Consider the following 126903-nt stretch of genomic DNA (forward strand, 5'->3'; position numbering starts at 1 on the left):
CCATCAATTTAATCGGTTCATGTATCCAATTCTATTTTATTTACATTTTAAATAATTTGATTTTGAGTTTTGTTGAAAGATTGTTTGAAATCTATGGATGTTTTGATGAGTTCGACATTATTTTTGGTAGTATAATTATGGATGAAGTATCGAATGAATTTTAAACAGATTTGTATAAATATTATTATCAATGTATGAAGATATAAGTTCGAGTATGTTAAAATATATTATCTTTTTTATTTATATATTATTGATGAGTTATGAATAATTTTAAGTATTATGTCAGAAAGAGTAGATATAATAATAATCTATAATGACTTTAAATTACAATCCATCTCGATGAGATATTCTCAGTCTGTTAAACTCGTTGTTTCAAATATTAGAATTGAATAATATTGGCCCCTTGAGGGATTTATCGATTTTAAGCAGACGACATTTTAAGTATTCCGAATTATATTTGATATTTCTTATCTCTTCTAAATATATATTTCAAATAAATTTTATTGGATTGGTAATTTAAGTATAGTCGATTGGGTCTTAATTCGATTGGTATGAATATTGTTGGTAGTGTAAGAGGACGTGGGTTCGAGTATGCTGAACTGCATTATCTTCCTATTTATGATTTGGTGAGAGGCTATGGGTATAATCCATCTCGATGACATATTCTCAAACAGTTAAACCCATCGTTTCAAATATTAGAATTGAATAATACTTGCCATTTGAAAGATTTGTCTCGAAAGAATTAATTTCCTCTAAACAAGTTTAAAATAAATATGTTAATTAAATAAATCAAGTTGGTTTTAGTTTGAGTTAAATTCAGATCGAATTAAATTTTAAAAATTATTTTCATTTTAGATTGGGTCAATTTTTAGTTTAAATCATTCCCGTTTCAAGGTTTGAGTTTTATAAGTTATGCCAAATTAAATTCTAATTATTTTGAATTTGATCATTTAATATTATTTGTTCGAGTCATTTAAGTTCAAATCTTTTTTAAATTCGGATCAATTGGAATGAAATCCAATTATTAGGGTTCTTCTACAAGTTGCAATCAATGCTTTTTGCTTTGATTCGTTATAAGTTAATTTTTTTGACTTAATTTTCCATTCCCAACTCTCAAATATTTAATATTTGGGATAATATGTATATTGAATCTCAATTCGATTAATATGAGTATTGTTGTCAGTACAGGAGAACGTAGGTTCGAGTATACTGAAGCGCATTATCTTCATATTTAAGGGTTGGAGATGGACTACAAATAGTTTCATGACTTGTGTAAAAAAAATCACATATGACCAGAACCTATAATGAAATTGTTCAAAAAATAATATCTGAGATAATATTACTTTGAAAAATTTTAAATTAATAAATTACATGAAAATTAATTGTTTATTTGAATCGACATATAATTAAAAAATATTTTTTATCATAAAAAAACCACTAGTAATATTCGAATTAAAGCTTTTATTTTTAATATAATTAAAATATTTTTATATTATTAAATTATTTTATTATCTTAAATATATACTATTAATATTAAGCTTAATTATTTAGTAGAGTTCGAATTTGAATACTTACAAATTTTATCAAATTCAAATTCAAGCTTAAACATAAAAATTATTAAATGAAATTAATCGAACTTGAACTTGAACTTTAATATAAATATTTGATCAAATTCGAGAAAAATAATCGAGCTTCGAATTTTGATTCAAACTCGAACTTTTCGATATTTAAGCTTAGTTAGACTTGGTTACACCCTAATGTACACGCAAACTCCAGTTTGTTGAAAAACATATGGGCCAATACATCTATCAGACCGGCTCAGCCACAGACAGTTTGTACCCCCTATATCAGGCCGGGTCAGCCCACAATCAAGCCAACCGAAACTCGAAACGGATCACGTGTAAAATCATAACAGAAAACAAATGTTAAAATATGCCTATAGTCCCTATACTTTTCAAAAATTAATAATTTTGTCTCTGTTCTTATATTTTCAAGAATTTAGTCCTTCAACTTTCCAAATTTCAAAATTCTAATCCAACTGTTAATATTTCCAATTTTTTTTGTTAAATTCATATTAATTACAACATCTTTTTTTAATTACATGACTATCAAGTGAATAGTTTTTTATTTCAAAATAACGCATCATCAAATTATTATGAATTTTGAAATATGAAAAATAGAGATTAAATTTCTAGAAATACAAATATAGGGACTAAATTTCTAATTTTTTAAAAGTATAGGGACTACAATCACATTTTAACCAAAAAAATCATTATCCATATTCTGCCATTTAAGCATTATCCATATCTGCCATTACCATTGTCTGAAATCAGACAATAACAGCAAACAGAAAAAAAGAAGATCATCCTCAAAGACATGGCTATGCTGTATAATTTCAACAATGTTTCTTTATATTCCAAAAAATTCTCTGTAAAAAACCCCTCAAAGTCCCCTCTTTGCTTCATCAAACCCCACTCTTTAAACTATCATAAACCCAAGGTTCTCTTTTCGACCCTTCTTTCCATTTTTTTTCATTTTCTTTGATTAATTTAAGGTTGTTTGTTTTTTGGAGCAGGTTTTTGAAGACAAACTTGAAAAGGGTTCTTTTTCATTAAGTGAAACATTTTCAAAAGCTGGCTTGCTTGCTCTTGTTTCAGCTTCCATTTTATTGGTAGATCCTGCACTTGCTTTCAAGGTAACATTTTTAATGAATCTATGGTATTCGGATTCGGATGTGAGTATCAAATTCGGGTTTTTCTAGTTTTTTCATATAATTAGCGGTAAAAGTATAATAAAGACCGGTAATTAAATTACATTTTGTCTTTTTTAATAAAAAATGGGTAATTATATCTTCAATAAATAGCAAACTGATTTTCTGTTAAAAAATTCATCGATTCTTATTATTAAAAATTGGTCCATGTACATAAGCATGAGGTGTGTGTGGCATGTCATCTGTCGTTGTCTGGTTATTTCGCCTGTCGTGCTAGTTTTTAACGGTATAAATAAAAAAAAATAATAAAAAAGTATTAGCTTGCTCTTTAATCTAACATATCGGAACTAATTTATCCGTCAAAATGTAATTCGACTCCTAGTACAAGGGCCTATTATATCCCAGACCAATATTAAGGGTGTAATCAAGTCGAGCTAAGCCCGGATACTGTCAAGCTTGAGCTCAAGCTCGAGCTCGAGCTTGACTCAAAATTCAGAATTTGATATTGGGCTCGAGATATAATCGAGCTAGTCGGGCTCAATTAAGCTTGTTTACCAATTTGAACTCGAGCTTGATTTAATAATTAAACTTAGGGTTAACCATATGTATTAAGAGCAATACCGTAATTTAATAATATAAAAATGTGAAAAGCTCGATAAGGCTCGTGAGCCGTTCGAGCCAAGTATGACTAAGCTTGAATTCGACTCGATCGATAGCTTGAGCTCGGCTTAATAATTACATAATCAAGTGCTTGCGAGCTACAATATCTCATTTTCAACCCTAACCGATATACCTCGAACATGAGTATTACATACGGATATTTAAATAAAATATAGAATTGAAGTGTAATGATTCGAATCGGTTTTCGATGTGACAATGTGCATTGTTAAAAGGGAGGAGGGCCTTATGGATCTGAAGTAACAAGGGGACAAGACTTAACCGGCAAAGATTTTAGTGGCAAGACATTGATCAAACAAGATTTCAAGACGGTAATGTTCTTTTCTTTCTTTTTCAGTTAATTGATATATGTCTGTGTTGTTTACTTCGTTTTGCATTAGTTAATTTCAATGTTCTTTTTGTTTTCCATTTCAGTCCATATTACGACAAGCCAATTTCAAAGGCGCAAAGTTGCTTGGTGCTAGCTTCTTTGATGCCGATTTAACAGGTTTTCTCGAACAATTTTCGTTTAAGAACTGAGCAACAATTTCATTTTTGATAGGAACTTGCCATGGTAATTGATGAATTCCCCGTTTTTTACGGTGTATAGAACATAGAGTTTGATGTGACTAGTTTGAAGTATCGATGATTACGCTCGTTTTTAAGGCCTTGGAACGGTTCAGGGTAATCAAACACATATCTGTGATGTTTATAGGCTGCTGAGGCCATAAAAGGTTGAAAGCACAGTTTGTCTTGAGCGACCTCCATTTACTTCATTGCAGACCTATGCATTGCCGATAAGGCCTTGGATTGTATCGATTTTCATTGAAAATAGCAAATTGAAACTCGAATTACCTCATGTTTTAAGTGGTTCTCATTTAACTTAATGTTGATCTCATAGCATTTTACAATAATGCAGGGGCCGACCTTTCCGAAGCTGATCTTAGAGGTGTGGATTTTTCTCTGGCAAACGTAACAAAGGTAAAGTTCCATCACATTTTAGATGCATTTTCTTTCGTATGGAAAAGATGTTTGAAAATTTGGGGTTGAGCCGCATTTGTTATCGGACTGATAAGTTATTCTTATTATCGGGTGATCTGTCCTTTCAGATATTCACTTCGTTTTCTTCCCTGCAGGCAAATTTAAGCAATGCTAACTTGGAAGGCGCACTTGCAACAGGGAACACATCCTTCAAAGGATCAAATATAACCGGTGCTGGTATGTCGATCTGATCTCAACTAATTAACAACTCTTGCAAATCTTATTACCGCACGATTGGCCAATTTATCCGATACGTTTTCATATGATCAGATTTCACAGATGTACCATTGCGAGATGATCAACGAGAATATCTTTGCAAAGTTGCAGAGGGGTAAGAAACTATAATACCTCTTTTAACACATGTTTGATGTCTCTATCATTATTGAAACGGCATTGTGGCATTAGGGTGAATCCAATTACCGGAAACGCTACGCGGGACACATTGCTTTGCAATTAGGTGAAAATCCAAGAATTGACACTGCGGCTGTTATTATTCAGAGGTTTGTAACTATTTTGCTGTAAACGATTGTCATATTCTTTTGTTGAAGATGCATACACTTCGATTTGTACGACAAAGAAAGTTAAATAAACTCTTTTTATAGCCTGTATATCGTGTTGAACTGATCAATAGCTTCTTAGGCAATATTTTCTATTTTAGGTAGATTTTAGCAAGGTTCGAGGTGAAGGGCATATACACTTGGAGTCTGATCCTCCGGTATTTCGGTAAAAACTAACAATGATTAGGTCTAAATCTCACTTGGCATCCTAGGATCCGAACCCCGTATTTGTTGGACGGTTGCAAAAAGACCAACTGGATTAAGTCCCGAGTTTTATAGGTCTCACATTGTTAGGTACTATCGTTTCATGGAAACCAACTAAGAAAGTTTATTTCCCGGTTTCTCAACTGATTTCCTTTTCTGGTGATTGTTTACTACATTTGTCTAACCGGTTTATACTTTTCGTTGTCACTAGTTCGGACCACTAGTTATCTTTTAGGGTTCCGAGTCCGGATCCTTTTGGTCTCATCCATGGTGAAGCTTTCACAGAGACCGCAATAATCATTCGTGTTGACATTTTCTTGTTTCATTTCGTTTTCTTTCATTCTCTTTCATTGAAACTTGTGTTTTCACTTGAGTTCATATGAGAAAAAGGTATCGTCTTTTTTGAATACATATAGTTCTCTCGAGTCACTTTCTCATCGATGAAAAATTCATTTCTCCACAACATACATGCATGTGCATGCACAAACACGAACCGAAAATAACAAGAGAAAAGAAAGGGAGTGTAGGGATCTCTATACCAAAGAATGGTTATTAATTATACTTATATATTGCTCCGACACTTCATTTTTCTCGAAATACTCATGCCTGCACACCGGTACATGGATATGGAGATAATAAGCCTCCACACTCATGTATTCGAGTCCGAGTAATATAAGATTATATTCTCTTTCTATACGAGTATCTACATAAATTGGCCCTCCTGCGTACCTCTAAACACTAGTTGTTTCCCATTGTCTGCAATTCCGAATCCGAATTTGCATAGTTCCACTCTTAATACTTCCTTTATCCATGATCTCACAGCATTGTCTATGCGGTGCCTGCATATAAAAGAAACGACGTTACATTCGTTATTTTGTAGTTTCGACTATAGTTTCTGTTACGATCGAAACTCACCTTTTGCCAATAATCAGGAGCCATCTTCATCGAAGTAACCACGATGTTTTTGACAGCCATTACCGGGGCATAATCTGTTGTATTATTACAGGCTTTTCCCAGTATTGATAGCTTGTACCTGGTCCGGGTTCCACTCGAGCCAACCTCCTCGACTCGGTCCAGGAAATACAAAACCGGCTGTTCACACGGGTTATCTGGCACAGGTCGGGTTTTAAACGTGAACGGTCCATTGCTCCAACTCCTCCATGTCCTGAAAGTCTGCAATGGCATATGCAGATCAACTGCGGTCACCAACCACGGATATATTTGAATGGTGTATCCCCATGCAATGGTGATCGACCATTTCCGTTTGCTGTCGTAACAGATATATTGCTGGAGGATCCGGCTCGGGTCAAGCCGGTACGGTTCGATAAGGGCTTTCAACGAGTCAGTCCGGGTCTTGTTAGGGAACATGGGTGTTAAGGCTTCAACGTGGTGGAATGAGAGCAATGGTGCCATGGGATGTGCTGCAAGTAGTCCATACGGATCCCCTCTAATATCAAACTGAAATTTAATTATAATTAAAATACATAAATATTATTATCAAGAATTTCTAAAAAAAAATTATATATTACAGAAATAACTAAAATACATCGAAATTTTAATTAAAACGAAATTTAAGCTATTTGATATCAATTTAAGACCTAAAAAAAACTTATTACAGTTCAATTACCAGTTTCAATCAATTTTATCGATTTGTAAGTCAACCGGTTTTATACCTTACAGAACTAATATCTAATCAGTCTGATCCGATTCAAACAACATCGGTTTTAGCCTTCCCATTTGTATTGCCTCGAAATTTCAGTTAATGCTATATATTATATTAATTTTTATAAGATTAAATCAAATAAATATTATAGTATTAGAAAAAAAACTAATTAAAATACAAAAAAATAGTTATAAAATTAAAAAGATAAGAATTTTAGTAATTAATAGTAATACCTTCCTGCTACGTCGGGGATTTATTAAATTTTTATTTAATTAATAGTAAACTTTTAAAAATTAATTTTGAGTTAAAATTTATTAAATGATAGATATTTATTTGAATTTTTTAATGAAAATTAAATTTGTTATATCAATTTAAATTAATTCAGAGATAAATTTTAAATTGACTTGCAGACCATAATTTTAAATTAAAACAAAAATTAATTATTTAAATGATTTTATTTTTAACTATTTTCCTAATTTATCAAATTTAACCTTAGTTGATTCATAAGTTAAGTCAAGTTAAATGTGTTATTTAAAAATAAATAGTAAAATGATTTTTCTCTAAATTGGATCACCATAAAAAAATTTATTTAATCTAAATAATTTGATATCTTAGACAAATAATGAAAATAGGAGAAATTATTTTATGAACCCTTCTCACCATATTATTTATGGTATCTTTCTAATTATTTAATGATATTTCAATAATTTTTTCATGTTATTGATACATAATTTTAATAATTTTTATCCTAAACCTCGAAACTAAAATCCTAAACCTTGATCTTAAATTCCAAACCCCAAATCTGAATTTTGAACTTAAAATTTAGATTTAAGATTTAAAAATTATTAAAATTATATGTTAATAACATCAAAAAATTTAATAAAATATTATTAAATAATTAAAAAAAAACCATGTATTATAACAGGAAGAGATGGCATAAAATCGACTTATGACAAAAATAATATAAACACAATAAAAACTATAAAATAAATTATTAATATGTAAAAGTGTACAAATAAAAAAACTCACAAACAGAAAAATAATAAACAATGATGAGACAGTTGTTAGCAGCTGAGCTAGGCACATTTACAGTCCTTGGTTACAGTGCCAATGTATTCTCATTTTTAGGGGTAAATTATTTCTTAGGGTCTTAACTTGACAAATGTTCTCATATAAGGCTCAAAGTTTAGGATTTTTACGTACTAACTTTAATAATAAAAGAATATTACTTAATTCAAGGCCTAATTTGGAGAGAAAAAAAATTCAGACCTCAATATAAAAAAAATTACCAAATTTAAATCCAAAAATATAATTTAGCCCTCATAGATATTGAAACTTATCAATTGGACTGGTTGTGTTTGTTTAATGTCACACGATCTAGATCGAATCAGTTCAGTTCTATTCGAGACAAATCATTTCAAATTTCGATTTGTTCCGAATTTGAAATCATTTAATTTAAGACTAAAGTGTTTCAAAATTGAATCGATACTTCTAATTCCGATTTAAATTCGAATTAATTGAGTCAAATTCTCGAATTTGAGTCAAGATGGAGAGGTTTGAATTATTATTTTTACTTAAGAGAGATGAAAAGACAAGAGAGACAATAGCTTTGAAGACAGAGCACAACAAATAGGAACCCAACACCAAACAACAAAAATGTATGGGCAAAAACCATTCAATTACGGACACAAAAAATCTTTAAAATATTTCAGATCCCTTTACTCCACAGGGGACCAGACCAAATCAAATGCAGACCAGACAGGTTGAGAATAAAGTAATAATGTTTATGTTGTATAGTACATTCTTACTTTTCTTAACTACCATTTTTTTGTTCAAAATAATCAATAAAAATTTAAAAAGCATGCTTAGTCATCATGTAATAAAAAAGAACAAAAGTAAATCAAACAATGTTGAAAGAAATTTAACACTAATTAGACGTATTTATTAAAGAAGAGAACATAAAACTAAATAGTATCGCTAAACTGACTTTTAATGAAGGACTATGACTCTTTGTAGAGAATCCACTGAATATTACTAGTTAATAGTACTTAATTTATCTGATTTTTTACATTTAAAAAAATATTCTTATTCTTTTAACTTTTTGTTAAAAGAAAAGCATTTAATAAAGCCATAATATAAGGATAATTTTTTAGTATTATTTCATATAATTAAAAACTTTAAATACATATAGTAAATTCAAATCCTATGCAAATAATTGGGAATGAAAATATATAACTTAAAATTGTGATAAATAATGTGTAAATTGTAAATTTAGTCCTTATATTTCTGTTATTTCCAAAATCTAATTTTGTGAACGTACTTACTATTTTCACATTTTACTTACAAAAAATAATTCAGTTAATTGATTTAAGAACTGTAATTTTACGTCAAAACTAAAATTTTAAAAAATATAGGGACTAAAAATAATCTAAATCTACAATTTTACACATTATAGAAGACTAATAATAAAATTTAATAACCGAACATCTAAATCAAGATTAAAACTAATCAAATTAAATTACATACACAAATATAGAGAGACTAATAGTTACAGTTTAACCCTAAATCTTTCATGGGAACAAAAGATAGGGGAGTTCATGGTGGAGCCATGTTGTACTTTCAAAAAATTTTAAAATTTTCTCTCACTGTTTAATTCAAGACTCATCATTATTTATAGAAAAAAGTTTGTCGGTATATCAAATATTTTAAAATTTTATTATATATTATAAATGTAAATAGAATAAGGTAAGTTCCAAAATTTAGGGAGTTTTATTATTTATTTTTTAAATTTACTGTGAATTTCCTTAAACAGTGAAGAAATCTTATCTGACTGATATTGTTTTCATTGTAAGGTCGACACGTTACCAAGACAACTTTCCTTTAGTTCCCATCTTTACAACTGTTCATGAAAAAAAAAACATAAAACGCACAACATAAAAAATTGTAGGGTCTCTGTTTGTTTATATATACAGACAACCAACTTTTCAATAGTTTAATATCATGTCAGAAAATATATTCTAAATTTTAGAATTTTTATTCAAATTTTATTTTTTTTCAAGATAAAAATTCTAAAATTTAATATGAAAATATTAATATAATATAAAATTATTAACAAAAAAATAGATGATATAGTATCATTGTTTCATACATTTCTTTCCCTATATGTATCATATTCCCTATTATTGCTATCTGAAGCAACAGCCACAGTTCTAAATAGTCCCCCAACAACATGTTGCTTAAAAATTAAGCAATTTAAAAAAAATTTGATGAGATTCTACCATTTTCTATATTTATATTAAATCTCAATTAAATTTAAAATTAATTTAAGCCTGATTTTTTGAAACTATTTTGATTTAAAAATTTTAATCCAATCATTACAATCGTAAATATTTTCTGTTAAAATTTGTCAATTCGATATATTAATTAAGCTACTCACATATGACATTTCATATTATCTATAAAAAATAAACATGCTAAATTAACAAATTTTATCAGAAATTATCTGAATGGACTAAAACTTTTAAATTGAAAATTATAAAATTTTATAAAAATACAGAGTTTAAGCCTCCTAGAAACATTCAACTTTCTTTCTCATAATAAAGACAGATAGATAATCCCACTTAACCTAATCATAATTTTTTTCTAGATCCTACTTTTTCGGATCTAAGATTTAAGTTTAATATGTAATTAAATACGTTTGATTAAATAAAATATTAATTAATAATATAATTAATATTTAGTTTATTACACCTAAGAGGTGAGTTTGCTTTATTATATAATTAAATCAATAAATTATTTCGATATTATCGAAATTAAATAATTATTAATATTTTAGATTTAATAGATATTTGACATTTTTTATAAAAAATATTATGGATATTTTTATATTAAGAGTTAAGGTTACATTTTTTTCTCTCGATTTAAAAAAAAGAGGTAAACTAATTATTATATGTTAGATTAAAAAATAAATTAATTTTTTTACTTAAATACTAACGTAATTAACGAAATAGCCAACTAGTAACACATTACGTATTACTTGTACCACTAGAAAAGTTCCCTAATTTAGATTAAGGTTTCTAATACTAACTTTAACAAAGGAATCTAATTTTATAACCTAAAAAATCTAATCTAACCAAAAGTTGGCAATAATCAATCATTAATCAGTGGACCAAATTCACCAACCAAAATCAAAGGCAAAAAACTAAAAAAGGGAGACTCTACGTGGCACACAATGAATCGAACGTCAAAATCTACCACTAGAAAAAAGTACAGGGTAAAACTCGCCACGTGTAAATACAAGTTTTAAAAGAATTAATCAAATAAAACCGGACGTACCTGATGAAAACCTGGTTCTTTAGTGAGTGGGACCCCGATCTCGTAGATACAAGCCCAAATCCGTTGATCAGAACCGTAGAAATAAAAGTACCTGCTCAAACAACCGTCCAATGCTTTGACTAATTTCTCCGCCAATGCATAACTCACCGCTATACCGCCTCCGCCAAACGCCATGTCGTATGCATGCATTACGTTTTGTTCTACGCTCTCTGATATTCCACCAATATACCACATTTCACGATGATCATACCTTTTTAAAAATAAAAAAATATCATTATTTTTTAATGAAAATATTTATTTTATTTTTTTCCTTTTAAACTAAAAAAAATACCCAAAATTTTACTTCTCAAAAAAAATATAAAAAAAAACAATTTTTTGTAGCAATTATAATTTGCATAATGGAGAAGTTTGAAAAATACATTAAAAAAGGTGAAAAAAATAAAAAATGATAATAGATAATATATTTATAAAAAATATATAATTATAAATATAAATATTTTCTTTTAAAAAAGTTTATTTGAAATGCAAAATTTCGGGGAATATACGAAAATAATAATAATAATAATAATGATGATAATATTATACCTCGCTAAGACGGAAACTAAGTTATGAGTGAAAAACACTGTATCGTCGTCACCCAACACAAACCATCTCACATTGGGCAACTTCAAATTAAAACTATCCAAAATGATTCGGGCGACCCGAACCGCATATCTGGAGCTCGAATATTTAAACCGGGTCCATTCCGGATTCGATACCCGATAAGGCAACGAGATTCCCGATTCCGTACCATAACTGTTAACCGCCGTCGCTTCGGGCTCTTCATCCAGCCAAAAGAACCCGCGAGTGAGGTTCACGTCCCACCATAGTGAACTCAAGGCGCGTCGCTCTTGCCACGTCTTGGCTGACCCGCCGACGCAGAAGAGGAGGTGGGAGATGTTGGTCGGTGAATTATCGGGCGGTCGGGGGAAAGCTTTCCTGTTAGGGGAAGTGAACCGAGAGAACGGGTGAGGCCGGTTCGAGAAAGATACGCAAAGGACGAGAGTAATGGAGGTGAAAAGGCAGAGGAGGAGAGCGGTTCGGGTGATGAGTACGGATATGTCTCGCGGTTTCTCCGGCGAGATGAAGAACGCCGTCATTTTGAGAAGGTCTTGCCTTGGACTCATTTTCTGAAGGGAACAAAAAAAAAAGCTGCTAAGAATGAAAATTAGAGATTTGATGTTTGGTTTTAGTCGAATTTTCGATGTTTTAAGGAAAGAAAAAGTAGAAATATGGTTCGAATGTTAAAATAAAAACACCATTGTTTTGGTTTTTGAAAAGCTTTTTGCTTTTTCAGTGTTTTGTAACTTTGTTACTCATTTTCAGGGTTTGGATTTTCGAACGAGTATAACTAATAAATACTTAAATTTACTAAATATTAGATAATAAAAAAACACATATTTTAAATAAAATATTAATAAATAATATAAATTAAATCGAGTTAATCATTTATAAATCTTGTTCAAATTTTTAATAATTAATATCTGCATTTAATAATCTATTAAGTCTTAACTCAAGTGGTATAGATATTTTTATCCACGTAGGAAAACGTGGATTCAAATACGCTAAAACACATTATCTTCTTATTTATAAGTTAGAAATGGGTTATACATAATTCTAAATATTATGTCAGAAATAACAAATCTTATTAAAATTTATAATGAGTTTTTAAAAAAATAAAAATGTTATTTTCACTCTTTAAGATATTTGGTTTTAATTTTATAAAAAATTAAAAATTGAATGAAATTTTGAATTATTTGCCTCTTTAAATTTATAGAAAAAATTATTTTAACTTTTTATTTATTTTAGTTTTTAAATTTGCATCAATTGTCAAAACACCTCAAAAAAAAAAAAAGAGTTGACGTATGTTAATTTTATTCTACATGTGTCACCTTAACAATTAATTAAATTATTAAAATTAAAAAATTAAAAATTAAAAAAATAATTTTAAAAATCGCATAATGATTTTTTTACTCCAACTTTATAAGAAAAGTCATTTTATCCCTCATTTATTTTTTCAATCTTTTTTAGCTTTTGAATTTGATTTTTTATTAAATCACTCCAGAATAGATGGAAAAGTTACAGTTTGTTAACTTTGCTAATGTTGCTTACACGTGGACTACCACATGAATAGCATGTCAATATTTAATTACTTTTTTGAAATTATAAAATATCTTTTAAAAAAATCATTTATTTTTAACACTTTTTAAATAATTTTAATGATTTTAAATTTTTAAAAGACAATATTTATTTTTTAAGATTTTTAAAAATTTAAAAGGTAATTAAATGTCGATGTGTCATCCACACGACAATCCATATGTATGTCACATTAGCAAAATTAAAAAACGTTAAGTTTTCTATATATTTTTGGATGATTTGACAAAAAACACAAGTTTAAGGTTAAAAATGATGAAATTTTAAATGAATGGATAAAATTATTATTTTTAAAGTTAGAGAGCTAAATAAGTCATTATACCTTTAAAATTTAATCATAGAATTAAAATCCAATTGATAATATTGTTAATAGATTTCAATTAAATTTGAATATGTGACATTTTAGTATTCAAATTTAATAGCAATAGATTAAATTTTAAAATTTTGAAAAGAATAGGGACTAAAGGCACAAATAGACCAAAACTTTCTCACTTTTAAGGGTCATATATAAAGAAAGTTAAAAAATTAAATTTTTTCTAGAATAATAATTTTGGGACCTAAAAAATTAATTATTCAAATTTATCATACTAAAGTATAATTTTTTTTATTTTGCTTTAAAAAGTTTTCAAATATATATGGTTTCAAATTTATATATTTCAATATGGAATTAGTTATATTGTAATAATATTTTAATTTGACATGTTTAATTTTTTAATTTAACTTGAACATTTCACTCATTTCAACTCAACTCGAATTTTATTTCACTCGACTCGATTTGAAAAAATTTCAAATCGAGTTAGGATGATAAAATAGGACTCATCAACTCGATTGACTCGAAATTTTTTCACTCGATTCGACTCGATTCATTACGTAGAACCATATATTAATTAAATGTTAGTTAAAATTAAACTTCATGTACCAAAATTAAATTACATTCAAAAGGTTATTAATTGGATTGAAAGATTTTCAGTTTAATTATGCTCTCCATCCTGTTAATTTTTTTGGAAATTTAATCACGAAATTTAGTCTTTTTATTTGTTTGATTTGAGAATTAAAATCCGATTGATGATACTGTTAATAGGTTCAATTAAATTTGAATATATGACATTTTAATATTTAAAATTCTGTCCAATTGATAAAACATATTCAAATTTAACAGCAGTCGATTAAATTTTAAAGTTTTGAAAAGAATAGGGACTGGAGGGACAAATAAACCAGAATTTTCTCACTTTAAGGGTGCTATGTTCAAAGGCATAACTTAGATGCCTATATTGCTCAATCAAGGCCCAAATTGACAGCAATTTCAACCCAGTCCATCAATGTTCACAAAATATTGGTGGTTACGACTTAGGATCAATTATGGCCCATTTTTATCAAAAAATAGCCCCTTAAAATTATACATTCTCATTTTTCTTAATTTAATCTACTTATTTAATTATACTTGACAATTTCTCTTCTTCTTTTTTATCCTACATCATCTATATTTCTTTTTTATATTATGCATATTCGTTTTACGGTCTATATTCGGAGTTCGTAACTACCCCTCTTAAGGACAAAACTAGGAGATCTAATAGGGGTCTCGCCCCCTAAGATGGAAAATTTTTCATTTAGGCCCTTTAATTTTTTTAAAATTTTAAATTAGTAAAGGAAAGATTACACTTTTCCCTCCCCAGAAATATAAAAATTTGATTTAATCTTTTAAAAGTTATAAAGATATAAACTATTAAAACGGTGAAACTCCATTTTTACTATCGTAAAAATTATAATTTAATTTTAGCCCCCTAAATTCTTTTTTCTAATTTTACCCCTGACCCCTCCCAATAATGTTGTATCCAAAGTTTGAACCTAGGTTATATATTATGCATATCCATATTTTAACTAAAAGAATAATTAGGGAATAATTAATTGAAAATTTTTCAACTCCTATTTTTAGTTAATATGTATTTTAGACACTTTCAATTTAATAAATTTAATTGAAAATTTTTCCTTATACTAATTTGAATTTTAAATTTTCACTCCTAATCCAACGGTAGTAATTAAATCTATTTGGTTCAACACTATCATTAGTCTTTTATTATATGTAAAATTATAAGGTCTGTTCAGTGCTTAAAAAAAGCATTTTTGGCTTTTGGAAGAAAAGCTGTGCGAAACAAGCTGCTTTTGGCTAAAATTTTTAGCTTTTCAGAAACACTTCTGCAAAAGAGAAGCTAAAATTTTTAACTTTTCCTCTTGTAAAATCACTTTTAGTGCTGAATTACTTTTCACCCCTCCAATAACATAATACTTTTTTTTTCTTGGTGCTTAATTACAAATGTATTAAAATCATTAATTAAAAATAAAAAATATTTTTTAAAATTCTAATTACAAATATTTAATGGTTATATTTAAATATTTAAAATATAGTTTATATATTCTAATTATATTTTATAAATAATTAATATTTATTATTTAAAAACATTTAAAATTTATATTTCATATGTTAAAATATTAATTATAATAAATTTTTTTATATTCTTACTAAAATATAATAATATTAACTAATTTAAATATTATTTAAATATATATTTGTTAATGGATATTTTATTTCTCGAAAGCACTTTTTGACAGCAATACTAAAAACTCAAATTTTAAACCAAATTCTTTAAAAACACTTCTCAAAAGCATTGTTTCATTACTTTTCAAAAATACTTCTTGAGTCAAAAGTATTTTTGGAGCCATAAATAATTTTAAATAGACATCTTTTAAAATAAAAAATGCTTTTAAATTCAAAAGCAAAATCACTTTTTCCTAACTTTTGCGTATAGGAAAATCACTTTTGGACTCAAATGACATTTTTAACCTCTATTTATAATCTAATGTAATTTATGTATATTTGTATACAATTATTTTCCTATTGAAATTTATTTCAAATATATAACATTATATATTTAAATTTGCAACAATTATATTGTAATATTTAAAATATAGTTTATATATTCAAATTAACTTTTACAAAAATAATTTTATTAATTGTTTAAAATATTTAAAATTTATATATTAGATATCAAAATACTAATAATGAGTTACAATAAATTGTTTTTTATATTCTCAGTAAAATATCATAATTTTAATGAATTTTAACATTATTTAAATGGATAGTTTTACTTCATAATATCATATTTAAAATTTACATTTTAATTTTTCTAAATATATTCTGATAATAATACTAAACACTTAAAGCTCAAATTAAACTTTTAAAAAATATTATTTTACAACCTTTTAAAAAATAATAAAAAAAGGAACCCTTAATCTAAAATAGTAAGACATAAATTAGAGGTGAGCATGGGCCGGGCCGGATTCGAGTCAGACTCGACTAAAAATTCAGGTCTGTTTGCTAGGCCCGGCCCAAAAAATGGGCCTAAAATTATACCCAAGCCCGACCCGAATAAAAATGCTAAAATCCTAGCCCGACCTAGCCCGCCCATATTATTTTTTATATAATTTTAAAAGATATATATAACACATCAAAAATACTAAAAATATTAAAATAAATATTTCCCAACAAATTAAAAATTAAATTTTAAAAATATGTAGACTTAAATAACACTAAGATAGATGTAACTTAACGAGCAAATGTCTCTAAAAATAATAACAAAATTAACAAATGTCTTTAAAATAATAACAAAATTAACAATAAAACAAGTTTTATACAATATCCAAACAATAACAACAAAATAGTAGCAACATAATAGTAAAATGGTAAAAAAATAAGGAGAAAACAACAAGAAAATAATATTTAAAAAATCAGTTTTTTTTTGTCCTTTAGTAAATTCGGGCTAAACCGGGCTTGGGCCAAAAATACCTTACTCGAGGCCCGACCCTTTTTTAAATGGGCTTTATTTTTAGTCCAAGACTAATTATATTTTTACCCAAACCCTCTCAAATTTTAGACGGGCCTTTGGGCCTGAGCCGCGTGGCCTATACGTAAACTAAGAAAGGCTATTGTTTAAGTCTGTTGTTAGAAATATTATAAAATATCTTGTTCCGTTCCCCACGGAACTATTAAAAGAAGTCCATGAAGACTTTAGAAATTGATTAGTTGGTAAGCATGGAGTCAACAAATTAATGTTGAGAGCTATGGACCAAGTATCATTAATTGGATGGGTCCTGGATGATAGGATTGGTGTGGTGGAATCTAAAAGATGAAATGGGTAGAAAAACACTCAAATAACCATTTGAGATGTAATTGAAACAAGGTTGAGGACTGTTTTAAGTTGATTGTTAGATTGATTGCAACACATCTCCTTCGGTGCAATTGAAAGAAGTTATGTTTTAGGTTGATGAAGACTTGAGAAATTAGTTGGTAGGGATGGAGTCAACAAATTAATGCCCAGCATAGTATTCATTGGGGAGGTCGGTCAAGATAGAATTTTGTTTGATTTTTCTTCTACCCCTCATGTGTACAAAAGTCTCCTTTCCCCACACTCAAATCACATTTAAGCGCCAATTATGGCCCTTTTTTTAATCAAAAAATAGCCCCTTAAAATTATACATTCTCATTTTTCTTAATTTAATCCACTTATTTAATTATACTCGACAATTTCTCTTTCTCCTTTTTTTATCCTACATCATTCATATTTCTTTTTGATATTATGCATATTCGTTTTACGGTCTATGTTCGGGGTTCGTAGCTGCCCCTCCTAAGGGCAAAACTAAGAGATCTAGTAGGGCCTCACCCCCCCTAAAATAAAAAAATTCCCATTTATGCCCTTTAAAATTTTTAAAATTTTAAATTAGTAAAGGAAAAATTACACTTTTTCCTCCCTAAAAATATAAAAATTTAATTTAATTTTTTTAAATTATAAAGATATAGGCTATTAAAACGGTGATCGTAAAAATTATAATTTAATTTTGGCCCCCTAAAAAGATTTTAGTTTTACCCCTGACCCCTCCCAATAATGTTGTATCGAAAGTTTGAACCTAGGTTATATATTATGCATATCCACATTTCGACTAAAAGAATAATTAGGGAATAATTAATTGAAAATTTTTCAACTCCTATTTTTAGTTAATAGGTGTACTTTAGGCATTTTCAATTTAATAAATTTAATAAATATTTTTTTCATGTTTGATATTTACATAATTTTATGGAATACAATATTTACATAAATTTAATCAACTAAAATAATCAATTAATGATTTTGGGCATATGATTCAAACATTTTGGGCCGAATTTGTTCAATTATTTCCATAATTTTCTAGCCCATTAATTTGCTTAGGCTAACGGCCCAGCCCAATAATGGTTCAATCAAGATTATGTAACTCTTTAAATGGAGCACGAAAACAGAGGAAAAAAAAAACCACGAAGCCAATAGGTTCCGACTTGATCCGTTAGAGTCAGTTTTTCCTTTTTCTCTAGGAAAATCGGGTTTGGGGTAGACCGAGTAAGAGGAAATTAGAAAAATAGTCGAGTTGGGTTTGAGGTAAATCCGTCTTGAGATATATAAAAAAATTTCCCTTTATATGTATATATAAAGTTTTAACGTCTAAACTAAAAAAAATATTATTTACTTCAAAATAAAAAAAAACGAAACAATTGAAAATGTAATCTTATTTGCTTTAGAATAAAAGATAAAACAATTAAATTAAATTAAATTTGGGTCAAGTTAGAAATGAAGTCGGGTCTTCTTTTAAATTTTGGGTCCAGGTTTGGGGTAGATTATTTCTTAAGAATCAGGGTTGAGTTGAAATCAGGGCTAATTGGTCAAGCTTCAGGGCAGGGAAAAATCTGCCCCACCTTATTGCCATCCCTAAGAGCACCCCGTAAAAGAAGGTTCTTTTTCTAAATATAAAAAGAAATCATTATATATATTAGAATTTGAAATTCAAAATCGTCGAATAATTAAGGTTTATTTTTGCAGAGTCAAGCTATAAATTGAAGGAGTGAGAATTACATTAACAAAGTTCAAACCCTAGTCATTAGGTAGCTTATCAAGCCGAACAAATTATCTAATCCTTGGACAGGTCTATATGAGTTACTCAAATAATCTCTTAAACTTAAGCTCCTTCATTCAAAATAAGGGATAATTTAAAAGCATGGATTTATTAGAGTACAACAAAAATATAGGGGCTTACTTTAAAAACTAAACTAGTTTAGGGGCTCATTTAATAGTTTAACCAAAATATTTATGTTTCCTTTGCAAAATTTCTTTCTTTCAACAAGTTGAACAATGAAGACATTTTAGGTATAATCTATAAGTACAAGACAAATGGATTATAGTTTTATTTTATTTTTTTAATTTAAGAAAAAGGGTAAAGTCTTCAAATAGTGAAGGATTCATATTCTTAAGTTATTTTCACTTTCATTTCTCTTAATCTTTTAAGCTTTTGGGATTCTACAATCTTTGACTAAGCTACCATAAATTAATTAAGAAAGAATAAAAATGTAAATATTGGAATTATTTGGGCATTGGCTTTGCATGAAAAGGAATCATTTCTTGGCAAGTTGTCTAGATGTTATATTATATATATATATGTATGTATGTATGTATGTATGAACAAAGATAAGGATCTTCATCAAGAGTTACCTTATAGGCCATCCCTAGACCTTTCTTCTTTAACGCTAATACAAGAAACCCTAATTCCAATTTATTATACTTATGTAACATGCAAATAATTGAATCTATGCTTTGAATTAGGGGTGAAGTCGAAAATATATTTGGGAGTTAAAGATGAATTATATATTTTTAGAGAGGGATCTCGGAAGTTCGGAGTTCGAATTTTAACATTTAAATTCTTTTTTTTTTAATTTTAGGTTGTGTCCTACGAATAATAGTGATGATAGTTGAATGCAAGTCTTCTTTGTTATTGAACTGCACTACTACTGCTTTGTTTGTATTGTTGTGCTAATACTTGAGCCGAAGTTTATCACGATATCGTGTACCAAAATAAGTTGTCATAACATTTTTTTTGAATCGTTTGAATAGCTTCAATGCTATCCAACTCAAGAAGTATTCAATGTCAACGGGTTGATACCTTTTGATAAATTATGATTTTTATCCATGCACTATACTCATTTTAAAGATTTAGCCCATTTACTTTAATTTGATATGATTTAGTTCTCCAATTAATAATGATAAATTTTAGTACAAATCACTAACTCCCGTAAATATATATTTTTTATGTTTCGGGCTTGAACTAAATAAATAACTCAACAACTAATTGAATTTGACTCAAACTAACTATAACTAGTTTAAATCTGCGATGTTCAAACTAACTAATTAACTATAACTAGAATAATTATAAATGAAAACCCAAACATTTATATTGGGTGGACTCGAATATCGAATTCAAAATTTCTGAAGCTTTAACCTTATCATTAGATCAAGACTGCACCGGTCGTAAGTTATTTTAGTTAGTTGACTATGTGAAATTTGATAAGATTTAATCCTCCAATTAATAATGATACATCGATGTATTACTAGAATAACATTCAATTAGTACAAATCACTAACACCGTAATTTTTTCTTGAAGTTCTAGGCTTGAACTAAATAAACAACTCAACAACTAATTGAATTTGACTCAAACTAACTATAACCAGTTTAAATCTGTGGGGTTCAAACTAACTAATTAACTATAACTAGAATAACTATAGATGAAAACCCGTACATTTACATTGAGTGGACTCAAATATCGAACCTCAAAATTTCTAAAACCTTAACCTTACCATTAAATTAAGAGAGCATCGATTTAAAAAAAAATCCAAATAATGAAATTGAACTAGAATTTTATTAATGACATAGTGAAAAAAAACTAATTTTAACCATGATTTCATCTTTTAAATGATATATGAAATTTGAACGAAGGCGTAATGTTAAAAATAGCAAGAAAACTAAATTATGCCAAATTAAAATGCAGGACTAAAAATCTAAATTGTGTATGGTACAAGGACAAAAATCAAAATTTGACCAAACCCTTTACTTCTATATATCTCACTTCCCCGTTGAAATTGCTTCTATACATCATTTATTCGCTTGAAATCAATCAAAATTCCAAAAGCTAGCAGCCCATGGAAAAAGTTGATGAACAGTATTGTATATGGATGATGAAGAGGAGACCATCATCATCACAGCTTTTGAAGTCCCATTTTGAAGTATCAACGGAGTATTTAAATGATTCATGGGAAGAACAAGCATTTGCAGAAGATGCAGCCAGGTGTTTCAGGGGTTGCATTTGGCCACCAAGATCCTATTCTTGCAGTTTTTGCAATAGAGAATTCAAGTCAGCTCAAGCCCTAGGTGGTCACATGAATGTTCATAAAAAAGATAGAGCTAAGCTCAAACAATTAGATCACTCCATTGATGATCATAAAGGACAGTCATTTGGGTCAGATTCTACACCAAGAAAAAGGGTTCTCAATGATGATGATGATGGTGAGACCAGTTTGTCTGTTGGGTTGAGTTCTGTCTTGTTCAATAACAAACGACCAAAGGTTGCTCTTTCAACATGGCAGGTTCTTGAACTTAAGCCAGTGACCTCCATGGAAGAAGACTTGGACCTTGAGCTTAGGCTTGGTGTTCTATAGTAATGGATGGATCATTAACTGGATCAAAGTGTTAATTTTAGTTCAAATTTGATTTTTTTTATGTCAAGTTCTTTTGATATATTATCATTGGAAAATGAAAGAAAAAATAATATTTTTCCAATCATTTAGTAGTTTAGCTATGTATAATATTTATATTTCCTTTTAAAAATTTCCTTTCTCCCAACAAGTTGAACAATCAAAGAAATTTTAGGTAGACCTAGACAACTAGTTTATATATATATATATACACAAATAAGTAAACATGTTCTTGGGTCGGGCCCTAATAAAATTCTAAACCCGTTTGATAGGCTTTGACCCGGCTCGAAAGATAGACTTAAATTTTTGTCCAAGTCTAGTTTTGAACTTGGATTCAGGGTTTAAGGTAAAAAAAATCAAAATTATATGTCAATGACATGTAAAAAATTATTAAAATGTCATTAAATAATTAAAAATAGACTATGGATGATGGTGGGAAGAGTTAAAAATAATTTCTCTGATTATTACAAAGCTTGATTGGACTCAGAATCAAAATATATTTAAACAAGGCTTACACATAATAAAACTCAAACTTAAAATTTCAAAATTCCTATAATCTTAACATTAGAAACCCTAAACCTCATTGGCAACATTAGAATAATCTTAATTAAGGTGTTAATTACACTTCTAGAACCCTTTAATATTTAATATCTCACTAGACTTGGAAAAAATTATTAAGAAACAAAACTAGTTAATTAATTTAATTTCTATAATTATGATTTTGAGTGAGTTGAAAACTGGCCATACTGAGTCAACAACAAAGGCCCCATTCAAATTAATATTAACATAAAAACACAAATTTATTTTATTCTTAGTTATCCTTCCATCAAATAGGTTAATAAGGTGTGGCTTGTCACTTCTCAATTGTCTCATATTCAACATAAATTAACTATATTTATAAGTTTAAGTTTGATTTTCAACACTTATCTTCTTCTTTTTTTTAATATTTTTATTTTTATTTTTATTTTTATGTTCGGTGTTTATAGTTATTTCTCTTAATAATGTCGTTTCCAAAGTTCAAATTTAAGTCTTCCTCTTAAAAATACAATGTGTCTTATTATTACACACAACTACTTCTATATGGACATTTATCACACAATCATTTGACTGAAAAACCTTTTCTATATGCTTTTATTAAAAAAAGGTAAAATAGGCTCTAAGTCCCTATACTCTTCATAAATTTAAATTTTAGTTTTTTATTTTTATTTTAAAAATTTTAATCCCTCTATTTTTTTTTAAATTTAAAAATATAAGTCAAATTGTTATCATCATTAAACTTTTTATGTTAAATTCATGTTCCTTATATCTTACCATTATTTTTGTTATATGGTTATCAAGTGAGTTTTTTTTTTAAATTTTAAAATATCGCACCAATAAATTTAATAGAGTTAATAATTAAATCTAATCTTATAATTTAAAAAGTATAGGGACTAAATTTTAAATCTACGAAGAAGATAGAGACTTAGAGAATGTTTTAACCTTTAAATGTATATAAATATTTAAAAAAAACAATAGAAATTTCAAAATGGGTAAATATTGAAGATTGTTCCATAAATTATGACTATATTAAAAATAGAAAGAAAAAGAAAAAGAGTTGCTTTCAGATTGTGTAAACCAAGCAAGGAGAACTTAATGAAACAGTTATTACATCCATCATGTATTAATGATCCTTTGTTTCTTTCTTACACGTGGATCAATATGTAGGAGTTTCTAAAAGATGGGGACCATTTGAAGAAATTACCAAAAATAATACTGAGTAACAATGACTATGTATAAAAAAATCAGCTAAAAAACAATAGAATAGCTTCACTAGATGTGCCAAAGCAAAGTAGAAGAGAATTAAATTTTACAAAAAAAGTTAATTTCACCAAAATTGCTCCCTAAATTTTAAAGCATTCTAATTTAGTTCTTAAGGTATCGGTATCACATCAATCAAATCTTTCCGTCAACTTAATTATCACTCTAGATGTTAAATGTCAATTTGAATCTAGCATGAAACACATTTAAAATACGTTACTTAAATTGTAAAAACGCATGCACCTACCATATGAATTAACATCCAATGTCAACAAAATTTAGAAGAGTTAATTACTTTTTTAATATATTACGCTTTCACAATTTGAACTACATGTTTTAAATATATTCTATGTTAGATCTAATTAGACATTTAACACTTGAATATCAATATTTTAAAAATTCAATTAGTACGTTTTGAAATTTAGGACCATTTTAGAATATGAGTCATAGCATGAGGACTTCTGGTGAAATTAGCCCTTAAAACCCACCACAAAAGCTAGCAATAAGACTTTTTCAGCTTAACCATTTCAACTTCCTCTTAGATTCTCAATGTAGCTTTCACGTATTAAATGTCAATAGGGTTGAAACCCTTTACTTCTATATAACCCCTCTTTGTATCTATATATATGAACAGTTCTAGGTCTTGAAATCCAATCAAATTCCCCAAAAAGAAATCCCATATGAAACAAGGTGATGAACAGTGTTGGATGTGGATGATGAAGAAGAGACCATCATCATCACAGCTTTTGAGGTCCCATTTTGAAGTATCCATGGAGTGTTTAACTGATACATGGGAAGAACAAGCATTTGCAGAAGATGCGGCCAGGTGTTTAAGGGGTTGCATTTGGCCACCAAGGTCCTATTCTTGCAGCTTTTGCAATAGAGAATTCAGGTCAGCTCAAGCTCTTGGTGGTCACATGAATGTTCATAGAAGGGATAGAGCTAGGCTTAAACAATCCCTTCATGGTCATCATCAATATCCCAACAATGAAGCAGCTGCCTCTAAGCCTAAACCCCAAGTTGATGAAGCAGCATGTACTTTAGATCATTCCATTGATTATTCTACTGCAACAAAAAGGGCTCTCAATGATGTTGAAACCAGCTTGTCTGTTGGGTTGAGTTCTGTCTTGTTCCAAAACCGACCAGCTGTGACTTGTAACAAGGAGGCAGCCAATAACAAAAGACCCAAGGTTGCTGTTTCAACACTGCAATGTTCTCCACTTGAATGGCAGGTTCTTGAACTTAAGCCTGCAAGCTCCATGGAAGACTTGGACCTTGAGCTCAGGCTTGGTGTTCTATGATGAATGGAATCTAATTAACTTTGATTTTCTTTCACTTTATTTGATATTATCATTGGAAAAGCCAAGGTCTACTATGAATTGTGCAGATAATGAAAGAAAAAACATCTGATTTATCAATTATGTTTCTTATATTCTGATATATAATAATCTTAGTTTTTGAGCTTTCTTTAGTATTCTGATATATAAAACATGGATCTTATATTCTGATGTATTACAGCTCTTACATTATATTTACATGCAATAAGAATCTGTCCTTTGGAACAAGATGACAGTAAATGCTGTTGCAGGTGGTGAAAATAAGCAGCTTTTTTACACTCTGAACAACTGTTAAACTGTAATCTCTTGGGTTAATGAAGATGTAATACTGGTTGGATCCATGGATTTGACTGTGGGAGCTTTATGGTGTGAAAGAACTGACTTGTGCTGCTACTGTGGGACATGCATATCACAACAGTAGTTCTGTTTTTTACCTGCTATTGTCATTACATATACATAAGTGTATATATATATATATCTCATCTATGCATCAACCCCAAGAATTCTGAAGAAACTTTATGTTCTCATCCACTCACTTCTCAATGATCTGCAAAACGTCCAAAGTCTTTCACCTAACACACAATGGAATCAACTTGAATAATTTATACACATCAAAACTACATACTAGGGGTAAAACTACTATATAGGTGCTGTATTACTTAAAAAATAACATTGCTAACTCATGTTAATGTGTAAAGACATGAGTGATAAAATTTCAGTATGCTCTATATTAAGCCATTTTGTGTTCCAAAGTATTTTGATTTTAAGTTTTCGAGTCCAACCATTACAAGTTTTAATCAATTTAACTTCAAGCATTTCGAATTACTCATTCGAGATATTTCGAGTTTCGATTTTTTTTTTTCTGCGTTTCAACAGATTTAGAGTAATATATAACAACATGTTATTACTCTTTCCTCAACAAACCAAACCTAGAACCCTAAAAGAAGAAAAAAAAATCTGAAAAAATAATGAAAAAATTGAAACCTGCCCTAAGCTAGAAGAAGGTAGGGTGTGTTAGCTATTTAATAAGCTAAGTTAAGCTTGTGATGGCGATGGATCGTCCCAGAATACACGGGAGAGGTCTCTGACTCATTTCTTGTAGTTTCTTACTTTTTCTCAACGTTTATCTTTATAAGGAACACCCTCTTTTTGACTTAATGCTTTGCAGAGGGAAAAAAAGGATTAATTCACCGATCATCTCTAGAGTAGTACTTGGATTCTAAATTGGTATATAAACTTTAAAATATTGTATTTAAGTCCTTAAAATATCCTTCATCAGCTTGGGCCTTAAATGCTACCTCAAATCTTTAAAAATATTTGGATCAAATTGTAAACATGTATGTAGATACAAAGGTGAATCTAAAGGAGTCGGGCAGGAACCTTGGCCGAGAAAATGGAAAATTTGTAATGTAGCCTTAATAAATGATTAAATTCTAAGTTAGTATATAGTAAAATTGTATTTTAGCCTCAAAAAATGGAAAAAAAATCTATTACGTCCCTTCAAAAACGATGAAACCAGTAATACATGATAAATTTATATTTTGATCTCTAAAAAATTTATAATTCAATTTTAGCCCCTTAAAGTTTTTTTTTTGAATTCATCCCTATGTATATTGCATGAAGAGTTTAAATTTAACATGTTTAAAAAAAATAGTGCTCATAAATTTTTTATTGAACTATCTATTTTTTTTAATACGTCGTATCCAAATTATCAATAGCTCTATGCAGTTTGATTAACGTGTTTTAAATATTTAAATTAGTACTTAATATTCAAAATAATGGCTAGACTGACGAAAGGACTTAATTGATATAATATTGATACTTTAAGAATTCAATTGGAACGTTTTTAAAGTTTAGGTACTAATTTAAAATCTAACCAATAATTCGGGGATGTTAGGTGGAATTAAACACTTAAAAGAAAAAGGAAAAAGCTACAAGTAAAAGACAGTTGCATAGCAATGCACGCAGGGAATTTATGTCATAACCCAACAAATTCTTCACTGTTTTGATGGTTTCTTTTCATGTTTTTGGAAGTGTTAGGGTTCTCTTTTTTTTCCACAAAAAAAGGGGGTTTTAAAAGGCAGAAAAAGAGGAAAAAAGGAATTTAAGTGAGGGTTTGTTTTGGGGATTTAGGGTTTAGGTTTCCATGAAATGTGCCAAAGATGTTTGAAAAAAGGGGGAAGCATTGGGTTAGGGAATGAAGGGGTTATTTTTATGTGACAATGACAATGGCAGAGATGCACATGGAAAGGAGAATGATGGGTCAGTTTGTGGGTTGGTTTCAAAAAGATTCATTAATGGAGGATTTTACTCATTTTACTCAAAAGGGGAATGAAGTATATACTATGAGAAATGGGTCTTTCAGAACTCAACTTGAGAAACCGGCTTTTGTTTTGGAACATTACTTGTTAATCTTTTGAGTTCAAGTCGCGTTAGTCCTGATATTATTAAGAAATTTTCCATTAACCTTTTTTAAATCAATTTAATTTTTTAAAAGTTAAGAATTAACAGTTGAGAAATTCAGTTAATCATATATTGTCATATGTCATTCGAATAATGTCACGGTGACAAATGTAATTTATGATTGGTTGCATATTCTAATCATTTTTTATCATCAAAAACAACTCTCTTTCATGGAAACTACTTATTTTTCGGGATGATGACATGATTGTAACGTCAACATATGGCATGTGGTAATTTCTGATCGGATAGTATCTCAGACGGTTTTTTAATGTCCAAAGAATTGAACCGGGAATGTCTGATATCGTTAGGGACAAAACTAGGAACTTCAAATAATGTTAGGAATTAAAGTGGGTCAGAAAAAACTATTTTAGGATCAAGGTGGGAAAAACGAAATACTTTAGAGACTAAAGTGTGCATTAAGGGTGAAAACTTTTATTATCAAATATATACGTTAAAAATAATATATAATTTTATTGAGGTTTTGGTTGAAATGATAAAATTAAATATTTAAATTTTATTGTGCCATTAGTTTAAATCTCATTATAATTAAATTTCTATTAATTTTATATAAAAAAAGACAAAAATATTGTCATAATAATAAAACCTACCGTGTATATAGAAGGATATTTTTATAATTTTTCAATTAAACTAAAGTTCGGTTTACTCGTGACACCAACTCTTTTATAAACTTAAATAGTAGTATAGATAGATGCACCTAACTTCACTATTTAGTAAAATGAGATGATGGCACATAATAATAAAAAATTAAAAATCAAATTCCACATAATAATAAAAAAATTAAAAATCAAATTCACTTAGTTTTCCATTTCAATGGTATGTTTTCATTTTGTACACATACAATACACATAAAATTATACACTATTAGTGCATCGAATATTAATTCAGAGAAAATTTAACTAATTTTTGAAAGGATAAATTATAATTTTGATCTTTTTATATTTATGCTCAAACTTGAAATTTAGTCCCAATAGTTTACTTTTATAATAATGTTGTCCAAATAATCAACATCGTTGATTATTTGAGTTAAAATATTGATGTGATTTGGGGAAAAAAATGCTTCCAACTCATCATATTAACACATTTTTTTCTCACAAAGGGTATTTTTGACAAAAGGATCTTTCTTAACATTTTAACCAGAATTATTTGAACTAAATAAAATTATTATAAAAATAAATGGATCAAATTATATCAAATCAAAGTATAAGGACTAAATTCTAACTTTAAGCATAGTAGCAGGGCCAAAGTCATGACTTGACCTTGTATAGAAATAAACAAACTCGAAATTGAGTTTTTTTTTTTTGGTACTATCATGAATGGAAGAAGAGAGAAAAGGTTACTAATAATGTTTTTTAAACCAAACCGATAGTTGAATTGGCCAGTCACTAGTTCGTTGATATGACTGGTTCGATTAATAATTGATTTTTGGTCTAACTGGTTTAAAGCTATTTTTTGAATCAATACCTCAACTAATTCTCGGTAAACCAATCCAATCGATTAATCCAGTCCGTAATTTTTATAGATACTTTTGCTTTGCATAAATATTTATATATTTTGTAATTAAATTTAAATTAAAAAATATTTCAAATATTAATATTTATATATTTTTATAATCAAATTTAAATTAATAAACATATTCCAAGAAGTGGGAAAAAAAATAAAGAGAAAGGGTCTCAAGGTTGAAGAAGCCCAAATTAAAGCCCATTTAAGCCCAATCATCAAGTTAGTTGGCCCAAGCCCAAGAGACAACCTTAAACCTAAGTGGGGTTAATGTTTTTTTATGATAAACAATTATTGGACTTCTGTCCTACAAGACATTAGTCAAATAAATACTTATGATGCTCAATTGCTCTCCATCACATGGAGTTCTCAAAAACTTGTCCCACAACCCATATTATTTCTATTATTTTATTAAAAATAAATATTTGTATTGTTTATATTTTAATAATTAAAAATATTTGAAGTACATGAAAAAAATTTAATTAAAAATATATGTATAAAACACATATACATATTTAACATTTTTTTAATAAAAAGAAGACAACGATGTCTGAAAATTAAACTTATATCATTTAAAATCAACGTTTTAATAATTGGATTAGTGATAGAACTGACCAGACCATTAATTTCCAACTCAAATAATGTTCCAATAACTAATTAAGTAAAATATACTAGATTTTTATTGCACTTATGATTGTGAAAATTTTATATAACAAATTTAAAAATAATATCATAATAAATGGTTTTGGTTGAAACGATAAAACTAAAAGATAAAAATTGTAAAATTTTGAGCTTGAATTCCGTTTTCTAGATTTTATATGAAACGATAAAATTATCCTCAAAGTAATATCGATTGCTTATTAAAAATGAGGGCCCTATAATAAATTCATTGTTGAGTTAATAACTCGGTAGTGGATAACATTAACTCAATAGAGCACTTAAATATGATAATAGATTATATCCATTAGGTTATAAAAAATAAAGAGTTTTTGGTAAATTCATTATTGAATTAGTGACTCAATTAAAAGTGATACTAATTCAATAAAATAATTAAATATAGTAATAGATACGAAACATTTATAAAAACTTATTCAACTAATTTAACTGTTGATTTTTTATTTCATTTTTTTTTAATTTTTTACTTATTCTGAACAATTCATTTATAAACCAATTTAACTCTTATCTTTGAATTAATATATTAACTTATTTTTAATATAATTGGTCCAATTAATCAATTTAATTAGATTTAAATAATGTTTGTTTCCACAAAAATTTTTGGTGACTTACATCAAGGACTTGATTGACTTAACCTCTCAAATCAAAGAAATAAATGATAAGAGGAAGGTAATCATTTAGACCCCACATTTGGTGCCATGCTTTTTGTAATTCAGCAATAGTCCCCACAATTCTTTTGCCCTAATCATGGCATCTAATAAAGTGTTGGTTTCTCCAAAAAAATCTCCATGTCTATCCCCTCTTTGGTCCCAAAAACTTGTAATTACTTTGAAAATAATGATGCAAATTTGTCAATGCACTTTTGGGGATTTTTATTCCAATGTTTGGACTTTGTGGATTATTTTTTAAAATAAGTCACTTTTTAGATTATTTTCAAAATAATGTTTTTCTAGGGCTACTATTTATTTTGGTCAAATTTTAAAGGCTATTGTTCTTTTTCAAACATTTTTAAGGGTATTAATCTATTTTAGTAAAAATATAGACTCAAAAAATGAGTTTAAGTAAAAAAAATTATGTCTATTTTTTAAATAGGTCAGGCCTCGAGTAAGTTTTCTTTTCCTGGACTCGGCCCTGCCCACCAAAATTGCAAAAAAAGAAACCTGCTACTGTTTTGGTGTTGTTTTGCCACTATTTTACTGTCATTTCGCTATTATATATTACTACTTTTTTTGTTATTGTTTAAATATTATATAACTATTATTTTATTATTAATTTTGCTACTGTCTTAGAAGTATTTGTTTGTTAAGTTGTACTTATTTTAGTATTATTTAAGCATAAATATTATGTACTTTTTTAATTTATCAGGAAACATTTATTTTAATGTTTTTAATGTTTTTTTTAAATTTGTTTTTATATAAAAATAAAAATATAAACAAAATTAATACGGATGGGTTGAGTCGGGTTTGGGAAAATTTTTAGACTTATTTTTTTAGTTGGACCTAAAAAGTGGATCTAAAATTATGTAAAAGCCCGACCTGACACATGATCACATCTAGTGTTATTTCAATAATATAAAATTAAAACTTATTACTATAAAATTGATGCATTAATATTTTTGTTCAATTAATTGCTAAAAATCATAAAAATCCAAATGTGATTCTTATTTTCATTCAAAAATAAATTATAGATTGAATTTTTTAAATAGTTATAATTTTAAAATAGTTTATATATTTTAATTAAATTAAACATTTTTAATGATGTTACTTTATATTGTTTAAATTAAACGTAGTGTTTACTGAATTAAAAAATAAACACATAAAATCATATATAATGTGTGTGACATTAATAACTAGTATGTATAAATTCGATGATATGCATGTAAGACATATTCATGCTTGATATTTTGATCTTCTTCTTCTACTTTGGCATAGATCAGATTAAAATTAATTAAGATAATCAATTTCGCATCCATTTTGATTGTATAAATCATGGTGCACCGTTCTAATAATAAACAGGAATATGAACTCCCTTTTTCAAGAATTGTGTAAGCTCTCGAAAGTAAGAGATATAATCCAAATTGGTTTGAAATCTAAAAATACGTTAAATATTTATAAGGCATATTATAAATATGAGTTAATATGTAGCTTAACCCTTGATCTTGTGTAAAAGTATCTGGTCGGTACCTAAACTTTTTTTGTACCTAGTTGGTACCCAAATTTGTATTCCGTCACACACATTGCCTCAATTTGTTAACGGTATTAATTTTTAAAGGTTAACATGTAGTTTACTCGCCGAACTTGTCCAAAAATTACCCAGTTGTTACCTTAAGTTGTTAAAAATATATATACTTTTTAAAATTACTTTATATTTTAAAATTATTTTTAATTTTTAAATTTATGCTTGCCACATGTCACTATAGGATTAGCCATCAGTGTCATGTCAGCACAAACTAACGGTGTTAGTGTGGAGGTACTAACCTGGGTGGCGAAATACAAATTCAGATACCAACTAGGTATTTTTAGACAAGTTTAAGGAGAAAATTACATATTAACCTTATAAATATATTTATAACTTAGAATACATTATAAATATTAAATATGAATATATTCTTACATTTTCATTAGTAGAAAAGAAAATGGATAGAAAGGCATCGCCACTATACATGGTATCTGCATCCTCACCCTACTTAAAGGAGGAGGGTACAACAATTGTTTAATTTGACGATGTCTTAATTGGTCACCCTACTAAGGGAAAATACATGCAATGGCAAAGATAGATAGATCATTCGACAACAACATTCCCTCGGTTATGTATAAGTATGTGCACACTTTAACATATTATTCAAAATCTTCATCGGTCACGTTGGCTATTGACGACTCCTCAATAAATGTTTGCAGCCAAATGAACTTCCCTTGACCTCGTTGATATTATTCTTATCGATTGGATTATTCCTTATTACCTCATCATTACATCTTCAGTAACAATTTGAGGCCAATCGATTACAACCACTCATTCAATTTGAAGGCCTGTAAAGATCATTGAGCTCCAAATTTCCACTATGGTTGCATGCATTAGTGGTCGTATTGAAAAATTTACATTTCATCATATCCAAACATTTCATTGCTCATTCTAGCTAATAAGAGATAATAGATAAACCTATACTTATTTTTTTTATAATATAAATTTATTAATATTAAAAGTTTTGTAATAATAACAAATAAATACGAATTTTAATGGTAAGTTGAAAATTTTTAATGTTTGTGGTTTGTTAAGTAATATGATTCTCTTCTCTCACCAAAGTCGTAACATCTATGGAAACTCAACGCCTATAGGAGTAAAAGGTAAAATGTAAGAATTTGTGGAGGTTTTAGGCCTAAGAACTCGGCACTTATGGGTGTAGATTTCAATATTGTGAAAAAAATGTGGATGAATATTTATAGCCACGGTAAAAATTTGATACTGGGACTTAACATCAATGGGTATTGAGTTCCATTCAATGCATATTTATTATGGTTTAGTTTTTCAAACGGTGGAATTGAATTAATAAAGACCTCGATACTCATGTATGTTGAGTTTTATTCAACGCATCAATTAGAGTTAAGTTTTTCAAATAGTAAAATTTTAATTCAAGCAAAACACAACACTCATGGTTGTCAAAATCTTCTTGCATAATTCTCGTGTGTTACCTTGATGGTTTGAGTGTTCATCGCCCTAATATGACCTGAGTTCGAATCGTAATAGTCGCGTTACTGTTAAAACTTTATTATCCTATTAAAATTCACTAAAAAAATATTACAAAAAGAAATTAAAACTTAACTAACTCGAGTCAACTCGTGGAAACTGACTTAACCAAACATTAAATTAAATAAATAAATAATTACAATGGTCAGCTCAATACTTTTATTTTATTTTTATTTTTCAAAAAGGTTAGGTCCGCTACCCTCAAATATTAAATAATACGCCTATCACATCACATGCTTTTGCCAGCCCCCAATATTCTACGTGGCAGTATTTCACTGGTCTTTAGCCTTCTTGTGGATCCCTAATATATATATAAGGTGGCCTATGACTCTAGAGGTCTATTTCCACGTCTTTCGCAGAAACATATTAAATTATCACTAAATACTTGATTTAACCTTAGCCCTACACGTGTACTATGGTTTTAATTTTTTTTCACGTGATCAGGCCCTTTTCTGCAATTATTTATTTTATTTGTAGTTTGCCGAAAGAACATTGCCACATTGGTTGCGTTCACAATTAATGTATCTTCTTTTTCGCCGAAAACACCAATTAAATTAAAAAAATACAAATGATTAATTTCTCATTTCCATTATTTATAAAAAAAATCAAATTTCATGAAGTTTTAGATTTTATTAGCTTGATTTAATAATTAATTTTATTTATAATTAAATATACTTATAGTTTGAATTTTTTCAAACTCTATATTTAAATCTAAAATGTTGTTTAAGCTTATTTGTGTATGGTGAAGGGCAGATTTTATCAACATAATAAATGGTTTAGCTTTGTCATAACTCAAACACTGCATATTTGGACTAATTCCAAGCATTTAATACGATAAAAAAATCAGTTCTGGATAGTCCAAAGCAGAGAGAAAAGATCGACAAAATAACTGAGCATTCGCCAAACTAGAAAGCATGACAACAAAATCATCTCTAAGGTCAAAGATTACATGCGTAAGTAAGACTAAAAAAAGTGCTACGAGAGCATACAAAAACTTCTAAAACTGAAGACTTATTAAACAATCAAAAAACAAACAAAAAACATGCAAAACGTAAGACAACACGGGTCCAAATCGACTTGTGAAATCATTTATTATTCTGAAATACTCTCAAAACAGAAACAGATTAAGAAGCTGACGAAGAGCCACCTGCTTTCCTAGAAAAACTGCTAGTGACCAGTGGAGTTTTAACGAATGAAGGGCACCGTCATCTGTCTATCATAACTTGTGAAGACAACAATAATACTCACAACATAGATCTGCAAACTGAAAAGGAGAGAAGACCTGTGGAGTGGATGAGAAGAAGAAAAAAATGATTGGTGAGAGGGAGAAAAAAAGTAAGCGATAGCCAGCCCAGAGGTTGGTACTATTGTTGGGCAAGACAAAATATAATTTTATGTTTACATTACATTATTATATTTCATGGATTTAATTTTTATATATCATAAATTACATAATATATTACAAACTTAGAAAATAAGTTGGATCAAGCCTAAGTTTCAAATGCTTGAGTTTAATCCCGACTCAAATTTCAAACAAGCCTATTTTAGTCCAAACCCATTTTCCCTTCCTAATATTTTGACAAAATCTTCTCAAATTTCACACGAGCCTTTAAAACTATACAAATAACATGACATTTAAACAAATCTAATTATAATTATATTATTGCGTTGATAATTTAAAATTTTTCTGTCTTTTCGATAAATAGATTATTTCACTAAATATATTTATTTAAACTTCAAATTAAAGATTCGAAGTATATTTATAAGAATTAATGAATAAGATGACATCATAAATTTGACATCATAAAGTAAATGACAGCGAACTCACGATGCTCATAAATGTTTACGTTTCTATTTATTTTTCATTAAAATGTTTACTTGTATTGTTCTCTTCCCTTTTAACATTTAAGTTACTTATATATAATTTATTATTTACCCCAAATATACGTAAATTATTAAATTTCAAGAGAAAAAATATATAATTTCATTATATGAACCAAGAGAAATCGAGGTATTGTCTGTCCCTTTAGATTCACCCTAATATAAATATTGTAAAAATTTTAATTTCACAAATAATTCATATTAGATGTGTTCAAATAGTTAATCGAACTGAATTAGTATTAATTGAATTTTTTAATTCTTTAACTGTTAATCTAATTGAAATATTTCGGTTAATTTAGTTGATTAACCGAAATTTATATATATATATTTTTTTGTTAAAACAAGTATAAAACATATCAAAAAAATTGATGATATTCATTTAACCTAATTAACTGCATTAATAATAGCTTAATACACATAATATATAATATTATTTATTAAGTTCGATTAATTATTTGATTTCGAACCGAATTAACCGTTAACCAAAATTTCAAAAAATCTTTAACTCACCTCCAATTGATTAACAAAATTAGATCGATTCGGTCTATTAATTCAATTTTAACCGTAGTTTGAACACTCCTAGTTCATAACTACGTGCCTTATTATTTTTAATATTTTATTTTTATTTCTTACTACACCCTAAAACGTGTATCACTAGCAATGTATCAAATAATTTTTATTGTACAAAAAAAAAAGAATAATGTCTAATGTGAAGTTTTATTATAATGGGCTCTCGTGAGATTTTTTTTTAAAGCAACAACTATAGTTAAAAGACAGAAATGAGAAGATTACATCCATTTGACCAGACCACATCAAAACTTAGAAAATTATGCTGGTGACTTGAGACCCGTTAAATCAGTTTCTCTCATTCTTTAATGTTGAAATCTATTGAATTGATTAAAACGTAAATTTTTGTTTCTCAATGTAATTCTTATTCGCGTTAAATCGATGTCTTCTTTTTTCAATATTGGTTTAAGAAAAATCTTATGGCATTCCACTATAATGGGATCTTTAATAGATGTAAAAAAAAATGTATCTTATTTTAATTGAAATAAAAAATTGTTGTAGAAAATTAATAAAGTAAAGGGGGCAGTTATGAAATTTAGAAAAAGTATAGGGTGAAGTAGTGGGAAATTAGCTACGTGTTCAATTTGCAAACGAGGACGGCAAATTATAAAATTCCTTTTCAAGGCAATGCCAGAAACGTGTAATAGCGCTAGCAACGAGAAGGGGGGGGGGCGGGGTTGGCGCGTGCGCACCTTCGGATCCAGGTCAGCATGAGACACGTGTCAAATTTTGGGACTAACAATGCCCTCCGATATTATGCAAGGGCGTCGTCAATCAAAGTGGAACCTTGACATGTGGGCCCCACCGTTCTTCCATCTGTTACGTAGCTGAAATTTAATAAATACCGTCCTGTTTTAGATTTGTTCTTCCTCTAGTCGCAATCCCTGGAGCGTGAACTCACGCTCCCTTCCATTGCTAACTACAATTAATTCAAAATATTCATTTTTTAATAAAATATTTTATATTTAATTTAATTACTTACATTTTTTTATATTATGCATGTCTGTTTTACTATGTTTAGGGTTCATGACTGTTTTTTCCAACAATATTTTCTTTAATGTTTAAATTTATATTCTCTTTTTGAAAATGTAAAGTATCTTACCATTGCACTAACCACTTGTCTGTAGTTACCTACAGTTTTTTATTTATTTTATGATTTATGTTATTGTTTTCTTCGCTTTTAAAAAAAATTCACTTATATTAATTGAGTGAAATAATTTAACTCGTATATTCAATTGAGTACTTGTATTAACTTAGAAGCACCTTATACCCCAAAGTTAAAGTTTAGTATTACTTTTGAAATATGTTTGTAAAATGTATTATAAAGCTTAAGATTTAAATGTTTAGTATTATCGATGTAAAATAATTTTTAAAAATAAAATATTCATTTAGACGTAATGTAATAAAATAAAAAAATATGCATTTAAATTATATTTAAATTAGTTAATATTAATATATTTTAGTAAAAAATAAAAAAATAATTTTTTGTACTATTGTAATATGTGAAATATAAATTTTAAATATTCTTAAAAAATTAATATTAATTATTTGTATATTTTAATTTAAATATTAAAATATAATAATTATAAATGTAAATATACAACGTCGTCTATTTGAAATAAATTTGAATGGGGATTAATTGTAAAATAAAAAAGGATAAAAATCTAGATCGTATGATTAACATCACTCTCTAGAAGAGCGTGTGGAGAGTTAAACCGAGCTAAGAATCTCGTATACCATGATCTCGACACGTGGTGATATTTCCGCAAAAGTTTATTTTTAAAGAATTTTCTAAAAAATAAAATAATTATTTTTAAAAAATAATAATAATAAACAGGAAAACAAAGAGCGACATAGCGGGGTCGTCCCCACCTCTTCCCTTATGGACCACATGCGTGTCAGTAAAGGAAGGTCGTTTCACCTACTCGTGGCTCTAAATCATTGGTCCACGATGCCCCCACACCTTCCCTATTAAAAAAGAGTTCACCCCACGTGTCATCTTTTTAACGACTCTGATTAAATTGACAGTGCCTGATTTACCTTCTTCCAATTTCAAGTATATCGACGTCACACCAACTGTACGTGTCGGGTCCATGTTGCCCGAATGGTGACGGGCAATCTGCCCGTTCTTTGATGCCAAAAAATTATAACGTAAAATTCTATAATCGGTCCCTGTATTATGTATTTTTCACGGACTTAATCTCTCTATTATAGTTCGATAATTTCTAATTTGTTTTATTCGAAATGTGTTTTTTTTTAAATTTACTTAAATATGTTCATATTTTTAATTAATAATGAAAATTAAATACACATTTTGAAAAATATAGAATTAAAAATGAATAAATTATAATAATTGAGAGGATAGATTCGCTAAAGGTATATAGGACAGGGACTTTATTTAAAATTTAACCAAAACTAGTGCTCCCACACTACAAAAGCACCCTCCTCTGACATTTTCATGGGTCCTTTAATTTCAATTCAAATCTGCAAAAGAAAAAAAAAGGAAAAAAAAATCTCTTGATTTTGAAACGAAGCTTGTTCTTTAGCGTAAAATAGTTTTGATATTTTTTATTCGTTTTATAGTAACCAAATGGCTGGAGTTTGCTGTGGAGTTGTTCCTGAAAGTGAAACGGCAGCTGCGGTCGAACAAACATCGAAATCATCTCGTCGCCGGAGAATGGAAGTTCGTACGTTTAAGTTTGTGGCTGACGCTGCCGTTCAACCGCCGTCGGAAAACGGCCGGAAACGTCAGAAGCTTGATCTCGATCTCGTTCGCCCGGCTTCTCCTCGTGACTGTGATAACGCTGTTGAGAGCTCCGGTACTAACAAGGTTAACGGAGATCAGGAAATTAATGAAGGTTTAAATTCTAATGGAATAGTAGAATTAGAAAAGGAATTGCCGAAGTTTGGTTTCACTTCCGTTTGTGGACGACGACGAGATATGGAAGATGCCGTTTCAATTCATCCGTCGTTGTGTAAACTAACCAGTGAAGCTCAAATTTCGTCGGATATTCACTTTTTCGCGGTGTTCGACGGCCATGGCTGCTCTCATGTACTTAACGAATATCCTTGACTGGAAAATATTTTGAACTTTTCAAATTTAGTTTACTTATAACCAACCTCTGGTACCTTTTTTAGGTTGCGATGAAGTGTAGAGATCGGTTTCATGAGATAGTAAAAGAAGAAATCGAAGCCTGCGGAGGAGAGAAGGCGGTGGAGTGGAAGCGAACCATGGAGAGAAGCTTTGAGAGAATGGATAAGGAAATTCAACAATCTACGGTAGACTCCGTAGAGAATCCGAATTGCCGATGCGAACTCCAAACTCCACAGTGCGATGCCGTCGGATCTACCGCTGTGGTTGCCGTTGTCACTCAGGATAAGATCATCGTAGCTAACTGCGGTGATTCCCGCGCTGTCTTGTGCCAAAACGGCGTCGCTCTTCCCCTCTCCGACGATCACAAGGTATTTTACCTTTTTCATATAATTTCACTTTTTTAAAAAAATTAAAATTTATTTATATTGATTAAAACTGAATAGAATATTAAAAATAACAATGAAACTGAACCGAATTACATTGACAAATATTAGTTTGGTTGATCAGCTATTAAAATTATTCTTATTAATTTAAATATAAGTTAAAAATTAAATATAAAAATCCAGGTTTTTTCTCATATTAATTTATATTTTTTTGTTATAGCCGGATCGACCCGATGAACTGCTCCGAATCGAAGAAGCTGGTGGCCGAGTAATTTACTGGGATGGAGCTCGAGTTCTTGGTGTTTTAGCCATGTCTAGAGCAATAGGTATTTTTTTTAAAGAAAATAAAAACTTTATTTTTTAATTTTTTTTCCTAATTTTTAGAATTTTATATCTAATTTTTATGTTTTTTAATTATCAGGTGATAATTATTTAAAGCCCTTCGTTATACCAGAACCAGAGGTAACAATTACAGAGAGAAGCAGCAAAGATGAATGTTTAATATTAGGAAGCGATGGATTATGGGACGTGGTGACAAATGAGACAGCTTGTGGGGTGGCGCGTATGTGTTTACGCGCTCAAAAGCCAGCATCACCACCTATGTCACCGGACAGTGACGCGGTGGTTCGCGGTGCTGGAGTCGAGAGTTCGGATAAGGCTTGTTGGGATGCTTCAATTTTATTAACCAAATTGGCTTTGGCTAGACATAGTACCGATAACGTTAGTGTTGTCGTTGTTGATTTGAAGGAAAATCAATAGTTATAAATAAAATTAGAATTTTAGAGATTACTAATATTTAACTAAGAGAAGAAGAAAAAGTATTAATGAAAGAAAATATTGTATTTTTTTGCCATTTTAAGGGAATATTAAAATGTAAGATGTGCTTTTATTATTTTTGGCAAATTATAAATGAGTATATAGTCGGTTAATTGCAATTGTCCTTTTTGGTTATTTTTTAGATTAACACCGAAAATTAAAATATGGAATATATTAAAATTAATAAAATGGATATAAATTATATTTAAAAAATTTATTAATTTAAAGAAATTTTAAAACGTTTTAAAGAGATTAAAAAATATTAATATTTTATCAATTACATTTTCCTCTTACTCCTACCTGATTTGGACACGTGGCGATGGGGGGAAACAGCTTAAAAAACATTCCTAGACGGCCTTTCATCTTGCACCACCCCAAGTGGTCATCCATCGATTAGCGACTCGCATGTTTCACATCTCCATTAGATCACTGCTATTAGTTGGTATGCATTTATCCTCAAGGGACAACAATCGATACATAACAAATTTTCCATCTAATCAACTACACGAATAAGTCACCACTCGTACTGTCAATGATATGGCACTACTAAGCATGAGGATCTTCTCCCTTTATATACCTCAAGGCACAATGATAAAAGGGCTATCTTCTCTATTTCAGCAACTTTGATCTCTCTTCTCTCCCCTTCTACTTCTCCTCTTCAGATATTCTAATGTTTCGCCTATCACAAGTGAATCAACCGCCTTATCACCACCATCATTTCCTCCTTATTGAACACTAATAACAACACTATAAAAAAAAATTAACGCGTTAAAAAGAAATCGACATTAAAACTACCATTAGAATATATTCTATGAGTGAAAATTTGAACTAATATTTAATGATGATTAAATTAACGAAAATACTAAATTAATATAATATTAATATTTTAAAGATTCAATCATGAAATTCGGGATAAATTTAAAATTCAAGTAAGTATTTTTAAAAAGTTGAATATAATTAACCCTAAAGAAAAGTTAGTAGGAGATATAATTAATTAATCTTTGATTAGCGTTAAATGTTCATTCAACAAAAGAAGCAGGACTATGGAGTCCACCATGTTTGACCAAATGAAGCTTTAATTAACTTTATTAAATCATTGATTAAAACTTTTAAATGTTATCCTTAGTTCCTTGAACTCGACCCTTTATTATTCTCTACGCAACAATGCACTACACAAAATGTTAAATAAAGTATAAGAAATAATTACGAATTAATCCAACACTAATTCAATCGAAAAAAATATCTAAATATTGTAGCTAGTTTATTTATGTCTTTTAATAATTAATACTTTAATTGAGTTTGGTCTCACTTATCAACCGAATCTAGACTTAGTTAAAAAATTACAAAAAAAATCGTTCATTTTATAAAATAACAAACATTACTATATTAGTATTTTTGTTGTTTTATATTTATATAAAAAAAACACCATAATTTTTCATATCTTAATTTTATCATTTCAAGTAAAGTCTCGTTTGGTGTTTATATTAATTTTTGAAATATGTTTGTTCATAATTTTTTTACTCGTATTGTTGGGTGTCATAGCATCTATTTAAAGATCTCATTATAGTAAGATTTCGTGAGATCCTTTTGAATAAACGGTTGAAATAAAAAGAGAGAAAAAAAATCAACCCATCGTTGATCATGCCATGTAGGATTCACACTGAGTAACGTGAGTTTACGTTTTAATCAATTCAACCGGTTTCAATGCTAAAGAATGAGAGAAATTGATTTCTAGATAAGAGCAACATATTTAGTAACCAATTTAAAAGATTCCAAGTCATCAACACAATTTCCTAATATCTAACATGGCTTGATCAAACGACTATTGTCTCCCTGTTTCTGTCTTTTAACCGCAACCATTAATTTAAAAAAAAAGATCTCACTATAATAAGATCTCATCTCAGACGTTATCGTGCCATAGTCTATTTTATATAAAATCATTAAAAGACACTACTTAAATGTACGATATTAAGATTTAAACCTTGAACTTTAATTATATTGAATCTCGACTAAATTAAAAGTCAAATTTCAAACACGATAAATCTCTCCCGAAATTATCTTTTCTTTATCTATAAAACTAGAATTTAAAGCATTGTTTAAAACGTATCAAATTCTTACTACTCTTTAGTTAATCAATCCTAACATAAAATTGTGATAAAAATATAACATTATATAAAAAAATTTAGAAACTATATACAATAAATATAAAATATCTTAATTTAATTATGATACAATATAATTTAGATGACCCACTCACATGGCTTGTACGATTGCCAAGACGTATCATTGGTCGGCCACTTATTTTTTTCCTTAATTTTTAATTTAATATTTTGAATAAGATGTATAACAAAATTATTTTTAATTTCGTGTTTATATATATATTACACTTATTTCTTGCTTATACGAAATAAGGATAATTAAGTAATCAAATAAAATCTGTAACTTCATCTAAAACGAAAACAAATTCATATTCTATTGCATATTTTAATCTAATTGTATTTAAATATTTTACTAAATTGGTACTACGAATATATTAATTATTAATTAGATTGAAAAATGATAAAAAAATATCTTTTAATTTATATTTATAAAATTCAGTTTATATCTAAAGTAAATTTTAAAAAATAATCACACATGATATTTAAAAAATTACAAACTTCAAAATATTAATTTTCATCATTTTAACTAAAGTTATATTTTATTTTATATAAAAAATTATATTTTCACCTGCGTTATGAATATGTTATGAGAAATTATTTTATAGATCATTCCCACCACATCATCTATGGTCATTTTTTTAATTATTTAATGATATTTTAGTAATTTTTCTCTTGTCATTAACATGTAATTTTGATAATTTTTTTACTCTAAACATTGAATCTCGAACCCTGAACAATTTGGGTTCAATGTTCACTGTTCGGGTTCAAGGTTTGAGTTTGAGTTTAGCGTATAAGGGTCAAGGTTTTGGGTTCTGGGCTCAAGGTTTAGGATAAAAAATTGTTAAAATTATGTGTTAATGATATGGAAAAAAAATTGTTGAAACGTTATTAAATAATTGGAAATAGATCATGGATGATGTGACGGGAATGGTCCATATAATAATTTCTCGATATGTTATAGTTTAATTTTACTTTATTTTATGGACCCTTCTCACCACATCATCCATAATCCATTTCAAATTATTGAATGACATTTCAACAAAATTTTTCATACCATTGACACATAATTTTGATAATTTTTTTACTCTGAACCTCGAACTCCAAACTCTGAATAACTTGGGTTCAATTTCACAAATTGAGATTTGTGTACAGGTTTAGAATAAAAAAATCATCAAAATTATGTGTCACATACATAAAAAATTTATTAAAATATCATTAAATAATTAAAAATAGACCATAAAAAATATGGTGGAAAAAGTCCATAAAATAATTTCTCGATATAGATAAATATTACTTTAAAGAATTTTAGTGATTAAATTTTATCCGTTCATTTTGTTTAAAAGATTTAATAATATATATATATATATATAAAGGGAGTGAATAACTTTTGTTTCAAATCACAAAAATCATTCAAAGGCAAACAAGAGACAGAGAAAATCTCATATAATTGACTAAATGTCGACTCAATTTATAGAAAAAGTGATATTATCTTCTTCTTTTTTTATAATAATAAATAATAATACGGTCCAAAATAAGGTTTGTTCAATATTGAATTGGATTAATAAAACCAAGCAAATCAAATATTTAATTATGCTTTTCATTGACTTGCTAAAATTGGTTGGTTGTTGCATTTTCCCTCATCTAGAATATTTTTATTTATTTATGTTTTTTTTAAGAATCTATATTATATTATTTTATTGACTCGATGTCACGATTTATGGGTTATTCAAATATTGATTCAGTCATTCAAATCTGTAAAAATATCAAATATGATATTTTAACCTAGTACGTCAGAAATTTAAAAATTTCAACTTTACTATTTCAACTAAAACCTCGTTTTTTAATATAAATTTTTATAAAAAAAGATATTTTACAAAAAAAATATTATCAGCTGGATCAAAGGTGTGTTATAATTTAGTGTATATGTGTGATTGTCTGATATATATTTAAATTTAGGTGATGCTCGTGTGATAGACATGTCAATTGGTTATATCGGACCAGTTTTAAACATAGTCAATATGGATTGGATCAGTTCGAGTGTTAAAATTTCCGCATCATTTATGATTTTGATTGTTTCCAATTCATGCCATTTTAGTTTAGGATATTCAGTTTGAAGGTTAGATTTTCAGAATAAGATCATTATGAGTTTAGGTTATTTCTGATTAGAGTCAAATTGGGTTAAAGTAAATTCAAGTTCGAATTTGATTAATTCGAGTCAGATTGAAGGAATGTTAATTTTTTTTGAGACAAAATTTTTTTTTTTGTTGAAAATTCTAACATATATGCTGAAAATGACCCTGGAATTTTAGGTAACATAAATAATGCACTATATGATGCTGCATAATATGAAATGAGAATATGCTAAAGAATTTAATCCGAATTCCCACAGTATCAAATTCCTTCAATACAATATTTACTATGATCTTTTGTTGTTAATTTATGGTACATACTTTTTTAAAGTTATGACTTCGATAAATTTTAGATGAATCATTATTTTTCTAAATAAAAATATTATCAACCTGTTAATGGTGGAAATCAGATTGAATTGACAAGTTGGTATATCAGTTTGACGTAGGGGAGAAAACTCCATTCATAATTTTGATTGAGTCTTAACTCGATTGGTATAGGTATTGTTGTCAATATAGGAGTACGTGAGTTCGAGTGTACTGAAACGCATTATTCTCCTATTTATGAGTTGGGGAGGAGCTATGGGTAGTTCTAGACATTATATCAATTGGCATGGGTATTGTTTCTAATACAAGAGGATGTGGGTTCGAGTGTGCTGAAATACATTATTCTCCTTATTTATGGGTTGAGGAGGGGCTATAGGTAGTTCTAGGCATTATGTCAAAAAGAGTAGATATGATTAGAATTTATAATGAGTTTTTTGAAAGAAAAAAAAAAACACTACATTGGTAGTCAATTAACTATTAATATTTTTTTTGGGTCACCTAATTATGAAAAGTTAGAAAATGGTCACCGAACTATTTGATTTTTTCTTTTTGGTCACCTACCGTTAAATGGCTAATAAAAAATGAATTGTCACCTTTAAAATTGAGATAATAGCAATTTTAACCCTCAACGTTTACATATCGTGTCAATTTAGTCTTAAATTTAAAATTTAGTGGATTAATTGAATGAGTAATGATGCTCTCTATGTTCACCAAATATGGTAACAACAAGGGCAACATTAACAAAAAAAAAAGCTTAGTTGAACTAATGTCAAATGATTCAAGCACAAATATTATGAAATTGATAAAGAGTTAACCGGCGAAAATTAAGTCATCTCAGCCTATAGTGTTCAATCCAACAGTAGAGAATCAAAGTATCAAGAGAAAAGTGGAAATTATGATATTGAGTTTTACGTGTTTTTAATTTTGACATTTTTTTATCAAATTAAGCTGATAATTTTTTTTTAGCTTTTTAGGTTATACAGTTACAAAAAAGAAGAAGAAGCAAAACTACAAAAAAGAACCAAATTAAATAATGTCGAAACATTGAAGGTTAATTTTTTTATAATTAAGACTAAACTGACACAATGTATAAATGTTTGAGGGTTAAAGTTGTTATTATGCTAAATTTAAAAGCTGACACATCATCTTTCTATTAGCCAATTAACGGTTGGTGAATGGTGACCAAAAAGAAAAAAATCGAACAATTGAGTGATTATTTTGTAACTCTTCATTGTTGGGTGACTAAAAAAATTACAATTGGGTGACTATATATAGTTTACCTGTAATTTATTTAATTGAAACCATCAAACGAGTGACTTGACTAATTGATCACCAGTCTGATTTCAAAAACCATAATGGACCTATTCGTATCTTAAAATAAAATTTCTACTTTTATGATACATAAGCCCTATTAAATTATGATATTTGCAATTTCATCCATCAAGCCCAATAACGTTACATGGAATTTGATTCATAAAATTACATAGCTCTATTTTATTTTAATTATTTTTTCACTCTATTTTCATCATCATAACATAGCATTCATGTTTATGTTTCATTGGCATACCACTTTACGCTTCAAACTAAGCTTATAACGCTCAAGAAAGTCGAAACAAGAGCTGTTATGCTAAGAGTGTAGTAGAACGCTATACAAGAGCACTTACGCCTCCATCATAACATTTAGAGGTATCTATGGATCGGGCCGAGTTTGATATTGATATATTTTGTGCTTGTCGAATCCCGACTCAAAATATGGGCTTAAAATTTTGTCTAAGCTTGTTCATATTTGTAAAAAAATTAACTCAAGCTCATTTTAGGCCCACCGGTATTGTTTTTTATTTTTTTAAATATTTATATTATATTAAATTAATATTTAATAATTTGATATATTTTTTATTTATTGAAATTTTTTATATAGTCTTCTTAACATTATTTTAATGTTTACATTAGAGTAGTATTATATATTTAGTATATATTTATTTTTTTAATGTGTTCTAAATTACATAATATATAAAAAAACATTATAAACTTAAAAATGAGTCGGACTCAGGTCTTGAATGTTCAAACTCAAGCCTGATTTATATTTTAAACGGGCTTAACTTTTTTACCAAACTCATTTATTGAGCCTAATATTTTTACCCAAATTTCAAGCTGGCTTTTGGGCCTGACCCATACATTAGAGTAGTTACCCATAAATGCTTAGTGACATTGTAGTGAGATTAGGGGTGTTCAAATGATAGATTCAATTAATGTCTCGAGTCGGATTACAATTAACTAAATTAAATAAAATTTTAAACCTGTTAATTGTTGATAAAATCAAATTTTTTTTGAAACTCATCAACTGAATCGAATTAATTTCGGTTAATTCAATCAGTTAACCGAAATTTAATATAATGAAAATACTCTTTTTCTTTGCTTTTAATTTAGAGAAGTTTACAAGAAGATCAAAATAACAAATAACACAATAGCAATAATAAATTTTAAAAAATAATCACAATAGAGTAAAATTTTTTTGGTGGATTACAATAATAATATAAAACCCGAATAACAAAAGCAATTAGTACGACTAAAACCCAGACCACATCTAAGGCAATGAACACCCTTAACCATTAAGCCATCACATGATATTCAAAATAGAATAATTTGAAAAAAAAATGTAAAATATTTTATTTTACTTGTATCGTTCATAATATTTTACTTTGGCCCATTTAAGTTTATAAGCCCATTTAAGTTTATAAATCAAAAAATAGGACTGCACTCTTAAAATTACAAGTTTTAAATTTAAATTAAGGATAAATCTCAAAATTATATATGAACTTTGATTTGATGTAATTATACACATGAAACTTTAGTCGCGGTTCAAATGTATACATGAAATTTTAATTTTGATTCAATTATACACATTTGAAGAAATAAATACGTCAATTTATTTTTATATTAGATAAATATAATTATATGTGTATGCAATAATTGTGTTAATAATTTACGAGAACTGAATCAAATCAAAATTTCACAGATAAAATTACACAAATTTAAAATTTATATACAAAATTGTACATTAGACCAAAATTTATGTATAGTTTTGAGATTTGTCCTTTTCAACTATTAGTCCAAAAATAGTTAACGCGAAGCATGGGTAGGAAACCATACTAATTGTTTTAATTAGTATAATATATTTAGTTCTCAATACTTACAAATTTATCAAATTAATACTAATTCTAAATAATTTAATAAATTTAATCCCTAATAAATTCTATCAAATTGGTCATAAAAAATTTCAATTTCATCACTAATATTTTCTATCTATTTTGATTTGGTCACTAGTAGTGTCTATGAGCGTTATTTTCCGAGCTTATTTCTTCACCTTCTTTTCTTCTCAAGGCCCAATTTTTCTCGAGAAAAAGAAAATATATAGCCCAATGGAAAATGGAAAAAGAAAATAAGAAGCCGAATCCAATGAAGAACAAAAGGTAAAACCCAAGTCTTCTTTTCTTTTTAATTTTCCGAGATAAAAAAAAAACCCAAATCCAGAAAAGAAAAGAAATAAACCTCATCATCGTCATCAATTCATTATCCGTTCTTTTTCCCCACAAGCTTTACCATTCAGCAAAGCACTAATATTGACTCTTGGCTGTCTATTTATCTGTCTTAGTTTCCTCCTTTTTTCTATTTTCTTTTTCTCTCTTTCCTTTTAAATTCCGAATCATTCTTTAATTCCATAAAGGTAAAGAAAAAAAATTGAAAAAAGAAAAGATTACCCCTTCCTTAAGGAAATAAAATCAAAGAAAAAAAAACCACCTTTTTTCTGTACTAAACAGTTAATGTCCATAGTCAAATAATAGTAATTTGTTCTGTTATTTCCTATGAAAGAGCAATGGGAAATATTTCTAGGTTTTGTCTTTTATAGGTATATATGTGTGTTTCTTTCTTTTTATGGTGCAGGATCTTCAAACTCTGAGAGAAGAAATTCAATCCAAAAAAAGAAAAAGAACCCCATAAGATGAGGATTAATGGGAGTTGGGAGTTGATTTTTTATTGATTTTTTCAAGGTAAATTCTTTGTTTTTGTTCTTTATTTTCTCTGTGATTTTTTATGTCTTCTAAGTGTTTGTTTAAATGCCTGAGTGTAGACTTTAGCTCTAGTATTAAAAAAGATTTTATTTTGATTTGTTGGGTTTAATTTAACCCAAAGTTTCTCATCTAATGTTCTGTAAATTTACATTTATTGGATTTAGTGCCATTATTACTTCTGAATTGGTCAATGCCTGCATTTTTTCTTGTACGATTTGATAATTAAGTCAATAAAGGTTTGCTTTTTTTTTGTTTTGTTTTTTTTTGTTAATATAACTTATGAATATTGATGCATATGATCTCTATGTGATCATTTCTCTTAATTTTTTTTTTGTGTGTGTGTGTGTGTTTTTTTAATGTTTCAATTATGAACTTTGAGTTTAAAGGGAGCAAATTTTTGTTGTTAAGTGATATTGTTATATAGTAAAAAAAGATGAATTCAAAAAATCAAGTGGAGTCAACTCTCAAGGAAATACTCGAAGTGGTCAAGCCGTTGCATGAGGACTGGGTTACTCGGTTTAAGATCATCAATGAACTGCGTGAAGTCGTTCAATCTATCGAAAATTTAAGAGGTAAAATTTTATGTTTCTTTATTTTGATATTTCCATGGGAAATGCTAATAGTGATTCTTAGTAACTTGTCTTACGAGTAAATCTACGTAAGTTTATTGATTGATATTGGCCGCAGAAATGCTATATTTTGCATTCCGTGATGAATGTTGCAAACAATTTGCAAACCAGGATAATTTTTATGTATACAAACATAAAATGTTTGGCCCAAAACAAGTGGTTTTTTTTGTATATCATTCTGAATTTCTAGCTGATTTACGGCATTGAGTACTTACGGATAACTAATGTGCGTGTAAATGGCATAAACAGGTGCAACTGTGGAGCCATTTGGATCCTTTGTGTCTAATCTCTTTTCACGGTGGGGAGACTTGGATATTTCTATCGAGGTATCTTTCGGTCAATGTGTTTCATCAGCTGGAAAGAAACGGAAACAGACTTTACTTGGAGAATTACTACGAGCTTTAAGAAAACAAGGTGATTTCGAGTATAATTTTCATGCTTTCATGTTCTTGTTGAAACATATACGAGGGGAGTAAAGAAGAACTTTTTTCGTGGGGTTGGAGGTGGCGTCAAATTGTTACTCATTCATTGTTGATTTTTCGTTTTAAGTAACATTAATCTACAGGTGGATGGTCGAGGTTAAATTTTATTCCCAGTGCAAGAGTTCCCATTTTGAAAATCGTAAGCAAATGGCAAAACATCTCTTGTGATATTTCAATTGATAATATCCAGGGCGAAATAAAGTCCAAGTTCTTGTTTTGGCTCAATGAGATTGATGGTCGATTTCGTGACATGGTTTTACTGGTAACTGTCGTTAAAACCGAACACTTCCCGTTATGGAGAGAAATGTATCTCTCATTTGTCCTTCATGCTATGCAGGTGAAGGAATGGGCCAAGGCTAATGGTATTAATAACCCAAAAACTGGGACTTTCAACTCGTACTCCCTCAGTTTGCTAGTGATTTTCCATTTTCAGGTGACTTTTATGATTAAATCTGTTATCAATCATTTTAGGAAAAGTTGTAAGACTAAGTCGCTCCGAATTTAGAAAAAAAAATTGTACATACCCTTGTCGGATACATACCTGTAGTATACACATGTTTGTTTTTCATTTCATTTATTTTCTTTTTCTTGCAGACATGTGTACCTCCAATTTTACCTCCTTTAAAAGATATATACCCAACGAATGTTGTCGATGATCTTACGGGTATTTTAATCTCAAATGCTATTTGATTTTCTCGTTTGTGCCCTGTTTCAGAATAGGGATTCATGTTAAGGTTTCAATTCTCCATTATTAGATCCTGGTAGGGAAGTTGGTCAAAAATACACTATGATTTGAAATTTTGAGCTCAGCTCTTAATGAAAAACAAATCATGATTTAAAAATGAAAGCATGTTCTTGATTGCAGGTGCCAAAGTCGACGCAGAGAGACGTATTGCACAAGTATGTTCGTCTAACATTGCCAGGTTTAAATCAAGCACAAGTAGAATCGTAAATCGAAGTTCTTTGTCCGAGCTGTTTATTTCCTTCATTGCAAAGGTATTGATTCCTATTACGATCATCTATTTTGCTTGTTAAAGCCGTATTTGACTTGTACAGCAGCATGTTTCGTAGATCAGTTCTCCTCGGAAGCACCATATAGGCTTTGTTTATGCCAAGTTTTTAAATATTTTTTGCAGTTTTCAGAGATAAACTCGAGGGCCTCAGAGTTGGGAATCTGCACGTTTACGGGACAATGGGAGTATATAGCAAACAATACGAGATGGTTGCCCCGGACTTATGCAATATTTGTAAGACCCTCTCCTTCTCTGTGTGTGATATTCTTACAACACTTCACGGCTTTGGCACCGAAAACTAAAATGAGTTTTTTTTTTATTTTTTATTTTAGATTGAAGATCCTTTGGAACAGCCCGAAAATTCTGCTAGGGCAGTCGGTCAGAAACAACTGGTAAAGATAGCTGAAGCATTTGAGATGACTCGTCGTACTCTAATCTCAGCCAATGTCACCCGAAATACTCTCCTCCCCACATTAGTTGGACCACAAACATCACGATTCCTCATCAAAAAACACCCAACCGTGTACTCAAACAGCAACTACAGGTCCTACCCAAATACTCCTCCGCAGGTACATCGGGTTGTGCAATCACCTTTGCAAACGCAGTATCATCTGTGGCAGCCGCAGTACAAGAACTCAAGGCCTTCAACCTCGCAAATGCAGCATCAAGGTCCAAGAATGGTGCCCTCAACACCGAAATCGCAGTCTCAATTTGCGAGAATGAGGGTGATGAATGGACCAAGCCTGCCAAACCATCAATTTCAGAAGCCGAACCCTTCGGTCCCACAAGATCAGGTTCAAGTGCAAGTGCAACCACAGATTCAGATAGCAAGGACAGAAGGTTATAATGTAAAGTTTGGGACTAGAAGGCCTCATCGGGTGCAGCATAATCAAGGGCAAATGTGGAGGCCAAAATATGATAGATAGAGAGAGCTTTATAAAAGATCATATTTTCAACTTACTATATAGTTAATGTTTTTCAAAACTTACAAAACAGTGTTATATTTATACACCTTGTGTTACAAAAGCATATTTTGATTTTTGAGCAAGTGTAAGAATATTTTTGCATTGAAGAATGAATAGTGAAATGTTTTTGGTTAAAAGTATTTGAGCTTTGCCCAACACTTGACTTTTTTTTGGAGTACTTGGCTTGAAATTCTTTCCCGCTCAATCTCGTAATGCTTTTGGCACGGTTTATTTATCTTGCCTACTCTATTTTTTGGAATGCTCGTTGTGAAATCGAACAATCAAGGATCGCTCTGATACCATTTATCATGGGGTCATTATTATCTTTTCAAAAGTGTCAAAAGACTGTTACCCTTTCCTCGAGAAAGTATAATGGTTTCATGAAAAATGATATTAAAGCAACTTTTGGCGGTTTGATTTCACGTCGAGCTCCCTTATAAGTAAGGTAAGCAAGGTAAACTAATCATAACAAAAGAGCTAATAACAAAAGCGTAACGAGATTGAGTGAGGAGAATGTCACACCAAGTACTTTAAAGTAGGCAAGATGCAATAGTCTCATATAAGAAAGGAAATGGAAGATCCTTGTACATGTAATCGGATGCGCTGCACATCCTATCAAGCATGTTTGGAAAGAACCAATGACCCTATATCAGAATAAAATACAAAATACAATAATACGAGTTAAAAAGAAAATATATTAAAATAGTAAATTGAATAATAATCATGTAAGAATATAATATTCGTAATTATTTTTTAAATCCATGGATTTATTTTTTGATATATATTATAAATTGAAAAATCTGAGGGATGATAACAATATGATTTAAACTTTGGTTTTGGGATATCAATGAGGGGCTAAACCTTTGATGAATTCATACTTTTTATACTTTTTCAAATATATATTATTTTAAAGCTAATTAGTTAATTAATTTATAATATATGCGTATGATTTTTATAATTTATATATCAATATTTTATTATAAAGCATAAAAATACAGATTGGCCGAAATGCATTTCATTGTTCTTAGGTAAAACAAACATAAGAAGTATGAAAAGAGTATGTATTTTTTTAATTACTAATTATTTAATTACTAATTAACCTCTTTATATTTAAAATAAATTATATTATTATAAAGAAATCTTTCCTTTTTTATATTTTTAAAAAAATCAATAAAAAAATTATATATGAAACAAAATAAACCCAGATTGAACCCATAGCACCAACATCAATAACTCCTCAATTGATTTTTTTATACATTTTAATATTATATTAAATTGTTTATTTATTTTATTTTTAAAATGACTAACTATATTTTAAATATGAAAATTACTAAAATTACTAAATTTTTTATATAATTTAAATAAAAATAATATATTTTTATAATTAAATGTAATTCAGGCAAGATTATATCAACTTGAATTACAAGAACAGTTCTAATCTCACCCTACCATGAAAGGGTATCACAAAATCATATCAAGTAAAATGGAATGACTATATAACAAAAAAGGGAACTCAAAGATGAATTTAACTTAACAAATAAATTTTTTTTTTGACTGTATCTATCCAATGAAATAAAATAAATTAAAAAACAATGATCCTACCCCTACCCTGAGAAAACAATTTTAAGAGAAAAGTTGCATATATATATATAGTAGAATTAAGTTACAAAGGAACTGTAAAAAACCATACCAGGCTGCATTTTGGCTGAGGAAATCAAATCTCTCTAAGAACCTCAATGTGTCTCATGTCCTCCTCCATCCTCCTCCGGTCTGACGACTGCATGATATTAAGACACCTGTAATTGACGACTTGTATTTTATTTGGAAACAATCATTTGCAAGACTTGCTTTAGCTGTCTTCAATTTGCGGAAGGGGTGAGGTTTCGGCCTTCGAGTCTTTAGTTCTATTGGTTCAACTGCGGAGTAGGCGCTTGTCACATACCAAGATCCTGTAACTTGCATGAGGACCCTCGGACGTATCGCGTAGAGTAGGATGCCAACCCATGGCTTTTGCGATATCTTGAAGTTCATCCATAACATCAAGAGAATCGCGGATGTATACTCGTCCACCGGGTCGTAATATCCGGTCCATTTCAAGCATGATGGTAGACATATTGCATCTGATGTAAAAAGCAGAAAATAATCAAATTTATCAACAAACCCAGCCTCTTAAACATGTACTAACACTTCGCCTTGTTAATAAAACTTCCAAGTCATACATAGTGACAATGAATCTAACCAGGATATGCTAACCCATGTATTCTTACCATAAAATAAACAAATTTTGGTCCTTTAATATTTATGACGCAGGATCTTTTTCTTTTTAATCATGTTATTTATTATTGGACTTATTTATTAATTATTGGATATAGAGAGAGATGACCACGAATAAACTTTATTTGCAAGAAAGCCTAATAAGTTTACTTGCAAGGAAGCCTATAATAAAATGTAATCTTTATGGGCAACATTATTATTATCCAATTAATAGAAAGAGGGTTCTACAAAGCTACATTTTCAAGAGTTCCACTTCTTTCTTACTCGTTTTTCAGCCTTAATTCTATTGACTTACTAATATTTTCTCCTACACCGCACCAATTTATTTATTAAAAAGTCTTCTATTTTCAGCAAAAACAATTTCTCTCAACTTGATCGGAAGTTACAATTGTAAGCTAGTAGTGAAAAATTGACCAGGTATAAAAGATGATAAGGGTGTTACCTTTTCCTCTCAACCGAGAAGAGGCCAGCTGCATGCAATAAGTCATAGGTCCTTGGGTATGTATCAAACGACTCACACCTGGAAAATTAGACACGATTTAGCTTATACTCAATCCAAGCAGTGTTAATAAACATAGCATACTCCAAAGTTTAAGACTAAAATATTAAACAAGTATCCTTCAGGGTTTATTCGAAGGCATAGATAACGTCTCTGAGATCCTAAATAATGATCTTTTTGGCCACAAGACCCAAACTAATGATTAAAAGTAATCCATGAAAAAGTACAGCAATTACTCATCGAATCCATTTCTTCCTGACCAGAGTTATGGTTAAGACAACATACCAGTCATGCAAGACCCCTATTAATCCACGATCATATATAACAGGCAATGTATTGGGCCCACTAACAGGGACTACATTTAGAACCCAAGCATCGAGTTGATTGTCAATCATTGCTGCAGCAAATCTGCACAAAAATACATAAAACCATAGATTTTAGAAAGACAGAAACATATCTTAATTGTAAACTGCAAGACATGGTTTAATAAATTTACCCTCCAAAGCCAGCTCTCATGTCCATTACATTTCTTAGTTTATACTTCTTCCAATGTAGAGCACGGACATAGCTTGCCACTATTTCATTCCAGTATTTTGATTCAGCCTTGAAGAGTTCTTTTCTAGCTATATAGGATTCGATATGTATGCTCTGCAGCCTGTCGGGTGGGGTTTGCAAACGAGCAGGCCAAGGAGCAACGTTTGCACCATATCCATTCTCAGGAATTCGACTAATACATGCCTTTAGATCAACATACCTGAGAGATTACGCAAACATCCCAAGACTAACTTAAAACTACTCATATTAAGCAGAAAGAAAATTTAAACCGGCACCCTTGAGTGTGGAAGACCTAAATAATAGGCAAGGAGTACTATGGCCTACAATAAGGACAAGAACAAGCAATTCCAGATTCCGAAGTTTAGAAATTAATCCAGAGAGACTAATGAAATAATATTTATATGCAAGTGAAAACATTGTTCAACCGATGGAAGCCATCAAAAACAAAATCAGCATAGAAAATTTAAATCATCTCAGTAAAACTTAAAACCATAAAAGAGACTATAGGCCAAACTCCAACATGTACTCAGAAAAGCAATTATATGCACAAATTCCTTCAAGCAACAGATAGTTTCCATTCTTTTATATGTCATGTCACATACACTAAAAGCCAATATACACCAGCTAGTACACAGCAAGTTACATAGAACAAGAATCTAAAACTTCAAGCATTCAATTATATGATTGCTGATACTAAAATCATCGTCAGATGCAGGGAGGACATGTATAATTAAAAATCAGTCATCCTCCAATACAGCAAGTTGTATAGAACAAGTATCTATAACACTCCGATGCAAAAGACATGTATAACCAAAAATCAGTCATTCCAGTTTGATGATATTGTCAAATTATCAATTGTTTTTCAAATAAAAGGAAAAGTATGACATACCAAACATTATCCGGGTCATCATTTGGATCACACAAAGGAGGAATAGTCCCAGCTTCCCGGCTTAAATAACAGCTGTTATTGAAAGGCTTCTGCCATACTGCAATGTACCCTTCCTTCTTTACAAGATTCCAGCAGAGGCGAGTAGTAAGGTTAAGCATCTCTGGAAATAAAGAAGATCAGAAAATAATCATGCATAGCAAATCTAATATATAATTTCTTACAAACTGCCACATGTTTCACAAATGAGCACAAGCCAAACAGAAAAAATAGTAAAGCGGGAAAAAAATGTCTGTGTAATTTAAAATTGAATTTGCAAATGCATAGTGAGTACATTAGTTATCACATTCCTTAAAACGCTTAACATGAGTCTAGGTCCAGTGTTTCTACCTTCCCACTGTTCCTCAAGGGCTTGTTCGTGTTTGTAAACAGGCTGTGCTGCCCAAGTAAAATATCCACCAGCTCTAAGCATTCTGTTCACCTCAAGGAGCAAAATTCCATCTTCATTACATAGCACAAGAATGGAAGGATACATCAGAAGATATTGCAGAAGTTGATCATATGACAGTAAAAGAAGAAATGTGAGAATAATCTTCTATAAACATCAAATGTAGCATAATAAAATGTATGAAATTTAGATGAGAAGTTTTTATTTAGAAAGAAGAGGTAGAAGAAGAAAGAAAGCTTATTGGCAAGCAGAAAAAAACTGGTATTGTGTTAGAACTTCCTTACTGGAAAAGAGAAGAAGAGACAAGAAAGAATGAGCATATACGGTGGCCAGATCCTGGGCTTAGTGCGGAGATGATATTCAGAATTGTGCAGAAAATTTTAATCAGATTTAAAATATTTTCCTTATTTTCCTTTGCTACCAAAAGGTGACTAGATAAGACAGGAACAAAAAATTTACCATCACGGGTCCAATTGATACGACATCTAGAACAATGTATCAAATCAAAGGCTTGACTGGGGTACAATAAACGACGAGTTGCAAATGCAGCTGCCATTGCAGGCACTCCACGTTCAAGTGCAAATTGAATCTGGTTTTCATGGACATCTTTGGGAGCTATTGACATGGTTATAACATTCCGTGATAACAAATAAGCTCCAAAACTTGCCACACCACATCCAACATCCAGAACAACACGAATATGCTGACCAAATGTAATCTCAGGGACCATCTGGATATACAGATTAGAACTTGGTTGTCAGAAACAAAATCCACAGACCAAATTGCTTGAGTTTTTTTATGCATATGTATAAGGTTTCAAAATTTTCATAACCTTAGAAATTTGATTCAGGTACTGATCTGCCCCATGTATGAATTGTGTGCCACCTCCAGGAAAGCTGAATTTATCCTTCCCTTTTTTGGAAATCCAATTTTGACCACCTTTGTCATCTACTAGTCGAGTATGAGGGACATTATAGAACCATACCTATCCATTGACGCAAGATATCCTATTAGAAAACTATGTACACTACAACTACGTGAAAGAATGAACAGAACAAACAGTATCAAAAGCAACTTCCAATCAAACTGTCAAGTAACAAAAGTTACCAGTGAAAGCGCAAAATGAAAAAGAAGGGTAAAAAGGAAAGAGCAAACACAGAGACGATCTTTTCATTTAATCCCTCAGCAACAATAAATGAAAGAAGAAATCAAAACCAGCAAAATATAACCAAAATTTCATCTCTTTCTAGTTCTGTGCTTCTCAGGATCGGAAATTAAATCAAACCCAAGAAGATTTAATCCCATTTCTCAAACAAAAAAACTAATTAAGCTTGTTGACATTTATCGTTTCTTGACCTAGGCTATATTTCCCTAAAAGTTCTAAAGATACCAAATCCTTCTTTAATGCTTTCACCGCATTATTACTTCCCCATAAACCTTGACATCTCCATATTCCACTGAACCAAACCATTTACATCTCCGATTTCTCGACCTAGGCTATATTTCCATTATTGTTTTTAAGCAAATCAAACAGTATCAATTTACATCTCCCATTTCTCGACCTAGGCTATATTTCCATTATTGTTTTTAAACAAATCAAACAGTATCAAAAGCAACTCAGACTATCTTTTCCTTCAATTCCTCAGCAATATAAGGAGAAAAAAGAAATTAAAACCAGAAAATTATAACAACCAACATTTCATTTCTCTCTCTAGCTTTTGCTTCTCAGCAACGGATCTTAAATAAACCCCAAAAAGCTTTAATCTCAATTCTCAAACGGAAAACTAGTTAAGCTTAACTGCATTTCCCAATTCTAGAACAAAGCTAATTTCTATTAATGTTCTAAAGATAGACAATCCTTCTATTAATACTTTCAACGGATATAATTTCCCAATAAAACTCAAATTCTCCATATTCCATTAAACCGAACCATTTAATTAGTCCTTCAAAAACACCCAAAACCTGAAAAACCTAACGAATAAACCCGTTACCTCTTGTTCTAATTCAGTAATTCTCAACTCGTAACATCAACTCAGCTTGATAGACAGCATGCAGAGCTTAGAGTTTTGTCCGAGTTGCGACAAAATAGTTAATTATTAAAAAAACAAAATACATAAAACATTCTATATTTCCATTTTCTCTCGCGTAATTAATATATATTTGGAAATTAATTCAAATGTTTTACCTCATCGCGGCTTCTAGGCCAAGGGACCGGAGGCCGGTACCCTTTCGGAGCCGGAACCAAGCAATTCAATCCTTTCCCTTTCTCCGGACAGTGCCGTTCAAATCTTTCTCCTTTTTCTGTCGATTTAAGCCTAATCGCTTCCACATTGTCCAAACAAGGAATATACTCTCTCATACTCTCATCACAAAGCCCAAACTTCTTAACCCTAAACGTAGACGTAGCACCTTCCGTTTTCGTTTCCTCCTGGATCTCCTTCCCATTTCCCCAATTCTCCACCAAATTTGGATCGAACTCCCCGATCTCGAACTCATCCGACATCGTACCATTCTCATCCACGATTCCGTAACTCTTTATCACTGGCGGCGGGGGCGGAGTCGTAGGTGGATGCTGAGGTAAATGTGCCTCCGATGCCGACACCGGTTTCCCATCATTTTTTACTGGATCAACTGGTTTCGATTCGGTTTCCGGTTCTGTGGCACTAATGAGAGCGGAAATATTGAATTCTTTATTGAAATTGGGAGAAATACCGACGGTAGGTATATACGAAGCCGTCGCGGAAGGTGATTGGCGGGAGAAGAAAATGAGCTGGCGGGAACCGTCGGACCAGTGTTTACCTAAGTAAAAGAAAGAGACGGAGATGAAAATGAAGGCGGCAAATTTGATCGCCGTTTGGCTAGTGAGGAGATCGACATTGCCGAGAAGTTTCATCGTTTAAAAAAACCCACGGCGGTGAGCGGTGGCGGAGTTGCGTAGATCTGGAATTCTGGGGCGTCCTTTTTGAATCTAGAGCAATACAAAATATTTTGCACTACTGTGGCATTTTGGTGATTTTTGGAAATGGAAAAACGAGACCGTAGCGTGTCAAATAACGGAATTTTGGGGATTATCGAGGGATTTTTGTATTTTTTTTTCATAAACCCACGTTTTAATTTAGTCTCCAAACTGTGTAACTTTTTTATTTTCATCATTAAACTTCGATTCCATTAAGTTGTTATGTTTCGAGCATCGAGGCATTACATACAAATTTTAAAAATTATATATAAAATCTAAAAATATACAAAAATAAATTTAAAAAATTGTTAACTGATAATATAATACAATTTTAAAATATCACGATATCATAATTTAACAAGATCTAAGTTTAAAATTCAAATTAAAAAAAATTATCAAGTTCCGTGACTGATGCGAAATAGAAAGAGTTCATACCTCAAAGTGAGAAAAATTATCCAATATAAGAGTTTTAAACTATGATAGAAATTTAGAGAAAGTTTGGATAGACAGTGAATTTATCGGTAGTTATGTAAAAATAATAGTGGCGATAAGATTAAATACTGTAATAATATTATAATATAAAACAAAAAATAAGATAAACGCATCACATGACACCCAATCGCCCATCTAAACTTATCCTTAGAGTATTTTCAAAATATTAAAATATTTTAATTAAATCCTTAAATTAAAATTACATCAATCAAAAGTTTTAACAAAAATATTAATTTTAAATGTCAATTTAAAATACATTAATTAAGTTCTAAATATATTCATTTTTATTATATGCCCAACTTGAATATAATTTATTAAAAAAAGCATACATAATTAAATACTTAATCAAAATATTTAAAGCTAGAAACCAAATTAAATTCTAAGCAAGTTGGATTCAAAGGGGCGAAATTAGAGGCTCACATGTGCCGGGACATAAAATAAAAAATTTTCTATTTAACTCTTTAAAATTATTTAAATTTCTAAATTAGTAAAAGTAAAATTACATTTTGACCCTTATAAAAATATAAAATTTTTATTTAATCCTTTTAAAATTATAAATATATATAATAGTAAAATTTTATTTTTACTATCATAAAAATTATAATTTAATTATGATCCCTAAACAAATTTTATGGTTTCGCCCGTGGATGCAATTAACTTTTTCTTTTTATGTTTGGTTATTATTTAATAATAATAATAATAATAATAAACTGAAAATAATAATGAAGGAAGAATTTTAGATAAAGACTTTATTTGATTATTTGTTATTTTTATACTTGGATATTTCAAAAATTGTTAATACTTTTTTTCTCAAATTTATTTTTTTTATAAATTTACAAATTATAAGTGTAGTATAAAAGCACGTATGGAAGTTATCGTAGATGATTTGAATTCAAAATTATTTGACTTTGACAAACTTGAAATGGCCAAAACCAGTAAACTCTAGACAACTCGAGTATAAAATAAATCAAATCCATAAAGATGAAAATATGATTAATTTCGCTTTACCTTTATAAAGAATATATGATTAATTAATGAAATAAACTTTGTTCCTTTTTATTATCTGAAGGAAAGAATTATTGGAAAATCGAAAAAACAAAATACTATGATTGAGTTGGACTTAATCGATACATTAAATTTTAAGTTCAAGCTTCAGTTTTGGTTAAGTTTTAATCGAGTCACTTGAGCTCAAATTTAATTAAACTCGTTTTTGTCAAATTTTGCATTTAAAATCAAGCTCGAACTCATTTAAATTCATTTTATATAACAAGTATAATAATATAATTCATTAATATAAAATATATTAAAATGAAAAGCTTGATTAGCTTGCAAGCCTTTCAACGAGTATTACAATGATTGAATTCGACTCAATAATTATCTAATCAAATTCAAACTTTTTAAATAAAAATTGAATAGTTTGTGAGCGCCAATATCTTATTTACATATTACCATAATAAGCCATCGGGTCAATATTATAATTTAATCGAACACTATATCCATGATTAAAATAAAATTTTTTTAGACCTAACTGATATTTAAACTTGAAAAACGTCAGTCAAAGTAGTACTTTTTTTAGGTACTTGAAGTTTTTTTAATTTAGTTTGTTACCTAAAACAAGTATCAGATTAGTTAACAGTTTCTATGTGAATTTTTAACTAATATTTGTTGATTTTTTAGTTAACAGTTACCGAAACATCATGCGTAACAAACAACAATTAATTTTATCATTTTAACCGAAACATCAATTAATTTTTATGTGAAATTTTAATAAATATATTTGTTAGTTTTTTTTACTCACATGGAGGATGAAAGTATGGATCACATTTTGTTGCTTTGTCCGTATAAGCAGGTCAGTTTGGAGTGTTGTTTGTTTTTCATTTGGTCAGTCAACAATGATTAACATATTTTGCAAGATTCTTGACTCGACGACTCCTGAGCATCTATAGCGTGTATTGGTGCTATATTGAATGATATGGCCTAATTGCACTTATTTTATTTGGAAAGAGGAAGATGAGGTCGCGGTATCAGTCATTTGGGCTGTTGATGCTTTTACCTATTGGTAGCAGTCAATGGGAGTGTTAACTACGGCTGATGGGATGGGTGATTAAGATGAAATGACTTGTAATCAGAGAAGGGTTGATTGGGTACCTCCGAAAGGTGGACTGCTAAAATGTAATGTAGATTCTATATGTTTCCAGCAAGAGAGGGGCTACGGGGTTCGTGTTCGTAGTTCGGGACTCTACGAGTGATGTGCTTAATAGCTTTTCAGGTTTTAATTATGCTTGTTTTAGTTTTTCCATTGTTGAAGTTTTTGCCATTAGTGAGTCTTTGTCATGATTAAAATATTTGGCATTAGATAATGTTATAGTTGAGTTAGATTATCTACTTGTAATTTTGATTTTGTCATGCCCATTGTCTGATTTTTTTTCGAACTAAGTGTACTGTTTGATGAATAATTAGTTTCAGCACTTATCCTTCTGTTAGACTCGTCGGTGTGCCAACAAGACAGTTCATTCCTTAGCTCGAACAACTTTGTTATATGTTAACCACATAGAATGGGATGACTTTCCCCTTACTTCTTTTAACGAGAATGTTTCGTAATTAATGAAAGATAGTGTGGTTGGAGACTGCGAATGATAGGTTTGAGTGTACGAGATGAGCCTGTTGGTTCGGGTTTTAGTTTGTCCGTATCCCCAGTTTGTTTGTTGTTTTAATATTTTTTTCTCATTAATGGATTTCGTTTTTTTCTTTTAAAAAAAAGGCTTTAATTTAGTTGGCATAATTGCTATTACAATAACCAAGAGGGAGTGATTTTGAACACTCTCAAATACATTTTTCTTTCGATTTAAGGGTTTAAAAAGAATTATAGATAGAAGTAGATATTATATAAAAATAAGCAAATAAGACTTTGACATAATTGTTAAAAGCGAAGATGTGGATCTTGAGTTATCAAGTTTAAAATTCCAAACTTTTCAGAGTCAGACTTATGATCGAACTGATTAGGCAAACTATTTATCAATCCAATTGGTATCTCATTAAAAAATTAATAAAATTAAAAAAATTAAAAATAAAATTCAATCAATTTTTAGTCTAATTCAGTTGGTCTATACTAATTATTAGATTACCCGATCTACTACTTTACTTCCAATTAATATTTTAATCAATTCTCTATTTATCTTTACTTCAAATTAATATTTTAATCAATTTTCGATCCAATCATTTCATATTTCAATATTCAACTTATTTTCATAGTTGATTTCATTGTATGCTGTCATTTTCGGACATTTGTAAGTGTACTAAAGAGTCAATCAAAGTCGGACACACATAATTTAATTTTTACATTAAAAAAAACATTATACTATTTTTTTTCTTCCACAAATTATATAATTTTTGTCTGATCCAAACGAAAAACTCCACCGAAGGAAAAAAAACTCTCAAAAGAAAAAAAGACATAACTATTTCACAATCTCCCTTCGGTCATTTTAGCACCGCCGCAGCCGCCCCCGCCACCACAGTTACCTCCATAACCACAATTACACAATGTAAATTGTCCTGACCTCTTCAATTCCCCCCATTTTATTCTCGCAAAATTGTCCAAATTTTACCCGAGAAATGAAATTTCTAGAATTACGGTTTCGAGGAACTCAATGAGAAAAAGAAAGAAAAGCACCATGGACGATTCCAAGGACTCGGCATCGAAATCAGTGAGCGAGACGGTTAACGGTTCACACCAGTTCACGATCAAGGGTTACTCATTGGCGAAAGGGATGGGTCCCGGAAAATGTATAGCCAGTGATATTTTCACCGTAGGAGGTTACGATTGGGCGGTTTACTTTTACCCCGACGGTAAAATCCGGAGGATACCGCCATGTATGTTTCGGTTTTCATTGCGTTGGCTAGTGAAGGTACCGATGTACGAGCACTTTTTGAGCTTACCCTTGTGGACCAGAGTGGGAAAGGGAAACATAAGGTTCATAGTCACTTTGATCGAGCGTTGGAGAGTGGGCCTTATACGTTGAAGTATAGAGGAAGCATGTGGTAATAATTTTGTGTTTTTTTTTGGAATTTAGGGTTTTTGTTTGTAATTTTATGTTTGTTTTGAGAATGAATTTGATAATTTACGAAGGTAATTGGTGTTTTTATTTGTGTTATAATTATTAAGTTACTTGTTGGGTAATTTTTTATGGAAGATGGGGTGTTGAACTTGAGGTTGAGGGGATATAATTTGTTCACATGCTTTTGTTTAATGAATTGGTAAATATGGCTTCGGTTAATAGACATGGTTAGGGCAAATTCTTTTACATTTTGTTCGAGAATCTAAGCATTGAACTGAAATTTATTTAAATTGTCTAAGAAGAATCATTCTCGTAAAATTTAAATGCCACATAGAAGCTGTTAGTATGAACTGAAGTGAACCATGGACTAGACCCAATGACGAAAATGAGGAAATGAAAATGGGGACAGTTCTAGGTGTAGTAACCTGTGACTTGGCTATTTTCAACAAAATGATATGTTGGTAACTTCCATTTGGTTTTGCTATAAATCTTATATGTGTCCATTCATATTGCTATTGAAATATGTACATCTTATTTTCATGAGCTTGAAGCTTGTTGCGAAGATTCTTATGATCATCCCTTAAGATGTTAAAATCATTTGTTACGCATAGGTTCATTGCATAAGTACCTAAATGTTTCAATAATATAGGGAACCATTTGTCAGGTCTTATTTAATAAGGTATTGATTTATATATTTTCTTTCATGCAATTCAGGGGTTACAAGCGTTTCTATAGAAGAACAACTTTAGAAAGTTCTGACTATATAAAGGATGATTGCCTAATCATGAACTGCACTGTTGGAGTGGTCAGAACTCGCCTCGAGGGGCCGAAACAGTGTTCTATTCATGTATTGCCATCAGAAATGGGTCAGAACCTTAAAGCTTTGTTAGAATCTGAAGTTGGTTGTGATATAACTTTTCAGGTTGGGGATGAGGCATTTAAAGCACATAAGTTGATCCTTGCTGCTCGCTCACCTGTTTTTAGAGCACAGTTTTTTGGGCTTGTTGGGGATCCTAACATTGATAAAGTAGTTGTGAAAGATGTTGAGCCTTCTGTCTTCAAGGTGATGCTTCTTTTTTACTTTCTTTCAGAATTTGAAGAATGAACCTAGAATTGATCATGTTGCGTGAGCAAACTCTTGATGTTAATAATACTGAATATTTGTTTCTTCTTGATTCACTGAATTAGAAATATGATCCAACAAATAGTGGTTCTTATATTTCCCTGGATGCAATGATCCAAGTATAGATTGGTTCTATAGATGTGCTATTTTCATTTATTGGCTAATTCATCCTTCCCCTTATGTGTGCTTCTTGTTCTTCCAGGCAATGCTCTTGTTTATTTACTCTGACAAGTTTCCAGATATACAAGAGATTACAGGCTCTGGGTCTACGTGTATGTCTACCAACATGGTGCAGCATCTTTTAGCTGCCGCTGATCTGTACAATTTAGATAGGCTCAAAGTGTTGTCCGAGGCAAAATTGTGTGAAAAACTTAATGCTGACACTGTGGCAACGACCCTTGCACTTGCTGAGCAGCACCTTTGCTCACAGCTTAAGGCCGTATGTTTGAAATTTGCTGCCACTCCAGCAAACTTGGGAGGTATGTGTTTGTAGACACTACTGGTGCAAATTTCATGTTCTGTAAACTTGGTTTCTATTGTTTGCTCTTCAGAAGTCTTTTGGTGTTTCCCCATGCATATCTAACTCTGGGAAGATGCGTATATTTCAAGTGCCAAACCTTAGGGTTAAGGCCTAAGGGATATATAATCCCTTAAATTTCAAGAGGCTTTGGCACTTGAAATTTTTTATTATCATTTATAACTTATTAATATTGAGTTAACCACAACTTTGTGAGCCTGGGAAATATAGATGGAGGAGAAAAAAATGGACATGGATGTCTGACCATCCAACTCTGTACAACATTTTTCATGTTGTAATTCGGTCATTTGCATATTACATGCTCGTCTTTCAATTTTGGTCCCCTTGAAATCCAGACTATAGACTGAGGAAAATAGCAGTGTCTTCTTTATGATGTAATGACGATATTGGAAATGGTTTTCTTACCAAATGCTGAGAAATGGACTGGAGCTGGATATTTATCTTGCAATCAATTCTATTGTGTGTGCATGCACGCAGGCATATATATTTATATTTTACTTATGGCTGGTCGATTAATTGGTATATTATAAACTAACATATTTTCTTGTTTGGAAGTGGTGACTGCTTAAACTAATGTATTTTTCAAATGTTCTGCAGCGGTAATGCAATCAGAAGGGTTCCGGCACTTGGAGGAATCTTTCCCATCTTTGTTGTCGGAGCTATTGAAGGCCTTTGCATCCGTCGAGGAGTGTGCAACTATGCTATCAAGTAAGAAGAGGAGTGGCAGCAGTGTGTACGGGATAGATCTAGCAGCAGAAGTCGACGTGGCTGAACCGGTGAATCCCAACGACAGGCGTGTTAGGAGGCGATAAATCCCAGCAGTAAGTGTGTTTGAACTGTTTGTAGGACTAACATCCATATATTTCTCTGGACTGCAATTTTTAACGAAACCCCAATTATGTATTTCATGTTAATATTAGTTTTGTACTGCTTTTCCCCCCTGTAAAAAGTATCTCTGCTTGAAGGAGGATGAAATGTATATTCAGTCCAGTTTTTGCTTAAGCAGTTATTTCTGGGGCAAATTAATAGCTCTGTTGTGTTTTACGGAACTATTTATCAACTGTTCATCGTTTCAATTTGGCAGTCTTTTATGATAAAATAGTTGGAGTCTGCACGGTTTTCACCCGAAACATGAATACAATGTGAATATAGAAGTGTCAAAATCTATAAAGCACATATTTGCTAAGGGATTTTCAACTCCTTGTCCCCGGTCACTGTAATGATAACCTGAGTGCCTGAAGTTGCTTGAAGAGGTGGCGGGTTCAAGTGGTGCCTTATATGTTGAACCCTACCAAGCATAAATGCTCACATTTCCTTGGTAGGTAGCTGTGTGCTACGTGTGGTCTGTCCCAATAAAGTGCTCCTGCTTTGTTGAACCTGTTATCTCTTCTTGCAGCCTCAAGCACTTGAGCTTTCATTAGAGTCAAGAGACAAACTTCTATCAAGGGTGATATTCCCGTTGAGGGGCCTGTGTTTTCCGGTGATACTCAAAGTCGAGTATAAGTGTTGTATACAATAGATTTGATTTCTTTTAAAAGTTCTTTCATGTATAAGTTGATGATGCTTTAGAATGTTATATTATTATATCATGTCCGACTATGCATCAAACACGAGTATACATGTTTTCATTAAAACACCAGATGATCAGCAAAGAACCAAAGACAGGTACACCTTTTTAGGATTTTTGAAGACATAAAACTAGAACATACAGAATTCAAGATTATGAAACAATACTACAAAACCTATATATATATATTATCAAAGGTTACTTAATAACCATAATAAGCCTTGGGCTTTTGGTTAGCATGGAAATCATCAGGCCAAAGAAAAGCACCCATTGCAAACTTTCTCTTATAATCTAAATCACCAGTAGCTGACAATCCATATTCAGCCAAAAGCCTATCAAGCTTCCACTCAGGCATGTTCTGATAATCCTTCATAGCGTATCTTGGATAATGAAGTGGCATTTGAAAGCCCTCAACTCCATTCATTTGCTGCTTCTCACTCTCCATCTCAGTTTCAAAGCTTTTAAGTTTCATATCAATGGTGGCAACACTAGTTAGAGGGCAATTTATATGACCCTATTGAGGGATATATCACAAGATTTGGTTGGTGTACCATCTTGGATAAAAGCTCACTGCGTGTGGCAAATGGCAATACTTTTGTTGTGTGTGTGTGTTTTGGAGGCGAGGATTGCATGAATAGCACACATGCTTGCAACCATGGGACTGCTCACCATCGATTTTCTTTTTGTAGGTTTCAGCCGTGGTTTAGCTGGTTTAACCGTGGAGGAAAGATGGGACAGTTCTGTCTTTGGGTTTTGCATTTTTAATGGTGAAAAAAAAATGAAAGAGTTTGAGATTGGAAAGCTTCTAGTAACATAAGACGTAAGAAAAAAAAAATGGTTGAAGTTTTGATCTTGTGTGTTTAAGTCCGAGTCACAACTTATGAAAATTACGTATAGACTAATTAGCTAATTGAGTTAAATTATTAAGTCGATAATTGTATTAATTTTTTTCTTCTTTGAAAGATATCCAGCCAGTTTTCACTAATAAAAAGAAGAAAGAACGGTTATATACTTACATTGTATCATAATAATAAAGTTGGTGGCTAGAACCACTACTAAAAAGCAAAAGTAAAGTCTCAAAGTTCATCTCTTGTTGAACTTTCTCTCTCCATCCATTTTTGCATATCATTAAACTAGTTTGACATCTTTGTTAAATCTCAAAAAAATTTCAAAGATTTATGAGTAGAATATGAATCAATTACAAGTATTAACATGCGGTAAAATGATTTTAATGATTAAATCTAATTCAAATCGTGAATATAATTAATTATTAGAGGTGAATGTGAAATTGAATCTAATGAGATAGGCAGAGGACTTACCCCAAAAATGGGAAATTTTTATTTTAATCTTCTTATAAATAATAAAAATAAAGATTAATATATGGTAAAATTATATTTTGGCCTTAAAAATGAAAATTTTCATTTAATTCCTTCAAATATGATGCAATTATAAATTAATTTATGATAAATTACATTTTAACCAATAATATATATAATTAAAATCCTGGCTATCTTGAAAAAATTCTTAATTGTAACTAAAGAAAAAGACAATACTATATTATTGTTGTTATTGTTATCACCCTCAATCATATAATTGGAGCCAAAGATCTCCTAAGACCTAATTTTTTTTAAAATATTGATTGAGTCGATTTGTGATCGACTCAATTCAGATTTTAAAATTTTGATGTCATTTCGAGTTTAAAATTATTCTGGGCTTAGGTTATTTTAAGTTTGCATAATTTGAATTTATTGATTAGATTTTGTTTGTTAGGTCTTTTAGAGTTCACATCTTTTTGAGTAATTTTGAATCATTAGTTTGGGTCATTTTTTGTTTCAAGTCATTTTAGGTTCGGATAATTTCTTCTTCTTCTTTCAACATTAAACTCTTATTATATCTGCTCTTTTTGATACAATGCCTAGAATTATCCATAGCCTTTTCTCAACCCTTAAATAGAAAGATAATGTGTTTCTGCACACTTGAATTTACGTCCTGTTACACTAGCAACAATGTTGATGTCAATCAAGCTAAGACTCAATCGGCGATTCGAACCATTTCTAAGTTAAGCCATTTTCAGATTTGGATTGTTGATTTCTTCTCATCAAAATCGAGTTGAAATTTGGATCAGATTCGAATTTAATTTAAGCGGGTTGTGAGATAAAATTAATCATTTGGTTCAATCGAATCATATTTTTTATGTTTCAATACCGGATTCAATTAAGTGTCAGATGTAATTATATATCTATATTTAAAAATATTGGTATTCAATATTTATATACAATTATATCCTACATTCAAATATATATTATATCCTACACTTATTCGAATAGGATTCTTTAGCAACAATCATTGGACCAAATGATTAAGTTAACCACGAGTGGCATACTAAAACGAGTGGTTTAAACCCAGCCCTCCAATGCCAAAACAAAACCTAAAAATTCAATGGTTTACATCATTTTTCACTTTCTCAGCTGCCTTTTTTCTTCTTCTTTTTTTTTTTTGGCACATCTCAGCTGCTTTAAACTGTGGTGCTTTGGTGGGGAAAAAACTGTACATGTCTGGAACTCGAAGATAGTAGTCTTGTATATAAATTATAGATGTTAAAATTCGAATCTAAATCTATAAAATGTTATCCAATAGTCTTATTAAATGGGTCGATTAGGTTAATTCAGGATTAGATCAAATTTTAAGTAGGAATGACAAAATCTAAACCGCATGATAGGTTTAAAATTAATCAATTTCACATGAAGCTTTTTTTTTGAAAGAGTGATGTGAGACGAGATGAATTTTTTTTTCCGGTGAATATGATGCGATTTTGACAATTGCTTGCCCTGCACTGTCCACCATATGAAATTATCATTTTTCCTTTATGAATATACAATTATTAAAAGGGTAGTGTTGAAAATGTATTGTATATAACTATAAAATGGGTGTTTTCCATTTCAAGTTTATTTTCTTTGGGGCGAATAGAATTATGTTTGAGTTATGATAGAGTGGAGCAAGTTGGGATAAAGAAAGATGTATCCAACAGGTGATAATGGTTTTTAAAATTAAACATTCATCGTGGAAAATGGTGAGTAATGGGGTAGAAAGTGCCAATTATGAAGAAGTGGTGGACTTGGCAACATCGGCCCCCACCTCTCTTCATTGTCATCTCTAATTTTGATTACGAGTCATTTTTAGATTCAAGCTTTTTTGAGTCTTGAATATTTCGAGTTCAAGTTATTTTGAATTTACCAAGTAATATTTTGGTTTACTTATTCAAATAATTTTTTTTTAAATTCGAGTTTGAATAAATCAAAATTTTCAAGACAAGTTGGAAATTATATTATTTAGCGAACATTTGCAACTTTTCTACCCTTAATATTGGGGAAATGGGAAACGTGTGCATTGCTAATCCAATAGTTTTAAGGCCCAACATGTTCCCTATGCAATCACATATGATCCAATCCACATCAATCATTTGATCCATGATGTGGGCCCAAACTCAAACAACAATAATTGGGCCTCACTTCTCCATCACATGAACGTTTGTGCCTAATGATAAGCCCATCAATTTCAACCACATGATTGTTGGATGGGCCCCCCAAATCAAAATCATCAAAGATTGTCTTTAAAAGCTATCAAGATCAACATCGTTAGAGATTTTTGGGTCATCATGTTTCATTGCTTAAATATGGCCCAAAAAACCTTGAGGTTTTGCTTATGGACGGCTCAAAATTGTTTCTACCCATTAGTTTGATCGATTGGATCGAAAACTAGTTAGAATATCGATTCAAAGAGTGATTAAAAAATCAGTTGATTCAAAAAAACAGTATGGTTGAATTGATTATTGAGTCAGAATTTATATATTATATATTTTCTGAAATTTTAATAATTTTTCTGCTTTAAACAGGACGAATTAATCGAACTGAGGACTGGTGGTCTAATTAGTTCAACTATTAATCCGATTCCAAAAATATTGATTCATATTCTTAAAATTTCAGATTTGAACTTAAGCAATGGTGAAACTAAAGGGGCTGGTAAGTGCCCTAGCCCCTCTCTAAAATGAAAAATTTTGGCCTTTTAAAATTTTTAAAATTTTAAATTAATAAAGGTAAAATTATACTTTGTCCCCTAAAAATGATAAAATTTTGATTTAATCCTTTAAAAATTACATTTATATTATCATAAAAATTACAATTTAATTTCGACTCTTCTGAAAAGAATTTCTAACTTTGCCCTTAAATGTAAGGTATCATGAATATCAATATTTGAATTTCATCATTTCAACAAGAACTTCGATTTTTTTTTCACATTTTTACAAATATTACATAAAAAATTTTACCCATATCGTAAATGTATCGTAATCTAATTAATTATTTTTCAATTTTCTATTTTTGCATGACTAGACTTGTGAACTGAATATGACCAAACTATAAATCATGGGAATGTTAAAGGTAATAGGATCAATTTGAAAAGAAAATAAATAAGTGGAATTGTATTATTATTTTTAACTAGTCCCTGTTCTTATATCTCTTCATATTGAGACATCACATTATCACCAATTATTGTTCCTCATTTGAAGCTAAAAATGGAAATAATCTTTATAGTTCTGTGCCAATAATGCATGAATATTGTGTTCCTTTTTAAGTCCCCAAAGGTCATCAACTTTATCAATTTTCATTTTTTATACTTTTTTTTTCTATATGTAAAAGTAATTTAAATCGTTTTTTATTTATCAAGTTAGAATTAAATTCGAGTTTAAATGATTTGATAATTGATTTTGTATATTTTTTAAACGATTTCATTGTTGATTCTTACCATACCTGTTTTTTTTTGAAACAATGCTTAGAACTATACATATATATCACCTCCCCAACTCGTAAATAAAAGTATTATGCACTTCAGTGCACTCGAATTTACATCCTCCTATATTAACAACAATATCCATACCAATCGAGTTAAGATTAAACCGACTAATTGATTTGATATATTTAAGTTCTGTTTAAATTTCACTATAAATTCACAATTAAACCCTTATTTTTCAATAGTAAATAAGAGATTCTAGAAAATTCTATGGTCCCTCCATTTTACAATATTACCCTTTTTTTATTCTCATTTTTATCTTTAAAATAATTATTTTAGTGGTTTTTTTTTCTTCTTTCCTCACTGTTAAAGTTGCACTTAAATCCAAAGAAGTATTTTACATATACAATATCTTATCTTATTACTATTAATAACTAATTTATTATCATCTTAATTTTTAATCTCATTAAAATCAATTTCATTGCTTACTAAAAAGATATACTTTATGGTTAAATTCTGCATATATATCATTTTTAGTTGTTAATTGGCTAAATAAGTTAAATTTTTTCAATATTTAAAGAAATAGACCGATTTTGGAGAGAGTATGTGAAAGTACATCCAAAATCGACTTTTTTATACTCTCCCTCTAATATCAACCTATCTCTATAAATCTTAAACAAAAAAAACAACTTATTTAACCAATTAAAGAAAAATAATGACATATATAACTAATTTAACTAAACTTTGTATCAAATTATTATTACGAGTTATCCTTTTTAACTATTTCAAATTTGGATTCATACATAATTTAATTTAATTTAATTTTTAATTAAAAAATTTATTTGAGGGTTTTAAACATAAAATCAAATATTTAAATTAACGAACAGTTTAAAAATATTTTTATCAAAATTTCAGATTTTAAATCCCAAACATTTAAAATATTACCAATAAAGCCATAATTTCAACATAAAACACATTTAAAATGCAAATTTTTTTATTTTTCTTTAAATTTCAAAATATTGTTTGATAATAAAAAATCATTATACCCAAATTTTCTTTAATTATTTTTTACTAAGATTTTCATGAAAATTTTGTCCATTGAATAAGTTATTTAAAATTTATAAAAATTAAAATATATATTAAAAAAAATTGCTCAGATTTAATGATTTTTAACTCAATTTCAATTTACTTAGAAAAATACTTCAACTAATTTTTAATCCAAAAAATTTAGTAGACTAATCCGATCCGATTTTAAAAATAGTGACAAGAAAATTATTTGTCCCTTTCATTTCAATGCTTAAAAAGAGAAAGAAAATACAAACACGGAAAAGCCAAACATTAATTCAGAGAGCAAAAAATGGGACCCATTAATGACGTGTCAGGAGACTTTGAACAACACCCTTCTAATTTATCGACACGTGTCTGACCACAATGATTAGACATTGAGCCTATCGGACACGTGTCGTAAATTTAATCAAACACGCCATCAACCACGAGTGCTCTGTAAAGACTGTACATAACTTCACAAAAAAGAGGAGAACTTCCAGAAACTTCCTCTTCAACTACTGGCTAAGAATCGCTTATAAATCTAGCGGCTCATATTTTGCCACGTGGATTTTGAGCCCCGCGTGATCATCCTACCCGTTCAGTTGAAAAAAAAATGATACGCTTCCGCTTTTTATTCGCCCCAAAAATTTAGAGAGCTCCCCTCTATACACCCATGACGAAAATTGAAATTCTCCCAAAAATAAATAATTAAAAATAAAAATAAAAAGTATTTTTTTTTGAATTATTTTCGTTTTCTGGATTTCTTTTCCTTTCTCTGTTGGAGATGAATGGAGAAGGAAAAGAAAGTAAGGAAGTGAAAATGGAGGAAGCAGTTAACAAAGAGCGCGTGGTTTTCATGTGGGGATATTTGCCTGGCGCGTTACCTCAACGGACGCCGCTTTTATCGCCGGTGAATGTACGGATTCCGGCTTCCGCAGGTTGTTCTTGGACCGACGTCTGTGGTGGTGGTTGTGGATTCGCCATGGCCATTTCTGGTACTTGCTTATTTTATTCTTTTAATTTCAGTTTTCTTTTCATATACGAAACGTTGTTTTATTAAAAGGACTTATTGTATTTATGATATGTAATTGTCGATGTGTTTGGTGGAGATTTGGATTGGTACATTTTGATCTGTTTGATTGGTGAGAAAAATGTAGGAGAAGAAGAGGAAGAGAAATTTCAAATTCTCCGTTGTTTTTTGTTTTCTTTTGTCTCGAAGTCAACTCAGTTGAGTTAAATTAGCTAGACTGAGTTCACTTGAGTTCTTTGTTTTACTGAGTTTTAATTACAGATCTGTTTTTGTTACGTATATTAAATAGAAATAGCTTTGAAGTTTCAAGTTGTTATTGAGTTGGACCGACGTATGCGGTGGCGGTTGCGGATTCGCCATGGCCATTTCTAGTTGCTTATTATTAATATTTTTTAAATTTCAATTTTATTCCTATATGAAACATTGTTGAAAATATATTTTTTTTTAAATTTAAATTTTATGATATGTAATCGTGGCTGTGTTTGGTGTAGATTTGAATTAGTACATTTTGAGCTGTTTGGTTGGCGAGAAAATGTAGGAGAGGAGAGGAACAGAAATTTCAAAATTTCCGTTGTTTTTGTTCTGTTTTGCCTCAAAGTCAACTCAGTTGAGTTAAATTAGCTAGACTGAATATACTTGATTTATCTCACTGAGTTTTAACTAGATTTGTAGTTGTTCTTTACATTGAAAAAAAAGATAGCTTTGAAGTTTAAACTTGTTAATAGATAAATTTAAGTAGTGAACATTTTTTTTTCTTCATTTTCTTGTTAAAAATGGGTTTAAGCTGTATTTTGGTATGTACAATAATATTTATGCATTGCTTAACTTTATATGAAACTATTTTTTTTTTGTTTAAAATTTTAGATTCAGGGAAGCTCATCACATGGGGTTCAACAGATGATTTGGGTCAAAGCTACGTCACATCCGGGAAGCATGGGGTATCTTAATGCACTAAATTTCCCATATATTTCTTTTTCCCTTTTATTGGGGTTGTATTTGTTTAGAGAACTAAAATTTATATTCCTTTGTCTGTAATTTGCTTGTTTCAGGAAATTCCAGAGCCATTTCCACTTCCAACTGAAGTTTCTGTAGTAAAAGCAGCAGCTGGTTGGGCTCACTGTGCTGCAGTTACAGGTAATACTGAGACCGACTCTGATACTCTCACCTGTTTTACTATTTGTTACTTGTACTCGAGTGTATATCAAGTATGTATGTATCAAATAAGAGTATATTCCTAATACGGTAATGTTCAGTTTTTTCTCCCCATTACATTTGTCCAGATTGTGTTGGATGACATGAATTCGGAACATATACTTTGAGAACGATTAAAAGTTAGTTGGTATATGATTCGGGAAGCAACAGGCAAAAGAAGTGCATTTGGAAACGAAAGTCAATTTTTGTTACTAATAAGAAACATAAGTTTGTAGATTTGATGTTTCACTTGTTTGTTTATCAAATATGACTTGCTTTTAGAACTTTAGCTAGTAGAACTAGCAACTAGTCGGAGCCTTAGTAAAAGAGTGAGCTAATAAGTTGATTGACTTTCTTATTAACAGAAACTGCAGAAGTTTATACATGGGGGTGGAAAGAGTGTATTCCCTCAGGAAAGGTATTTGGTGATCTACCCATGGGGACAAGCTTAGAGAAGGATGTATTTGAAAGACAGAACTCACTTTTGGCAGAACAAGGTAAATATATTTTGGGTTAAGATAAACAAATTGATATCTGTTCTTGTTGGTATACTCATTTTATGAAGCGTGAAATCCTTGAAGTGAGCCCTCGGTCTCAAGGCTCAAGATCAAGTGGTGGGACATTTTCTGCTGCCGATAGTAAAGGAGGCGGAGAGGAAGGTACAAAAAGAAGAAGAACATCATCAGCAAAACATTCTGCTGAAAGCTCATCGTCCGGTGATGAAACTCTATCGGCACTGCCATGTCTAGTAACTTTGAATCCGGGAGTGAGGATTGCGACTGTAGCTGCCGGTGGGCGCCATACTCTAGCATTATCAGGTACTTTGTCCAGGTCTTGGACTATCAGTGAAATGTGCATGGTATCCTCTAGCATTACCTTCCAAGCTGTAAATGGTTTTTTTTTGTGAAGCTAGACACCGGCTGTATCCTAATTTTTCTTAAGTTTCAGATACTGGGCAGGTCTGGGGTTGGGGCTATGGAGGTGAGGGACAGCTTGGTTTGGGTTCCAGGATACGTATGGTATCCTCGCCTCATCCCATACCTTGTATTGAGCCCTCTTCTTTGGGGAAAGATAGAGCTTCTGCACTTTCTCGAGGTAGCTTGAGTTCAGAAAGGCAGAGTTTTAGAGTTCCTGGAAGTTATGTGAAGGGGATTGCCTGTGGGGGGCGACACAGTGCAGTAATCACAGGTATGTCTTTATTTGTATTCCCTTGTTTAACTGGTTAAATTGCTATGAAAAAAAATAGTTTATTAGAAAAAGCTATTGTCTATGGTTACATTTGTTGGAGATGAATTGGTCTAAATTTTGATGCCCTTTAGAAGTCCAAGAGAGATAAGGCAAGATAATTGAACATAGTTTCATTAAAATAAGAAAAGATTATGGTGATCAGTTGATCAGGTATGGCTCATCTATATAACAAATGTTTGAAGGCTCATTAATAACTTTGGAATTAAAACAACTCTACTAAAAATGCTTAGGATGCTCAGTGATTCATTAAATCCACTGACCTGCGAGGTATCCATGGATATGTGTGAACTTGAAGTGTTAATAGTAATTCATCAGAATGTTGCATGGCATGAGAAGTTCTGTTCGTCCAATGTCTGATTTGCTTGTATATCTTTCTCTATTTTGTTAATCTCAAATTAGATTGATACCATTATCACATTAAGCAATTTTTTGCGTGAACAGATGCTGGAGCATTGCTTACATTTGGTTGGGGCCTCTATGGACAGGTTAGATGCCATCATCATAATTTAATAGTAGCAGTTCACATTGAATAGTCTGGTGACTTGGTTAATTCTTCTTAAAGACATAGTCACTCGAGTTTCCTCAACGCTTAGCCTTGTTTTTTATTTTTACTTCGAGTTGGTCACACATCACATCCCCAGAAAACAATTCCTCAGCAAAAGTGAGGCAGAGAATAGAAAAAATAACAGATGAGTTTTCTTTCCAAAATGAAAGCAGATTTTAGTGCTAATTTTTATAAGGACTGCCCTTTTCCTCTTTGAGATCCTAATCACGTTATAGTTTAGGTGTTTGTACCAACCAATAACATATCGGAATCATTCCCATTTGTCTGTTCTCCTTCATATTTACTTTTTCTAAAGATTTAATAGCTTAACAATAATCACCACGGTATACTCTAATACTGCTGTTTTCATTCACTCCTCTCTCTATAGAATTGCCTCCTGAGGTTACTATTAGCTCTTATTGTTTAGTGCCTACAAGTACAACTATCTTTAATCATGGATGGATGTAGTCCACTTGAAGCAGACGTTGCACCTTTTCTTCTGTCGTTAAATGCATGATCCTTAATTAACCGTACGTTCAAATGCTTCAGGATGGTCCTCTGGTTATGGCCTTCAATCATTGTAACATTATAAAGTAAAACATATTCCTCTTCTTCCACTGGCATGTTAAATGTTTCAATCCTTATATCCATCCCTAACACTCATTGGAATTTCTCAAAGTTAACTGTTCTTCGGGATCGATATGTAGGTAAAGTAGAAATTGGTGGAGAAAAAGCTCAGTAAAGTTGAAGATGAGGTTCAATCTAATAAGGGATAATCTTCTCGATTCCTTTTTCCTAAATTCATCTCTCCTCAGTTAGATAAAATGTTTGTTCTGTCCTCAAGTGTTGTGATATAGGGAGTTAAAATCTTTTTGATTTTATTTTTTTTTCTCAAGTGTGGGCAAGGAAGTACAGATGATGAATTAAGCCCAACTTGTGTATCTGCCTTACTGGGCATCAGGATAGAGTCGGTTGCAGCAGGACTGTGGCACACAGTTTGCGTGTCCACTGATGGTGATGTGTACGCGTTTGGTGGGAATCAGTTTGGGCAGTTGGGAACTGGAGGCGATCAAGCTGAGGTATGCACCAAGTTTCTATTCTTTGAATTCCATTTAAGACATCATAAATCAGTTACTTGATGCAGCTTTCTCGGGTGTTTTAGTGCAAGGATTAGATTCCTACCTTGTTTCAAATGATAATGAAAATGGATAACTAGGGTCCTATAAGCTCTTAGCTCTTTTTCACTAGTTTTATGCGAAGAAAGGTTGTCCAATTAATCTTAGTGTTTGAATTTCAAAATCAGACTATCCCGAGACTCTTGGATGCTCCGAGTCTGGAAAATACGAATGTTAAAATTGTCTCGTGTGGAGCTCGTCACAGTGCAATAATCACAGGTATACCAGCAATGTATTTTTGAATATTTGAACTGTTCCATTCTTTGCTAGTTTGTTGACTCTATGCGTCGGTTGCTTGTAGAGGATGGCAAAATATTTTGCTGGGGATGGAACAAGTATGGTCAGGTATAATGCTCCCAGCTTGTCTTTATAACATTGGAATATCCTTTATATTCTTTCTTATTCCATTGTCGGGGGATACTCCCATAGATTTTACATACACTTTTATGTACTTTTTCGAAATAATTTCCATGGAAGTACATTTTTGGATATCTTTTCCAATGTTGTGGTGTCTGGCTGAAACTAAAAACTGAAATCCTGAGTTCTCGGTGTTTGAAACAGCTTGGTCTTGGCGACGTGATTGACCGCAATATTCCATCTCAAGTTACTATCGAGGGTTGCAGTCCGAAAAACATTGCATGTGGCTGGTGGCATACTTTGCTTCTGGCTCTATCACCCACCTGAGAGTACTTTGACCCAGGCCTCAGAACAGTTTTGTTAGGTTAGCAGTATTATTTAAGTTTATATGTATATATACATACCGTAGCTCATATACATATAAATATACATGTATGCATGTTCTGATTCTTTCATGGCTGAGGTTCACCATGACTAGGTTTGACTTTTGCAATAGAGATGTAAAATATTAATTAGGGTCCATTACTTCATTGTGTATATTTGTATATCCCTTCGCTATATATTTATCATTAATCTTCATGTAAATGAAACATATCTGGTAAAAGTCCAATACCATAATTATTTTCCTCATATATCAAAGTTTCTCCAGGATGATTTCGCATTTTACTTCCAGAAAACTAGGCTGCTCGCTCTCGACTTCAAATGGATGATTTCAGCTTTGTGTTTTTCACTTTCCCGGAAGCCAAACAGGATTTTTCATACAGGCAAGTGAAAAATAAATTAGAATGGAGAAAAGACAAAATAACTGGTTCATATATTAACTGCAGTTTTTTTTTTCCACTCATTTTAGTGTTGGAATCTCTTTGAATGTTTAGAATTCTAGAGTAGAATTAGGAACTCTGATATGATTAGTTGAAGGGGTAGTTTGTGGTTAAGTTTTAGGGTTTGGCCTTCGAAAAATATGGAACTGATTTGTTTTTTTTAGTTAGTTCCACCATTAATGAATCTTGATTACTAAAGAAATAGTATTTTTTATTATCAGTGTCTTGAGGCTTGTGTTTAACTTATATTCGTATATAAATATGAGATATAATCATGGTTATAAAAATTGGATTCAACCGAGGTAACAAGTTGTTTTTGACGGTTTAACCAGTAAAAATCAAAATCGATTTAACCTTGGTTTATTTTTTAAAAGATTTTTTTTTCTTTTTAACCAAAACGATAAAAAGAAAAAGAAAAAAAAAGGTTAGATAGGGCAATGGATTTGATTATGGTAGTTGGTGATGTTTTGGTATAAAGGAATTTAAGTTTTGTTTTTGTCAAAATTCGATTAGTTTTGATTAATAACTAGGTACATAATTTTTATCTTATTTTTTATTTTTATAATTATATTTAAAAATAATATATAATTTAATGAAGCTTTTGAATTGAACTGATAATTTTAAATTTTATATTTGTATAGAAATATATTTCTATGTATATAATGAAATATCGGTATTTGTATGTATTAATATAAAGGAAAAATACTTCCATTGCTATGTTAGTAGAAACTGTTGTTATTGTAATGATCAGGAGGACGTGACATGTAAGTTAAGAGTATGCTTAATCGTGTGTTTTCTTTCAAATTAAAGGTTTAAAAAATTATAAGTAGAAGTAGATATTATGTAAAAAATGCTTGAGTTGATTGTTTTTGTTTGGGATGATATAAATTTTTTGTCTTTGAACTTAGTAATTAGGTTTACTTTAGTACTTAAACTGGTAATTAGATTTATTTTGGTCTCTGAACTTGAAAAACATAAAAGGTTGATAATGTGACATTTTAAGATTGTGTAACATATAGTGTTCTAATAATTGAATCAGTGATTGAACCTATCAAATTATTGGTTTTCGATTCAGTTAGTTTGGTCGGTTCAATGGTTCAATTGTTACATCAAATTAAATAGATAAATAAAATTTTATAAAATATTAAAAAATAAAAAAAGTTATCAAACCGGTTCAATCTGATCAATTATTGATTTTTTTTTTAGTTTCTAATTTATTTTGTTGTGGGTAACTTTCGATTCAATCAATTCAACTTCTTTGTTTGGAGTAGTATATTGGTTGTTTTTCGGTTCAATCAGTTTGATCAATTAATTTAATCATGTTCTAAGAATATTAATCACATCACTAATTTTAACAGAATTTGTTTAGTCCCAATTAGCTGTCAAATTTAAGTATCAAGAAAAATTTAAGTATCAAATTGAATTTAATATTAAGATAAGGGGTTTAAAATTATATTATCTTTTTTTATTTCGTGGAACCCGGATTTAGTTAAAACTTCAACCGTGCCCATTGTTTTCAAAAAGCATGACGACTGAGAAAATAATACCTACACAAATTTTAAAAACTTTACATTTACATGTCAAATAGCACCATCATTTTAATTTCGGTACATATTAAAAGAGTGTTTTAATAATCGGATTAAATTGGCAAAGTAGAAAAAAAATTGATAAATTTATGAAGTAATATGAATCAAGTTAAAATTAATTAAATTGATGATTGTATCAATTAAATTAAATTTTATATAATTTTTAATAATTTATTGACTTAAACTGAACAGATTAATTTAATTGAAAATTGATAATTTAATTAGTTTAATCATAAATCTAAATCCAAAATTACTTATTAAAATGCTAATGAGAATTTGATGAATTAAATTAATTGCCAGTGACTTTTTAAAAAAAAAAACAAATGAGGCTGCATGTAAGATTCCGACTTTGTTTAAAAAGTGTCAATGATATTCAACTTACTAGCAATTATTAAGTGCATGGTCTATAGTAAATACGATTCGATAAAAAAAGTAAAAAAAATAATACATGAAATAATTACAAGAACATTTTTTTTTATGAAAGTTAAAACAAAATGTCTACAATACGGTAGATTGGACAATTTGATTTGAATAATATTTTTAGTTAAATTAAATTTAATAATATATAATTTTTAAACTCCACCAACATATTAAACGAAAATTATAAAGATAGGTTAAATATTAAATATAAACTATTAAAATGAAATTTATTCATAACACAGGTTCTATATCAATAATTGGAAATTAATTTTTTTGGTATAATGATTTATTTAGTACTCCAATTTTACAAAAAAAGTAATTTTAGTCTTCTATTTAATTTTCATTTTTTAGCCCTTAAATTTGTGTTTTTTGTTTAATCATCTCAAATTAGATGGAAAAGTTATTTTTTTTAATTTTGCTAACGTGGCGTACATGTGGATTTCTACGTGGATGACATGTAAGAATTTAAAAAAAAAACTATAAAATTTTTTTTTAAAAACATACAAATTATAAAAATATTTTTTGATTTTTTAAAAATTTAAAAATTTAATTAAATACCTATATGTTATCTACATGGCAATTCACGTGTACGTCACATCAACAAAGTTAAGAAATATTAATTTTTCTATCAATTTTTAAGTGATTTGATAAAAAAAACTGTAAGTTCTAGGGATAAAAGAGACGAAAAATTAAATAAAAAACTAAAATAATTTTTTTTATAAAATTGGAATGTAAAAAAAGTTATTATACTTTTTTTTCGATCATAGTCATTTAATATATATTTATTTGGCAAGTCCTTAATGTGCAATGGAACTTTGGATATAAAGAATTATTCGATAATACCATTTAAATATTCACAAATAAGTTATTATGTGATATATTGAAAATGATTTTTTTTAAAACCTTAGGACATTTAATTCGTATTTTACAAAAAAGAAGTTTTATACGATTCATATTACTTGTATTTATAACTTCAAAAATTAAAAAATATATATGCATTTAAGTGTGTTCAAATTCACGTTGTTTTAATTATTACAATAGCAATGATAAAAATTGAGATAAGAATTATTTTCACATTTTTCATAAAATTTGAGGATCAAATTATAATAAATTAAAATAAATGGGTTAATTTCTCAATTTTGGTTGAATAAAGGAATGAGATCAGAAATAGACCTAAAATTTTAATAGTTGACTTCACTTTATAGCAGGAAATGTTGAAAAAAAAAAAACCTATAAAGGTCAAATTTTTTAGACAACTTAGGAATCTTCCTTAATTTTCCAATATTAACCTTCATAAATCCAACATTTACAACTATACCTCCAAAATCCGACACATTTAAAAAGTCACAGATGCAAAGCATCTTCAATTCAGTCAAACATTCTCAACAAAAATGGCGGTAACGCTTAACCTCCTATCGACGGCGCTGCTTCTGCTAACGTGCGCCGTCGGCTTAACTGTTTCCGTCAACCGCTGTCCGAACTGCGGTTCCACCGCCGTCCCTTACCCTCTCTCCACCGGTCCCTCCTGCGGCGACCAAAACTACAAAATCCGCTGCGACGCGGGCTCACTGGTCTTCGATACACTTAACAACACCTACCCGATCACGTCCATCAATCGGTTCAATCAACGGCTCGTTATCCAACCAGCGAGTCTCGTCCCCAACACGTGCGTCACCACTGATCTCCGTTTCGAAGGCGTGCAGCTCAACAGTAGTTTGCCTTTCAACATCACCAGCAGCAACACCGTCTTGTTCTTGAACTGTACGGACTCGATCCTCCGTTCCCCGTTAAACTGTTCATCCAACGGGTTATGCCACGAGTACGTCAACGAGAGTTCTAGAGCCGCGGCTTGCGAGGCGGCGCCGATCTGTTGTACGTTCAGAGCCGGCGGAGGAGCGACGGCGTATGCTATTCGGGCGAGGGAGACCGGGTGTAGGGCTTATACGAGCTTTGTTAACCTGCAATCGGATTTGCCGGTGAACCGGTGGCCTGAACCAGGAATGGAATTGCAGTGGGTTTCGCCGCCTGAACCAGTTTGTGGTACCCAAGCGGATTGTGATAGGAACTCCACTTGTGGATCAGGCCCGAATTCGAATGGGACCCGGAGGTGTTTTTGTAATTCCGGCTTGTTTTGGGATCCGATTGAAGGGGTTTGTGCTAAGAGTAAGTTTTTATTTAATTTTTTTTACTCTCGCGGTAGTATTTAAGCCTGGCATGATCTCATTGGCTGATTTCCGGAGCCTTTTTCTTTCAGTTAGTACGTGTCAGAATCCTGATGGTTGCAGCGACTCAAATCGGACTGCTTTGATCGCAGGTAAATACTACAAAGATTTAAAAACAATTTTTTTTAATTTTTTAATTAATTTTGAATTTTTTTTAGTAAAAGATGCCAACTTGTTCGAAAATTGAGGCAATTTGGAGCAGATGAGTGCTAAAGAGACTTAAAAAAGGATTTATCTGAGAAAATATCTATTTCCTTTTTTTGGAGGAAATTCAGATATTTCTTTGGATTAATAATGAAGTTAGGAAGGTTGTTGGGTCATAATATTTCAAAATAGTGCTGAAAGATCTGAAAAAAAAAAAAATCGAGTCGGGTTTAAGTTGTTACAAATTTTGTTCGAGTTTAATTGAATAAGTTCATACTTGATTAGAGATAAAAATTAAGTTGTTTAAGTTAACTTGATTAAGCACAAATAAGAATAGCTTGTTGGTTATTAGAATTGAGGTAGGAGTGAGTATTTGATCGAGTTGAATCAAATCGAGTTAAAAAATTTTGAGTCAAGTTAACGAATCTTATTATTTATACTCAATATTGCGTTTACATGGATCGATTATTTAACTAGTGTATGAAGTAGAAAATCATTTAACTATATAAACAATATAAATTGTTTAATAATTACATGTAAAGAACTATTTTAAGCATGCAAAGTAACTATACCTAATGTTGCAAGACTATCATTGTGGCCATTAATCGAGTCAACTACATAAGCTATTACGCCACATGCATAGTTATATTTACATAGTGCATGGTTATGCATCAAGAGCTATCCTATATAGAAGAAAACAAAATGATATACCAAAAGTATAATATAGGGATTCGAGAAGGAAATGAATTGTACATGCAAAGTAAGGTTGATGGGTTAATGGTTTTGATTTTTAATTTTAGAAAAGGTAATTATTTATCAAAACGACGTAATTTTAACTTTTTCTATTCGAATTTTCGAATAACTCGAATTGTGTAATTCATATTCGACTTAGTCTGAATAACTCAATTAACTCAAATTATTTAATTCAAAATTTGAATTTTTTATTGAATTTTTTGCATTAAATCGAATTTTGCTCACTTTATTTTATTTTTTTATTATCATTTTTTATCTTAAAATTTTATTTAAGATATCAAACTTTTTATCATTCGGTTGAATAAATATTGATTTCTTCTGAAAATTTACTACTGTGTTTTATTTTTCTCTTTTGATATGTAAGTGAGGTTAGAAAATAGATGAGCAGTTAGTATAAACGTAATTAATACTAATAAATGACAATATTTATGATTAAAAATAGTTGAGGATGAAGTGAGAAGGTTGAAAATGGGGTGTAATCCGATAACAACATCCCATGTTTGGTTTGGGAAACGTCACTTTTGTCTGATATCATAAATTTGGGGTTTGACCTTTGAATAGTCAAAAGTCATAGCTAAGCCTTTATGTCATGTTTTGTTTCAAGTTTCTAGATATGTTGTTAGGCTATTTGCAGTATATCTTTGACCACCGTACAAGTATTAAGTTCCAACAATATTTAGGTGCATTCTCATTCACATCAAGTTATAAAGGCTGCTCAACCCTTTCATTGATTTTGACTCCTAAATCGAATCCTAATCCGATTCCATCTGATCATAAAAAGAAAACAATTTGATACTTGTTCCATACTAAATTTGAATCAGTTGAATTTAAATGGACTCGGATCGAAATAGCTCGAGTCTATAATGATTGGATTTAAAAGTTTGAAACTTTAAATTTTTTATTGACCCGAATTTAAAGTAAGTCAAACTTTGAATTGACTTAAACTTAGAATGACTTAGATCAAAAACTGTTTTGAATCAATATTGTTTAAATTGGATAGAATTGGTCAGAGTATCGGTCTGGAAATTGAGGTTAGATTGATTAACCCACAAATTGATTGAACCAGGTTATAAAATTGGTTGAACTAATTTTCTTGTTTTTTGTAATAATTTTTTTTTTATTTTTGAGTTTTTTAAAATAAATAAATTAATTAAATTAGTCAGATTGATTGAATTCGTCAAATCAATTTGTGAAGTTCGATCACGGGTCCGTATCTGAAAACTTTATCCTAAAATAAGTCAAAAATTATAAAACCAGGTTTGACGTTATCTAAAACCAACTTGAAACGATAAAGATCCGAGCATTACTCTATCAATTTAGCCCTTGAGTTTGGTAATTGTTATTTGTGAATGGTTTCTGAATTTGCTGCTTGTGTTAAGATCATCATCAATCCAATGTCTTCACTGCATTGCAAATCACTTGTAGGTTTAACAGCTGGACTTGGTACGGCGCTCGTTGCAGTGATCATCGGCATTTTGCTCTACAGACGACATAGGCGGATAGTCGAAGCTCAAGAGCGCCTACGCAAGGAACGTGAAACAATCCTAAATGCCAACAATGGAGGCAAAGCAGCCAAGGTTTTCACGGGCAAAGAGATCAAGAAAGCAACCAACAATTTCTCGAAAGACCGAATCCTAGGTGCCGGTGGCTACGGCGAAGTCTATAAAGGAATCCTTGACGACGGTACTCCGGTTGCTGTCAAATGTGCCAAGCTCGGCAACACAAAAGGCACCGATCAAGTCCTCAACGAAGTACGAATCCTATGCCAAGTCAATCATCGAAGCCTTGTTGGACTACTCGGATGTTGCGTTGAACTCGACCAACCTATAATGGTTTATGAGTTCATCGAAAACGGTAACCTCTTAGATCATCTCCAGAGCCCAAACATTAATGACCGAGGTCTACTCACTTGGACCCGTCGTCTCCAAATTGCTCGCGACACAGCCGAAGGTCTCGCATACCTACATTTCTCCGCAGTCCCTCCTATATACCATAGAGACGTCAAATCTAGTAACATCCTACTTGACGTGAAACATAACGCCAAAGTTTCGGATTTTGGGTTATCACGATTAGCTCACACCGATATGAGCCACGTATCAACTTGTGCTCAAGGCACCCTCGGATATCTCGACCCGGAATATTACCGAAACTACCAATTAACCGATAAAAGTGACGTTTATAGTTTCGGGGTTGTCTTGTTAGAGCTTTTAACTTCACAAAAAGCCATTGATTTCAACCGAGATGCTGACGATGTGAACTTGGCGATATACGTGAAAAGAATGACAGATGAAGAGAAACTGATGGACGTGGTTGATCCGATATTGAAAGAAAAAGCGAGTCCATTAGAGATAGATACTATGAAGGCATTGGGATTTCTTGCATTGAGTTGCTTGGAAGAACGTAGACAAAATAGACCCTCCATGAAAGAAGTTACTGAAGAAATTGAGTACATCATTTGCATTGCTACAGGTAAGACTGTTTAAAACTAGTTTTTGTTTTTTCATAGTAAGTACCATGTAGCTGTTTATGCTTCACTTTTTTTTTGTTTTGATGTTATTTATGGTTTTTGGCGTATTAATTATTAGTATGTGAAACTTTAATATATTTTTTTACATATTTGTATATATTAATAGTCATATTTGTGTTTTAAATACAAAATTTTTATACGCGTGATAAAATTTTTAATATTGATAATATTGTTAATTGAGGCGTTGTCACAAGTCAATTTGATATTAACACAAGATTGATGACAATATCATGATAAATATTTTTAATATAATGTATTAAGGTGTTTAAATTTCATTTTGTTCGCAATTCAATCTATGAGACTTTTAGTCTATTATTTTTCATTTTAAATGTCGTGTATATTTCATATATTATTATTAATTAATTTTAAATCATACATTTCATTATTTATTATATATTGTTTTTAACTAACCTCTTTATTTTAAATATATACTTTCCACAAGTCTAATAGGATTTATTGTATATTATTATAGATTTAGTTTTTATATTATAAATTATATAATATATAAATAACATAATGTATTATATTATAAACGTAAAAACGGACCGAGTCAAATATAGGCTTTGAGTATTCAAGCTTGAATCCGATCCATGTTTTAAACGAACTTAAATTTTTTGTTTAAACTTATTTTTCAAATTTAATATTTTTATTCAAAATTTCTTATATTTCAAATTATACTTTGAGAGATAACCGAAAGCATGAACGGTGTTACTGAGTGAAAACCCAGAATTTCAGTTCCACTTCCACGAAGGAAAATGAAAAGGCCAAAAAGAGCTGATAATGATGGGATACTGACCATTCGCGCGAGCGCGAGCGCACACGCCAAAAAGAACAATGGGCAAATTATGTGGCTGCCTAATTGCTTACCCTTTTACCGAAGATAATGAGTTTTAAAATAACCCAAAAAGAGTAAAAATAAAAAACCAATGAATGAATGTAGACAAAGATGAAAGAGAGATCACTTCTATTTTGCATCAAGCAAATTGCAAGCATATATTATAAAAGTTAATATATATAAATTAAGGATATATTTAGGGTTTTATGGGCTTTTAATATGACATGCTCAACTGGCAAACACAATCAAGATAACCAAGAATTCAACTTAAATAAATAAGATCTCAAGTATAACAGTCATGCACGAATGTAAATTAAAATTAAAAGAAAAAAAGGGGGAAAAAAGGCCAAAATCTGCACTTCAGACAGTGAATTGCAACTGTTAACAATGTTTGAGAAAAGCTAAACACCACGAAGATGATAATGTTCTAGTTTGTTCTTGGTGTGGCCCATTCGACTCGCAGGATGAGATTGTCGTACCCATATCCGTTCAGCTTGTTAATAGCTCTTTGAGCATCCTCTCTGTTCACAAAGTTGACAAAACCGAACCCTCTACTTGTGCCTGTCTTCTGATCCATAGCGACATACACACGCGTCACAGCACCAAATGGTCGGAAAAGTTCATGCAAGTCAGCCTCCCGAGTGTCCTCAGATAAGTTTGTTACCCTCACAGAGTTTTCATCGTTCCTACGTCTCATATCCGATCCGGTTGTTCTCTCTGCACCGGCTCTCATGCTTGGTGGAACATAGGCTCCCTTTCCAGCTCCAGGAGCAGCTGCCGAGGTCTCGGCTGCCGCGGGCTTATCAACAAAGGATTCAACTGGAGCAGCAAGATCCTTGTAAGGACATTTGGAGGTCCAGTGATCACCTTTCTTACCGCATGTTCGGCACACCATGAGGACAGCACCTCCTTTGCTAAGCTGAGCCAAGCCGTCACCAGAAGCCTTTGCTTCTTCCGGTTTGGTACCTGTAAACAACTCGATATTTCAAAAGTTTTCACATCCAAAAGTCCAAACAAGGGACGAAAACCCAAAAATTTGGAAGTTTACAACCACAGAGTCCGCTTGTGTCAGAACAAAACTTTCAAGGTTTATGCTGAAACCACAAATTTTAAAAAATAAATGTTTCTTGGATGTTGTTAACGGCCTCGGAATGACACCAATTTCTTGGTTTCACAGTTAAACAATTGAATGCTGGCTAAGCAAATATGCTACTCAAGACCCCGTGAGAATTCCACATTAAACAAAAGCCATTTGATTAAAACATGATAGGCAGAACTTATCAACCATGTTCAAATGAAATACAAAAACCTATAAGAATCATAGAAGCGCTAATTTTTAAAACAAATAACCAAGCGATTGAATGGAAAAAAGGGGTTGAAGATCTGGTTTAGATTGCTAGTAGGGAGAGTGGCGAAATACCAATGAATGTAGTTAGTGGCTCAAAAGTGAAAAAAATAGAGACATGTTTCACTGTGAAGAAAAAGGCCACAAACAGCTGCTATAGGTGGCTTACTGACCATTCACACAAATAAACAGCCACACAACGGCCAGTATGTGATTGGCTAATTGACCACCATAATCAAATGAACAAATAAAGTTCATATACCATTAATTGCTAGAAATGTTCTTAAAATTTATTATAAATATCGATGACGCGTAAATATGGGTTCAGTGGTTGCTGGCGGTTCACCCGGAGGCCGAAAGCCGCAAGTGGTACTCTACACGTGGCCCTTACACACCCCATACTTGTCCCCCAGGACTTGAGGGCTATATAAGCCTCCCCTCGTGACCCAAGTGAAAGGACTCTCTCATTCCCAACTCAAGAGAAAATCAGGAGAAAGCGAAAGCGCCTCTCCCACTTCTGTTAGAAGACCACTTGCAGCTCTCGGACTCTGGGTGAACCGACATCAACAGCCAAACCCATATTTATGCATTAACAAATATATAGAAATGTGATTATTGATTGAAATAAATAATATAACTACAATGCAACATTAGTTCTATCATAATTAATCCATATAAAGATAAAATTATGCATTACATTACCCGATAAATCAATATCCTAACTTTTAATCCTTCAATTATGTTATTTACTCAAACACCAATGCTAACAAAAATTGTTCTATAGAAAGATCAATCACAAATCTCTTCTTTACCCAATAAATTACCCTTTTAGAAATTTATACCCAAAGCAAATTTAACAATAATCATACCCTAAATCAAAGGAAATTTAACCATAATCAAATCCAATAGAAGAAATCCAACAATAATATATTCAATTTCATCAAATCTATAATTAACGACAAAAACCCAATAAAAAATTAACAAAAAAAAGGGGGTGATTAGAATCGAACCAGGGGCTCTAGGTCGTTCAAGAAGGATCTCTTCAGTAGACACCATGGTGAGCCGACTCCCAACATCTTCACGCACGGCGTCCCCGAACTTGTCCCAATTCCTTCTTTCCAAAGCCCGTTTACTCAACCGGGCTTTCGCCAGCTTTCGGACGCGGGTCGTCGTTGTTATTTTCACCTTGTTACCTTCATCGTTAAACCTGTATTCTATCACCTTTTTTATCCCGTTTTCGTCTGGGCCGATCACTTCTTTTGGGGGTAACAAAAAGTCCAGGTCGTCGTCTTCCTCAAGCTCTCCCCAACGGAGCTTGCTGGGTTCGTTTTTGTCGATTGCCATGGTTTTAGAGTTTTGAGTCAGATAGAGCTTGAGGGCGGCGCCTGATAGGGCTATTGAGATTACACGATGTAAGCGAGAGAGAGAGGGGTAAGTTGAAGAGATGAAAGGGTTTTGCTAGAGTTTATATGTTTGTTACGACGTCGTTTCTTTTGTATCACATGGGAATATACGCCAACGCATTTATTGTTGGTCGAATTCTCATTTGGATCTTTCTACTATGGTTGAATTTGAGATTTGGTCCCTAACTTTTGATTCGACATAATTTGATCCTCAACTTTTATAACGTGACTAGTTAACTCAAATAGTTAACATCGTTAACTATTTCATTCTAAATGATAATATAAGTTTTCTTAAAAAAACAACTTTCATCACAAAAAAATCATGGAATCTTAAACCTCGAATTTGAACTCAAACCTCGAACTTAAATTTTAAACTCTAAACCCCAACCTCACATTGAACCTTGAATCTTGAATGAGTTTAAAGTTCAAGCTCAGGATTCTAGTTTAAAGTTCGGGATTTGGAGTTTAGAGTAAAAAAATTATCAAATTTATGTATCAATGTCATGAGAAAATTTGTTAAAATATCATCAAATAATTAGAAAGGAACCATTAATGATGTGATGGAAGGATCCACAAAATAATTTCTCCTCGCACTAGTACATATACAACTTTTTCGCAATACACGCACATATATATATGTTAGTAAAAAAATTATTTAACTAATAATCAAGTATTTGCAGAAATAACAATTATAATAAATTATTTATAAACACTAATTTATATGTTACATATATTTCTAATTACTTAATGCTTAACAATCAACAAAGCCAAAGCTTAAACGGGTAACCCCCTTATAGCTTGGTTGTACTGACCAGGGAGACCAAACACGTGATAGAAGACATAGGTAACCAATAAAGTTGACCTGTAGAGCAGGTCGAACATTTGCCATGCCTCGTAAAATTGCTTGACCAAGAAGAAGGTCCAAACAAAAAGAATAAACCACCCAATTGCCGGGACGATAAGCAAAACTAATACAACGGTGGCGAGGCTTCTAGTAAAGAGACTGATTTTGGTAACTATGATTCGGTAAATTAATGAGTTATTGTTGTTGGTTTGAAGATGATGTTCGGTTTTCCAAGCTGCGGCGTAAACAAGTATGAGGGTGATACCGACACGGTGGCACTGTGGGTCTGAAGGATCTTCTGAGGATACTTTAGTGGCATGAGAGCGAGGAGTAGACCTATCGCAAAGACCAAACTAGCATGCAAATTGTTGTTGGCTGAGCCCCTATAATTGCTACACTCAACAACAACAACAAAAAAAAACATGTTATTTTGGGTAAAGAAACATTCCTTAAACAAGATTAAATATATTAATATAAAAAAAATCAATACGAATTTGGTTGAGAAATGATGAAACGTATCTTCGGATAAGGGCACCTTGGAGAGTTGCACCTCACCTCATATACTTGTATAGGCTTGCATGAAGAGGTGATAGAATGAATTACTTACCTTTGTTCATTATGGTGGGCATGTCGACCGAACATTACTCGATTGAATAAATCGAACGCAGTTGGAGTTGCATGGTATATTGCTGACGAACCTTTCGAACTGCACGATATATTAGCTTAACGAAGTGAATGGTCAAGATGAAAAGAAGGAGCCAACCTAGACGGGGGAATAGGGTAAACGTAAGTAAAACCGTGGCAAGACGTCCAGCTAGGAGGTTGATGTCATCGATAGCTCCAGGGAAATATGGAGTGCACAAAGTAATGGCGTACACAAGGCTGGAAATCACAAATGTTGCCATTATCATTTTGCGTCTCAAACGGAGATTCAATATTACGTTCGAGTTTGAATTTGTGGTTCAAGAGAGCGAGGAATACAGCAATCTGAAAGCTGAAATTATTAAGCTTATGGTTGGCCATGGCCCTGTTTGTTGTTAATCCTGAGATAAGTCAACGATAATATACTTTGTTTATAGCGTTAAAAAGTGGGGAATGAAAAAAGGGGAAGTGAAGATCTGAGTCACCTTAACGATGAAACAAGTGGTGCACTGCCGCCGTTAGTGGACTCAAGGCAAAAAAAAAATTACTGAAGCATATACTGTGAAGGCTCTCTTTTCTAATAGCCAAGCTAGAAGCACGTCTTTTTCATAATGTTTTCATCGAGAGTTCTTTATTAATACCAACTAATTTTCTTTGCCACTTTGTTATAGTCATATTCTTTACGCCGTAACACCAATTTGTTTAAGTCCTCTCTTTAAAGTTGGTGTTGGTGTAATAGTGTCAGCGTTAGTGTTGGGGATTGTGGTGTCCCCAGAGCAGTTGTGATTACTTTTGGAATTGTTTTCCACATCTTGTGTTTTTCACTTTATTGAAGTGATTTACCATGAAGTGATCCATCAACGATGGTGCGTGACAATTCTTTAAAGAATTTTTTTTTTTTAAACTTTACGCAAGTAATTCCGTTATTATTAGTGAACAATAATAGAAAAATTAAATTCCCTTTTATATTTGTTTCTTATTCATGGAGATAAGGGACATAATACATATGGATATAATAAGTCTCTTTTGGGCTGCTATAATGGAAATCTTTAGATTTTCTCTTTCACTCGTAATTCGTCATTGGTGTTCTTTTTTTATCTCTATGCATTTTGTCGCTCCATCGGAAATTTCCTCTACCTTTATTGTACTCTAGCTTGGTAGTTTTCACCGCCTAACCAGGGTTAAGCATTGGGATTTGACTACAGACTTAAAAAGCCACCTACGGATGCTTTAAGCCTAATCATTTCGGATAACGCTTACATCATTTGTATAAACCATGGATGAGTCCTAGTGTGGCTGATCATCCTCTCAGAGTAGCTACTGATCATCGCCTTGGTAAACTATTATCTCACCAACTAGCTAATTAAACATGAGCCCCTTCTTAGGTTGATTCCTACTTTTGCTCCTTAGCCAACGAAGTGTTAACTACCATTTTAAGCTATTGTTAGGTTTTTATTATATCAACTCTTTTTGACACGATGCTTAGAACTACGCATAGTCTCTCCCCTACCCATAAATAGGAGGATAATGCACTTGACCGCACTTGAATTTACGTCCTCCTGCATTAACAACAATACACATACTAATCGAGTTAAGACTCAATCAATATATACATTTATATACTATGCAATTTGTGCAACCAAATGTGCTATATCAAATAATTATATCCAATTGAGCAAAATCAGCTCTTATCATGGGAAGTTTGTATAATTGGCTTTCATATAATATATATATTTTAAAAATTGTCCAAAGTATGAAAAAAAATTGTCAATTCAAGGGTTATTATATGGTTAACAAACACATAATATGGTCTCATAATGTAGTAAACTATTAAATTAATTTATGTGATTAAAATTTTGAAGGCCTAAAAAGTTTATTTGGGAGCCCAATAAAAAAGATTGGCAGGCTCCTCAAACCTCTATGGGCCTTAGGCCCAAACATCCTTAATAATTGAAAGCTTTGTTTTGTTATATGGGTTTATTAAGATTTGCATGGGTTAATAATTATAAATAAATTATTGATTGAGTCAACATTGGAAAGTTGGTAATGCATCATTAATAGGAAGAAGTAGGCAATGATGGGAACTTAAGACTAAAATCCACTTACTCTTCTACAATGGCTTTGTCACACTTTTGTTTAACCTAATTTTTTATTTATATTTTTACAGATTACAAGTTACATCTGATTTATTAGCTCACCTGCATGATGACTGTAAACAGCCTAAACCCCATTTTTTTAGTCTTAATGAATATATTTATATGAGTAGTCAAAACATCAATATCAACAACAAAAAAATCACAAGGTTTTCTAAATTTAGGGTAAATTCCATCATTAAATTAGTGGAGGTGATTTTTTATTGTTAGGAGAGAATTTTGCCAAAGTATATTAGGCTCGAGGTGTTTATGTTGGTAGAGTCGAGAGACAATCTAAAGATAAAACTGATAATAAATATCTATGACCCTTAGTGGATTATACTTTACAAATTTCAGAAATTCCCTTAATGAGTTTAATGATGGAATTTATCAGCAGATCACATTTTTCAAATTTATTCATGACAATAAAAATTCCTTCAATAAAAAATTATTATTTTTTAATTTGGTTCAAATCCATCATTAATCTATTGCTAAAGTTTGGGTATGAAAATCACGTCAATTTGCTATAAATTTAATTTCACCATTTATAATTGAATAGTCAACGGAACAGAAACAAAAATCAAAAGAGATTTTGCACACAATCGTTTGTTAATGCAGTTTGAAAGAAATCTTATTTTGCAGAGCCTTACTCAGTGAATGGTTTCATTTTACAATTAATCAAATCATCTATCGAAAAAAGTTAAATCTACCCTTGCACAAATAAGTAATTATAGGTACAATAACGAATCCTAACTTATTACAACCACTCAACTATAAAGATTTAATCTCTCATAAAAAATGCCTACTAACGGAGTGCAGAAATACAAAGAAAAATAACAAAGATAGCTTAATCCAATCAATGCAACATCCCTTCAAAAGATGCATTTTCCATGTGTTAATTGGCCGCCAATTTATAGACTTAATATGGCAACCTATTCGTTCAGCATAGTCCAAGATAGATTCTTCTTCTTCACTAAAATAATTAGGAAAAATAGTCTCCAATCTTATCTCAAGATAAATTAAGATTAATCTCCTTAAAATTAGCCCGTGAATTTACCAGGATAAGTGCAAAGGATAAGCACAAACCTTATTCACAAAGTTAAGTCGATCTCAACTTCTTTAATACTTTAAATGGATAAATAGCCTCCAATCTTATCTCAAGATAAATTAAGATTAATCTTCTTAAAATTAGCCCATAAATTTACGAGGATAAGTGCAAAGGATAAGCACAAAACCTTATTCACAAAGTTAAGTTGATCTCAACTTCCTTAATAATCTAAATTCAACCATGATTATGATGCACAATAAATATCATCCCTAAATCACATCTTGACTGGTCAGACATCGAGTCTTTAGCCCTAGGATAGCCTTGGTCCCAATACATATATCATGTGAGATATTTCTAAGTATGTTTCTGTTTTTTTTCAAAATTTAATATTTTTATACTTTAAAGCCGATTAAATCTTAACTTAATTGACATTATTACTATTGCAACAATATATTTTTATCTGATTTAAAGATTTGAGCCGAATTTATAGATAGAAATAGACATTATATTTTTATACTTTAAAAAATCATTTTAAACAACAAAAGTGTAAATTTGGATCAAATTAAAAACATCGTAAATAAAAACTCGTGTATTTTTATTAATCATAAAAGAAAGTAATTTTTTATTAAAAAAATGCGATTCATTAAAAAAATTGATATATTTCCATGTTTTAAAAAAAAAGGATATAATAAATAATAAATAAAAAAAACCTAAAAAAGTGAAAACAAAATGCTTATAATACAAGGATTCATTGGCATACAAAGCACAATTGTTGCTGCAATAAGCGCAGTGCATATTTTGTGAAAAAATACCGAAAAGCAAAGGCAACATAAGTTTACGTAATAATATTACAAAATGCACGTGGGAAATTTGCTTCATGTTTTGGTAACTTTGATATGGTCTGAACTGTGAGCTGTCTTTGGCCTAACACCAGTGTCGGTGGCACCAACCCAAGCTCTGCTATTATGGAATTTTTTTTCCTTTTCCTTTAATCCTTCTTTATTTGTTAACTTTTTTTATTACTCCCTGTATTATGCATAAATTATAAGTTTAATACTTGTATTTTAATCTGGTCTTTTTTAGTATTTGTTCTTTTCGAATTTTAAAATTTCAATTCTGGTCCAAACGGTGGTAGCTAAATTCGTTAAGTTAAATTATGTTATTCCCAAAATCTTATACGAAAAATATATTATTATATGATTAATGTCATGCCAGTAGATAAGTTATTTTAGTTATCGGATTTAACGATTACCATTTGAGTTAGGATTGAATTTTCAAATTTTGAAAAATATAGAATTACAATAAACCAAACTTATAATATAAAGGTTCAATTTATAATTTACATATAGTATAGGGACTGATTGTTAATTTTAATCTACTTTACTTGTTTATTTGGGAATCTAAATCCTTGATATATAAGTTATTTTATAATTTTTGGAGTGAATTTCAATTTATTCCTTTTTGACTCCTTTGAAGATCATTGATTATATATATTTACTTGAATGGTTAAAATCTATATAATAATATTAAAAACATTTTTTTATCAAAAATATTTGGGGAACTTAATAATTCTTTTCCGGCTCGGGTTATTTTTTGTTGCAAGTGAATTTTGGGTTTAGATCATTTTGAATTTAGATGTTATTAAGTTTAATTTTTCTAATTGAATTGTTATAAGTTCAGATTATTTTGAATTATAATCACTTTAGACTTGAGTCATTTCACGTTTAAATAAATTTGAATTTGAGATAGATTTTCGAGTTTATACTAATTTCTCTCTCACATATATATATACAGTTTTTTCACAATACACATACATATATTAGATTATAATACTCATGACCTGGATGAAAAAAATGATAAAATTGAAGTATAGGAATCATTAAAAATAAGTAATCATTAAAAATTTATATAAGAAGTATAGGAATCATTTATTAAAATAATAAAATTGAAGGTCTAAAAGCCATAGTAACCTATGTCCAAGTCCCAGTGGGTTTTCATTGGTTTTATTTTTGGGTAAATTATGTTATTAGTCATTAAATTATGGTAAGCTTTTGTTTTGATCATTTAACTAAAAAAAAGTTACAATTTGGTCACTAAGTTATTCAAAAGTTTTCAATTAAGTCATTGAATTATTAAAATCGATGCTATATAGCTTTCTCTATTCGCATTGCTTGCATAAATTGAAGCTCTCCTTTTCTTTTTCTTTTATTATTTAGTTTTTTTTCCCTAAAACAGCTTTGGGCATCATGAATTTTCAAGCTAAAATTCAAACAATTTTTTTTCTTTCATATCTGACATTGACAACTAAATAGACTTGGATCTAAAGTATGTTTTTCTACTCAACGATAGATACTGATTTGCCGTACCGATCATCAAAACGTTGCTTGGAGCTCATTGGCAGAGTTTTTTTTATTAAAAAACTTAACAACCTAATGACGTAAATGAAAATTTTTGAATAATTCAATGACCAATTTATAACCTTTTTTTTAATTAAGTGACTAAAACAAAAATTTGCCATTTATTTTTATATAAAAAGATAAAAACATTTTCATAATAATATACGATTTACTAACTTTTAGTAATTTCAAAATTAAATCGGGTACCCGATGAACTCTTAAAATAAACTTAAGATTTTAAAATATTATAGATTTAAGCAAATGGCAAATGACTCCTTTTTTTTTGGTATAAGTCTATTTCTTTTAATTTGTTATAAATTACTAATATATAAAAAATAACATAAAGTATTATAAACTTAAAAACGAATTGAGTCGGGCATGTGTTTTATATATTCAAGTCTAAGCTCAACCTATATTTTAAACGGGCCTAATTTTCTTACCCTAAATTATTTTTCGGATCTAATACTTTTAGTCAAACCATCCCAAATTTCAAGTAGACCTTCGAATTTGAACAGATAACTTAACTCATGAACAGATCTACTTATCAACTCTCTAATTTTTATTTTTATTTTGTAAAGCCTAAAACCTCTATACGGTGGCTTTAGATTGAATTAAAGAGGTACAAAACTTAGAAATGTTAGGCCAATTCCTTAAAGATAAAAAGAGAAATATTAACTTAATTAGCCATTTATTTCTGACTTCAAAATTTGTCAAAAAGGCAAAAAAATAAATAAGAAAACCATGTCAACGCGGCAATAGCACGATACGCCTTTTTCTTATTTTGGCCATTTCAAGAACCGAAACTTCGAGTTTTGTCATAAGCTCACACTATTTTCTTTTCTTTTATTTTTTTACTACTTTTAATTTTTTTATTTAATTAATTTTAGATTTTAAAGGAATCAATTGGTCACACGTTTTAAAATATTGGTACCCACAGATTATGGTTTGGGTTGGAATTTTAAACATTTTTATTTGGGAAGCATTAATTAAGCATTTTTAATGTTGGTGAGATTTGATTTGGTGCTCAGTTTCTTCGAGTCTCGTGGGGCGGGCTATGTTGCTCTCTGCGCGTATGTTCAGCCGTAATTATTGGTTTCCCCTTTAACTAACTAAGTCAATTTACGTGGAATCAGATTTGAATGTTTAATGGACGAGGAATTGGATTTAACGTTGAAAAATCCGACCGATGTTGAATTTTTACATTATAATTTTACGGTTTAATTGATTAAATTTTCGAGTTCTTTGTCTTGAGTTTTGGATAAACTATAAAAATAGTTATTTTTGTTTACCCCAGATTACATTTTAGTAATTTATGTTTGAAATGTCACGTTTTAGTCACGTATATTATCGTTTTGTTATTATGTGGTCAGTCTACTGTTAAACTCTATTATCTTCCTGACGGAAGCCCTACTTGGCAGTTCAAATGGGTTTTAAATGCCAACTTGAATGTTCAGTTGCTAGGATGAAAATATATTCTTAATTAAATAAGTTTAATTTAGGCTGTCACGTATGACATCTAACTTAGCATTTAAAACCAATTTGGACTGCCACGTAGGACCGTCGTTAGGGAAGTAATAGAGCTTAACGGTAGAGTGACCACTTTGTAACAAAACGATAACGTAAGTGACTAAAACGTAACATTTCAAACATAAGTGACTAAAATGTAATCTGAGGCAAACATAAGTGACTATTTTTATAGTTTACCCTTCTTATTTTTAATAAGTTGATAATAATTTGTTTTATATATGATTTGATTTATATTATTCATCAATTGGATTGGATTATTTATTTAATCGATTGGTTTGATTTGATTTCGATATCACTTATTAGATTTTGATTACGGTTTCTCAATTTTCAACTATATAAAATTGAATTACAAGTTAATCAAAGTTGATTAAAAATCAATATGTTAAAATTGATTGAGTCTTAACTCGATCGGTATCGACATTGTTCTAAAATAGGAAGACGAGGGTTTGAGTGCGTTGAAGCGCATTATCGTATTATTTAAAGGTTGGGGAGAGGTTATGGGTAATTCTAGGTATTGGATCAAAAGAGCAGACATAATAAGAACGTATAATGAGATTAACGTTTAAAAAAAAACTAATATGTTGGTTAAACTAGAGGTGTTCAAAAGATCGGTTCGATTATTAATGGAATCGAATTACTATTACTTGAATTACCCGAAATGTAAAAATATTTAACCATTAATCGAATTGATTTTTTTTTTAAATATGTTAATCGAACCAAAATATTTTGGTTAATTCGGTTGGTTAACTGAAATTTATATATTTTTGTCATTTGGTTAAAATAAGTATAAAACATATAAAAATACATTATTAATATTCATTTTTTAAATAGTTCTAAAAATACATTGTTAATATAAATTATATATTATATACAATATATATAATTTATTTCGTTTAATTACTTGAAATTTTAAAATATCATTAATCAACCTCCGGTTGAACTAAATTCAATCACCGACAAATTAACCAAATCAGATCAATTCAGTCGATTAATTCTATTTTAACCCAACTATTAACAACCTTGACGTTGTTTTCATCATTCCTTACCATCCATTTGTAATGTGTAACCAAAAAAGTCATTTTTTTTAATTACTGCTCATTTGATTTTATGTCAAAATATGTCTTGATCCCTATACTTTAGAAAATTTTAAGATTTAATCCCTAAATCATTTTCTAATAAACTGTAGATGGTAAGGGTTATCCAGGGATCAAATCTAGGATTGGTGTTTACCACTCTACTACTAATTCAATCGCCATTTAATCCTATACCTGAAAAGTTTGAAATCAAATTCTCTTATTTGTCACCTTACCACTCGTTCAACCAAGTTTAATTCCCAAACCTAAAATAATTCAGTCAATATACCATTAGTATTTTTTTGCTAAAATTTACTTATTTATCAATTATATTTGCTAAATTTATAAAATCGATGTGATATTTTTAAATTGAAAAAAATAAGAGAATTTAATGTTTAACTTTCAAATACATGGACTTAATTTGAAATTTCATTCAAATACAAGGACTTAAAAAAATTTTTTCCTTTTATTTATCATTGATCCTTTAATTGACATCTGATATACCTCGCTCATATCGTTCCGGGAGACAATAAATTCTCGTCGTAAGCAAAATAAAATAAAATAAAAAGTAAAAAATTCGAATTTTCTAAAGATTCACTGACTGTGACACTTACTACAATGAAAGCCAATCATCATTTACCATTTTCCATCATTAGATAACCACACACCTTCGCTCCAACTAAAATCCGAACCGTACATTTTTATCCCCGACCCGTAACCCATCCAAAACCCGAAACCACCTCGAAACATCCATTACAATTTACAGCCCGTCACTAAAAACCTTTATTTTCAATAAAAAATTGAATTTAATAAATTAATTCAAATCCGCCAAAAAAAAAAAAAAAAGAGAAAGAAAGCTTCACGTTAGTTATCTTCATCACATTCTCGCCTTTGTTAATATAAATACCGCTCTCCTTCCCCATAGACGATGCCCCAATTTTTTTTCCTCTCTAAGCTGCCACCTCAGCTTCCGACGCCAAAAGAAAAAAAAAACTGAAAAATTACAACTCGTCCTTGTTGACTCGGTTCCCCGCCTTTTTTGTTGTCTCGAATCGGTCTCGAGTTTTTGGAACTCAGTTCGTGCTTGGATCTGGTAAGACTTTAAGGTAATCAATGAATTATGGTGTTTTCGAGCTCTGTATGGAGTCGTTTTCTCAAGGTTTATATTAGTCTAGCTTTGAATGTTTCAGTGGAGTTGACAATGTGATTTCCTGTTCGGCGTTTTTTATTTTATTTTTGTTCGATTTCGTTGCTTTAATTGCGTTTTTGTGGAGAATTTTAAAGTTGTTTTTGATTTGCAGTGTTGTATTTTTGTTAGATCTGAGGTTTTGCATGGTTAAATTTGAGAAAAAAACAACAGGGAATTTAACTTAATTTACTTAATCTTGTTCTTGTTTAGCCACAGAATCCAACTTAAGAATTTTACTGAAGTTTTTCGTTTCTTTTTTGATATGTTGTTAAATGCTTTGTAAAAAGTCAAGAATTTGCGTGTCGCTAGATCAAGACTGACTCGGCTTATATTTTCTGGCTAAGTTTTGATTTCTTACTTGGAATTGTCAAACTCAAATGCTTCCTTTTATTTTAACCTTCTACGCGTGATTTTGTGGTGATCTCCTGTTTTTCATGGCTCGGTGGAAGCGAGAAAGGCAATTTCTATGGACATTTGAATGGTCTTCTTTTAATTGAAAAAAAAAAAACACTATTTCTTTTCCCTTGAAAATTATTAAAATAAAGTAGCTTAAACCATGTTCCATTACTTGAAGCAGGGTTTACTCTATGGCTGGATTTTATTTTAAAGTCATTCCAATCAATGTATTTGGTAGGAAGGAAATAAAGGGAAAAAAATCAGATGGTTGACTATCGCATCAATGCTTATGGCGTGTGTTTTAGTGTTTGGTTTCCTTGTTATGTACAAGTAGGAGAGTTTTTGGGGTTTTATTTGGGATCTGAATTGGATTGCTTAAGTTACTGATTATATTATTTGCAGGTAAATCAGAAACTGTATCAGAATGAAGGCACTTATTCTTGTTGGAGGATTTGGAACTCGATTGAGGCCATTGACTCTCAGTGTTCCGAAGCCACTTGTCGAATTTGCTAATAAACCCATGATCCTGCATCAGGTATTTTTCTGGTTTATGATTGTTGGAAGCAGTTTTTTTTGGGTTTATGATTGTTGTTTTCTTAAGATAGTATATATTTGGATTTTTTTTGTAGATTGAGGCTCTCAAGGCTGTTGGTGTAAGTGAAGTTGTATTGGCTATTAACTACCAACCTGAGGTACATGAGAGGTTTTTAATGTGTAAAATTTGATGCAATGATCTGAAAGTTTTAGTGGCTATAAGTGTTCATAGACTGACTGGTGGGCAACTTGATTTTTTGTAGGTGATGTTGAACTTCTTGAAGGAATTCGAAACTAAACTTGGGATCACGATCACGTGTTCTCAAGAGACTGAGCCGCTTGGCACTGCTGGTCCTCTTGCTTTGGCTAGGGACAAACTCGTTGACGAGTCCGGTGAGCCGTTTTTTGTCCTTAACAGTGATGTTATCAGTGAGTATCCATTCAAAGAAATGATTGAATTCCACAAAGCTCATGGTGGAGAAGCTTCCATAATGGTAACCAAGGTAACAATTCGGCTCTTTTAAGATTTTCTTTGTTTTCAGTTTTGAGTTATTTTCTATGGAGAGATTGTAATAGTCGAGTTGAAACTATATAGGTGGATGAACCATCGAAATATGGTGTGGTGGTGATGGAAGAATCAACAGGACAAGTGGACAAATTCGTGGAAAAACCTAAATTGTTCGTTGGAAACAAAATCAATGCTGGGATTTATCTGCTGAACCCTTCTGTTCTTGATAGAATCGAACTGAGACCAACCTCGATTGAAAAAGAGGTCTTCCCGAAGATTGCAGCCGAGAAGAAGCTGTATGCAATGGTCCTACCAGGGTTTTGGATGGACATCGGTCAACCAAGGGACTATATTACCGGACTAAGACTCTATCTAGACTCCCTTCGAAAGAAAGCTTCACCTAAGTTGGCCACTGGTCCAAACGTTGTAGGAAACGTTTTGGTTCATGAGACTGCCAAAATCGGAGAAGGATGTTTGATCGGACCAGATGTGGCAATCGGTCCAGGCTGCGTTGTCGAGTCTGGGGTCAGACTCTCTCGTTGCACGGTGATGCGTGGAGTGCGCATCAAGAAACACGCATGCATATCCAGCAGTATCATCGGATGGCATTCCACAGTTGGTCAATGGGCTAGAGTAGAAAACATGACCATCCTTGGAGAAGACGTTCACGTATGTGACGAAATTTACAGCAACGGCGGCGTGGTTTTGCCTCACAAAGAGATCAAATCGAGCATCTTGAAGCCGGAAATCGTCATGTGATGATGTCTTTTCATTTTATAGGTAAAATTAAGGAATGTATTTGTTCTTTTTTTTATTAATTCCTTCTTTTTCACTCCAACAAGAAGTATTGAATCCCAGTTTTCTGCTAAGTCTCAAGGGTCATTTTCTGTTTGTCAATTGCTTAAGTTAATCATTGGTGTGAAATGTGTAACTTTAATGTGTATATTACAAATAAACATTACATCTGTTGGTTTTATCCGGGATTTTTTCTTTAGCAATAATTTGTTTATTTTTGTATATTTTATTGTTATTTCACTATTTTTTGGTCATCTTGGTTGATAATTGAAATATATCCGAACCTATACTAAAATAAATTTGGAAAGGATCTACACTTTGTGGACTTGATTATATTTATATGCAGCTTAAAATATGCTATAAGTTCTAGTACTTATTAAAAGTTTGGAATTTAATACTTACATTTTTATTTTTAAGAATTTAGTCTCTTTACTCTTTAGATTTTAAAATTAAAATTCAACTATTAATATTGTTTTTTTATTTGTTAAATTTATTGATGTAATATTTTGACATAAAAAAGTACTCACATGGTAATCATATAATTAAAAAATGACGTATAATTTACTTGAATTTAACAACAAAATTTACTATATTAACAATTGAGTCTAAACTTTAAAATCTGAAAATAAAATAACTAAATTCTTAAAAATAAAAGTAAATCAGCAAAAGTCCAAACTTTCAAGGAGTATAAAAACTTATGACATTTTTTAACTTTATATACGTACTTTAGAAATCCGAAAAAAACCAATCTAATTTCGAACTAATTCAAATCCGAAGACCTAAACCACAACATCTTGAATATAAAAATATCCGATTATATAATATGAAATGACTTAATTTGAAAAGCTTAATTCTCAAACCAAAATAATCCGTGACCCAATTTCATCCAAAACCAATCTGATTCATCCGAGCGATAAGTCTAAAATGCACCTATTCTGTCGGCAGCATAGGATAAGAATTCTTTTTCCCCAATCTTGGAGGGGCTAAAACGACAAAAGAAAGAGCATTATTTGCATTTTACCATTTTTCTTTACTATAAAAAAAAATGTGGGCAAAATGGTAACAATATTAAAGTAAACAACATATTTATAATCCCACCGAGTCAATGATAAGAATTCAATGGGTTTAGGCAACAAAAAAAAAAAATTAAAGTTGACAGGTACTAAAGGGTACATATTCATACGGACCCAAATTCAAAGTTAAATTTTGTGGCCCCTAAATTACTGAGGACAATTATCACTAGTTGTAGATAATGTTTCAAAATTAAAGTGGTTGTTATTATTATTTATTATTATTTTTATATTTAATATTGAATTTATTTTTATATTTAAAATTTATGATTTTTTCTTTTAATAATATCATCTCTAAAATTTAAATTCGACCTTTTTTTTTTAGAAAAGAACAGTTCCTTTTATCAGGTAATAAAAGCCCTTGGACTGAAATTGAAAGTTCTTAAAAAATGACTAAATTTGAAGGATTAAATATTACAAGCCTTGTCATACGATCAGCAACCGTGTTTTGGAATCTAGGAACATGGCAAATGCGTACCTTTCATTCATAATCAAGGATGCCATGAATCAAATGTAACTACACCATTGTGTTATTGACAAATCCACCGGCCAATAATAATTCCACTAGAAATGCATTATCACATTTGAACTCGATCCTAATTGATTATTATCATCATAATTATTATCAGTTATACTGTTAATTAATTGTGTGGGCCTAAATTTAGTTGCACGTAGTGAATGACGTAAATGAAATTTTAAATTTTAAAAAAGATAATTAAATATTTTTAAAATTTTAAAGAAACTTGTACATTAGTTTGAAATAACTATCTATTCACCTAAAAATTCAAACATTTTAATTAAAGTAATAAAAAGTCTAACATTTGTTTATATTTTCAATTTCTTTAAAAAATAAAATTTTATGTGTAAAATATTTTTTTTCACTCACTGGTTTTAAAATAAAATTTTAATGGTTAAATAAGGGTTTAATTTGCACTCACTATCTGTCCTTTTTTAACTTTTGAAATTTATCCCTTATGTTTTTAAATCTTGAAATTTAATCCTTTTATTTGTCTAATTTAAAAATCAAAATTCAATTGATAATATTATTAATGAGCATTAGTTAAATTTTAATATTCAAATCCTAAAAATAATATTTCTAGAAAAAAAATCCTAAAATTAATAATTAAATTTTAAAGAGTATAAAGATTGGGAGCAAAATTACACCTTAATTAAGGGAAAGAGATGGGTATTAAATGTGTGAGGTTGAATGTGCTTCAATTTCAATAATTTATATTTTTTTATAAAAAATAAAAAATATATTTTTTTTTAAGATTCTATTTAGGTTTTGGATATTCCAAACTAAGTTTCTTACCTGATTTTGATTCTATAAAATTATGTATGCCAAAATCCAATGGAGGCTTTAAAAAAATTTCCCCAATTTAATTTGGTAAAATGCAATTTTCCTTGGTTCCAAATTGCAATTAGAATAAAGCCAATTAAAAATAAATAAATAAATGTATAGTGGAAAATTGGGTTTGTTTATTATATATGAGGACTATAGCTTTTTAGTTATCAAAATCTTCTAAAGACTTGATAAGGCAATCCTTTAATTGTCATTTATTTAGTATATTCTCAACAAGTCATTTCTTATATATATATTCAATAAAAAATATAATATTTATTTGGCCCTCCAACTTTATAAAAAAATTCATTTTAGCCTTCTATTTAACCTTTTTTTTTTGTCTCTTTTAACTTTTCAATTTGTCAAATTATCCCAAAATGAAAGGAAAAGTTAATGTCGGTTAACTTAACTGACGTGACTATATGTAGCAGTTGATGATTATGTTATGTTAACAATTAATTATTTTTTTAATTTTTTAAAATTAAAAAATATGAAATATATTTTAAAAATTAGAGATGATTAAAAAGTATAAAAATTATAAAAATATTTTTTTATTTTTTAAAAATTTGATAATTGCTAATGTGTTATACATTTTGATTATGACTAGTGGCATATTTAGTGGCTGATGCCCTAAAATGGAAAAATATTCATTTAGTCCATTTAAAAATTTTAAATTAGTAAAGGTAAAATTGTACTTTGACCCCCTTAAAATTGATAAAATTTTGATTTAATTCTTTAAAAATTATAAAAATATAGGCTATTCAAATAGTAAAATTACATTGTTACTATCGTAAAAATTAAAATTTAATTTCATTCCCTTAAAAAAATTTTCTGGCTTCGCCCTAACTGTGATGTAAATGTTATGTTAGTAAAGTTATACATTAACATTTTTATCCATTTGGGGTGATTTGATAATCAATATAAATTTAAGAGTAAAAAAAGATAAAAAAAATTAAATGAAGCACTAAAATTAAAATATTTTTTTATAGAATTAGAGTGCCGGGAAAAAAAGTTGGATGAAATATAGTGAGTCCTACCATGTGAAGAATTGGATTTGACATATTATGGGGCATACATATGTTTATTTCAATTTTCTTTTCATTAAGTGATGTTGAAAATTAATTATTAAAAATTGTAGTAGGTAGACCTACCTTCTTAGAAAAAAAAAAGGAAAATATAATTTTCAAGCATAAAATTCGAATCCAATTTTAGATTTTTATGACGAAAGATAGAAGAATAATTAAGTAAATTACGTCAGCATATATTATTTTTATTCAAATTAATCATATTAATCACATTTATAAAAAAAAATTTATTATTTATTTATTCCAGATTAAGTGGAATAAAAAATATCCACCATATCCTTTATCACTTTTAAAGATGTTATTCATTATATATCAAAATAGACCTTAAATATTCGATGTTTGTTGTAGGTATGAAATAGCTTTAAAATTCGTGGCTAACATCTATCTTTTAATGGACTTACATAATTCGAAAGGTTAGTTACTGGGCTTGCTCTAGTAGATACCTTGAGAAATAAAATAATTTTAAACTAATGGTCCTTAATTATTGAGATTCAACTATCATAGTATAAAATAGGTTAAATTTTGATTTAAGTCCTTGTATTTTTTTATATTTGAAATTTATTTTTTCTATTTTTGAAAATTTAAAATTTAGGTCTAATTTAGTAACATCATTAATATTCTTTTATAAAATTGTAATGGAACTGGATTTAATAGAAGAATTTAATAATGATTCAATTGAAGTTCACAGATTAAATCTACAACTTTACGTATAGTACAAGATTAATAATAAAATTTAACCAACCGGTTTAACTCTTACTATTTGAGTCAAGACTGAAAATTTAAAATTCAAGAAATACTGGGACTAAAATTGATCAATTTGAAAATGTGTGTGTAGCGGCGGAGCCAAGATGTTAGTCTTGAGCGGCCAAGCTAAAGTTAGACGTGCTATGTAACAGTTGATTTAAACATATTAACAATCAATTCAAAAGAAGTAATATTCTAACATAACAATCGATTTAAACATATTGCTTCCTATTGCTTTATTTTTAATATTATTTTTAATACCATAAAAATATCGGAGGGGGCTACTTATATTTTTGAGAGGGCCATAGTATATACACAAAGGGGGAAATTGCAAAAATCTTAAACCTTGGATGGCTATGGCCCCTCTAGGCCTCTACTACACTCCGCCATTGTGTGTGTGAATTAAATTTAATCAAATTAAAATATAAAGACTAAATTAATAATTTACACATAGTATAAGGACTAATAATAAATTTTACTTTTTTTAATGTGGAAAAAAGGTACCAATTGGAAACCCATGGTCCTTAATTATTGAGATTGAACAATCATAATATAAAATTAAATAAATTTCACTTTCCCACATATAATAAAGTAGCATATTCTAAAGTCATTATCATCACTATAATATTATAGGGCCACAACATGGGAACATAAAATTATCAAGATACTGACTTTGTTGAAATTGTTGTTTCCAAAAAGAAAAAAAATATACTTTTTTAAAAAAATAATTTTTTTTTCTTGTTGGTAATGGAAAATTGCTAAATTTCATGTGACAGCATAGCTGTAATTCCGTTTAGCTGAGTTGTTTCCATCATGGTTGGGTTACAGACTCTTTTTTTTTTCTTTTTTTCTTTTTTCATATTTTTGATGCTAAATAAATAACCCAATTTATTTAATTTTATGTAAGAGATTTGGAAATATGATATTAAAATTCGAATTTTAAATTTGTTTACGATATTTTTATGTATGATTAATGAATTAATCCAACTATGATTAAGTCTTTTAATCAACAACTCTTGATAATAAAAAGTCAATATTTTTAATTTGTTCAATTCGAATTTGAAAATGATCTGTACTAGATACAATTCAAATCTAGAATGCATTATACTTTTAAATAATTTAAATTCGAAATGACTTCAAGAAATAATCCAAAATGATCTAACTGAAAAACTCGAATGATCCGAACTCTAAATAGCCAAAACCCAAAACTAACTCGTACTTAAAAACTGTGATTGAAGAATTTTAAAACTTGAATTAACTGATCTCGTATATATATTTTCTTTTGTAAATTTGGAATTTAGTACACTTATTAGTATTGTTAAAACTTTTCTTTTAAATTTATTGAAAAAATAATTTTAATTGTGTTAATAATCAGACTTGTATATTTAAACCTGGAAAGTAGATGAACTAAATTCCTTGAAATAAAAATAGGACTAAATTTCAAATATATGAAGAATAGAGGACTTAAACTATATTTTAACCTTTTTAAATGGTTGATGGAAAGAATAAGTTGTTGAAATTCAATGAACATACAATATGTATGCTTGCACAAAAAGAAAAGGAAAAAATCTATGAAACTGACAAAAGATTACCAACTATGACAAGTTTCCAAGAAAATTGAAACTATTTTCAATGGAAAAAGGGGAATTGTAACATAAATGGGATGGATTTATACAGCAGCCAAAAGCCAAAATGTGACATGGGAAGATATGGCAAGGAGGAACCATGAGATGAAGGCAAATAAAATGGAAGCTTTGAAATGGGAGCATGGTATTTGTGGTGATTTGCAGTAACCTAAGTCTCTTGAATAAAGAACTGTTACACCTGCAGATGAACATGCTGCTGCAAGTGATAATATGGCTGTTACCTGCACTTTTCATCATCATCATTGTCATTAACCAGTTAGATTATCAGCATGAATATGTATGTATGTCCTGCATTCATGTTCGTTTGCAGATTTGAACATTAGTATGGTGATATGACCTTCTAAAGATTACATGGCAATTCGCTCATTATGCAATTTTCATCATCATCATCATGATACATGAATCTTTATGTATGTATGTATGACATCCATGTTTGTTGCATATTTGGACATGATATGGTGATATGACCTTCTAAATATTACATGGCAATACAATCATTCTGTAGTTTTCATCAGCAGCAGCATCATGACATTATCATTAACCAATTAGATTATCAGCATGAATATGTATGTATGTATGTATGTATGAATGACATCCATGTTTGTTGCATATTTGGAGTTTGGACATGAGTTTGGTGGTATGAACTTCTAAAGATTACATGGCAATATGATCATTCTGCAGTTTTCATCATAATCATCATCATCATCATGACATTATCTTTAACCATTTAGATTATCAACATAAATCTTTATGTATGTATGTATGAATGGCATCCATGCTTATTGTATATCTTGACATGAGTATGGAGATATGAAAAATTTCGTATTTAACACGTACCAATATCAGAAACTCATCCAACAGCACACAAAGTAAATTTTAGAAAAGAAAGTTCAAATTATTACCCAATCACCAACAACAAACAAGCTTTACTAAGACAGGATTGTGTAGGTTTGTCTTTGACCTCAAAGCATGGAAATCGAGACATGCAAGTCCAAAGCTCCATAAAACTTGAATCCCCATTGACGCAATCAAATAGCTGAAACCAACAAAGATATGCACAACCAAATGAAAATTAAAAAAAAATCACAAAACAGACAACATGCCATTTCAAGTATCTAAGCTACACAGACTCGGGTGTAATTGTCATGCATGAGAGCCTTGAGGGGTTATGTCTTTATACTCATGTTAGCATATATATGGGATACAGATATTAAACACGAATATACGAAAAGAAAAATTTCAAAAATCCAAAAATCTATAAGAGTTTGTCTTTCAAATGAAGAAAACAAAGAAATGCAATATGGTAATCTTGATTTTTCATTTTTCTTGGAGTACTCGATATCCATACATGATGCATATCTAGATAGTAAAAGTATTATGGCAACCTCTATATTAAGAGTTGAGTTACATTTTGCTTCTTTTACTAAAAAATAGATAAATTAGTCTTCTATATTTTTTTTAAAGAGTAAATTAATCATTTTTTTTGTTAAAAGTTTATCTATTTTTACCGTTAAAAACTGGTGTAGTTAAGAGAATCACCTAATAGTTACACGTGGCATCTATATGTATCTCAGTATGAGGTACAAAGAGCAATTGTAATTTTTAAAGATAAAAATAAATGAAATTTTTAACTGAATCAACTCATTTTTTAAATAGTAAAATGCAATCAATCAACTTTAAGTACCAGAATTTTCATGATGTTTTTACCATATCTGGACATATATTCTTCAAGTACTCTCTGAAATATACTCGAACAGGAAGCGTGCCTCACATTCACACTCGAACCCAAGCCACATGGATTAATCAATAGAATCATATACAAATAATCATCAATCCAAGTGAAGATATAACCAAGATAATAGAAGGAAAACAATACCAGAAAGCAGTGGAGTTAAAAAAGCCATGAGCAGAAACCATGAAACCAATTGAAGCAGCTGCAGAAAAACACTGCCCCATTCTTAATAACAGTCCACTTAACCTCCCTGGACTACCAAACAAGGCCATATGAACATGTCAAAGGTTTCTAAAGCATGAACAATGAAGAAATGGGATGATGGGGTTGTTTTAGCTTTAGCTTAACTCCCATTCAAGAGATTTTTTTTTTTTGCAGATTTTTGGGTTAAGTTTTGGAATCTATTGACTGCAATAACGAATGCTCTTTCTAGGAAAGTGACATTGAGATTTCATGTTGGATAGTGACAGCAGCTTGACCATTTGTGTTCTCTTTATCCCTTTTTTTATGGATTAAAGCTGTTTTTTTTGTTTTCTTTTAATTATTTTTGTTTGGTGATTGGTAAAGTTGCATTCATCTTTTTCTTTTCATGTGAAGTATATATACATATACTTATATATATAAATTCAAGTGTGAATGTCTCGAATTAGCATGCTTGAAAGTACGATGGACACCGATATTTTAAGAAATAACAATGGTTTTTATAAAAGTACTATAGAGGAATGCTGATTGAATTTTAGTTCGATTGGCATGGACATTATTATCAATATAGGAAGACTTGAGTTCAAGTGTGCTGAAGCGTATTATTCTATTATTTATGGGGACAGTTGTGATCCTTATATGTGAACACAAGGACAAAGCTAGAAATTATTTTTTTGACAGAATTAAATTATATATTTTTACGATAATAAACATATAATTTTACTATTTTAATAGTCTATCTTTATAATTTTAAAAAATTCAATCAATTTTTTATTATTTTTAGAGGGTCAAAAATACAATTTTATCATTATTAATTTAAAATTTTATAAACTATAAAGGGACCTAAATAAAAAAATTTCCATTCTAAGAGGCCGAGAGCCCTGCCAGCCTCCCTAGACTTGCCACTGTGTCAACATGAAGGACATATGACATATCACATGTTACTATTTAATTATTCCGTCAATCATGCCAGTTTTTAAAGAATTTTTAACAGAACTAACCAATTTACTCTTTGATATAATAATCAAATGGTACAAGTTATGAGGTCTCCATGGCATTTTTATCCAATGGTTTCATAGCTATGATTGCATGCTTAGAAATTTTTATTTGCATAGAGAAACAAGTTACAAGTACAACAGATTTCATTTTTTAATTCACTTTGATTTTCATGGAACCTATAGTTCTTGTTTATTTGTAGCTTGAGGAATACTGTTTATACTTTTCCCGGACAAAAGCTTCGAGAATGGTGTTCTTCTCCTGAACATCTTTGAACTGGATTCTCCGACCATGACCTGTAAAATATAGATGTCAAAAACTTTCAAGATTGACCGTTACGAACATTAATCAAATATGAAAAAAGATGAAGACAATGAATCCAACTTATGTTTTCATGTGCAAAATGTGGTTACAAGGAACAATGGAAACATGTTAATGTTTCAAAAGTATATGGTTCGGATTGGACGACATGTGCAGGAGGCTGCTCTTGAAAAGCATGCAAAGTTTCGATAAATACTATCAAAATAGTCTGAAAATTTTACGAGACAACTGATACCAACCTGGTATAATCCAATCGAAATCGAATTGTATCAACTTTTGAACACTATCCACCTGTTTAGGAACTGTGAAAAATAAAGAAATAGTGAGCGCAAGTGAAGAAAATGGTAATTGATGAAAGGGGAATCTAGTGAACTGTTAGAAAGACAGGCTCCATAAATAACATATCCAGCTAGATGATGATGATTTGTTGACAAGGTGGCTGCCTATGCTGTCATGTTCATGTTCCCTAAGATCATATTCATGGCTCATGTTGTTGTTTTTACTCATAGATGTAATCGTATGATGAAATGCCGGCATTAGTTCAAAGTCAAATGATACAAGTTTATGTGATCAAATCTTGTATAAGTTGAATAAGATCAAGTGTCTTGCATCCAACACACTCGAGTTCAAGTAACATAGGCATTTAAACCAGAAAATGTAACTTACCAAATATTTCCATGCAATAACATTTTTTTTGGTACAAAGGAAGCCGTGTTTACGTAGTATTACCAGAGTATTTGTTGTACATTTCCGCTATGCTGAGTCCAGATTCAGTCATCATCAGATGGTCACCCGTAAATAGAATCTTCAGTGGCTTATAAAGCAAGCAAACAGTACCCTGCAACAAGTTACAAAATGTATTATTATAAGCCTTGTTCATCTTAAACTGTTTAAGAAATTACTGAGATATCCGGAATTGAATTCGTAAAACTTTATTCATATATAGTGACTATTTGCAGATGTTAAAAAAAGACATAAATATTGAAATGTCAACCAAGAATTGATGGAAGTGTTTCTCAAAGCCATATGGAAGTCGAATGCATTTGGTTAAGAACTCACTTCTGTGTGGCCGGGAGCATGTACAAGCATAATGTCATCTCCGAGGCTCCATGGACCATTCCCTTCTAGCTTCATCTCAACATCAGCAGTACAAATTTCTACCTACAGAGATGAAGTACACATAGCATAATAGCTTTAAAATTTGCACTCACGGTCTGACTAATGTTTGACATAAAAAATGCAGTAACTTTCATTCATGGGCTTTCTAGTAAACTCAAGTGAGCTCTCATAATTTAGAACTTGCAAACTGTGAAAGATTTACGAACATAGAAGGAACCAAAGCAAGAATAAGATCACTTCTGTCTAGCAGAACTAGCTAAGATCCTTAAATAGATGAAAGTGCATATCAGAGGTTAAGGATGATGAAACTAACATCTTCTGAGTGCAGAATTCGATCACAGCTAAACCGTGTTGCCCACTTTGCATGATCTGCAACATCATCCCTGACCATTAACAACATGGATCAGAAACCTCAAAAATAAACAATAAAAATTAAAATTATGGACATACTTGTGGGTTAGGAACAAATAGCGTACTCCACCCATTGTCTCAATCTCCTTTGCAAGTTTCTCTGTAAATCTGGGGCTGCAGAGAATTACATTAGACAAATTAGTTCAACCTAACATGCGAAGCGATAGTAGTTGGGGAAAAAAAAAGGCATTTCTCTGCATTTGGAGGGTCTTTAGAGGGTCATATCCCATACCCATGCTCGGAAATATGTCAGGTATAGGTGTTAGACATGAGTACTATAATATTACCTATCTATAAGTATATTTCCACCAGGGTGAATGATCAAGTACGAAGCAGCTCCGTATGATTTCTCAGAATGATATCCACAGTGATAAACACCCTGAAAATAATTATATCATAAACATAGTGATCGGGTTGGCATGCTAATCCAAGAATGTATAATATAAAAATGCAAAATAAGAACACACTAATGATATGATTTACAGGTAGTTTCTTCTCATCTACTGGAATCGGAAATGTCTCTTGAGCTTCTAGGATATCAGGAGGAGGTACTTCGGTACGGATTGAGCTTGTTGGACAGGAAAGCAAGGCCTGAAAATATCAAATGTTTATGATAACATTGCAGTTTCTTCTGGAATAGAAATCAAACTAACTTATCTCGGTAACAAACAGGCTGTATGATAATTGATACAAACAAAAATGAGAAATGCATAAAGGTGTGCAAGCGTATGAATGTGTGAAATTATGATATATCACGTTATAGATATACAAGAAAGGAACCAATAAAGCGGCACCTGGAGAGCCTTTAATCGATCTTCGCTAGACGTTGGCTGTTTATAAACTACAGACATTTCACCAACTCTTGTGAAGACTTGCTGAAAAACAAACAAGAAATAAAGAAACATTAAAGTAAGAATATTGTTATACAGCATAGTTAATAACTCTCAGCCGGTGGTCTGCGGATCTTGTTATTATATGGAAAGTGATTAGGCAAAAGAAAGGAAGAAACCGTTTAATGGCAAGCGCAATGCCTTCCATGACTCTCAGCTTATATATATACCATTGCTAATCAAACCATTTTTATTTTCAATTCATATTGCCATATGCCAACATCTCGGACACAGTAAAAAACAACAATTCGAAGAGTTAAACATAGTTTTCATTTCTTCAAGTCTCAATGCATTCAGAAACTAAAATTGTTGATGAACAACCTTGTTCTATACCTTGTAAATCAGATCATTGAAACTTATATTCAACTAGCAGTAAACTGACATTCATCTAATCCAAAAAGTTAACTCCAAAAGGAAAAAAGCTTGATTGTTAAGCGATTACCGGAGCCATCCAACGACAAGTATCACAATCTATGCATGTATGATCTGCAAAATAGATTAAAAACCAATATACCAAAATTAGCAGAGATGGCACTAAAAAATAATATACTTTTTTCCTATAGGTATCCTCACTGTCTATGCTGCTCGGATTCATTATTTTTCTTAAAGTATCCGTGTCCGACACAAGAATACGAGATATCACCTCCAAAGATTCTCCAAATACATGGAAAAACATAGAAAAAAGATTAACCATACTCGTATCCAGAGGTGTAGCCGGGGGAGGCAGGGCCTTGGCCCCTTGGCCAAATGGTGAAATTGCTATATAAGGCCCTCCAATATGTAAAACATTAAATTAAGCATTTTAAGCCTTTAGTTAAATGGAAAAATTAAAAGTTTGGCCCCTCTAGAAAGTAAATAATACTATATATCCAGCTTTCCCCCTCTCAAATTTTACAAATTTATTTCGGCCCCTAAACAAAATTCCTAGCTTCGCCCCTGCCCGTATTCAACACTCACACAGTCAGAGTAACATAGCTGCCAGTATCCATTAAGAGTTAAAAACATATATTTAACACCTATATCCTATTCATTTTCCACCGTAAGAACTAAGAATATACCATCCTACATAAAAAAAAATTGTTAACAACCCTTCAATCAATGAACTAATTCAGTAACAATTTCCCACCGATTACAGCATATTATAAAGAAAAAAAGCTCCCCATGAAGATGAAATTTTCTGGGAAATTATCAAAAGAGGATATTTACCTACAAAGAAGTCGCCATCTACATTCTGGGGTCGTCTTTTTCTAGCCCATTTTCCAGTATCTGATTCCACAGATGAGCTCTGAACTGTTTTAACTAATGAATTTCTCGAGACCCTTAAGTTTATTTGAGCTTTAATTGACGAATTCTTCAGCTTATCAATAGAAGAAGGAAAATTTGAGCCAACACTTGCGAGATTGATAGCTATGTTTGCTAAAGCCATGGTGGATTTTCTCACCCTTTTCTCTCTATTTAAAAAAAATCAATGAGATGAAGACTAAGAAAAAAGCGTGGAAGAATAACTTGCGTAGTGATATTGTATTTGGTATTTGCTGATGTTTACTTTTTGACCATGAAAATGGATGAATGACGAAATAAAGCAACGATGTTGACAGTGTAATTGTAAACTTTTGGTTTAATTTTGGTTTTTGTCCCTCAAATTTTGATATTTAATTTTTGAGTCATCTATACTTAAGGTAAATTTAAGTATTGATCACTTAATTTTAAAAAATTACAAAATAATAATTCTAACTATTTGAAATTTCGGGGTTGATATCCCCTGACCTTACTAAAAAAATCATCAAACTTAAATCTAACCTTACTAAAAAAAACCCTATGAAATATAGTTCAATTATTGTTAGGATATACAAACCCTAAAAATAACCAATCAGTTCAACAAAACTATGGTGGTGGCATGCCAAGCTCAGGATCCAAAAGATATTCATCAACCAAGAAATCAAAACCAGTGTTGACTCCTGAAAACTGCAGCGGTGGTGACGGCAGCGCCGGCCAATGTGGCTGAAATTGCAGCTGCGGCGGTGGCAAGTTAAAACCAGCATCGCCCATGGACTGAAACTGATTATCGAGAGGAAACGTTGAACAAAATGGAGCAGGGGCCGCAGCAGCAGCATTTGTTACAAAATCATCATAATTTGGAACCTGTTGGAACCCTCCACCATGTGTTGGATTATTATCAAACATATAATAATTACCGTAATCATTGGAAACAGGCATTAGATTGTCAAGTTCAGGAAACCAATTAGTGTCTTGTCCAATGTTCATGTTAGCTGGTTGGACTCCAAGCTGTTCATGTTGATCATAAACAGGTGGTACAACCATATTATTGGGTTCACTAACAGGTTCAGCCATTTTGTGAGGTTCAACTTTCTCTTGACATGCAAGATCGTTCCCTTCTTCTGGGATTATTTGTTTTTGCTTTGCTTCCCTTCGGTTCTTGTATAATCTACACAAGACCCAATTATCCAGCTGAAAGAAAACAAAAATTTTTCGAAATTAAGTACTAATAGATACAAAACAAAAAATTTTCGAAATTAGGTACTAATAGATACAAATTTTCACATATTTGAAAGATGATACCTTCATGTCTTCCTTGCCGTGTCTTACTCTGACAGGAGCATCACTTAATACATATTCATGCATGGCCCAATTGGTTTTAAACCCTCTCGGTGGTTTCCCTTCGTAAAAGACTAAAGTCTTTTTACATCCGATCTTCCTTCCTTTCAAAATGACCGCCTTATCTGCTCCGGTCGCTTTCCAGTATCCGTTACCGGCTTTCCTCGCCGGCCTTGATCCGTTTGTATATTTCCGTTCTCGCGGCGTAAAAAAATACCATTCTTTTTCGACTTCATTCGACGATATGTAATTGTTCCTGGCTATTTAATCAAAACAAAATCAATAATACAAGATTAAAAAGAAAACCAATGTTTTACAGTTTCAGAAAAAATAAAGAAACAAGAATCAAAACCTGTAAGAGTTTCAGGATCATGTCTGTAGAGATTAACCTCTCTTATTCTATTGGGTGGCAATGAAAGACCCGAAATTTTTAGTCTTAAGTAATAATTAACAAGCTCTTCATCCCTTGGTTTGAATCTATAACCGGGAGGCAATGACCTGAAGTATTCTTCCCCCTCTTCTTCCTTCTGCTTCTTCAACATTGAATCCTGGAAAATTCCATTATTCGACATTGCTTTGTGCCCAGAGAGTGATTTCCGGTACAGAAAGAAAAATGTAAATATTTTATTAGTTGATCTTGGGAAGAGTTCAGGTTGAGTTCAGCAAATTAATTAACTTTCTTATATTTAATTGAGAAAAAATAATTATTTTAAATATATCAATTTATAAAATAATATTAGATGAGAAATTTTAGTCGAGATAGATTTTGTATTCTTAATCTTATATTTTGTATTTTTAATTAATTATTAATAACCGAAGCACTTAATTTTTTAATAATTAATTGAGAAAAAATAATTATTATTTTAAATATATTAATTTATAAAATAATATTAGATAAGAAATTGGATTTCGGATAGATTTTGTCTTCTTAATCTCATTTTATGACAGAGGTTGGAATTTAAAAAATTAATTATCAATAAAACTAAATTAATATTTTATTTTATTTTCAAAATAATTTTAAGAATTATCGCAATTATTAAAAAATTAATTTTTCATAAAATGATAAATATTAATGTGCAAAAAATCAAACCAAACAATTACGCTCGCAAATTAACTGCTAAACCAATTTATTTTTCTGCCCCTTTTTTTTTTAATTCTAGCAAATTACAAAAACGATACAACTTAGGAAATATTAATTTTCAAAGTAACGTAGAATTAGAATTGGATAGATGGTCGGACCGGTTCAATCAATTTAACTGATTTAATTTAATAAATCAATAAAAATATTAAAAATATAAAAAATTTGATTCGAACCGATACCTCGAGTAATTTCTGATGCAAGCAATTAGCTTAATAGTTTAGTTTGATTTTGAAAATAGCGATACCGAACTCACCACCAAATTTAATAAAAAATAAATAAAGAGTACATGAATTTATATAGAGATAAAATAATATTTAATCCTTGAGTCTGATATTTTCTTTTCAACTTGGTCCGTTTTTATTTTTGCTCCATGTTGATTCCAAATAATAGATTTCGTCAAATAATTTAATACTTTTAATACCATTAAAAGTTAATGACACTTACTTTAAAAGAGTGTCACGTTATCACTTTAAGTTTTTATATAAAAAATAAAAGTAATTATAAAAAATATATATAAAAATAAGAAACTTATAAATATATTCTTTTATAATTTTCTAGTTCTATAATTTTTAATTATTTGTAGATTTTTATATAATTTTTTAAAATAATTAAGTGATGTTATGGCACAAACTCAAAACGCCGTATCATCACCTCTTAAATGCGTTGGAAACTATTAAATTGTTTTACCATATCCAAAATTGGGTCTAATGCGAACTAAAAAAAAATTAGGACCAAATTGAAAAAAAAAAGATTGAATTTAAGAGTTAATTGTTGTTTTATCCTGTTCAAATACAAATGTGTTTCTTAAATAGTAGTGATGAAAATAAAAGCATCGGCCATTGTTGTCTGAATTGGATTGGATCGACCGGACACCCCACACTCGACTCAAGGGTATTTTAGATAAATGACCTAAAGAAATTTAAAACTTATGAAAATGACACTAATACTAGATTGTTTGGAAAAATAACTTAGTTTCAATAGTAAAAGTGGGTTCCCCCACCTCAAATGGCGGCACCACCCCAAAATCATTGCATCATCATTACAAACAATTATAGGAAAAAAAAATCTTGGCATCGATATAAAATGTAGTATTTTCAACCATATTTCTAGAGTTATACAAAAAATATATATTTTTTAATATTTGTGGTGCTGCCACTTCATATGTCGTATCCAAAATAATTTAAAATTATTTTCTCCTATTGCTTACTATAAATGTGGCGGCACCACCAACTATATATACTCCAGCTTCAACTTAGCATACGTAAAAGTCTTAATTTTTTTTTTGTTATGTTGAAAAAATGAGAGATATTTATTATTATGATGTTCTTTAACGAAAAATTATTTCGTCATGACCATTATATATAAAAACACAAAAAATATATTATTTTAAGGTAGTAGTTACACGGTTAATAGTCTATCCCCTATCGAAATACCCCATTTAACACTAAGGGAGATGAGCTTTTAGTTGGTAGTGGTTATGCGGTCAAGAATTTCTGTTGGCAGTCATTACGCGGTCACGATCGCAAATTGGTTATGCTATGAAGGGAAAAGAGCCGACATGAAAGATGCTCTCAGGAGGGTAAAATGTTGGCGGAATTTTGTACCTCAAGAGAAACCAAAGATGAATACCAAGGGGTTCTTGATCGACTTGATTAAGTAGAAGTTGATGGACTTGAGCAAAATATTTATTTTACTATATTTTCGACTCTATAATGTGATGATTTCAATTGAAAATTTATTATTATTGTAATATTTGAAATGTTATTGTATTAAGAAATATTTAATCCGTTAATTATTTATATAAAATATGATTAATGGAAGGAAAAAGCATTTAAATGATGACAAAAATAAATTTATTGTTCCATATTATCTGATACATAAATAAAAATATGTTTGTCTTTTAGAATTATTTTTTCTTTAAAAAATGTAAAAAAATTGAAGTTTAATAAAATAAAACGAGTTAAATAAAGAAATTTAAAAATAATAATAGAAATAAAAAAATTGAAAATGAATAAAATATGAAAATTTAATTGAAAATTTTAATGTATTAAAAATAATTAATAAGAAGATATTAATAAGTGATTAAAAGAAAAATGAAGAAATAAAAAATATTTTTCTTATTCAATTTGAGTGCCTCCAAATAATATGGCGGCACCAAAAAATAAATTTTTTATTCAATTTGGGATCCTCCAAATAATGTGGTGGCATCAAAATATAATTTTTTTATTTCATTTTCATTCCTTCAAATAACATGGCCGCACCACAAATATTAAAAAATATTTTTTTTTCATATAACTCTAGAAATATAGTTAAAAATATCATATTTTATATCTATGTCATCTTGGGAAGTGGTAGCATCAAGAAAAAATTAATTATTTTTGTTCCTATCATTTTTTGTAATGATGATACAATAATTTTGGGGTAGTGCTGTCATTTAAGGTGGGGACCTATTTTACGGTAGAAACTAGATTATTTTTTTAAATAATCTAATATTAAGGTTATTTTTATAAATTTTTAATTTTTTATTTCATTTATCTAAAATACCCCTTGACTCAATTATTGGATTTTTACTTAAATAATATAAATTTTTTTTTACTAAAACAGGATTGGGTAAAAATTAATTACAAATATTTTTTTAACATTCCAATCATTACAAATGATTGGTGACAGGTGAGGATAGTGTTGTCGATTACTCAGATGGTACCGGTGAAGAAATGTTCATTTTACTTATTTATGGAAACGTTTTTAGGTAATTTGTAGAAAAAAGTTTTCAACTGGAAGTATTTTTTGCTAAATCAGCTGAAAAGGCTTCCAGTTGAGAGTGTTTTTCCTCTAATTTTTTTCAAGGTTAAGGTTTTTTTAAAGTAAGATTTTGGGTTTGTAAAGTAAGGTTATTTGGATTTTATGGGTTTAGGGATTTGTTTTACTTTTTTTTAGTTTATTATGTATTATTTAATTTTTAATAAATTTATGAGATTTTAAATAATAATGATTTAATTTGAAATTTAAAAACATCACATTTACACTAATTGTATATTCGACAATTAAATAATAATAATTATTTTAAATATATCAAATTATAAAATAATATTAGATAATAAATTTTAGTTGAGATAGATTTTGTATTCTTAATATTATATTTTGTATTTTTTAATTAATTATTAATAACCGAAGCAATTAATTTTTAATATTTAATTGAGAAAAAATAATTATTATTTTAAATATATTAATTTATAAAATAATATTAGATAATAAATTGGATTCCGGATAGATTTTGTCTTCTTAATCTCATTTTATGACAGAGGTTGGCATTTAAAAAATTAATTATCAGTAAAATAAAAATAATATATTATTTTATTTTCCCAATAATTTTAAGAATTATCCCACTTTTTAAAAATTTAATTTTTCAAAGTAATGTAGAATTAGAATTGGATCGATCGTGGAATTGATTCGATCAATTTAACTAATTTAATTTAATAAATCAATAAAAATATTAAAAACATAAAAAATTTGTTTCATACCTCAAGTAATTTTTGATGCAAGCAATGAGCCTAATTTAGTCTGATTTTGAAAATAAAACTCAATAAAAATAGATAAATGAAAATTTAATCCTTGAATTTTGATATTTTCTTTTCAACTTGGTCTGTTTTTATTTTTACTTTTTGCTCCATGTTGATTCCAAATATAATGGATTTCGTCAAATAATTTAATACTTTTAACACCATTAAAAGTTAATGACACGATACTTTGAAAGAGTGTCACGTCATCACTTTAAATTTTTATATAAAAAAATAAAAATAATTATAAAAAAATATAAAAATAAGAAACTTATAAAGAAAGTCAACATGAAAAGTGTTATCAGGCGGGGAAATGCTAGCGGAATGTCGTACCCCAAGAGAAACCAAAGACGAATATCGTGGGGTCCTTGATTGACCTGATTCAAGTAGAAGTTGATGGAATCGAGCAAAATATTATTTTAATGTAATGATTTTAATTGACATTTTATTATTATTGTAATATTTGAAATATTATTGTGTTAAGAAATATTTAATCTATTACTTATGTATATAAAATGCGATTAGTGGAAGGAAAAAGTATTTAGATGATGAGAAAAATAAATTTATTGTTCCACATTATCTGATACATAAATAAAAATATGTTTATCGAGTTAAATAAAGAAATTTAAAAATAATAATAGAAATAAAAAAAATTAAAAATGAATAAAATATGAAAATTTAATTGAAAAAAATTAATGTATTAAAAATAATTAATAAGAAGATATTAATAAGTGATTAAAAATTAGTTATTATGTAAAGAAAAATGAAGAAATAAACATAATTTTTATTCAATTTGGGTGCCTCCAAATAATATGGTGACACCAAAAATTAATTTTTTATTTCATTTTAGTGCCTTCAAATAACATGACGGCACCACGAATATAAAAAAAAATTTTGTGTAACTTTGGAAATACGGAAAATATCATATTTTATACCTGTGCCGCTTTGAAAAGTGGCGGCGGCATCAAGAAAATTTTATTTAGTTTTTGTTCCTATCATTTTTTGTAATGATGATACAATGATTTTGGGGTGGGGAACCCGCTTTTACTATAGGAACTAGGTTATTTTTTAAAATAATCTAGTATTAGGGTTATTTTCATAAATTTTTAATTTTTTAGATCATTTATCTAAAATACCCCTCAACTCAATCATTGGATTTTTTACTTAAATAACATAAAAATATTTATTACTGAAATAGGATAGTATAAAAATTAATTACAAATATTTTTTTTTAACATTCCAATCATTACAAATGATTGGTGACAGGTGAGGGTGGTGTTGTCGATTGCTCAGACGACACCAGTGAAGAATTATTCATTTTACTTATTCATGGAAATGTTTTCAGGTGATTTGCAGAAAAAAGCTTCCAGCTGGAAACACTTTTTGCTAAATCAGCTGAAAAGGCTTCCGGTTGGAAGCGTTTTCTCTCTAATTTTTTTAAGGTTAAGGTTTTTTTAAAGTAGGAATTTGGGTTTGTAAAGTAATGTTATTTGGATTTTAAGGGTTTTGTTTTTTGTTTTTTTGTTTTTACTTTTTTAGTTTATTATATATTATTTAATAATTTCTTGAGATGTTAAATAATAGTGATTTAATTTGAAATTTAAAAGCATCGTATTTACATTAATTGTACATTCGAATTGAAAAATTTAATTCAAATCATAATCAAAACTTGGACTACTTTGCAGGGAAAAAAGTTGTATAATTTATTGATTTGTATTGTATGGTAAAAAGACTTGAATCTATATATTCGAAAATAATGCACCAGAATCAATAATTTTCTGAAAAATTGGATCAAACTAAGATTAAAAGAGAAAAAAAAGAAGCTAATATTTCATCCATGTCAAGTAGTTGGAGTTTTGATTATGAATTGAATGATGTTTTTAATTTTGAATTAAATAATTATTATTTAACATCTCAAAAAATTATTTTAAAATATATAATATATAATAAACTTTAAGAAGTAAAAAAAAAATCCTAAACTCATAAAATCCAAATAACCCTACTTTATAAGCTTAAAACTCTAATCCTAAAAACTAAAATCTTACTCAGGGCTTGTTCTGCAGTACTTAAAAAAAATCATTTCTAGTTCCAAAAGTACTTTTAAAAAGGAGATATTAAAATTTTTAGCTTTTTCTCTACCAAAAACACTTTTAATGCTTAATTAAATTTTCACTCCTCCAATAACATAGTACTTTTCCTTTTTTTTTTCTTGGTGTTTAATTACAAATGTGTTAAAATCATTAATTAAAAATGAAAAAATATTTTTTTAAAATACTAATTACAAATATTTAATGGTTATATTTAAATATTTAAAGTATAGTTTATATATTCTAATTAAATTTTATAAATATTTAATATTTATTGCTTAAAAATATTTAAAATTTACATTTCATATATTAAAATATTAACAACAAGTCATAATAAATTTTTTAATAATATTAACTAATTTAAATATTATTTAAATACATATTTGTTACATAATAGTAACACGTCTAAAATGGACATTTTATTTCTCAAAAGTACTTTTTGATAACAATGCAAAACACTTAAAATTTAAACCAAATTTTTCAAACGCACTTCTCAAAATTACTTTTTCATAACACTTTTCAAAAGTATTGCCAAACTAAGCCTTAAAAAACCCTAATATTAAAAAAAGTTAAGGGCAAAACACTTTCAGAAGCTTTTTCAGTTGATTTGACAAAAAATATTTCAAACTGAATTTTTTTTTTGCAAATTACCTTAAAAAAATTGGTCTAATCCCGTAAATTTTTTTTCGAAAAAGGGACTTTTTTTTAAATATTGTTGAGTAAATTAGTACACAACTGGTCTAGTGAGATTGTATTTGATATTTGCTAATGTTTTGACTTTTTGGTCGTGAAAATGGATAAATTAAAAAAATAAAGCAATGATGTTGACAGGGTGATTGCCAACTTTTGATTTAATTTTTGTTTTTGTCCCTCAAAATTTGATATTTAATTTTTGAGTAAATTACATTAAAGGTCACTAAACTATTAACAAATTTATGTTTTAGTCACTCAAGTTTAAAAAGTTACAAGATGGTCATTGAACCATTCAAATGTTTTCATTAAGGAGGAGTTTGGTTCTCCGAATATAAAATTATGATCCGTAATGTTATATTCCGAAAAGAGATTATGGTGTTTGAATTTCAACATTCCAACCATCTCATAATCTCACATTATAATCATCTCATAATATATTTACGTAATCTCATTATAACCTCTTTCTTGAGTAATCTTAAATTAAGGGCAGAATCTGAATTTTAGAACAAAATTACCCTCAATTTTTAGATCAATAATATGGAAGTTTGTAAATTCAATGCTTTAGTTTTATTCAAATTTTACACAAAATTCAAACGAGATGCTTAAAATGTATAATATACATTTTATTTACATATACAAATTTTATTCAATTTTTTTTAATTTGTCTTTGAATTATTCAAAATTTATTTTATATTTTTGTTAATTTTTTTTGGCAATTTACAGAAAATATACAATTAAAATTAAATAGTATGAGAATATTTAAGGTTATTTAATTTGAGAAATCGTGTATAGAATTGTTTATGGCTCAGGTTATCCGTACAGTCTTGAAGGTTCATCTAAAATTTGGGAAGATTTGGATAAAAATATTAGGTTTGAAAAATGAATTTCAGAAAAAAATTCAGCCCAACCCGACCCGACTTGTTTTAAGTTTATAATACTCTATATTATTTTATTTTTATATATTATGTAATTTAAAACACATTAAAAAATAAACTTATACTAAATATATAATACTACTCTAATATAAAATATTAAAATAATGTTAAGATGACTATATAAAAAAATTCAATAAATAAAAAATGTATAAAATTATTAAATATTAAAATAAAATAAATATTTTTTAAAAAGTAAAAAATATAATATAGGCAGGCCTAAAATGGGCTTGAGTTAGTCTTTAACAAATAATGGCATGTTTGGGCAAATTTTTAGGCCTAGATTTCGTGTTGGGTTGAGCTTGGGTAAGTATCAAGTATATTAATATCATACTCCGACCCAACTCAACCCATAAGTATCTCTATTAATAATAATTTTATAACTTTTTAAAGTTAAGTGACAAAAA

General features: G+C 30.1%; 13 protein-coding genes and 2 pseudogenes across 19 annotated transcripts; 9 read left to right on the forward strand and 6 right to left on the reverse strand.

The window, feature by feature from the left end:
- Positions 1 to 2303: 2303 nt before the first annotated feature.
- On the forward strand, positions 2304 to 5016 carry LOC121207799 (thylakoid lumenal 15 kDa protein 1, chloroplastic). The gene is made up of 8 exons (XM_041078181.1): positions 2304 to 2499; positions 2576 to 2695; positions 3604 to 3699; positions 3803 to 3875; positions 4287 to 4348; positions 4504 to 4585; positions 4679 to 4739; positions 4814 to 5016. Exons 1-8 carry the CDS (start codon positions 2377 to 2379, stop codon positions 4863 to 4865), a joined length of 669 nt encoding a protein of 222 aa, XP_040934115.1. The 5' UTR covers positions 2304 to 2376; the 3' UTR covers positions 4866 to 5016.
- A 689-nt stretch (positions 5017 to 5705) lies between these two features.
- On the reverse strand, positions 5706 to 12535 carry LOC121207797 (uncharacterized). Its single transcript, XM_041078180.1, has 4 exons — positions 11753 to 12535; positions 11168 to 11417; positions 6085 to 6627; positions 5706 to 6008 (listed from the first exon to the last, which is right to left on the reverse strand). Exons 1-4 carry the CDS (start codon positions 12331 to 12333, stop codon positions 5901 to 5903), a joined length of 1482 nt encoding a protein of 493 aa, XP_040934114.1. The 5' UTR covers positions 12334 to 12535; the 3' UTR covers positions 5706 to 5900.
- Positions 12536 to 21408: 8873 nt separating this feature from the next.
- LOC107930014 (probable transcriptional regulator RABBIT EARS) lies at positions 21409 to 21924 on the forward strand. The gene has a single exon (XM_016861567.2). The coding sequence runs from the start codon at positions 21409 to 21411 to the stop codon at positions 21922 to 21924; it is 516 nt and encodes a 171-aa protein (XP_016717056.2).
- Positions 21925 to 24437: 2513 nt separating this feature from the next.
- LOC107930028 (probable transcriptional regulator RABBIT EARS) lies at positions 24438 to 25058 on the forward strand. The gene has a single exon (XM_016861580.2). It carries the CDS (start codon positions 24438 to 24440, stop codon positions 25056 to 25058), a length of 621 nt encoding a protein of 206 aa, XP_016717069.2.
- A 13307-nt stretch (positions 25059 to 38365) lies between these two features.
- LOC121207800 (protein phosphatase 2C 37) lies at positions 38366 to 40308 on the forward strand. Its single transcript, XM_041078182.1, has 4 exons — positions 38366 to 38991; positions 39078 to 39401; positions 39637 to 39742; positions 39838 to 40308. Exons 1-4 carry the CDS (start codon positions 38530 to 38532, stop codon positions 40173 to 40175), a joined length of 1230 nt encoding a protein of 409 aa, XP_040934116.1. The 5' UTR covers positions 38366 to 38529; the 3' UTR covers positions 40176 to 40308.
- Positions 40309 to 48322: 8014 nt separating this feature from the next.
- On the forward strand, positions 48323 to 52143 carry LOC121207802 (protein HESO1). 4 transcript variants are annotated; one of them, XM_041078185.1, is made up of 10 exons: positions 48370 to 48568; positions 48787 to 48893; positions 49323 to 49486; positions 49793 to 49957; positions 50109 to 50287; positions 50363 to 50458; positions 50620 to 50689; positions 50891 to 51021; positions 51162 to 51272; positions 51371 to 52143. In XM_041078185.1, the coding sequence occupies exons 3-10, from the start codon at positions 49348 to 49350 to the stop codon at positions 51962 to 51964; spliced, it is 1485 nt and encodes a 494-aa protein (XP_040934119.1). In that variant the 5' UTR covers positions 48370 to 48568; positions 48787 to 48893; positions 49323 to 49347; the 3' UTR covers positions 51965 to 52143. The 4 variants fall into 4 exon arrangements, with proteins under 4 accessions (XP_040934120.1, XP_040934119.1, XP_040934121.1 ...); XM_041078187.1 differs by having other exon boundaries at positions 49339 to 49486; XM_041078186.1 differs by having other exon boundaries at positions 48323 to 48893; positions 49339 to 49486.
- Positions 52144 to 53477: 1334 nt separating this feature from the next.
- Positions 53478 to 59813, reverse strand: LOC121207801 (probable methyltransferase PMT11). Its single transcript, XM_041078183.1, has 9 exons — positions 58851 to 59813; positions 57498 to 57650; positions 57125 to 57395; positions 56608 to 56718; positions 56221 to 56380; positions 55273 to 55530; positions 55062 to 55184; positions 54720 to 54797; positions 53478 to 54123 (listed from the first exon to the last, which is right to left on the reverse strand). The coding sequence occupies exons 1-9, from the start codon at positions 59556 to 59558 to the stop codon at positions 53916 to 53918; spliced, it is 2070 nt and encodes a 689-aa protein (XP_040934117.1). The 5' UTR covers positions 59559 to 59813; the 3' UTR covers positions 53478 to 53915.
- A 3690-nt stretch (positions 59814 to 63503) lies between these two features.
- On the forward strand, positions 63504 to 66831 carry LOC121207804 (BTB/POZ and MATH domain-containing protein 3-like; annotated as a pseudogene). The gene is made up of 4 exons (XR_005902924.1): positions 63504 to 64151; positions 64883 to 65231; positions 65494 to 65770; positions 66427 to 66831. The product of XR_005902924.1 is annotated as a BTB/POZ and MATH domain-containing protein 3-like (transcript).
- A 7020-nt stretch (positions 66832 to 73851) lies between these two features.
- On the forward strand, positions 73852 to 79808 carry LOC121207806 (ultraviolet-B receptor UVR8). 2 transcript variants are annotated; one of them, XM_041078189.1, is made up of 12 exons: positions 73852 to 74223; positions 75123 to 75196; positions 75308 to 75392; positions 75815 to 75946; positions 76031 to 76267; positions 76398 to 76637; positions 77139 to 77182; positions 78138 to 78320; positions 78545 to 78635; positions 78718 to 78761; positions 78978 to 79137; positions 79423 to 79808. In XM_041078189.1, exons 1-11 carry the CDS (start codon positions 74013 to 74015, stop codon positions 79098 to 79100), a joined length of 1464 nt encoding a protein of 487 aa, XP_040934123.1. In that variant the 5' UTR covers positions 73852 to 74012; the 3' UTR covers positions 79101 to 79137; positions 79423 to 79808. The 2 variants fall into 2 exon arrangements, with proteins under 2 accessions (XP_040934123.1, XP_040934124.1); XM_041078190.1 differs by having other exon boundaries at positions 73863 to 74223; positions 79447 to 79808.
- Positions 79809 to 82582: 2774 nt separating this feature from the next.
- On the forward strand, positions 82583 to 87321 carry LOC121207805 (wall-associated receptor kinase-like 20). Its single transcript, XM_041078188.1, has 3 exons — positions 82583 to 83763; positions 83855 to 83914; positions 86145 to 87321. The coding sequence occupies exons 1-3, from the start codon at positions 82992 to 82994 to the stop codon at positions 87200 to 87202; spliced, it is 1890 nt and encodes a 629-aa protein (XP_040934122.1). The 5' UTR covers positions 82583 to 82991; the 3' UTR covers positions 87203 to 87321.
- Positions 87322 to 88332: 1011 nt separating this feature from the next.
- Positions 88333 to 90920, reverse strand: LOC121207807 (eukaryotic translation initiation factor 3 subunit G). The gene is made up of 2 exons (XM_041078191.1): positions 90437 to 90920; positions 88333 to 89047 (listed from the first exon to the last, which is right to left on the reverse strand). The coding sequence occupies exons 1-2, from the start codon at positions 90768 to 90770 to the stop codon at positions 88509 to 88511; spliced, it is 873 nt and encodes a 290-aa protein (XP_040934125.1). The 5' UTR covers positions 90771 to 90920; the 3' UTR covers positions 88333 to 88508.
- A 10373-nt stretch (positions 90921 to 101293) lies between these two features.
- LOC121207808 (mannose-1-phosphate guanylyltransferase 1) lies at positions 101294 to 104094 on the forward strand. 2 transcript variants are annotated; one of them, XM_041078193.1, is made up of 5 exons: positions 101294 to 101597; positions 102479 to 102611; positions 102706 to 102768; positions 102874 to 103113; positions 103206 to 104094. In XM_041078193.1, the coding sequence occupies exons 2-5, from the start codon at positions 102501 to 102503 to the stop codon at positions 103875 to 103877; spliced, it is 1086 nt and encodes a 361-aa protein (XP_040934127.1). In that variant the 5' UTR covers positions 101294 to 101597; positions 102479 to 102500; the 3' UTR covers positions 103878 to 104094. The 2 variants fall into 2 exon arrangements, with proteins under 2 accessions (XP_040934127.1, XP_040934126.1); XM_041078192.1 differs by having other exon boundaries at positions 101294 to 101584.
- Positions 104095 to 109601: 5507 nt separating this feature from the next.
- Positions 109602 to 111981, reverse strand: LOC121207809 (CASP-like protein 5B2; annotated as a pseudogene).
- An 837-nt stretch (positions 111982 to 112818) lies between these two features.
- LOC121207811 (uncharacterized) lies at positions 112819 to 117010 on the reverse strand. The gene is made up of 11 exons (XM_041078195.1): positions 116677 to 117010; positions 115913 to 115956; positions 115375 to 115455; positions 115064 to 115171; positions 114868 to 114959; positions 114620 to 114694; positions 114483 to 114552; positions 114110 to 114211; positions 113780 to 113888; positions 113290 to 113352; positions 112819 to 113025 (listed from the first exon to the last, which is right to left on the reverse strand). The coding sequence occupies exons 1-11, from the start codon at positions 116894 to 116896 to the stop codon at positions 112922 to 112924; spliced, it is 1068 nt and encodes a 355-aa protein (XP_040934129.1). The 5' UTR covers positions 116897 to 117010; the 3' UTR covers positions 112819 to 112921.
- A 167-nt stretch (positions 117011 to 117177) lies between these two features.
- LOC107935289 (NAC transcription factor 32) lies at positions 117178 to 118734 on the reverse strand. Its single transcript, XM_041078194.1, has 3 exons — positions 118439 to 118734; positions 118051 to 118346; positions 117178 to 117939 (listed from the first exon to the last, which is right to left on the reverse strand). Exons 1-3 carry the CDS (start codon positions 118656 to 118658, stop codon positions 117355 to 117357), a joined length of 1101 nt encoding a protein of 366 aa, XP_040934128.1. The 5' UTR covers positions 118659 to 118734; the 3' UTR covers positions 117178 to 117354.
- Between the last annotated feature and the right edge of the window lie 8169 nt (positions 118735 to 126903).

The sequence above is a fragment of the Gossypium hirsutum genome, chromosome A10 (assembly GCF_007990345.1).
Source record: "Gossypium hirsutum isolate 1008001.06 chromosome A10, Gossypium_hirsutum_v2.1, whole genome shotgun sequence".
Classification (NCBI taxonomy): Eukaryota; Viridiplantae; Streptophyta; class Magnoliopsida; order Malvales; family Malvaceae; genus Gossypium; species Gossypium hirsutum.

Coding starts and splice junctions, on each gene's coding strand:
- LOC121207799 (XM_041078181.1), top strand. CDS start 2,377: ATGGCTATGCTGTATAATTTCAACAATGTTTCTTTATATTCCAAAAAA. Junction 2,696..3,603: donor ATCCTGCACTTGCTTTCAAG/GTAACATTTTTA, acceptor CATTGTTAAAAG/GGAGGAGGGCCTTATGGATC. Junction 4,740..4,813: donor CTTTGCAAAGTTGCAGAGGG/GTAAGAAACTAT, acceptor TTGTGGCATTAG/GGTGAATCCAATTACCGGAA.
- LOC121207797 (XM_041078180.1), bottom strand. CDS start 12,333: ATGAGTCCAAGGCAAGACCTTCTCAAAATGACGGCGTTCTTCATCTCG. Junction 6,628..11,167: donor AAGAACCAGGTTTTCATCAG/GTACGTCCGGTT, acceptor ATTAAATTTCAG/TTTGATATTAGAGGGGATCC. Junction 6,009..6,084: donor CTCCTGATTATTGGCAAAAG/GTGAGTTTCGAT, acceptor TTTTATATGCAG/GCACCGCATAGACAATGCTG.
- LOC107930014 (XM_016861567.2), top strand. CDS start 21,409: ATGGAAAAAGTTGATGAACAGTATTGTATATGGATGATGAAGAGGAGA.
- LOC107930028 (XM_016861580.2), top strand. CDS start 24,438: ATGAAACAAGGTGATGAACAGTGTTGGATGTGGATGATGAAGAAGAGA.
- LOC121207800 (XM_041078182.1), top strand. CDS start 38,530: ATGGCTGGAGTTTGCTGTGGAGTTGTTCCTGAAAGTGAAACGGCAGCT. Junction 38,992..39,077: donor ACGGCCATGGCTGCTCTCAT/GTACTTAACGAA, acceptor TACCTTTTTTAG/GTTGCGATGAAGTGTAGAGA. Junction 39,402..39,636: donor CCCTCTCCGACGATCACAAG/GTATTTTACCTT, acceptor TTTTTGTTATAG/CCGGATCGACCCGATGAACT.
- LOC121207802 (XM_041078186.1), top strand. CDS start 49,348: ATGAATTCAAAAAATCAAGTGGAGTCAACTCTCAAGGAAATACTCGAA. Junction 50,459..50,619: donor TAGTGATTTTCCATTTTCAG/GTGACTTTTATG, acceptor TTTTTCTTGCAG/ACATGTGTACCTCCAATTTT. Junction 50,690..50,890: donor TGTTGTCGATGATCTTACGG/GTATTTTAATCT, acceptor TCTTGATTGCAG/GTGCCAAAGTCGACGCAGAG.
- LOC121207801 (XM_041078183.1), bottom strand. CDS start 59,558: ATGAAACTTCTCGGCAATGTCGATCTCCTCACTAGCCAAACGGCGATC. Junction 56,381..56,607: donor CCTTGAGGAACAGTGGGAAG/GTAGAAACACTG, acceptor CTTTATTTCCAG/AGATGCTTAACCTTACTACT. Junction 54,124..54,719: donor TTCTCGGTTGAGAGGAAAAG/GTAACACCCTTA, acceptor TTTTTACATCAG/ATGCAATATGTCTACCATCA.
- LOC121207806 (XM_041078189.1), top strand. CDS start 74,013: ATGAATGGAGAAGGAAAAGAAAGTAAGGAAGTGAAAATGGAGGAAGCA. Junction 75,197..75,307: donor TCACATCCGGGAAGCATGGG/GTATCTTAATGC, acceptor TGCTTGTTTCAG/GAAATTCCAGAGCCATTTCC. Junction 76,638..77,138: donor ACACAGTGCAGTAATCACAG/GTATGTCTTTAT, acceptor TTGCGTGAACAG/ATGCTGGAGCATTGCTTACA.
- LOC121207805 (XM_041078188.1), top strand. CDS start 82,992: ATGGCGGTAACGCTTAACCTCCTATCGACGGCGCTGCTTCTGCTAACG. Junction 83,764..83,854: donor TGAAGGGGTTTGTGCTAAGA/GTAAGTTTTTAT, acceptor TTTTTCTTTCAG/TTAGTACGTGTCAGAATCCT. Junction 83,915..86,144: donor TCGGACTGCTTTGATCGCAG/GTAAATACTACA, acceptor AATCACTTGTAG/GTTTAACAGCTGGACTTGGT.
- LOC121207807 (XM_041078191.1), bottom strand. CDS start 90,770: ATGGCAATCGACAAAAACGAACCCAGCAAGCTCCGTTGGGGAGAGCTT. Junction 89,048..90,436: donor TGAACGACCTAGAGCCCCTG/GTTCGATTCTAA, acceptor AGTTGTTTACAG/GTACCAAACCGGAAGAAGCA.
- LOC121207808 (XM_041078193.1), top strand. CDS start 102,501: ATGAAGGCACTTATTCTTGTTGGAGGATTTGGAACTCGATTGAGGCCA. Junction 102,612..102,705: donor AACCCATGATCCTGCATCAG/GTATTTTTCTGG, acceptor TTTTTTTTGTAG/ATTGAGGCTCTCAAGGCTGT. Junction 102,769..102,873: donor CTATTAACTACCAACCTGAG/GTACATGAGAGG, acceptor GATTTTTTGTAG/GTGATGTTGAACTTCTTGAA.
- LOC121207811 (XM_041078195.1), bottom strand. CDS start 116,896: ATGGCTTTAGCAAACATAGCTATCAATCTCGCAAGTGTTGGCTCAAAT. Junction 114,553..114,619: donor TATTTGTTCCTAACCCACAA/GTATGTCCATAA, acceptor GTTAATGGTCAG/GGATGATGTTGCAGATCATG. Junction 113,889..114,109: donor ATGCTCCCGGCCACACAGAA/GTGAGTTCTTAA, acceptor AACTTGTTGCAG/GGTACTGTTTGCTTGCTTTA.
- LOC107935289 (XM_041078194.1), bottom strand. CDS start 118,658: ATGTCGAATAATGGAATTTTCCAGGATTCAATGTTGAAGAAGCAGAAG. Junction 118,347..118,438: donor TGATCCTGAAACTCTTACAG/GTTTTGATTCTT, acceptor TTGATTAAATAG/CCAGGAACAATTACATATCG. Junction 117,940..118,050: donor ACGGCAAGGAAGACATGAAG/GTATCATCTTTC, acceptor GTTTTCTTTCAG/CTGGATAATTGGGTCTTGTG.